The sequence below is a fragment of the Ornithodoros turicata genome, chromosome 1, assembly GCF_037126465.1.
Source record: "Ornithodoros turicata isolate Travis chromosome 1, ASM3712646v1, whole genome shotgun sequence".
Lineage (NCBI taxonomy): Eukaryota > Metazoa > Arthropoda > Arachnida > Ixodida > Argasidae > Ornithodoros > Ornithodoros turicata.
Window position 1 is genome coordinate 28,478,636 of NC_088201.1, and position 134,030 is coordinate 28,612,665.

General features: G+C 47.3%; 2 protein-coding genes across 3 annotated transcripts; one reads left to right on the forward strand and one right to left on the reverse strand.

The window, feature by feature from the left end:
- Positions 1-21,315: 21,315 nt before the first annotated feature.
- On the forward strand, positions 21,316-22,689 carry LOC135381337 (uncharacterized protein K02A2.6-like). The gene has a single exon (XM_064612546.1). The coding sequence runs from the start codon at positions 21,316-21,318 to the stop codon at positions 22,687-22,689; it is 1,374 nt and encodes a 457-aa protein (XP_064468616.1).
- Positions 22,690-31,096: 8,407 nt separating this feature from the next.
- LOC135377790 (b(0,+)-type amino acid transporter 1-like) lies at positions 31,097-99,483 on the reverse strand. Of its 2 annotated transcripts, none has more exons than XM_064610463.1 (13): positions 99,253-99,480; positions 63,099-63,248; positions 62,881-62,982; positions 57,285-57,554; positions 56,486-56,611; positions 53,798-53,897; positions 51,335-51,379; positions 49,529-49,652; positions 38,632-38,735; positions 36,897-36,993; positions 34,896-35,045; positions 31,613-31,781; positions 31,097-31,538 (listed from the first exon to the last, which is right to left on the reverse strand). In XM_064610463.1, the coding sequence occupies exons 1-13, from the start codon at positions 99,284-99,286 to the stop codon at positions 31,465-31,467; spliced, it is 1,545 nt and encodes a 514-aa protein (XP_064466533.1). In that variant the 5' UTR covers positions 99,287-99,480; the 3' UTR covers positions 31,097-31,464. The 2 variants fall into 2 exon arrangements, 1 of the variants encoding a protein (XP_064466533.1); XR_010418195.1 differs by lacking the exon at positions 31,097-31,538 and adding an exon at positions 35,227-35,276 and having other exon boundaries at positions 31,669-31,781; positions 99,253-99,483.
- Between the last annotated feature and the right edge of the window lie 34,547 nt (positions 99,484-134,030).

Here is a 134,030-nt window from a genome sequence, read left to right on the forward strand (position 1 = left end):
ACAAACTTTCGTAAAACGGGGAGTTGCCTTATGACACTACTTTCGTCATTGGATTACACGACGGGGCTGCTACTAGGAAGCCATATTTATTCTCAATTAGGGGAATAATTAACAGAGATATTTTAAACAACTTCGACTTTAGGGAGCGCATTGCAATTGTAATAAAACCTGATCTCCACATGATGCGCTCGAACCATTGACGAAGCACGAAAGTAGTCGCAGCGCGCGCCTCAGACCTAATTATTCCAGCTCTGCCGTCTGCTGCGCACGTCAGTGATCGGCAAAAGAGCGACGGTGACGTCGATATCTCCGCCCTCACTTAGCGTCACAGAAAAAGTAATGTTTCACGATCTTTGTTTTGTTTTGTTTTTATATGCTTTGCTTGCAAAGAGCTTTGCGCATCACCACTACATATCAGCGCTTATCGTACCAAGCTGTGCCCAGCAGGATGAAATGACTGATGCGACAAGCGACTGCGAACACATGAAGGAACGAAAGGAAGGAAAAAGAAAAACAAAACAAAGATCGCGAAACATATCGCAATAAGTGTTTGCCTGAATCGCGTATGACGGTTTTCTATGACGTTAAGTGAAGACGAAGATATCAACGTCGGTGACGCTCTTTTGCCCACCACTTGCGGTTTACAGTAGACGACAGCGGTCAAATACTTAGGTCCGTAGCGCGCGCTATGATTACTTTTGTGATTCATATCAGTGTCTCGATCACATCATGGGGACATCAGGGTCTAATATTGGAATTGCAATGTGCTCCCAAAAGTCAATAATTAAAAAGTTGATTAAAACACCCATGTTAATTAGTCCCCTAACTGAGAAAAAATACGGTTTTCTAGTACAAAGCAGCCCCGTCGAGTCTTTTTAGGAAAATTTGTTGCAGATAAGAAGAAACACTCTGTATATATACAAATGGAAAATAGCTGAAGCTCTGTGGCTGCACGTGGAGCATATGTTTATAAGTTGATCATGCACTCCCAGCCGAGTACCCAGCTGTTTTTAAGAAAAAAATCTTCCCGGAAACGGCACCGCAAAGGATACTGCCGTACGCGGATTTGAAGAGAGATTAGAGCATCAGCGAGACATCACCCAAGCAGCACAATGTACTGAAAGTTGAGTGCAATAGGGGTGGACGGCATGTGTCTTATCAATGTTCTTTAGTTTCACGAGTGTGTTCAAGGCCTTCCACCTACCCGTCAACCCCTATTGCACTCGACTTTCAGTACATTGTGCTGCCTGGGCAGTGTTCCACGGTGACGACGCCACCTGTGCAGGCCGCAGAGCAAGGTAGCAAATGCATATACAAAGGGAAAATAGCCGAAGCTCTGTGGCTGCACGTGGAAAATATGTTTATAAGTAGGGCGCGGAATTTTAGACATTTGCCTATAAATGCCTAAATGCAACATTTTTTGGGTTACCTGCCTTTATATATCGACTCTATTGAGTTGTAGCCTCTTTGAACATTTCTAGATGCAACAGCCTTTTTTAGAGGTGCAAGTCCGAGTGCGCCTTTCAGTATCACGACGAGTGCTGAATTTTTCTTTTCGTTTCTGCGTGTTTGCGCCTTTTGTTCTTCTTTTTTACGTTTGTTTTCCTGTACCTTGGTTTGCTAGAAGGGGTTCACGTATATTTGATCAAAAGTTTTGGCCTTTCGAGATTATTGAGGGCTGAGAACGAAAAGTCGTGGTTCCAAGCCACCTCACTATTCGTGTACAAGAAGTCAAAGCTTTTACGGTACCATAGCCTTTTTGTCCTGGATGGAACATTCTAAAACACCAACAAAGCCAAAGAGCGTACCAGATTAACGTGCCTATTTTTGTACTTTATCGCCTATTTTGTTGTTTTGGGGGACCTAATTGCCTGCCTATTTCGATCGTTTTTAGTGGCTAAATTTCCGGGACCTATTTATAAGTTGATCGAGCACTCCCAGCCGAGTACAGCTGTTTCGCCCTACTTGGGACTCGTTAACCCGGCGCGGGGAAGTGACACGATCTTGGTGGGGTGGGGTGATGTAGGAGGGGAGGTCGGTCAACCTGCTCAGGTGTGGCGGTTCGGTGCATCCTGGGGAGCGAGAAGAGGAGGGGGGTTAAAGCGGGAGCGGAAAGAGATGATGGTGGCACAGGAGAGGGAATGCTATTCCTCTTGCCCTAGGATGTGGGTAGTCCAAAAGAACTACCCACCACAGATAACATGCGAGCATCCCTCACTAGTCTTCATTGGGACGCTCCCTGTACCACGGTAACCGCCAGGATTATTGGCGGAGTAACCCCATGTCCGACACAATCTTGGGTCAAACAGTGTGTCTCAGGGAGGCATCGTGTTCCGCGGTGACGGCGCTACCTGTGGAGGCCGCAATGCAAGCAAGTACACATACAAAAGGAAATTAGCCGGGACTCTGTGGCTGCACGTGGAAAATATGCTTATAAGACGATCGTGCACTCCCAGCAGAGTACAGCTGTTATACGTTCTACTTCGGACTCGTCAGCCCGGTGCGGGGAAGTGACACGATCTTGGGTCGGCACAAACTGTGCCTCAGGGAGACATCAGTGTTCCACGATGACGGCGCCACCTGTGCAGGACGCAGAGCAAGCCAGCAAGTGCACAGCGGCGTAGCCAGATCTCCAAGGTAGGGGGGGGGGGCTCGATACGAAAACTCGCCCCCCCCCCCCGCTGATCCTGTGTCGACAACACACACATACTTGTGCACACTGCAAACTGAGGATTAAAAAAAAGGAACGAAAATAGTTTATTTAGACGTTCACAGTACGATTACATGTATAGGCTGTCATGACCAATGAGGTGGTGTCACGAGATTGGAAGTATTTTGAAAAGCTCATACTTTGAAGACCATTCAAGAGTGCTTCTTAGATAGACGCCATGAACTGCAAGAACTTTCGCGGTCGTCACACTGGTCCCCCCATATATATTATGTTCTCGGATTTGCACGATTTGTATGGGTCGGTCCGTGGCAGGTAGGGGAGGCTCGAGCCCCCCCTAGCCCCCCCCCCCGTGGCTACGCCACTGCTGCATATACAAAGGGAAAATAATCGAAGCTCTGTGGCTGCACGTGGAAAATATGTTTATAAGTTGACCGTGCACTCCCAGCCGAGCACAGCTGTTTCGTCCTACTTGGGACTCCTCAGCCCGGAGCGGGGAAGTGCCACGATCCTGGGTCGGCATAAACAGTGTGTCTCAGGGAGACATCACTGTTCCACGGTGACGGCGCCACCTGTGGAGGCCGCAGTGCAAGCCAGCAAGTACATATATAAGTGGAAAATGGCCGAAGTTCTGTGCGATGGCTGCACGTGGGTAATATGTTTATAAGTGGATCTTGTACTCCTAGCCGCGGACGACCGTTTGGCTCTAGTTGGAGCTCATCGGCGTTGCGCAGGGAAGCGGCAAGATCTTGGGTCGGCACGAACAGTGTGTCTCTGCGAGACATAAGGGTTCCACGGTGACTGCGCCACCTGTACGGCCGTAGTGAAAGGCAGAAAGTACATATACAAGTGAAAAATAGCCGAAGCTCTGTGGCTGCACGTGGGTAATATATTTATAAGTTGATCGTGCATTCCCAGCTGCAGACGACCGTTTCGCTCTAGTTGGAGCTCATCGGCGCGGCGCAAGAAAGCGGCAAAGTCTCGGGTCGGCAGATGCAGTGTGTCTCGGCGAGACATCAGTGTTCCACGGTGACGGCGCCACCAGTACGACCGCAGTGCAATCCAGAAAGTACACATACAAGTGAAAAATAGCCGAAGCTCTGTGGCTGCACGTGTATAATATTTATAACTTGATTGTGCGCTCAAGCCGCGGACGACCGTTTCGCTCTGGTTGGAGCTCATTGGCGCGGCGCAGGGAAGCGGCAAGATCTTGGGTCGACACGTACAGGGTGTTTCGTCGAGACATCAGTGTTCCACGGTAACGGTGCCACCTGTAGATCTTGGGTCGGCAGATACAGCGTGCCTCGGCGAAACATCAGTGTTCCACGGTGACGGTGCCACCTGTGGAGGCCGCAGTGCAAGTTAGAAAGTACATATGCAAGTGAGAAATAGCCGAAGCTCTGTGACTGCACGTGGGTAATATGTTTATAAGTTGATCGTGTACTCCCAGCCGCGGACGACCGTTTGGTTCTAGTTGGAGCTCATCGGCGCGGCGCAGGGAAGCGGCAATATCTTGGGTCGACAGATACAGTGTGTCTCTGCGAGACATCAGTGTTCCCAGAGCCGTATATAGAGAGAGTTTGGCCATCTTTTGATCTTTTGCCGCTTCATGGGCGGAGTCTGTTTTAACGTCATAGTCGTCATAGCACCGCCCAAAAAGCCTGAATCCAAGCGAAATCCGCTTATCAGCCAGCAGGTAGGCGCCATCTTGATGCACTTCACCATCTGGTCGACATGTACTATTGTCGCGCTCAATGTAATCTACCAGGGTCACCGGCTTATGACCCACAGGCGCCTGTGAAGTGGGGGCTTTGTTACCAAACTGAAAGGATTCAAGGACGAAGGGGTCTCGAAGGACGCGGTACGCACGCGTCTTCCGTTGCATCGTGACCAACGGTTTTGCATCAACATGGCGTCGGCGACAGGTTGACGACTTCACAACAATAGAGCGCGGAAAGGGAGGTCGTTCAGCAGTGACGTCGCATGACGTGGTTCAAGTTAGGCTCCTCCTAGCGGCCAAATGCTCTCTATAAACGGCTCTGAGTATTCCATGGTGACGGCGCCACCTGTACGGCCGCAGTGCAAGTTAGAAAGTACTATGCAAGTGAAAAATAGCCGAAGCTCTGTGGCTGCATGTGGGTAATATATTTATAAGTTGATCGTGCATTCCCAGCTGCAGACGACCGTTTCGCTCTAGTTGGAGCTCATCGGCGCGGCGCAAGAAAGCGGCAAAGTCTCGGGTCGGCAGATACAGTGTGTCTCGGCGAGACATCAGTGTTCCACGGTGAGGGCGCCAGCTGTACGACCGCAGTGCAAGCCAGAAAGTACATATACACGTGAGAAATAACTGAAGTTTTGTGGCTCCATGTGGGCAATATGTTTATAAGTTGATCGTGTACACCCAGCCGCGGACGACCGTTTCGCTGTAGTTGGAGCTCATCGGCGCGGCGCAAGGAAGCGGCAAAATCTCGGGTCGGCAGATACAGTGTGTCTCGGCAAGACATCAGTGTTCCACGGTGACGGCGCCAGCTGTACGACCGCAGTGCAAGCCAGAAAGTACATATACAAGTGAGAAATAACCGAAGCTCTGTGGCTCCATGTGGGCAATATGTTTATAAGTTGATCGTGTACTCCCAGCTGCGGACGACCGTTTCGCTGTAGTTGGAACTCATCGGAGCGGCGCAGGGAAGCGGCAAGATCTTGGGTCGTCACGTACAGTGTGTTTCGTCGAGACATCAGTGTTCCACGGTGACCGCGCCACCTGTAGATCTTGGGTCGGCAGATACAGCGTGTCTCGGCGAAACATCAGTGTTCCACGGTGGCGGTGCCACCTGTACGGCCGCAGTGGAAGCAAGAAAGTACATATAGAAGTGAAAAATAGCCGAAGCTCTGTGGCTGCACGTGGGTAATATATTTATAAGTTGGTCGTGTACTCCCAGCCGCGGACGACCGTTTCGCTCTAGTTGGAGCTCATCGGCGCGGCACAAGAAAGCGGCAAAGTCTCGGGTCGGCAGATGCAGTGTGTCTCGGCGAGACATCAGTGTTCCACGGTGACGGCGCCACCAGTACGACCGCAGTGCAATCCAGAAAGTACACATACAAGTGAAAAATAGCCGAAGCTCTGTGGCTGCACGTGGACAATATTTATAAGTTGATTGTGCGCTCAAGCCGCGGACGACCGTTTCGCTCTGGTTGGAGCTCATTGGCGCGGCGCAGGGAAGCGGCAAGATCCTGGGTCGACAGATATAATGTGTCTCTACGAGACATCAGTGTTCCATGGTGACGGCGTCACCTGTACGGCCGCAGTGCAAGTTAGAAAGTACATATGGAAGTGAGAAATAGCCGAAGCTCAGTGACTGCACGTGGGTAATATGTTTATCGTGTACTCCTAGCCGCGGACGACCGTTTGGCTCTAGTTGGAGCTCATCGGCGTTGCGCAGGGAAGGGGCAAGATCTTGGGTCGACACGTACAGGGTGTTTCGTCGAGACATCAGTGTTCCACGGTGACGGCGCCACCTGTAGATCGTGGGTCGGCAGATACAGCGTGTCTCGGCGAAACATCAGTGTTCCACGGTGACGGTGCCACCCGTGGAGGCCGCAGTGCAAGTTAAAAAGTACATATGCAAGTGAGAAATAGCCGAAGCTCTGACTGCACGTGGGTAATATGTTTATAAGTGGATTGTGTACTGCTAGCCGCGGACGACCGTTTGGCTTTAGTTGGAGCTCATCGGCGTTGCGCAGGGAAGCGGCAAGATCTTGGGTCGGCACGAACAGTGTGTCTCTGCGAGACATAAGGGTTCCACGGTGACTGCACCACCTGTACGGCCGTAATGAAAGGCAGAAAGTACATATACAAGTGAAAAATAGCCGAAGCTCTGTGGCTGCACGTGGGTAATATATTTATAAGTTGATCGTGCATTCCCAGCTGCAGACGACCGTTTCGCTCTAGTTGGAGCTCATCGGCGCGGCGCAAGAAAGCGGCAAAGTCTCGGGTCGGCAGATGCAGTGTGTCTCGGCGAGACATCAGTGTTCCACGGTGACGGCGCCACCAGTACGACCGCAGTGCAATCCAGAAAGTACACATACAAGTGAAAAATAGCCGAAGCTCTGTGGCTGCACGTGTATAATATTTATAACTTGATTGTGCGCTCAAGCCGCGGACGACAGTTTCGCTCTGGTTGGAGCTCATTGGCGCGGCGCAGGGAAGCGGCAAGATCTTGGGTCGACACGTACAGGGTGTTTCGTCGAGACATCAGTGTTCCACGGTAACGGTGCCACCTGTAGATCTTGGGTCGGCAGATACAGCGTGCCTCGGCGAAACATCAGTGTTCCACGGTGACGGTGCCACCTGTGGAGGCCGCAGTGCAAGTTAGAAAGTACATATGCAAGTGAGAAATAGCCGAAGCTCTGTGACTGCACGTGGGTAATATGTTTATAAGTTGATCGTGTACTCCCAGCCGCGGACGACCGTTTGGTTCTAGTTGGAGCTCATCGGCGCGGCGCAGGGAAGCGGCAATATCTTGGGTCGACAGATACAGTGTGTCTCTGCGAGACATCAGTGTTCCCAGAGCCGTATATAGAGAGAGTTTGGCCATCTTTTGATCTTTTGCCGCTTCATGGGCGGAGTCTGTTTTAACGTCATAGTCGTCATAGCACCGCCCAAAAAGCCTGAATCCAAGCGAAATCCGCTTATCAGCCAGCAGGTAGGCGCCATCTTGATGCACTTCACCATCTGGTCGACATGTACTATTGTCGCGCTCAATGTAATCTACCAGGGTCACCGGCTTATGACCCACAGGCGCCTGTGAAGTGGGGGCTTTGTTACCAAACTGAAAGGATTCAAGGACGAAGGGGTCTCGAAGGACGCGGTACGCACGCGTCTTCCGTCTTGCATCGTGACCAACGGTTTTGCATCAACATGGCGTCGGCGACAGGTTGACGACTTCACAACAATAGAGCGCGGAAAGGGAGGTCGTTCAGCAGTGACGTCGCATGACGTGGTTCAAGTTAGGCTCCTCCTAGCGGCCAAATGCTCTCTATAAACGGCTCTGAGTATTCCATGGTGACGGCGCCACCTGTACGGCCGCAGTGCAAGTTAGAAAGTACTATGCAAGTGAAAAATAGCCGAAGCTCTGTGGCTGCATGTGGGTAATATATTTATAAGTTGATCGTGCATTCCCAGCTGCAGACGACCGTTTCGCTCTAGTTGGAGCTCATCGGCGCGGCGCAAGAAAGCGGCAAAGTCTCGGGTCGGCAGATACAGTGTGTCTCGGCGAGACATCAGTGTTCCACGGTGAGGGCGCCAGCTGTACGACCGCAGTGCAAGCCAGAAAGTACATATACAAGTGAGAAATAACTGAAGTTTTGTGGCTCCATGTGGGCAATATGTTTATAAGTTGATCGTGTACACCCAGCCGCGGACGACCGTTTCGCTGTAGTTGGAGCTCATCGGCGCGGCGCAAGGAAGCGGCAAAATCTCGGGTCGGCAGATACAGTGTGTCTCGGCAAGACATCAGTGTTCCACGGTGACGGCGCCAGCTGTACGACCGCAGTGCAAGCCAGAAAGTACATATACAAGTGAGAAATAACCGAAGCTCTGTGGCTCCATGTGGGCAATATGTTTATAAGTTGATCGTGTACTCCCAGCTGCGGACGACCGTTTCGCTGTAGTTGGAACTCATCGGAGCGGCGCAGGGAAGCGGCAAGATCTTGGGTCGTCACGTACAGTGTGTTTCGTCGAGACATCAGTGTTCCACGGTGACCGCGCCACCTGTAGATCTTGGGTCGGCAGATACAGCGTGTCTCGGCGAAACATCAGTGTTCCACGGTGGCGGTGCCACCTGTACGGCCGCAGTGGAAGCAAGAAAGTACATATAGAAGTGAAAAATAGCCGAAGCTCTGTGGCTGCACGTGGGTAATATATTTATAAGTTGGTCGTGTACTCCCAGCCGCGGACGACCGTTTCGCTCTAGTTGGAGCTCATCGGCGCGGCACAAGAAAGCGGCAAAGTCTCGGGTCGGCAGATGCAGTGTGTCTCGGCGAGACATCAGTGTTCCACGGTGACGGCGCCACCAGTACGACCGCAGTGCAATCCAGAAAGTACACATACAAGTGAAAAATAGCCGAAGCTCTGTGGCTGCACGTGGACAATATTTATAAGTTGATTGTGCGCTCAAGCCGCGGACGACCGTTTCGCTCTGGTTGGAGCTCATTGGCGCGGCGCAAGGAAGCGGCAAGATCTTGGGTCGACACGTACAGGGTGTTTCGTCGAGACATCAGTGTTCCACGGTAACGGTGCCACCTGTAGATCTTGGGTCGGCAGATACAGCGTGCCTCGGCGAAACATCAGTGTTCCACGGTGACGGTGCCACCTGTGGAGGCCGCAGTGCAAGTTAGAAAGTACATATGCAAGTGAGAAATAGCCGAAGCTCTGTGACTGCACGTGGGTAATATGTTTATAAGTTGATCGTGTACTCCCAGCCGCGGACGACCGTTTGGTTCTAGTTGAAGCTCATCGGCGCGGCGCAGGGAAGCGGCAATATCTTGGGTCGACAGATACAGTGTGTCTCTGCGAGACATCAGTGTTCCCAGAGCCGTATATAGAGAGAGTTTGGCCATCTTTTGATCTTTTGCCGCTTCATGGGCGGAGTCTGTTTTAACGTCATAGTCGTCATAGCACCGCCCAAAAAGCCTGAATCCAAGCGAAATCCGCTTATCAGCCAGCAGGTAGGCGCCATCTTGATGCACTTCACCGTCTGGTCGACATGTACTATTGTCGCGCTCAATGTAATCTACCAGGGTCACCGGCTTATGACCCACAGGCGCCTGTGAAGTGGGGGCTTTGTTACCAAACTGAAAGGATTCAAGGACGAAGGGGTCTCGAAGGACGCGGTACGCACGCGTCTTCCCTCTTGCATCGTGACCAACGGTTTTGCATCAACATGGCGTCGGCGACAGGTTGACGACTTCACAACAATAGAGCGCGGACAGGGAGGTCGTTCAGCAGTGACGTCGTATGACGCGGTTCAAGTTAGGCTCCTTCTAGCGGCCAAATGCTCTCTATAAACGGCTCTGAGTGTTCCATGGTGACGGCGCCACCTGTACGGCCGTAGTGAAAGGCAGAAAGTATATATACAAGCGAAAAATAGCCGAAGCTCTGTGGCTGCACGTGGGTAATATATTTATAAGTTGATCGTGCACTCCCAGCCGCAGACGACCGTTTCGCTCTAGTTGGAGCTCATCGGCGCGGCGCAAGTAAGCGGCAAAGTCTCGGGTCGGCAGATACAGTGTGTCTCGGCGAGGCATCAGTGTTCCACGGTGAGGGCGCCAGCTGTACGACCGCAGTGCAAGCCAGAAAGTACATATACAAGTGAGAAATAACTGAAGCTTCGTGGCTCCATGTGGGCAATATGTTTATAATTTGATCGTGTACTCCCAGCTGCGGACGACCGTTTCGCTGTAGTTGGAACTCATCGGAGCGGCGCAGGGAAGCGGCAAGATCTTGGGTCGGCACGTACAGTGTATTTCGTCGAGACATCAGTGTTCCACGGTGACCGCGCCACCTGTAGATCTTGTGTCGGCAGATGCAGTTTGTCTCGGCGAGACATCGGTGTTGCACGGTGACGGTGCCACCTGTGGAGGCCGCAGTGCAAGCCAGAAAGTACATATAGAAGTGTGAAATAACCGAAGCTCTGTGGCTGCACGTGAGTAATATGTTTATAAGTTGATCGTGCACTCCCAGCCTCGGACGACCGTTTGGCTCTAGTTGGAGCTCATCGGCGTTGCGCAGGGAAGGGGCAAGATCTTGGGTCGGCACGTACAGTGTGTCTCGGCGAGACATCAGTGTTCCACGGTGACGGCGCCACCTGTACGGCCGTAGTGCAAGGCAGAAAGTATATATACAAGTGAAAAATAGCCGAAGCTCTGTGGCTGCACGTGGATAATATATTTATAAGTTGATCGTGCACTCCCAGCTGCAGACGACCGTTTCGCTCTAGTTGGAGCTCATCGGCGCGGCGCAAGAAAGCGGCAAAGTCTCGGGTCGGCAGATACAGTGTGTCTCGGCGAGACATCAGTGTTCCACGGTGAGGGCGCCAGCTGTACGACCGCAGTGCAAGCCAGAAAGTACATATACAAGTGAGAAAAAACTGAAGCTTTGTGGCTCCATGTGGGCAATATGTTTATAATTTGATCGTGTACTCCCAGCTGCGGACGACCGTTTCGCTGTAGTTGGAACTCATCGGAGCGGCGCGGGGAAGCAGCAAGATCTTGGGTCGGCACGTACAGTGTATTTCGTCGAGACATCAGTGTTCCACGGTGACCGCGCCACCTGTAGATCTTGTGTCGGCAGATGCAGTTTGTCTCGGCGAGACATCGGTGTTGCACGGTGACGGTGCCACCTGTGGAGGCCGCAGTGCAAGCCAGAAAGTACATATAGAAGTGTGAAATAACCGAAGCTCTGTGGCTGCACGTGAGTAATATGTTTATAAGTTGATCGTGCACTCCCAGCCTCGGACGACCGTTTGGCTCTAGTTGGAGCTCATCGGCGTTGCGCAGGGAAGGGGCAAGATCTTGGGTCGGCACGTACAGTGTGTCTCGGCGAGACATCAGTGTTCCACGGTGACGGCGCCACCTGTACGGCCGTAGTGCAAGGCAGAAAGTATATATACAAGTGAAAAATAGCCGAAGCTCTGTGGCTGCACGTGGATAATATATTTATAAGTTGATCGTGCACTCCCAGCTGCAGACGACCGTTTCGCTCTAGTTGGAGCTCATCGGCGCGGCGCAAGAAAGCGGCAAAGTCTCGGGTCGGCAGATACAGTGTGTCTCGGCGAGACATCAGTGTTCCACGGTGAGGGCGCCAGCTGTACGACCGCAGTGCAAGCCAGAAAGTACATATACAAGTGAGAAAAAACTGAAGCTTTGTGGCTCCATGTGGGCAATATGTTTATAATTTGATCGTGTACTCCCAGCTGCGGACGACCGTTTCGCTGTAGTTGGAACTCATCGGAGCGGCGCGGGGAAGCAGCAAGATCTTGGGTCGGCACGTACAGTGTATTTCGTCGAGACATCAGTGTTCCACGGTGACCGCGCCACCTGTAGATCTTGGGTCGGCAGATGCAGTTTGTCTCGGCGAGACATCGGTGTTGCACGGTGACGGTGCCACCTGTGGAGGCCGCAGTGCAAGCCAGAAAGTACATATAGAAGTGTGAAATAACCGAAGCTCTGTGGCTGCACGTCAGTAATATGTTTATAAGTTGATCGTGCACTCCCAGCCTCGGACGACTGTTTTGTTCTAGTTGGAGCTCATTGGCGCGGCGCAGGGAAGCGGCAAGATCTCGAGTCGGCAGATACAGTGTGTCTCGGCGAGTTATCAGTATTCCACGGTGACGGCGCCACGAGTACGGCCGCAGTGCAACCCAGAAAGTACACATACAAGTGAAAAATAGCCGAAGCTCCGTGGCTACACGTGGATAATATATGTTTATAAGTTGATCGTGTACTCCCAGCCGCGGACGGCCGTTTCGCTGTAGTTGGAGTTCATCGGCGCGGCAAGATCTTGGGTCGGCACGTACAGTGTGTCTCGGCGAGACATCAGTGTTCCGCGGTGACGGTGCCACCTGTGGAGGCCGCAGTGCAAGCCAGAAAGTACATATAGAAGTGAGCAATAACCGAAGGTCTGTGGCTGCACGTGGGTAATATGTTTATAAGTTGATCGTGCACTCCCAGCCGCGGACGACCGTTTCGCTCTAGTTGGAGCTCATCGGCGCGGCGCAGGGAAGCGGCAAGATCCTGAGTCGGCAGATACAGTGTGTCTCGGCGAGACATCATTGTTCCACGGTGACGGCGCCACCTGTACGACCGCAATGCAAGCCAGAAAGTACATATACAAGTGAGAAATAACCGAAGCTCTGTGGCTCCATGTGGGCAATATGTGTATAAGTTGATCGTGTACTCCCAGCTGCGGACCACCGCTTTGCTCTAGTTGGAGCTCATCGCCGCGGCGCAGGGAGGCGACAAGATCTTGGGTGGGCAGATACAGTGTGACTCGGCGAGACATCAGTGTTCCACGGTGAGGGCGCCATCTGTACGGCCGCAGTGCAAGCCAGAAAGTACATATACAAGTGAAAAATAGCCGAAGCTCTGTGGCTGCACGTGGGTAATATATTTATAAGTTGATTGTGCACTCCCAGCTGCAGACGAGCGTTTCGCTCCAGTTGGAGCTCACCGGCGCGGCTAAGGGAAGCGACAAAATATTGGGTCGGCATATGGAGTGTGTCTCGGCGAGATATCAGTGTTCCCGGTGACGGCGGCACCTGTACGGCCGCAGAGCAAGTCAGAAAGTACATATATAAGTGAAAAATAGCTGAAGCTCTGTGGCTGCACGTGGGTAATATGTTTATTGGTTAATCGTGTGCTCATGATGCGGATGGTGGTTTCGCTCTAGTTGGACCTCACTCAGGCCGCGCAGGGAAGCGGGAACGCTTGAGTCGGCAGATACTGTGTGTCTCTGCGAGATATCACTGTTTCACGGTGACGGCGCCACCTGTACGGCCGCAGTGCTAGCCAGAAACTATATATACAAGTGAGAAATAACCAAAGCTCTGTGGCTACACGTGGGTAATATTTTTATAAGTTGATCGTGTATTCCCAGCCGGTGACGACCGTTTCGCTCTAGTTGGAGCTCATCGGCGCAGCGCAGGGAAGCGGCAAGATCTTTAGTCGGCACGTACAGTGTGTTTTGTCAAGACATTAGTGTTCGACGGTGACGGCGCCACCTGTAGATCTTGGGTCGGCAGATACTGTGTGTCTCTGAGAGACATCAGTGTTCCACGGTGACGGCGCCACCTATACGGCCGCAGTACAAGCCAGAATCTACATATACAAGTGAAAAATAGCCGAAGATCTGTGGCTGCACGTGAGTAATATGTTTATAAGTTGATCGTGCACTCCCAGCCGCGGACGACCGTTTCGCTCTATAGTTGGAGCTCATCGGCGCGGCGCAGGGAAGCGGCAAGATCTTGGGTCGGCATGTACAGTGTGTTTCGGCGAGACATCAGTGTTCCACAGTGACGGTGCCACCTGTGGAGGCCGCAGTGCAAGCCAAAAAGTACATATAAAAAGTGATAAAAAATTCTAACTGGCGACGAACCCACCGGAGGACTGTGGGACTTTCGGCAATTACCTTCTGGAATCTTTTGCTGCCATTTAGGAAGGCTTTGAACAATTTTTAATTGACATATTGATTTTTTAATTGAACTTTGAAAATTGCCACTTCCCGGCGCCGCGCCGATGAGCTCCAACTAGAGGAAAACGGCCGTCCGCGGCTGGGATTGCAAGATCAATTTATAAACATATATGCAGGGTGTTTCACCTAAAGTGATAAAAAAACTCTAACCGGCGACATACACGCTGGAGGATTGTGGGACTTTCGGCAATTACCTTCAGGAATCTTTTGCCGCCATTTAGGAAAGCTTTGAAAAATTTTTAATTGAGAGAAATTTATGTTTAATCGTACTTTGAACATTGACAAGCCAACCTCACTTTTTTAGCAGAAATATGAAGTCCTCCACGGATAACCGCAGACCGTACAAGAACGATGCACATTATAGGAACAGAAATAGTCGAAAAAATTTGCAGAAGTGCTGCTTTAGCTCCGCCCACTTTATTGTCGCAAAAAGCGGCGCACGAAATGTGCGGCTAGAGGAGGAAGTGTCCCCGTCTTCATTTGTTTTGCTTTCTTTATGATAAGACGGTCGTCACCAGCATCAAGGTCAAAGCGGGGGAAAGAACGGTAAAACAAGAGGCGGGAACACTTCCTCTTCTCGCCACGTCTTCCGCGCGCGCTCTTTTGCGGCAATCAAGCAGGCGGGGCTAAAGCAACACCTTTACTAATTTTTTTCGACTATATGTGTTGCTATACTGAGCATAGTTTTTGTTGGATCTGCGGTCATCCATGGAGGACTTCATATTTCTGCACAACACGCGAGGTTCACTCGGCAATTTTCGATTGAAAAAATTAATTTATAAATATATTAAATATAAATAATAAATAAATATAAATAATAAATTAAAAATTAATTGTCCAAAGCCTTCCTAAATGACGGCAAAAGTTTCCAGAATGTAATTGCCGAAAGTCCGACAATCCTCCGGCAAGTAGTGCGCCAGTTAGAATTTTTTACCACTTTAGGTGAAACACCCTGTATATATAAATCAGGATAACTGGTCATCTGGGCAGGCAGGAAATAGCAAGCGTGGACGTTGAATGTCCCATAATATAGGGTGTTTATTTTTAGGCTTTACAGAATTTTTAGTAAAAAAAGCAATGAGAGCAGGACAGTTGTCGTTTTTGCAGTTGAGTTATACGGCCGCGCGGACATCCTCTCGAAGAAACTATGTAAGTACAAGATGATTAATTAACTAAAATTCATTAATTAACGTTTTAATTATGGGATTTCGTGCTAAAGCGAGATAGCAGAATCAGAGACTATCCTCGTTGAAAGCCATTCCACGCCTAACAAATCCTGAAACACGCACGTGCGTTAAAATACCCATCCCCGAATTTTGATATGGAAATGAGGCGAAACCGAAACCGCGGCGACCGGGAACGCATGGAGCACAGCGCTCATTCCACGTCACAGGGCCACGTGATTTGGAGCGGTGGAGATGATTGGAGTAGGTGCTGATCTGCTGGCCAGATAAACCGCTTTCCGGTCCAGATAAGCCTCCATGGGCGGTGATGATGCGCTCCTGAGGTGCACTTTTTCGGTTTCGGCTCATTTGCATACCGAAACTCAACGAGGGGTATTTCACGGCACGCTCTCGTTTCTGGAGTTGTACACGATAGAATGGCTTTCAACGAGGATTGTCTCCGGTTCCGCTATTTCGCTTTTGACCAAAATTTCCGAATTTAAAAGTTAATTAACGAATTGTAGGTAATTAGTCATTTTGTAATTAGACACTCTCTTCCAGAGGGTATCCGCCTGGCCGCACATTTGTGCCGCTCTCACAGCTTTTTAGCAAAAATTCTGTAAAGGATAAAAAACACCCTGTATATCTGGAAAGCTGTGTTTTCCAGTTCCTTTTTTAAAACCCATTCCGCCATACTGCCATATTTGCTATGGACAGATGTGCGCCGACATCACTTTTTCCCATCTTTTTTCGGCACCGGCGACGTGCTCACCACAGCCCACGATTGCCATAGCCGCGCTCTTCGAATAGCTTTTTTTAGCGAAATGCCTATGGCCTCACGATGACTTTGGTTCCTTTCCTTGGCTGGAATACACATCAAGCAAAAAATCAAAGTCTGGGAATAAGAAAGACGCACTCGAGCACCACCTCTTGACTCTCGTCTTTTTTGTTCCCGATTTTTCCTTTCTACTTGTGGATCCTTGGCCATTGGAGGTCACCAGTTCTCGACACCAGCACGTCTGTTCAAAGGCGGCAAGCTTGCATCACTATCGCCTGTTCGTAGACCTGGCTATATTGGAGGAAAATGACAAATGACAAACCAAAAACCAAATGACAGTTGGTTTGAATACGGGTTGTATTTGAAAGCATTGAGAAGGTACTAAATCTCTTCGGTAGAATAACTGTTGTCTGCTTTGATTAAAAGTTGATTTCACATGAGCAAGTAGTACTGTGTCCCCCTGTAGGTCTTAAAGGGGTTGCGACACTTCCTTTCAAGTTATTCCGGATCAATGTAAAATGCAATTATTTGCATCAATGTGAACCTGCATTCCAAGTTTTACAGCAAAGAGGGTCATAGACGCGTAGAAAATCGGCACCGCGAATATCGAAACTCTGCAGCTCTGACGTCACGGCAGGCGTCTCCGCCAATGAGGAAGCACGACAGAGGTCACGTGCTTATGACTACCAATGGGAATGGTCGCAGCTCTGATGTCATAACTTGAGGAGTACGTCTGTTCAAGGGTTTATATCTCCCCAGGTACGACAAGTAGAAAAATAATTTTTTCCCTCAACACCCCAAATACCTACGTAACATAGTCCGACGACGCGAAGTCAGGCGAATATGGCTAATGTGGAAGGCAATCAAATCGAAGATCACGGATGGTTGAAGTAGTCATACGTGACGTTTGTGACCGGACGTCATCATGTTGGAACAGTACACTATTGCGAGCTGTCCACGACGTTTGTTGTGATGGCGGACTTCAAATATGCTGCCAGGAGATCATAATATGTTTCGTTGTTTACTGGCATTCAATGTTCAACAGTTGTATTCTGATTATCCCCCTGTCCCCCACTCCTTCCTGCTATCCTCTCTCCGTCTGTCCACATCTGTACGCCGCTCATAGCCACAGTTGCTTCGCGGCGCTAACACGCAATAAAAAAAAGTACCTTGATTATCCCCAAAACAAAGGATTTGACAGCTTCGGCCGCTACAGCAGTGCGCGAGCCACCAGGTCGTGGCGAGTCCAACGCATTTGTGTTGCCATCTCCGAAATTAAGCGTGCATCCAGCCGTCCGCACACTTGCTGCGGTGATATGCAGGCACTACCATACTGTGCCTTCATGCGACGGTGGATGTCAATGGGATTCACACCTTCGCTCATAAGGAAGCGGATGACTGACCATTACTCCTCGCTGGTGCAAACCTGAATCGGGGCACCCGTTTGTAATCAGTTGCCGCGTGCTTGCACGTGCCATGTGGAAATCGCAGAACGCAACATACAGAGTGTAGAAGACCAATACTACCAGCACTACCACCCACAGCAAGAACATTAAGTATGAGATAGAGTTCGAAATTTTAGTTAGAGTTTTAAGGTTATTTATTGAACCACACTCGTATGATAGCTTGGTACAGCTTCAAGAAAGCCGTAATGCTGGTTTGAATGTCATTTGTGCCCGAGCATGTCCAGAAAGTTTTCCTCGTAATAGTGAATTGAACCTTCTGTGTGGCGATTTGATACGAGTGTTACACCTAGGTTAGGTGTAGTGATAGGTTTGGAATCAGCGTCGGCTTTATTGATGGAAATGACTAGGGCTCGTAAAACTATCAGCTTTAATTAAACGAACGAAACGACATTACTAGTCGGGCTATCCCACGAGGCTCATCTGCGACAACGACATCTGACACCACGTATTTGCAAGAAACGGCGGAAATATCGCAACTGGAACTCGTACAGTCTAAGCGGTAGAAATAAATAGATAAAATCACGCGGGGATCCAACGACGCTTTGCGAGTTGACTGCATAACCTGTCCACGCATCGCCAGATATGAACTACATATTGAACACGTGGTGTTGAAACGGCGACCACACCAGCACAACTCATACCAAGCCAGGCTCATATATAGGGAAAGATCATTGATGATCCAGAAAAAGTTTCAGTTATAGTCGAGAGCGACGGAATCCTACTTCCTGACCAATATCTATTCGTGGTATACAGAAGGAAGGAGTACTTCAGTACAGGATTCTGGTAGCAATTTGGAAGAAGCAAAGACAATTAATTTTACGGCATAGTGGTAGTAGCGGTATGTAAAGATTAGATATCAGTGATGTGACTCTCGCGGAGCGGCTATAATTTCGGAGGATAAAACGTACAGCCCTATTCTGTACACATTCTATGACATGAATGATTGCTAATAAGGGTCCATTGCAGTTTTGATCTGACGACGGTTTGAATAATGTTATTTATGTAAAGGGGCAAGGGAAGGAATTGCGTGTCATGTAGCCTAAGGTTCGGCTGGCGTTCGCAATGTAGGTAAGGTGGGACAAGATGAAACACGGGGCAAGACGCGACATTTTTTACTCGACGCCGCCTGTCTCAGAGACGCGTTGCTCCACGTGTTTGAAACTTTACTCATAGGTGGCTCTGCATGTCCGCTTTATTGCACGTGAGAATTGTGGGATTGGTGTTTGCGTTGAAGAGAGAGAGAGAAAAAAAAAACAGTTACTTCTGTCTGGAATGTAAAGACCCGCAAAAAAGGCGCGATTTTCTGTAGTCCTTTTTCTTGTCATCTATGCAGCAGCATTTCGCAGGCTTATTCTGTCAACGTAAGTCCACATCCTACTCCTTTATTTATTCATCTAGATATATGCAAAATATGGGTACTCTTGGTGTTGGATAGAAAAAATAATGCATCCGGTGATATGCACGGGGCAAGACGAGACAATTTAATGTCATTTAGAAACTGATAAGTCAACTATTAGGTGGCTTTATACTTGTTCCTCACACATTTCGTTTTTGCATATTGGTATTGCCTAGGATTTTCCAGAAAAATTTCTTGTTTCCTAGGATATTTACAGCAAAGCAAACGCGCACGCAAAAGCGAGCGATCAGCGACACATCAGACTGGCGGTGCCTTGTTCGCAAAGAACGGTGGAGCAAGTACCGGGTCCTGTGTGCTTTTATTGTACATCATGTGAGCGGTGGGCTCAAGGGGTTGCGTAGGGGCCTACGAGCTTTACTTTGTCTGCTTGGATTGCAAAAACTAATTTCAGACTTCAGCTTTATTTGACAGTATGGTACAAGAGGTTTCCAATTTACATATAGCGGTCCCGTAGTTAAAATTTATATAGTTCATTATCACGGCGTGTCTCATCTTGCCCCACGCGATGTCGCGTCTTGCCCCGAGGGTTGGGGCACGATGAGGCCATCTGCGTTTTTGAATTTCTTGTTCCGTGCTTGTTTTAGACCGGCTGCGTCCGTTCTGTATTTACAGGCCCTTTCAACACCGTCTCGGCTCCACCTCGTCTTCCCTCTGCCCCACTTGTGGAGTGCACGGCGACCTCTGCCACGTCATCCTGGCTTGTGGGCAATATCACCACGAGCGTGCACTAATGGGAGTATCTATGCAACGTATTGACAAGCGTCCGTTCAACCTCGCGAAGATCCCCGGACCGTGGACGAACGCTGCCCACCAGATGCAAGGCCGTCTTCTTGCGGAGTACTTGTGCTCCACCGGTCTGGTGACGGCTGTCTGAAAGCCCCCCCCCCCCCCCCTCATCATCATCCCCTCATCCTTTCCCAACGCGCAATAGGGCAGTGTACCGCCTCAGCGGCGGTGAATCGCCCACCTCATCATCATCCAGTGTATGTGTGTGTGTGTATTTACAGGTCAGAAGCTCTAGACCCCTGAGAATGTGCCTATGGCTTGTTTTTTTTTTACACATGAAAAACAAAAATTTTATATTCAATTGCAAATTTCTGTCTCATCTTCTGTCTCATCGTCCCTCTACTTGTTACTCTACTGAATGTATGTTCGCCACGACAAGTTAGATAATGATTAGACGAGTGAACCCTCGATTAATGTATTCCTACCCATGTGTAGTCTGCACCTGTATCGTGATTCGTGAAGCATTATTGTCTCACGTGTGTTTATTGCGTATTTTATGGTAGTTCAGCTGTGTTTCTGTCATAATAAAGTAATTATTCATGAATAATTCATAATAATTTCATCATAATTCATTCATAATTCATAATAATAAATCTGCTCCTCGAGGCACGCTTTTTGAGTTCGTGTTCGTGGCTAGCTGCCGACAGAGAATAAATCAGTTCGACCCTGACCTGGGTAGTCGAACCTGGGTAGTCGTGGCGTGCTCCTCATTTTTGGTGACCCGGAATCTAACACCTACTCTTCTTCATGGATCCTTCCGGCGGCCCAAATCTTGTTCCGCCCGTCGAACATGCAGTCGCCGCTCAAGAAATGGGCCAGCCCCATTTTGGCCACGTCGCTGTTCGTCTGCCGCCATTTTGGCTTCGCCACCCCAGCATCTCGTTTCAGCAAGTCGAAGCTCAGTTCTTCCTCGCCGGAATAACATCTCAACTCACCCGGTACCGGCCCATCGTCGCTTCCTTGCCCCCAGAAATTGCGATGGACCGTCGCCGCTATCATTTCCACTTCCCCGGCGACCAACCCTTACGACGCCTTGAGAACTGCTGTTCTCCAGCGCACCATGTTGTCAGAACGGAAGCGGCTTCAACAGCTATTAAGCTCAGAGGGGCTCGGCGACTGCCGCTCTTCCCAGTAACTTCGCTCCATGCAAGCCCTCCTCGCTGACCGAGCTGCCACCTTTGTTCCAAGAGCTTTTTCGGCAAGGGCTTCCACCCACTGTGCAAATGGTTTGTGGCGAAGACGAGGACAGCTGATGCTGTCCGCGCGAGCAATAAATTATGAGCTCAGTTCTTCGCTGATGCTTCACCAAACCGGACAGGCTCTGTGTCTCTAAAGTGGTGACCCGAACGATTCGAACTGCAACATGGAAGGTTCACCTACCGCGGCCCGCGTTGGGCATTTCGCTATCCGCTTGCCACCATTTATTCGGTCCCGACCCGACTTATGGTTTCAACAGGCGGAATCGCAATTCGCCTTAGGCGGCATCGCTACCCAATCGACTAGGTACCATCACATCTTGTCTGTCCTTTCCTCTTCTCAAATGAGCCTTTGGGGGACCGCAAACCTTCACAGCTCGTCAGATACATGAAACAAATCCTTGGAACCGCTCCTTTTGACGACAAGCTCTTTCGTGAGCTGTTCCTCTCAAAACTTCCTCATGCAGTCCAGCTGGCACTGTCTGTTACGGAAGAGACCGATATTGTGTCATTAGCTACCAGAGCGGATAAGGCAATGAAGCTGTTCTCCGACTCGTGCAACCCGTATGCGCTGTCAGCGCTTGAAGGCACACATGACTTTTCACCTTCACCAAGCGCTCCTTCCCAGCACCAGTCACAGCAAGCATCCTCTGTGTCGGCAGCGGAAAGCTCTGACCTGGCCTCGCTACGGGAAGAAGTGCGCCGCATCGCAGACATACTCGAGCGATCCGGACCCCGCGACCGCACTTCCTCAGGCCCGGACCGTTCTACTCAACGTCGCCGTGCCGCACGTTCCCCGACTCCTCCCACTTCGCCGCCAACGCGCCGACGCCACCTTTGTTGGTCCCCCCGCCGTTTCGGTCACACAGAGCTCGGCGATGCGAATCTCCGTGTGCATGGCAGGGAAACTACGCCGGGGGTTACTAGCGGCGACCGGAAGCCCCCACCACATACGGCAAGGTCGCCTTTTCTTCATCAAGAATCGGTGCGGCAAGCACAATTTCCTTGTCGACACCGGAGCGGAGGTCAGCGTCCTTCCGGCCTCACCATCCGACAGAAGCAGAACGCCCATAATATATCTCACAGCAGTAAACGGCTCCAGAATTCCAGTTTACTACCGTCGTGCATTGTCTCTCGACTTCGGATTACGCAGGACATTTCACTGGGTGTTTCTCGTTGCTGACACTCGGCACTGTATCCTAGGCAGCGATTTCCTAGGGCGCTACCAAATTTGGTTGATGTCGCTGGGCAAAGGCTGGTGGACCACCTTAACTCGCGTCACGGTCAACGGCGTAAGCACGCGGGCTACATCTGTCGGCCTCGCGATCACTCTTCCGCAGAACAATGTTTTTGCCGATCTTTTACGACAGTTTCCATCCTTGACGGCCCCGTGTCACTGGACGAAGCCCGTCAAGCACCCTGTCGCCCACCACATCGTAACAAGTGGCCAACCAGTATTCGCAAAAGCTCGTCGCCTAAGCCCCGAAAAACTTGTTATTGCGCGACAAGAGTTCGACCACATGCTCGCTGTCGGCATCATTCGTCCATCATCTAGTAGCTGGTCTTCGCCCCTTCACATGGTTCCCAAAAAGACCGGTGACTGGCGGCCCTGTGGAGACTATCGCGCGTTAAATTTGGCTACGGTTCCGGACCGCTGCCCCTTGCCCAACATCTCTGATTTCACCACGGGTCTTTCAGGTGCAACGATGTTTTCGAAGATAGATTTAATGAAAGCTTACCATCAGATACCAATGGCCGAGGAAGACATTCTCAAACCCGCAATAGTCACCCCCTTCGGCCTCTTTGAGTTTCTCCGAATGCCGTTCGGCCTCCAGAATGCTGCCCAATCTTTTCAGCGGTTCATTGACAATATCACTCGCGGGCTACTTTTCGTATTCGCCTACCTCGACGACTTGCTAGTGGCCAGTGCTTCACCCGAAGAACACCTTCAACATTTACGAACTTAATTTGGACGCCTGGCCGACCATGGGCTGCTGATCAATGCCAACAAATGCGAGTTCGGAGTTCCGGCCTTGGAGTTCTTAGGACACAGAGTAAACGCTCGAGGAATTTCTCCTCTTACCAACCAAGTCGAGAAAATCCAGAACTTTCTTCTGCCGTCGTCCATCACCCAGCTCCGCCGTTTCTTGGGAATGATCAATTTTTATAGGCGTTTTATTCCACGCTGCGCGGTAATACTACGACCTCTTGAGGCGTTCCTGAGGCAGACCAGGTCGGGAGCCACGACGCTTTCCTGGTCCTCCGATACCTTACAAGCCTTTCAGGAAGCCAGACAAGCACTGGCGTCGGCAACGACCTTGATCTACCCCGTCATGGACGCACCTACGTCTCTAATGGTGGATGCCTCTAACCACGCCATCGGCGCAGTCTTGCAGCAACGCGTTGAGGGCCAGTGGCAACCTGTCGCGTTCTTCTCGAAAAAGTTCTCCCCCACAGAAGAGCGCTACAGCACGTTGGGACGTGAGCTCCTCGCTGCCTTCACGGCCGTCAATCATTTTCGATACTACCTCGAGGACAGGTCATTCACCATCTTCACAGATCAGAAGCCCTTGGTTTTCGCCTATCGTTCAGGTAGCTCTCGGCGTTCCTCCAGGGAAGTACGGCATCTCGCGTACCTAGCGGAATTCAATGCCGAGATCAAACACGTAAAAGGCAGCGACAATGTTCCAGCTGACACGTTAAGTCGCATATCGAATTTGGAACACACCCCCATAAACCTCGCCGAAGTTGTTCATCATCAACAATCTGATTCCGAGTTGCAACACCTACTATCCAGCCATTCCTTCCGGGCCATTCGTGAGATCTGTTTTCCGGGAATAGACACACCTGTTTACTGTGACACATCCACAGGCTCGGAGCGACCCTTCTTTCCGAAGGCTTTCCGGCGACCCATCTTCGCCGCGCTTCATCAACTCGCTCATCCAGGAGTCAGGGCAACTCAGCGTTTGATTACGGCTCGTTACTTCTGGCCTTCCATGAATACTGACATTCGTAACTGGACCCGATCTTGCCTCTCCTGTCAACGTGCAAAAGTCCACCGCCACACCATTTCTCCGCTCTCCCAGTTTCCCTTGCCGAGCGCTCGGTTCACGCAGACGAGGACAGCGACGAGGACAGAAGACGAGGACAGCTAATGCTGTCCGCGCGAGCAATAAATCATGAGCTCAGTTCTTCGCTGATGCTTCACCAAACCGGACAGGCTCTCTGTCTCTAAAGGTTCCTTCCACAGGCTCAGCCCTGCTTCTGGCTCAGCTTGCGCAGCATGCAGATAAGGTTATAGAAGTGGCTACCCCTACTATCGCTGCTGTTTGTGAAAGATCCCGAACTCTCTGAAGCGCTACCCTCCAGTCATGTCCACCTCCTTCCACGGTGTGCTCTCCCCTCAGCGACGAACTCGTGGCCATGCGAGCTGAGATTCAACGCCTCTCGGATACTGTTGCAGCTCTGAGCATTGCTGATCCACATCGGCGCTCCCCAAGGCGATTCACTAGTCCATCTCACCGATCTTGTCGCTGCCCCCGAAGATTTCTCCGTCGGCGCTCACCTTCTGTTGACGCTGACAACCCGCCACCTTGCTGGTACCACGAGCGCTTCGGCGAAGCCGCCTTGAGATGCACCCATGGAGGAAGGAAAGAAAGGAGGACCCCTATTGTTCTGAGAAGTGAAGCCGCGATTGGGGGCCACTCCAGTGACATCACCGCTCGCCTTCCGGTTTCGGTCACATACTCGTACATCTCTATGGGAGCCCCCAACGATTAGTTTCGGAATACGTGAAGAGGTGTGGTGGTAACGCGCCGAAATGGCCCCCAAGCGGCTTCATTGGGCTATTGTGGTAACGTGACCCTCGCGTGGCTCCAAAGAAGCTACAGCTCACTTCCTATTCTCACGTCACTTGCCCCACGCTTCTCTCTTCTGTCGACGAGCCGTTGGGTCGCCTCCTTTTTTCCTTTCCTTCATGGATGCACCAGACTTTGCGGCTGGTCGGGAAACTCTCCCGGGAACCGTTGCCGGCGACAACCGGCGGCCGCTTGTTTTTCGTCACTGACCGCGCCACCAAGACCCGTTTTCTTGTTGACACTCGCGCTGCTCTCAGCGTGCTACCAGCATTTTCTCGCGACCGTCTTAATCCGACGTTGTTCCACGTCATGGCACTCAACAATACCGCCATCCCTGTCTACCGGGAGAAGCTTCTCAATTTAAACCTTTGCCTGCGCAGGATTTTCACTTGATTTTCGTAATTGCCGCAGTCAGCCAACCCATCCTTGGAGCAGACTTTCTGCATCACTTTGCCCTTTGTGTTGTCGTGCAAACTCGTCTCACCATCCACCGTTTCTACATCAATTGTTGGCTTCAGCGGAACGTCTTCACCCGCCTTACCGCCATCCTACGCCCAACGCCGAACTCCCCCGACAGCACCCGTCATTGACCCAACCCCCGATTGGACAAAACCCGTCAAGCATGATGTCGTCCACTACATCCAGAAGACTGGCCCTGCAGTTTTAGCCAGGCCGCGACCTTCTATCGCCGGAGAAGCTGAAAATTGCGAAAGCGGAATTCGAGCATATGTTGGACATCGGGATCGCTCGACCCTCCTTCGCTAGTTGGTCATCGGCGCTACATAAGGTCCCTAAGTAGACCGGGGATTGGAGACCTTGCGGCGACTATCGCGCTCTCAACCTTATTACGATCCCGGGCCGTTACCCTCTACCTAGTCTTCAAGACTTCACCGCCAACCTCTACGGCATGAAAGTGTTCTCGAAGACCGATTTGATTAAGGCATACCTCCAGATTCCTGTTGATGCAAGTCAAAAACCGCCATTACCACCCCATTTGGCCTTTTTGAGTTTTTGCGCATGCCATTCGGTCTTCGAAAAGCCGCCCAGGTGTTCCAGAATTTCATCGACACTGTCACCCGCGGGCTTGCTTTCGTCTTTGCGTACATTGACGACATTCTGGTTGCGAGCGCTTCAGGGGCTTTTTGCTCGCCTCTCTGAACACGTGGTCGTCAATGTTGCCAAATGCAAGTTCGGGGTTCCCTCTTTGGAATTCCTCGGCCATATTGTATCCGCTTAAGGCATTGCCCCGGTCCAGCAGAAAGTCGATGCCATCGTGAACTTTCCGCAGCCGCAAACTCTGCGCCAACTACGCCATTTCCTGGGCCTGGTGAACGTTTACTGGCGTTTCCTATCCACTGTGCCTATACCTTACGTCTCCTCGAAGCTCTCTTGCGTCAGAACAAAGCATCGTCTGCCACACTAAGTTGGACGAGCGGTGCATTCGAAGCTTTCACTTCCATCAAGCCGCTACTCGCTTCGACCACACTTCTCGCCCACCCAAGTCCTGGCGCGCCAACTGCCCTCATGGTAGATACATCTGGCACTGCTGTTGGCAGAGTTTTCCACAAAGAGCTTCGTGAAGGCTGGCGCCCGGTCGTTTTCTTTTCTAAGGCAAGTCCGCTGAGACGCGCGGTACAGCACGTTCGGCAAGGAACGTCTGGCGGCATACCTCGCTGTGAAGCATTTCCGACACTTCCTTCAAGGCCGTGAGTTCACCATCCTCAGGATTCACAAGCCGCTCAACTACGCCTTCACGTCCGAAAGGTCTCGTTATTCTCCACGTGAGATTAGGCAATCGGCCTTCTTGGCCCAAATTCACCACCCGCATTGAACATGCCTCCGGTGCCAAGAACTGCCCCGCTGATGCCTTCAGCCGCATATCAGCCCTCGCGCCTCTATCGCCAGATGCCATCGCCCATGCCCAGCATGATAACCAGGAACTTAAAGCTTTGCGGCGCTCTAACTCCTCATCTCTCCAGCTTGAGGACGTTTTTCTACCAGGCTTCGACATGTCGCTCTGCTGCGACACTGCCACCACCCCACCGAGGCCGTACGTTCTCCTACAGTTCAACCACCCCGTTTTCGACTCTCTTCACAATGTCTGATCCTCGAGTCCGGGCCACCCAAAGACTCGTCAGTGCACGTTTCATCTGGTCGAAAATGAACACGGACATTCGTGCCTGGATTTCTGCCTATGCTCAGCATGGCAGCGGTCCAAGGTCACCCGGCACACCTTCACACCCCTTGGCCGTTTTGCCCTGCCTGATATCAGATTCGATCACGTGCACATCGATATTATTGCTCCCTTGCCGCCCTCTTCTGGCCATCGGTACCTTTTAACCGCCATCGACCGATTCACGCGTTGACCTGAAGCTGCCCCTATGTGCCACCGCTGCCACCGTTGCATCCACTTTCTTCTCCATGTGGACTGCCCGATTTGGCGTACCGTCCACAGTCACCACCGACCGTGGTCCCCAGTTCGAAGCGCGCCTGCTCGCTGCATATCTCGCACTTCTTGGAACCATTCGCATCCGGACCACATCCTATCCGCTAATGGGTTGGTGGAGCGTTTTCACCGCCAGCTCAAGGCTGCCATCATGACCTACGAGAACCCAACCCAACCCAACCCAGCCTGGGCTACCGTTCTGCCCGTTGTCCTGCTCGGTATACGTGCCGCGCTAAGCCTGACATCGCTTGCAGTCCTGCTGAGTTGGTGTACGGCACAACTCTGATTCTCCCAGCAGATTTCTTTGAACCGTCCACCCCTCCCGCCACCGACCACAGAATTTCCTGCACGACCTCCATCACACATTCGCTGAGCTACCGCCTACTCCAACATGGGCTAGCTCCTCCCGAATGCCCTACATCCCGCAGCAACTGGCCACCGCCATGCACGTTTTCCTCCGCCGCGACGCAGTCCGAAAGTCGCTGCCGTAGCCTTATTCTGGCCAACTGAACTGGCCCTCATCCTGTGTTGCGCCGCGGTGACAAGTTTTACGTCATCTCTATCAACGGCAAGGCGACAACGTCAACATTGACAGGCTGAAGCCCGCCTTTACCGAACCCTCGTATCTTGAAGCTGCGTTGCTCTTCACCCCACTTCCAGCGCCACCCCTTCAGCATTCCCAAGACGCACCCGCCGGCGCTGCCAAGTCTGTCATGGGCCGATCGCTCCTCCCGGAGTCTGGCAGAGGGGCTCTGTGGCGCCCAAGCCGTAGGGACGACGAGGATGTCGGGTGCCTCCTCGGGGCACGCTTTTTGAATTCATTTTCGTGACTAGCTGCTGACAGATAATAAATCAGTTCGACCCTGACTCATAAGGTAGTCGTTTCGTGCTCCTCAACGTTTTGTTTCTGTATACCCCAGTCATATAAGTGATTGAAATAAATCTATTAACCGCACAACCCTACTTCTAGCCATGCTTGTAATGCACTGATTCAATCACTGAGTTTGCACTGAGTTTATCAGTGCAAAACGAAAATGAACTTCTCAAGGGTTTATGCTGACAACGGTGCAATCCATCTGCGTCAGACTACTGAGAACATTATGTCGGGGTGTCGTCTAATTCCCCCCCCCCCCCCCCCTCAAGGCTGAAACAGACTCACTCGCGGAAGCACTTGAATTTGGCAGTGACGTCTGCATGGACATCACCAAGAGAGGACTGGAGTACTTATGGCAAAGAAGTAGCAGAGATGCCTCGTACAGTGCTGGACAAAAGTTCACGGAACACGCTCCGGCGCATTCCTCCTCCAGAGTGACAAGCTAGCAGCGAATGGTACCGTATGGACTTGCAAACAAGTCAGTTGGTTACCTAGGCAGATATATGTAAGTCCGTACGGTCGCATTCGCTGCTAGCGTGTCACTGTCGGAAACGAATGCGCGGGAGCTCTTTCAGCATAACCACCACCACCACCGCTGCGTTGTCCGCCCGATACGAAGGGAACGGCCCCGTCGTCATCATCATCATCGTCGTCGTCATCGTCATCAGACCGCACTTTACTCTGCACTGCAAATTGGGGGCCTTGCGGTCACGGTGTGATTTATGCCGGTCCGGTGGGAGTTGTACTACAGGAAGAGATTCAAGATACAAAGAAGACTGAACCAACAGATCACTTACCTCAGATGAACGTACACACTCCCACGCAGAACGAAAAACACTTCGATGTGCACCCAGGGAGTAAAACATTTCAGCGCATACAGCCGCCGTCAGACGTAACTGTAACGCGCGAGCTCGTGACCTGCGCAGACACCAGCGCCGCGGGGCATTGGCGCTGGATTTGAAACAACGGCACGTTGCAGTGCGCATACAGCACAGCCGGTGGTAAGCGTTCGTGCAAAGCACAGACATTGTAAGCGCTCTAACTGCCCAACTGAGCATGCCAAGAAGCTGTCGTGTGGTCGTGTACGTTTTAACCCCGCGGCAGGGGCGTAGCCAGAACTTTTTTTTTTAGGTGGAACATTATGAGGAGGGGGGGGGGGAAGTGCGGAGCTTGCAAAAAAAAAAAAAAAAGTTTGCTCCCACATTTACGAGGCCAAATGGTGATCGCCAGCCGGTGGTGACCACATTTCTTGAGCGCTTCAGTGAGTCAACCTGAGCCACCGTGAAGAAATGTCGCCATACACACAATGCGGCCTACATTTTGGGAGGGGGCTCTAGCCCCCAAGGCCCTCTGCAAGCCCCCCCCCTCCCCCTCGCTACGCACCTGCCTCGCGGCGCAGTCCACGCGCTCGCACGCTACAGATAAGTCTGACGGTGGCTATTTATAGCGGAGAGGACAAACTCAAACAATGTGGTTCCTTGTGATATCAGTACAAGATCAAATCCATTTCAAGCATTGACAATATCGATGGGTTGTCGAGGCAGCCGTTGCATGACGGCTACAGGATCACCATTTCTGACCTTCGCGAAGTTCAGCCACATGCAGAACACAGTACACCACATGCAAAGTGCCGTCGATTTGACGACTACGCAATGCACAGCTGGCACGGCCTCCTCCCGCCGTCAAACTGTATGCATGTGCACCAGAATATGCGCGTCCAAAGGTTGTTTTCTTCTGCACAGTTGTGTAAAATGATAAGACACCTGCCTGAACTTTCGGTACATTGTGCTACTTGGGACGACTACGTGCCTTCTGCGTTACAAAGGAATATTTTCCAAATATGACGGTCACCGGAGATGTAACTTTTCTAAGGGTCAGTTCTCACTTGCGAAGCCCGACGCGGCGTCGTGAGCGGGCGGCGGAAGTAGAGGCGCATTTCCGCCGCCTCGTCAGCGCACGCGATTTTCATGTTCCCACCACAGTGGCATATTCCGTCGTCCAAAGCAGGGAAACATCAGGAGGCGTGGCCTTTCTGTGTCACCTAATTGGTACGCCAGCTGTCGTTCTCAGCAGCTCTCGCGGACGTCGTGAAAGAAGGTCGACATGGCAGTTTTTTTGGCTCGACGTCTCTCCTCTCCCGACTCCGCAAATGCGCGTCTATGTCCGCCGCCCGCTCACGACACCAGCTCCGGTGGCGCAGCGGTAACGCGTGCGCTTGGAGACTGGGAGGTCCGCGGTTCGAATCCGCGGGCCGGCTGTGCCGTCTGGGGTTTTTCCTGGGTTTCCCTCAGATGTGTAATAGGCGTATGCCGGCACAGTTCCCCTGAAGTCGGCCCGTGGACGCAGCTATCCTCCCCCCGAGCGGATTCCGCTCGGTCTTCCACTTCACCCTTTCCTCCTCTCCACCATCTTTCCCTTCCCGAGAAACATGCCGCCTAATCAGGCAGGCAGACCTCTCGGGTTCCTCCCAACGACACTCCTCCCCCCCCCCCCCCCCCCCCCCGCTCACGACGCCGCGCCGGGCGTCGCCAAGTGAGAACTGGCCCTAAAGGTGCTTTTTAAAAGAAACTGTCGCTTTTGGAAGAATTGGTTCCAATGGAATCCTGTTACGGCGAACAATATGTAGTGATTGCTGAATACTGTTCTTCTATTGGGTCCTAGTGGTTGCTCAGGTGAGTAAACGTACCAGGGGCCCTCGATCGTGCAGAAGCCTCGATGTGGTGGTCGCCCCATCGGAGAGGTCACGCCTCGAGTAACTTCGTGTGAGTATGACTTTGTATAAACGTATCTCTATGTAATCAAGAAATAAACACCTCGTGAAAGAATATCCATAGGAGCACGCAGGACTGATCCGAAGGAGCAGCTGTCAATGAAAAATGTAATCGAATGTTTCAACACATTAAATTATAGAGGAAAATTGTAAGCCAATGTGAATTCGAACGTTACGACGTTGGCTGGAAACATCATTAGATCAAGTCGACGTGTGGTAGAGGTTTACCCAGGGATTATCCAGCTTAAGGAATTACCCAGAATCGAGAGTGGCTCGCGCGTTGCGGCGTGGTCACGTTCCGTGCAAATTTATTACGCAAAATATCTTTGTGTATATATAATGTCCATATCTATATATTTATGTACACAATAAGCAGACACCGCTTTCATCATCTGCTAAAAACGAAAAAAAGAAGAGGAAGACAGAGTAAAATAACATTTCACGTTTAATCGAGCATCTTTTACGAATCGAGCACCAATCCACGCAACAAGTCTTTCCTTTAAAAAAACCTATCGCAGGCCATTTTAATTGATCGCCTTCATCAAGGCTGATTCGGGGGTCAAATTCCACTTTTGTGTGCTTTTCCTGCTCGTCGCATTTCAAAATCACGCGACTAGCAAGTAGGTACAAAAATGTAAAATGGCATAAACGAGCACCATTTGCCTTGCGTATGAGAAGGAAAAAAATGCGTTCGCTGGAAATGTTCCACACTATCTATGTTGTGATGAGGATGGAGGAGACATCTCTCCAAAATGCTGGTGAAAATATGTAGTCGCACGCATGAGGAGCCATTTGTCAATCTTGTACACTGTCCGTGTACGCCGTCGGAACCACGTTCAGTATTAGTTGGAGAAACATTGTGACCTTTTCTGAAACGAAATGCAAGTTGTTAGCGGATTACGAGACTAAGAAGAAGAAGAAAAAGGGTGTCACATAAGCTTACTCATGAGGAGGAGCTGTACTTTGTAGTGAACGAAGGGGACATAGAAGAATATTCCAGAGGCGATGAACAGGCACGCGTACACGTACTCCACTTGTGGTTTCTGAATGATAGGAGCAGCTACGAGGTAGATGGAGAGCAAAAGGACGATCCATGGGATTACGATAGGTACCTGTAACGGAGAAGGATTCTGTCTACTATGTGCTCGATGGTCTCATTGTACACGGTGGTGTGCAGGTAAAGTATACCTACGTTTGCGCACGCAAAGCGTAACGTGCTTACCGGACGAACTCCCAGTTGCGCACAATGACGCATTTCTGCGATGAAAAAAAAAAAAAAAAAAGGATACGAAACCGCGGCACACAAATTCTGCCTAGCGAGAAATATAGCCACACAAACTTTGCTAGTGTACATGCATTTCTAATGGTCTACTCTACAGTATACTCATCCGATGTCAACATGAACACTGCGGCCTTAGGAGAGTTGTTTGCAGGCAGGTACCGCTAGGCGCGCTAACGGTGCTGAAACCGAAATGACAAATGAGATCCACGTTTTTCGATGGATCGATTTCACTTGAATATCTGCACCGGTGGCACCCGTAGCTGTAGCTGGATGCAACTGTGAGGACACCGCCATGCCCGATTCGAAATGGCACGGAGAGCCAATTTTGCGTGGCTATATTGTTTGTTACGCAGAGTTTGGTTACCACGTTATTTGTGATGGCTTTTATCGCACAAGTGTAGGAAGCCTCCATGGGTTGCTGCGGCTTCTCCGCTTTGCACATGGAGGCTCCCTACATAAATGCGGTGTCGCGCACCACCGGCGGTTCGTCCGGTAAGTAGGCAACGCGTTCCCAAGCACGCGATTTGCAAGAGCGACAGCGGCAGCGACAATTTTTCCATTCCTCGGCCTCTCGTTGAACGATTTATATGCGAGCTGAACCTGAAGCGACGTTGACAACCAAACCATACGGTTGCGAGAAACCTGTTGTTACTACCGCCTGCGCGGAACAGACTTCCTCCGCGGAACGGAAAAAAATGTCGCTGTCGTCGTCGCTCCGCAAATCGCGTGCTAAGGAACGCGCCTTTACGTGCACAAATGTGGGTATATAGTACTTCTGCCAGGGGTGCCGAACTCATTCGTATCCGCGGACCGCATTGAGCCATGGAGGAACTACGCGGGCGGCATGCCATGGGTTTGGAGTAGCCTGTTTCTGATATAGATGACACAATACAGAACATCAAAAGTATATATTTGCGTTACTTATAGCGCTGCTGAATCACAGGGTCAGCAGTCCTTTTTATTTGCTGTGTACTGAGGAAATTTAACGCCCCTTATTTTTAACTATTGCGCCAACATAGGATGAAACTGATTGTGCAGTTGCTATCTTAGGGACTGCGTTGAGATATTCGTTTGTTAGCTGTAAGTGCAACTTTGACTTATTCAGGTTCATCACAGAACACCTGCTCGCAGACGTGTGTTGACACAGTAGTCTCGCAACGTAAAGCCACGAATTATTATTATTAGACCTACGTTGTCCCGAACATGGACAGGTTTCTCTGCGACAACAAACGTATCTTTGGATACTTTCATCCAACGTAAGAATAAAACGAAGCCGCACCAACTTCAGCGAACTTGTTCTTGTCGGTGCGTCGCACTGCAGGTCGATCTTCTATTTGTAAGTCAGCGGGTGGACATCAGGAACCTTGTCCACAGCTGTGGAAAACGGCGAGCCAAAAAGCTCCGTTTCAGTTGCCTCCTGAACTCGAAGAATCTTTGCTCAAATTCACTCGGGCGATCACCAAACCTGCGACTGTACCGGTCCGCTTCTGGTGGCATTGAAGGCACCAATATTACAAATCGGTCATGTAGGGTTTGCTCGGATTTTTTGTTAGTAATGTACTAGTAATATCAATCAAGTAAAAATCAGACGCAGGGGCCGGTTTAGAGAGTCATCAGCGAAGACGTCAAAAGTAACACAAAGACAGACAGGGAATGTCGTACTTTCAACCTTTAATCGTAGAATTAAAGGTTGATTATGATTAAAAGTTGAAAGTTCCACGTTCCCTGCCTGTCTCCGTGTTACTTTCGTCGTTTTCTCTCTTGTCGTGTACCAACCGGTCCTCGTCTCTTATTTCCAGAGTCATCACCTGTTACAGGTCAATGGTAACAATTTTCTATCACTAACCAACGCAAGATAAACTGCACGAGTACAGAGCCCAATCATAACGCCACGACCGTTCATGAAGCTCTGGCCGAATATTTTTTATTTTGTTGCTCGGGGGCCGCATGACAACCCCAGGCAGCTTCCCTCACGGGAAAGATTCCATACGTACAATGCGAAACCGGCTATAGGAGTAATGAGAACATTGATGGGGCTTGGTCTTAATAACAAGCTCCGATGAAACGGTCGGAAAGGTTCTTCGTGTGGATTCGTGCATCATTTCACCGTTGAAATTATGGTGAACAGAAGGTCACGGTAGTTGAATCAATGGAATGTCTCCATTGGCATCTCTCGGTAAGATGCAATAGTGTTTCATTTCTAAATTTAATTCTACAAAGAAGAGGTTACAAAAGGAAGCGAGCATGGTCACTCGGTGCTCCTTCAAGCGAAGAGATAAGTGAAACTGGAGCGCCCGCATACAGTGAGCTCCCAGGACAAGCGGTCCCAGCAGACGGCTGGGCATCCAACACGATATGGTACTCTCCAGGATTTTCTCTGCGGTACGAGCGAAAACTCACACGTAGAGCTGAGGCGATAGATGGCGCTCGGGGCACCGTATATTGGAGCTGTCTATGCGCGGCGCAGCATCAGCATGCGGAACATCGGCGCGAACCCACTGGCGGGCTCATCACTGGCGCGGCGCAGTATCAGACCAGAACCAGAGGGTTCAGGAGTGGCTGGTAGAGTATAACATGCGCGCTGCTTCGTCGTCGTCGTCGTCGTCGTCGTCGTCATGCGGCCACCTCAGTAGAAAACCGCATATCAAACTGACTAAATAAATAAGACAATGAATGACATTGCTGGATTGGAAAGGACTGACAGGTTAATAGCGCAACTTCTATCGGATGTTTCGTTTGGAATACTCCGGTACAAAAGTTATCGATTCACAGTTCCGATGGCACCCGATGGTTTCGCTCACTAATGGCTACCTCTGTTGCATTGACACAAAGAGCGTACCTTCGTATATAACCGTAATCTGTGCTTGTCGTGACGCTACGAGTAAAAAAAGAAAATAATAGAGTGGGGCATAGCGGCTTTCTTACTCTACCCTTCCTTACTTACCCGATACGGACGATACAGTTCCTTTTTGGTCCATCGCATAACAATAAGAGCTAGCATCGTGGCACCGTAAAACATCCAGGCTGCAAAGCTGAAGAAGTCGATGAGGCTTCCGATGTCGGCCAGCGACACCATGCATATGGCCAGCATGCTCTGATATAAAATACACGCAAGAATTTGTTACTGCTAAGGATGAACGCAGGCGGCTCACGCGTAAAGCTGCTTGTAATTTTGGGAAGCGCTCGTGGATAAAACTAATGAAATTACTCGCTGAAATGAACATTTATTGTGCGGCTTTTGCAGGAGTGCGCTGTATGGAAGGCTCCCAACATACCTGCATGCCTTGTGGCTGCTGTCCGCTTTTCTACGGCATACTTTGGCCCCCTTCATGAAAAAAAGCGCTGACTGACTCGCCTTATGTGTAATTATACTCCCAATTATTAGCACTATTAAAAAGTAAGCAAATGAAGCCCACGGGGCAACATTTCGAGGTCCCGCTAGAATAGGGAAGAATCCGTATATTCTATAGAGGGTGACAGCCATAGGATGTGCTGCGTACTGAGAGAAGAGCGGTGCTGTTGTTAAAGTTACAGTCACTGTATATTAACTATACAGGGTGCTTTTTACCAGTATTTTTATAAAAAGCCATGACAGCAGCATAGATATCGTTTTTGCAGTTGATGCTTGATTGGTCGCATGACGAACAATAACAAGACGCCGTCGATAAGACATACAAGGGAGAGTATGATGAACGGAACTTCTTTTCCTGCAAACTCGTACAGTAACCCGCCGAAGGGTGGCGCCACTAGACACCCGAAAGAAATGAACGCTGGCACTGGTGCAATGTTTTCTTTCCAATCCAATCCAATCCACTATCCAACGTTGTCAGAATATGGATACGACATAGTTGTACTATGGCGGGCTAGAATGAATTCTAGCCCGCCATAGTTGTACCGACGTGGCTTCATAGCATTGGACCAATGTCGGACAAACGTTGAGGGGTCTACATCAAATTCAGACATATGTCGGCACAGTTCCCTTAGAAGTCGGCCCAGGACGCACATTCCCCCAGGGCGTGAGTCGTGACGTTGCCCACATACGTGAGGCCGACAACGGCAAGCCCTATCACCACCACCACCACCACCGTCTACATCAAATTTGTAACATTGTTCATTCTACGGCCAGGCTGACATCCTGTCGAAGAAAGTACTCAACAACGCGATGACTAATTACCTAAAATTCATTATTTAACTCTTTAATTAGGGGATATCGGGCAAAGGCTGGATAGCACAATTAGAAACTATGTTAGTTGAAAGCCATTCCACGTTTAAAAAATCCTGAAACACGCACCTGCGTTAAGATATCCATCCCCGAATTTTGATATGCAAATGAGCCCAAATTGAAAACGCGCCTGAGAAGCGTTCGCCTTCGCCAACGGAGGCTTATCTGGGCGGGAAAGCGGTTTATCTGGCCCGCAGGTCGGCACCTACTCCAATCCAATCATCTCCACCCCTCCAAATCACGTGGCCCTCTGACGTGAAACAAGTGCTGTACCCCCTGCGTTCCCGTCCCGGTCTCCACGGTTTCGGTTTCGGCTCATATATTTGCATATCAAAATTCGGGGGTGGATATCTTCACGCACGTGCGTGCTTCCGGATTTTTTGAACGTGGAATGGCTTTCAACTAGGATGGTCTCTCATTCTGATCTCCCGCTTTTGCCCGAAATCCCCTAATTAAAGAATTCATTAATGAATTTTAGGTAATTAGTCATCTTGTAGTTGCATACTTTCTTCGAGAGGATGTCAACCTGGCCGTAGAACTCAACCGTAAAAACGACATCTATGCTGCTCTCATGGCTTTTTTTAATACAAATTCTGTAACGGATAAAAAAGAAAAAAAAAACACCCTGTATACTTAGAACGATGTGAGGTGTACTGATAATTCCTTGATCTTAAAACGCAGACCTAGCAGGATGCTTCACTCAAATGTAAGTCAGGTGCTTACGTTGAGCATTAGAGCTGGCATCGGAGTGAGCTTCCGCACGTGTGCGTACGATAAAACTTCCGCCAAGTGGCCCTCACGGGCAGCGACAAAGCTTATCCTGGAAGTGATTCAAACATGAGCTAATTAACTGAAAAAAGAACACACATTGTCAGAGCATATGCAGACAAAATAGAAACGCATTCATCGATTAAATAGGTCACTCCATGTTATGGTGCCGGATAAATCTAGTAGACGGCTATTTGCATCAGTGTGAACCTGCGTTCCAAGTCTTCCAGCGCCACCCCTTGTTTAAAGGAGCATGGAAGGCACCTCGAACATACATATTCATTTTTTGCCGCCTCATACGAACATACTACATTCAGAAACTGTCGCGCAAAATATTTCCTTTGGGAAGCGCGAATTTTTTGAGGAAATTAGCTTACAAGAATACGAGCGCCGGGTGAATGGCGTGCGGTGGCGTCAGGTCAGCGGATCACTTTTTATTTGTTGCTGAGAATCGTCTGCTAGCGAGAACGACCGGTCGAGTCGCGTGGAGCGGGCGGCGCAAAATCGTAATGCAAAGAGAGAGAGAGAGAGAGAGAGGAAGAAAAAAGAAGGTGCGCGCCTGACTATTGGGCAGACGACATGACGTCATAGATTGGCGCAGCGAGGGAAGCAGATTTTCTGCCCCTACCGATTTAAAGCACCACGATTGCGCGCTCCAGTTTTTGTGCAGATATGTATCTCAGGGCTTGTAATCTTAATTTCTACTCCTCTTGACATTTTTTCCACCTTCGAGTCCTTCCATGCTCCTTTAAAGTACCACTGCGGACTAGATCTGGTGTCGTCAGAATCCTGCGGAATTTATACCATTGCACTCTGCATGTCCAAAATATTGTTCCTCTATGTGACGCCGAAGTATCATAAAATCAATTTCTAGTTTCGATAAGCACGACGTCACGGGGAGCCTAATCTACCCAGGCGTCGGCAACATTGCTCCTCGAAGGTAGATTTCCATCTCCTCGCCCACCAGAGCTACTGGCAGTCTTCCAACGTGACGCGCGCTGTGTTCTGACAGACGTCAGAGCTCCTGGTGACGTCACCCACTCTTGGAGAATCCGAAACTATGATGGCTTTGCGGATTCTTTGGAAAATTTGTGGAAGCGCGTAATGTTCACTGACGGCATTCATATTTTGCGTACCGAGTCTTTGAGTGATGTTGATAAACACATGCCGAAGCAATTCATAAAATGCTATCAAATTTCTGGCGTTCTCGGCGATCGTGGGATCGCGGCGGTGATAGATAAAAAAGTGCTACTTAGAAAAACGACCTCGTTTTGAGCCAGGTTAATTTCCGAGACGTTTTCTTACGCTCTAGTGCTCAATAATTGGGTGTCAAAGGGGTCCTTCCTCAACAGCGTAGCCAGAAAAAAATATTCCGTGAGGGCTTCAACGGGAACTTTACATGGGGGAGAGGATTTCACACTCGTTTTCCCTCTCCCAAATGCACCATCAAAGGTACGATTTTAGGGGGTTTGAAACCCCGAAACCTCCCTCGATCGGGCTACGCCACTGGCCCTAGCCTTTTCAGACTAACATATATGTATGCGCTTTACTCTTCCGGACAGGTGGACTTCCGCAAGTCAACTCCGCCCACACATCTTAACATTATAATGCGCATTGTGGACGTCCAGTCAGAAATATGAGGACTGTTATCGGGGTGAGTGGACGTTGCCCAACACCTTTACGCATTTACCTGGCAGCGGTGAATGTTGTTCCGTTTCCAGAGCCGAAGGTTGAGGCAGCCACGAACAGGCAAATAAGCACAGCGGCTGGGCCAAGCACGTGGTCACCGAATCTCTGCGTGGTAAAAAGCATACGTGAATCGTGGGCAGTGCCATCTACAGCTCACGTGTCGCCGTTATGATCGCCGTGGTTAGGGCAACCGAAGCTGGGCTCGAATCAGTGCTCGAATCAGAGGGATTTCCGCAGGGCACAAAATTTGCCAACAGTTGCTCGTGAAACTCCAGGAAACGTAACAACAACACCCTTTGTCCGTGCGAGCTGTCAATGAAGTTTAGCAATAATTTCATTTCCAACATCGAACAGTTTTTCCTTATCACTCTTTGGCGTAAGTCGACGAAAAGAGGAGCCCCCGCTCCTTCATCGTGGTTGCATGTTGGAGGCAGCTATCCGCTCCCTTTCTATTCTCTCTGCCGCGCAAATTAAGCTAGGCGCGCGAAATTTGGACACTGGATGGAGTCTTGTCTACTATCAACCGCACGGAACCAACAAATTTATTTCTTTTTTACTCCATTTGTCTAATGTCTCCCGAGCCGCTTCCCTCAGGTCCGCGAAATTTTTGGCGCCCACTCGGGACGGCGTATCCAATGAGTATTTGAGAGGCAGGATACTATGGAATACTTTTTTCCCGGGGGTGGGGGTTATTCTGTAATATTTGTCCTCCGTAACAACCCACTGTCCCAAGAGTGCGATGCACGCTCTGAGAATGATGTCCCGTAAAAAAGAAAATGAAATACATGACGCCTAGCATGAAAGGAGAGACAAAAGTTAAGTTAGTTGATGACCTTCTAAGGCGATGTCTTACCCCTTGCTAAGTCTTACAAATTGGCGACTTAGAAGAGGTCAAGAGGGGCTTGAGAGAAACTGATGTTCTGAGGCTGAAGGGATGAGCATAGAAGGGACAGATACAAACAAAGCCTCAAATTGCCTAAGAAATCAACGATGAAAGATGAAAGTCACTGAAAAGGTTAGCCAGCTGTAGGGATCGAACCCACATCTTCTTGCCTGGGAAGGCGATCACCAGAGTGGTGCCTGTAGATACGGTGTGTGCCCGATGTCCACAATATATATTTTCCTGTTCTGGCATCTTTAAGATATTCGATCCGTAGTTTCTTTTTTTTTTCCCAGCATCGATCACGCCTAGATATGTGTACACGAGTTTCTTGAATTTTCGGATAAGGTGTTAGCTTTGGTATACATATACAGGGTGTCTTTTTTTAGGCGATACAGATTTTTCATAAAAAAACTATAAGGGCTATAGACATGCTGTTTTCACTTCTATAATCTATGGGCCGGCGGATGTTCTTGGTTGCTCAACCGTCAAATGACTAATTACCTAAAATCGTTAATTAACTTTTTAATTATAAAAGCTACGAAGTTGTCCTAATGAGAACATCTGTTCCTTTCGGTGACCTGATATTGTAGCCGTTTTCAGAACAAAACTCCGTTCGGTAGGTCGTCCGCAAAAAATTCGTGAAGGAACACCTTTTTTTTCTTTATTTTGTTCATTGCGCATCTTCGGAGACCCGTCTTTCCTTCACCCCCAATATGAGAGGGGGAAAGAGCACACTGTCGCTCTCCGTCCCAATGTATTTCCTATGGAACAGTTTTTATGTTTTTTCTCGGTAACCGCCGCGCAGATTTTGACGCGGGTGGTTTCATCATAAAGAGGAAGACGAGATGAAGAGCAGATGAAGAGAAGAGCAGAAGCAGATACCAGATTTCTCATACATGTCGTATGTATTTTACGGCGACGTCACGAATGCGAAAAAAATACACAATTTTTCTCCTCCCTCTTTGAACAGGTTTTATGAAACTTCTATAGACATTTCTTTCCATTTACTTTCTCTGGAAATATTTCAGGAATCGATAGACATCAAATTTATATGTCTACCACTTTCAGTTTTTATAAAAAAAAGCATGAAACGTGAGTACGGATAAATACCATCTCAAAGCCCCGTAAACCGCGTCATTCTGTGTCGCCCTCTAGCCGTAGCACAGGAAAAACCGCGCGGAACATTTTGACCGTGTCCATCTGCCGACCATGCGGCGCGCACGCGCACTGTGGTGCTCCCTCTCTTCTCTTTAGTTTCATCACAGCGGACTTAGGGCATGGCCTTGGAGACCAGAACAAAAGCTTACTTAGCTGCTGGTAAAGGGATTATCGTCAGCCAGCATTGTCGGGGGAACGTTGGGTAGACGAGCCAGCATTGTCGCGGCCCGTGTAAGAGACCACCGTTTTTTTCGGTGCGCTTATACAGAAGCGAGATGAGTTTATTAGCTTGACATGAAACGTCAATTTGCTCGATTTTGCCGTTTCGGGTTTGTGCTTACTCAGTCAACTGTCTCATAAGGCTAACGAGAATCTCTCGTATTTACGGTCAGTGGAAGACCGACTTCACAAACATTCCAGTAACGTTCAACAGGACTGCCCTGTAATGTTCGTAATGTTGAAACAGCCAGCAATCGGATTACACACAGATAAATGTTTCTTAGGATAACAGTACTTAGAACTGCAGCTTTATTTGTTGATTCTCTTTCTTTCTTTTATTGATCGATTTATTTTTATTTTTATTATTTTCTTTTTTTTCTCATGAGCTCTCCACGTGAACCAATAAGAAAAATCGATCAAGCGGCCGCTGCACAATTATTTCCGCCCACGCAGTGAGCAACAGTCTTTTCCGGAACCCAAATTCACGTTCGCGAAGCAAGGAAAACCAACGACAACCAACGACAGCGACGGGGGAGGGGGGATATATTTATTAGACGAAAAGAAAAAAACAAAACGTCAGTCAAACGGGACGTCGGCTTGCTATTCCGAAAATACATAAATAAATAAATACAATTAAGAAATAGGAGATAAATGAAACGGACGCGACGGAACAGCACGTTCGTTAGTTGATTATAAGGTTAGTAAAAGTTCGGTGTTTGCATTTTCATGTTCAGGTTAGTCTAAGTGGGCTTTGGCATTTTCCACGCAGAAACAGCCAGATAACATTTATTTATAGTAGTTTATTTTTCAACGGGGACTTCGATCACGTTATTTTGAGATACGGCCAATTTTTCGAGACCGGTTCCCTGAATTTTCCATCTTTCGACAATCCTTGCTAGTTGCACGTTAGATGACCCAAAACTAGGGTTGCCACCTTTCGTAGTGAAAAATACCGGCTGAGAGAGAGGAGGTGGAATAGAGGGGAAGGAGGAAATGTTCCCGGGAAAAGGAAAGTAAGTGAGGGGTGGAGAGTATACAGAGAGAGAGAGAGAGAGAGAAAGAACAAGTGTATACTGGCTCAAGACAACAATGATAATAATAACGAATAACTAAGAAAACGACTGGTGACTATGAAGTTGGGTCTGTGCTCCAGATTTATTCGAGGTGTAGTGGAATGTTGAAAGGAAAACCCCGTAAAAGCCCCTATGAAAGGTGTTGAGCCACAAATACTGGCAAAAGGCTGCCGGTATCACCTTGCTACCGGTAACCGGCAGAGCGAGCAAATAACCGGCCGTGCCGGTATAATACCGGCCTAGTGGCAACCCTACCCAAAACCTGTACCCGTCTGTCTTTGCACGGCGAACAAAGGGAGGCCTTCTGAGGAAGATAAGGAAAAGCTCCGGGTCACTGGGGACTCTCCGCTGAACTAGTGTCTACGCTGAACGAAAGGTCTGGTGTAATCTGAAGTACCCTGTGAAAACCAAGGAGTGTCTAAAAATATAGTACTGAAGTTTCCGGGTAATAATCAGAGCGTTATGAGACGGAAATCGTGCTTCGAGACCTCGTCGCGCGTCAAGTTCCTTTCATTTATCTTGTCCATTTATACATAAAGATTGAGTTCAAGGAGTTATTCCGAAATCCTAAGCTGTTTGGAGAAGGCGTTTGATCGAAGACCGCTTGGTCGCAAGCCGTTCGATCGAAAGCCGGTTGATCGATGCAGTTTTTTCGAAAGACGTTTTTTCGAAGGGAGTTCGAAGCTCGCAGCGTGTCCTTAGCACCCCTTTTTCTGGGGATCCGGAAAAAATGGTCCCGGAAAGAAGGGTCCCGCTGGCACAAGGCGGAAAAAATGGTCCCGCAGGCAGGCGATATAGCTTTCCCATCGCTTAAACACACATCTTTGGTGTGACAGTGATATATGTATTATATTTTGTGAACACGGTGTTTTATTTTCCTCTTTCGTTTTTTGCTTTGAATTTTTAGATAGATAAGTGCTTTATTTAGACGTTCAATACATTACAAATTATAAATTGCGTAGTGAATTGCGTAGTAGTAGCACATGACTACCCCGCTTGATTAAAATTGCTACCCCAAAGTTGGCAGTAACTCGATCGGTGCGGGACAGATGACATTAGTGCACAAATACGCTTGGATTGATTCAGGAACAAAATCAGCGGGCAATTACATGTCACACTGCTATAGTAAGACAGGAAAAAATGGTACCGGACCCAGCCGTTATTTTTTTTTCTCCCGCACATTCTTCTGAATACTCTTAGTACATTCGTGCATACCGTGCATGAACAGTCTATGAACTAGTGGTGAAACAAGTTTTTTATTGTCACTCCCGTGTTCTTTTCTGTGTTTCAGGAGTACCAAAACGGCTTCGCACCTGGCTGACCTTTCCTTGTAGTTATCATTATTAGTATTTTTTTAAAGTAAACGTATACCCCCCACCCCACTGGTATAACCCGCATACTTCTATTCGAGGCCTCCTCCTGACTACGCCTAGGATAGAGTAGATTACACAGACAAAAAGAACTCCGGCCAATGCCGGAAAAGAGAATGACGTCAAGTGTAAGCGCTAACCGAAGGACAGAAAGCTTTTCACCGGTACCATGCTTAGGCTAGAGTAGGTTACACAGAGAAAAAGTTCACTGACCTAGGTCTAAGAACTCCGGCCAAAGCCGGAAAAGAGAATGACGTCAAGTGTAAGCGCCAACCGAAGCTACTACCCGAAGCCAGCTACCGATCGAGTTATGGCCGACTTTGGGGTAGGAATTTTAGTCAAGCGGGGTAGTCAGGTCCTATAACTAGGCAATTCAAAGCAAGAAAAAAAAAGAGCAAATAAAGCACCGTATTCACAAAACATTATAACTGTCTCTGTCTGAGGAGCATCATCTGTCGCACCAAAGATGCGCTTTTGTGCACAAGCGATGGCATTCCATGCCTGCGGACCTTTTTTTCCGGCTTTTCCAGTGGGACCCTTCTTTTCGGGACCCTTTCTTCCGGGACCCTTTCTTCCGGGACCGTTTTTTCCGGGACCGTTTTTTCCTACACCCCTTTTTCTGTAATTTTTGATTCGAACATATGGAGCATGAGGCAATCAGTGTCCTCTCCTTTTTTGTTTGTTTCTTGCTTTTTTTTTTCAGCTAAAGAGGGGAGACCACTGGTCATTTGCAGAAAGATTTTATTGGTCATTCACCAACAGCACAGCCTTCTGGCTTTTGCTCTCTCCCATCCGAAAGGAAATAAAATTGAATAAAACTGAATTGAACTGAAGCATCCCCCGTAGCTACACATACCGAAGAAAATGTCTTCAAGTTGGGAGCAGCCAATAGTCTGCGCTTCTTCTGGGCACCCTTTTCATTGCTGGGATCCGAAATGGGATAGTGATATGTGCACGAAAGGCACTCGAAGTATGAATGCTAAGAAGGAAATTTCGCCATAGTATAAAATACAGATATTGTATTAACAGCCATATAAAACTTTAGTTCAATCTTGTTTAGAGTATGCATCTGCTCCAAACGAAGCAATAAAAAAATCAATCAAACGACCGCTGCCGTTTCGATCAAACGGTGTTCGATGAAATGACTTTCGACCAAATGTCCCGCGTTCGATCAAACGGCTTTCGTTCTTGCGGAGACGATTTCTCCGGGGGACATTTTTCCCTGGGGACGGTTCTGCCAGGGGACATTTTTTTCCGGGGAAGAAAATCTGGCATCTCGAACGAGCTTTGATTATATGAAACGACTTCTCCGTGATCATTCCTTCATTTGGCAACTAGCGCTCATAATCATCTCTGGAAACATCAATTTTGTAATTGCATGTGTGTTGCACTTCAAGAATAGTGATTTTCCTAAAATACGCATAAATTTGGCTTACATGGTGTCCAGTTCTTCAGCTTTTCCACGACCGAATTTCACGTTTTCAAGTTTAGATTGAATTAACTGAGACCTCAGCATTCAACACAACGAAATCTGGAGTAAAAATTTACGCTTCAGAAATTATTCTAAAAAAGAAAGGAATGCATATATTATCCTGTCCCACATAATAAGGAGGCCGAACTGTACTTTTTTGCCACACTCACACAAGAACCTGTTATGTTGTCAGGTGACCATAGTTATTATTTTTCCGCAATGTGTCCTTTTATTTTTTGTCGAATCGTTCCTCTTGGCGTTCAGGCCTTGCCGCTCGACCTTCCCATATCTTTTTTGGTTGGTTTCCGTGTGTCGACCCGAAGCCTTTATCGCCCTTCACCTCCTTTGTACGGTTTTGCAACCTGGTACACCAGAAGAAAAGGGGTCCCCTGTCACTGGGGTTGTCGACTGACATCATTTTTCTGAGCGGGTGTAAGGTAAAAGAAAAAGAAGGGAGAACATGGAGGAAAGGAGCCTTTCAAATATGTTACTGAAGTTTTCGTGTAATAATAAGAAGTCTGTTCTACGACGGAAATTTTGAAAAGTCTTTTGCACCAACGCCTTGTAAATGAATTCAGATATTTGATAATGCTTACTTACCAGAAATATACATATCAAAATGTCAGTTTTGCATGAATAATAGAGTTATTATCAAGGTAAATTGCATGTTGTAAAAACATTTTTGGGACCCCTCATATAGGACCCCGGTTAGCGAATGCTGCTCTTCTAGACGCAGGCGGGTTAACTTTGCTGTGCATTTCTCATACACAAAATATGGGGGCGCGGACAATTGCTCACCGGACAGTTGCTCACCGGACAACTGCTCACCGGACAACTGCTCACCGGACAATTGCTCACCAAAAACTGCTGAGGCCGGACAATTGCTCACCGCCTCTTTCACCACACTTATATTGTGATTTTATTTCGCGTTTATGGCGCTTGACTTTTTTATGTTAGCTGAACTTCTTTTTTAGCTGTGTAGGTTGCTTTAAATAGATCTTGGAATCCACCAGTGAGGCGAGAGGTCGTCCACTTGAAGGCACACCTGAAGCGTCTTTGTCAGGATCTCCGTCCATGGTGCGTTCCTAGAGGATTGTTTGCCAATGGTGGGGGGGGGGGGGGGCAGCAAAGTGTTTCCAGGGGGGCAAAGCGTGCAACCACGTCACCTCCTCCCCTGGAGACGGACGCTGCGGACTATGCGGGTGTTTACAGGTTCATATTAGGATGACACTGAGAAAAAAAAATCGTGACCTATGAATAAAGAGTGCGCAATTTTACAAAGTGACATTGTCCCCGTATCGGTACGCTCATGCCTGCGTCACCAGGATCTTCCAAGACACCAGACGGGGAAGATTTAAAATCACATCATTATTTAACCACTAAAATTAACGAATTTTCTATATCTGTCCAAGTCGGTTTAGCGAACGAAAGCCACATTTTAGCGCCCGTTAGGCTTAGTAGGGCGGGGACGACTGAACAGTACGGTGGTTAGTTTATTATTAGGTTGGTCCAAGTTCAGTGTTTGCACCGCTATGTCCAGGTTAGTCTAAGTTCGCTGTTTGCAGTTTCCCGCGCGCAACTGTGCATTGTATAGCCAGATAACATTTATTTAGAGTAGTTTGTTTTGAAATGGCGATTTCGATCACTTTATTTCGAGGTACACCCAAGTTCAACTAACAAATAAAAAGTCAAGTATAAGAGCACCATAAACGATAAACGATAAATAAAATCACATCACATAAAACCCCGAAATAAAATTACATATAAGTGCTGTGAAAGAGGCGGTGAGCAATTGTCCGGCTTCAGCGTTTCTGTGGTGAGCAACTGTCCGGTGAGCAATTGTCCGGTGAGCAATTCTCCTAGATCCCAAAATATGGACTTTGTCGCAGGCAATGCTATGTACCTCGTAACTTTAATGAGCTCTTCTTCGACAGTTTTTCTTTGGAATCGAAGTACAAACTAAAAAAAACGCTACGGCAACTTTATCATAGGATGTAGTACCTTTATATGTTCATATACTGTCAAACTGTATGCCGCTGGCTGCTTCAGGGCGAGTGTCACAAGTCTTTCGGCTTAGACGGGCCTGTTTTATTATACTTGTAGTTTGCTTTCTTGAGTAAAATTATTATTATTATTATTATTATTATTATTATTATTATTATTATAATTCATTATAATTATAATTATATTATAATTATAACTCATTATAATTCGCGGGCTTGCACTGTGGCATTGAGGAGTGCTCAGTCACCCTCCCAGGTGTATATCGCTCGTTGAGCGACCCCTGGTGTGCCAATTCCGAACGATGCGCAGCTACCCACAGCTGACGAGCCGCAAACACGGCGGAACACGTGTCCTCTGGTGCTGTCTCATCGTTCCATGAGTATCTGTTTCTCTGCGTGCAGCCATAGAGGCATCTTAATCTGGAATTTCAAACACGTCTAGTGTCATTTATGGTTCCGGGACATTTGATCGAACGCCGTTTCTTCGAAAGCCGTTTGATCGAACGCAGGACATTTGGTCGAAAACCATTTGATCGAACGCCGTTTGATCGAAACGGCAGCGGTCGTTTGATCGATTTTTTTAATTGGTTCACTTGGAGTGTCGAAAATGACACAAAAAAAAAGACAAGGAAAAAAAAAAGCTGCAGTTCTAAATGCAGTTATCCTAAGGAACATTTAACTTTGTGTAATCTGCTTCCCCGTAAACACATTCCTCATGCTAACCCACTTTTTAGTGTCCAAAAAGCAGTACAAGGGCCAGGGTTGTTCACCGTTAACCCGTTGGACAACCGAATAGGTTTTTCCGCTCTGACACATAGTGACTAAACATGCTGTACTTGTTAATCCCCCAACCCTTTGTGAAATAATAATAGATGTCAAGTATTAAACATCTTGTCAAATGAATTAAAAAATAAGTAAATGACATTTTTGATTATTTATTCCCGTCGAATGCGAACAAATTTTAACAGTGGATTATCAACTGACCACTGTATAGGAGAAATAGCAGTTTCAGTTTATTTACTTTTCGCCTATGTGCAAGTGCACCTAAATTTAGTTCTTGCAACAGACATGTAACCGAAGAAGTCCTTCGAAACTTAGACAGGATTATAGGGCAGCAGATCTTTGTACTTTCTCTATTTCTTCGGATATCGTGCATGTGTAGTGATTCGGGGCTGCAGATGCATACTCTAAGGTCGAACTAAGGTTTTACATGCTGTTAATTTAATATCTCTCATTGTACCATGGCGAAATTTCGTTCTTAGCACCCACAGACTTCGAGTGGCTTTGCACATATGACTATGAAGAAGGGTGCCCAGAACAAGGATAGACTATCGGCTGCTCTCAACATGGGGCAGCTTTCTTCAATATGTGTCCTACTGATTCGTAGATGACAAACGCCTGCAACTAACCAGTGGTCTCCCCTCTTCGACTGCAAAAAGCAAAAAAAGAAAAAGAAGAAATAAAAAGAGCAGAGGACACTGACCACTGACGCGTTCGACCAAACGGCGTTCGACCAAATGGGCGGACACCGTCATTTATTTGTTTCTTTAATGGCTTTTTTCCCCTCATTATAATTCACTGGCTTGCACTGTGGCATTGAGGAGTGCTCAGTCACCCTCCCAGGTGTATATCGCTCGCTGAGCGACACCTGGTTTGCCAATTCCGAACGATGCGCAGCTACCCAGAGCTGACGAGCCAAATTTTTCGCGATACAGGCACTTCGACTGGTTTTGATACATGGACAAATGATTGTATTTATGCATTGGTACACTCTTGGTGTTTCCAGATCTTCCAGAGGGCGCTCTTTGCCGCCGCGCCGGTGAACCAAGTATCTGGTCCCTGGCCACAGCACAGGATCACTTGTGTGTCTCGGCGATTGCGGTACTTTCTGAGTTCCAGAGACCTTTATTATGATTACAGCCGAATTTCCTTACTCTAACTAAAGTCTCTGGAACTGTGAAAGCGCTGCAATCGTTGGAGACGCACAAGCAATCCTGTGCTGCGGCGGCGATACTTGATCCGCCGATGCGTCGGCAAAGAGAAAGCGATTGCGGTGCTTTCCGAGTTTCAATGGCTTTAGGCTAAGCAGTAGCGGTGAGCGTAGACAAAATTGACAATATCCGCATCCGCACTATTTGAAATTATGTATTCCCATCCGCGCGGATACTGAATATATGCGCACAACCGCTGTAATTTGTAGGAAAAAAATCTACACGACGAAAATTTTACGTGAGAAACAATTTTTCAGCACACAAACTTTCTCGGGAACGTTACGTCCTTCACATTATGTAACAGTTGAAAGCACAGCAATGCAAGGCAGTGGCGTAGCCAGAAAAATATTTCGGAAGGGGTTTTATGGGGACTTTACATGGGGGAGGAGGATTTCGCCCTCGTTTCCATCTCCCAAATGCACTACCAAAGGTACGATTTCGGGAGGGGTTCAACACCCGAACCTCCCGTGACTACGTCACTGATGCAAGGGATGGCACACTTGGGCACCATTTTGGATTCACTGCGTCCTCTCAATTATGGCGCCCCCTAGGGGACGTCGTCTGAGCCACTAATGCTTATTTGCGGATAAAATGCAGATATCCGAGCGGATTTCAAACTCTCGTATTTCCATCCGTAAACCAGGATGTCCCGCGGATATAACCATACCCTACTAATGAGCGTCAGCTGTGGATGTTTAGAGCAGAACGAAGAAAGGAAAGGAATGCTTACCACGGCGACAGCTTCAGAGGCGAGCAGTTCCGTGGAGGACATGACACTCATGTAGGATAGATTGACGAAGACGTAGCAGAGTGTTACCAAAGGGATACCGATTATAATGGCTCGCGGAAGGTTGCTGCGGTACCAAAGAGGTTCATATTACTGAACGAGCCCTTAGTGGGAATGTTACGACATGAGAAAGCCATATATCGATAGTACAGAGAGCAGCTCTATAGGTATGAAACCGCACAGAGACGTCGGTATGGATGATTCTGTATTCTCTTATGGAGGGCTTCGCGAATAGTAATTTTAAAACTGAAACGAATACGAAGCAAATAGTTATATAACCGAATCGAACGTATGTAGTACTACGGAAATATAGCATGTGTTCGTGACAGGTGCATGCGGATCTTCGCATCAGGCTTTTTCGGGTTTACGAATGCAGCGTCGGAACCGTTCCAATATATTCGGTTTGGAAGAGACATCAGTTCGATTCGGAATTTGAATCTAATACACAATTATTCAATTCAGCATCCAAAAAATTCGAATATTCGCACAGCCCTACTCTTACGCAATTTTTATTATTGTAGCACTGTTGATAGTTCGGGTAGTTGGTAACGTGACATTATAGATATTATGCAGCAAAAAGAGAGGGACACACATAGAGGAAGACACAACACGAAGACTGCAAACTCACAACTGAAGATTTATTCACAGAGGAGAACAACGTGAAAGGTTAGGGGAGGGGGGAGGAGAGTACGCCTTTCCTGCCCCTAACCTTTCACGTTGTTCTCCTCTGCAAACTGCAAAACTGCAAACTGCAGACCCTCTTTCACGTTGTTCTCCTCTGTGAATAAATCTTCAGTTGTGAGTTTGCAGTCTTCGTGTTGTGTCTTCCTCTATGTGTGTCCCTCTCTTTTTGCTGCATAAAATATCTACAATGTCTTATTATTGTGCCAGATTATTTCCCAGTTGATTGCGGGAAAGGAGTAAAAAGGTGGTACCCGCTGTACCAACATTGGTGTGATTCATGCTTTTATACATTTTTTTTTTAAGTGCACCAGATATTTTGAAAAGGGGCTATGAGAACAGCACAGATACCATTTTTGCAGGTGGGTTATACGGCCTTGCGGACATTCTCTCGGAGAAAGTATGTCTACTAGACGATCGACTAATTACCTAAAACTCGTTATTTCACTAGTTAATTAGGGGATTCCGGGCAGAGCAGAATGGGACACAGTCCTCGTTGAAAGCCATTCTATTTTTAAAAAATACTGAAACGAGCACGAACGGTGAAATATCCATCGGCGAATTTTGCTATGCAAATGAACCGAAACCAAACTCTCTTCGAGAGGATGTTTGCCTGGCCGTATAACTCAACTGCGAAGACGGCACCCATGCTGCTCCCATACTTTTTTTTAAAATCTGGTACAGCTAAAAAACAAAAAGCAAACAAACACGTACCCTGTTGTGAGCGACAGCGTAATCACCATCACCTCCGCAGACTCACGCATGCCGTGGAGTTCATTGGGCATCGTCGACTAATCAACACCATTCATGAATTCTTAATTCGTCCCACGACCACCCTAAAGTCCTAATAAATCTTTGTCTTGCCTTCTGATTCGATCCTTTAACATCTCTGGCGAAATGGGGATGCCAGCATGGCCACCGCGTTTACTATCACTGGTCATCAACGACCAGCGGGGCCACGTCGTCTTATGCCTGACACTGTATATCCCGCATTTCAAAGATTTGCACTAAAGGGCGCACCTCAGTGAGTTCCATTCTCTTAAGACATTGTGAAACGAGTGTACTTACACATAAGGGTTGACGAGCTCTTCCGTAATATAGTTCAAGTTGTTCCTGTCAGAAACAAACATTGTGTGAGAAGCAAGAAATGGGCTGCGGTGCATTTTTACCCTAGTCAAAGCTCACAAAAGGTGAGAGTGGCGCAAGTGACTCGATGTATGTTCTGGACGAGCTGCTCAATATCTGTCCCAAATATTTTCGGTCTCTCCGATAAGAGAACGTGTGGTTTGACTGCGTCTACCCCCTCCGAACAGAAACAGCGTACTGTAAGACATTATTGTTCGCGAGCCCATAATTTTCGTGAATCCAAAAACTCTCGAATCTGAAGTGCACACGAAAATTTCGATCACGAATTGGCACTTCAACAACAAACAACAACAACAACTTTATTGCGAGATGATGGATGGGGAGTTTCATCGTCAGGGGCGATACTCTACCCCATTGCTGGTGGTGATGTGTGGAATGAAATAATGAGCCCCTTCACAATATGGATCGAAGTCCTATTATATCCAGAAAGGTGAAGAGAGCTTTCAGGGCAGAGCGTTGGTGGGCTGGATGTGGCCGGGCACTTCAAAAACTACGCTGCAATCGCAAACTATATTTTCATAGCTGATTATGCAGTTTGCTAGTAAGCATTTGGAATACTTTCAAGCATGCGTAATGCTGCTGTTATTAAAGGCTGTATGGGCATTCACAGGTTTATCACGAAGCAAAATGATGTAGGGGGAAGGTGTGGTCAGCCTGCTCTAGAGTGGCAGCTCTGTGCACCCAGGGGAGGGAGAAGAGGGGAGGGTGAAAGAGGGAGGGGAGAAATGGTGGCACAGAAGAGGGAGGATGTGCTAACCCTCTTGATCTGGAATTTGGGTAGTACAAAAGAACTACCCACCACAGAAAACATGTGAGCATCCCTTAGTAACCGCCAGGATTATTGGTGACGTTACCCCGTCCCAAAGTGCACGCCGAACCCTTATTTATACTGAGATGAGCCGCGTTACAAACCCGATGGTGCCGCAAGTTTAAATTGATAATTATCACACCTTACACTTTATACCAATTTTGAATATGCTATCTATTGCACCTAATCAAATGCATTATTTGTGTTTTTTTACATATTCGCTAACAACAACAACAACAATAAATAAGTGATGACGATGCAGTGGGATATCTCGCCGCTGAGGCGGCACCCTGTCCTATTGCTTGAGGGGGAGAAGATGGTGAGTGATGATAAATGTTCAGAGTTCACGCAGGAGCTCTGCTGCTGCTAAAAAGGTGATGAGGGCTTGAAGATCTCGTAGCTGCTGCGCCGGGTTGGCCGGAGGTCCAAGCAGTTGAGGAAGGGCAAGTGAGGGTGTCCCAGTGGCTTCAAGTTGGCGCTGGAGCACGCGTCGCTCAGTGGAATACTGCTGACAGTCGATGAGAATGTGCTGGACGGTACTTGGAGTATTACAGCAAGAGTATAACATTATGTTACTGCAACCCAGCTTGTAACGGAAGTATTGTGTGAATGCGACGTTTTATCGAAGTGCGACTAACGATAGACGTAAGGCTCCGACGAAGAGTATACGGCATGATGAAGGACAGTGTGGGAAGGACAGTGTGGAGGAGGGATCCTTCCGAGATGTCTTGACGCCATTGATGGGCGGCCTTTGCTGATACAAGCGCTGACAGGTAAGACCATCTATCCCCTTTTGGCATTATGATGGAGATCGTAAGTCGACGGCGGTGGACTTGTGCAGCTATTAAGTCTGCATCACATATTCGCTAGGTTCTGTAGTGAGGAAGGAGATTTTAATGCTTTAATGAATATGAGCGCGCCGTAAAGCAAACTTCCCCACGAAGCAGTTCCATAACGTGGAGAAGTTAACTTGCGGTGCCCTGAACTCTCGACACTCAGCTTCGTATAATACATTAGAGGTTCGTACACGAAGGAAATTGCAACTGGGTATTTGAGATGGACAGCATTGAACGAATAATCGGCTCTTGGCTGTATAGCTTGACCTCGCGGAAAGGATTGCGCGGTAGCATAAACGGTGGTGGTGGCACAGAAAATGTTGGATTTGCACTGGTCTACAGCTAAATTCGTTCAGATATGAAAACAGCAGAACTGAACTAATTTTGGGGGGCTGACTCAAGAAAAAAATGCTCACTCCGCCTCATTCAGGCAAAATTAGCTTCATAAACTGTACTAGCGCGAGGAAAAGCTGAAAACGAAAATGAACCTATAACGATATAGCGTCCACCAGCTGCCAGGAGGAGTGAGCGAGTTCACAAGAATATTATGACTTCTGACCATAGAGCTAATTCACTGTTTGCACTGTCATATTTGAATTCAGCACATCAAAATCTGTCCAAAAGTCAAAGACGAACGGCTGACCTTGCACGGCTCTTTCTAGCTCCTTGAGCTCGGTAAATTCACCAGTTCGAGTAATAGATTAGTAAAAGAAAATCTTGAGTGGGCAATCGTGCTCTTACCAGCCATCGTAGGCCCAAAGTCCTGAGTAGAAGGCAGTGGCGATATCTGACACAGAGGTAGTTGACCCTTGGAACCCTGTCGCTAAGTACTGCGTATGTCCTGAATGGAACGAAAATAGTTGAACACTTTCTCGAAAACTGTCCTGCTAATTGTCTAATACAATGTGGTTTGCTTTCGATCAAAATATACCAAAAATTGGTAGCGAAGACAGCTGTCGTATATATATATAGAGAAAAAAAATTGCACTACAAACTTTCTTGCTCGAAAATTGGTAATCTTTTCTGAACAGAAAACACATGCTGGACTTGCTTCGTTAGACCCAAAAATACATCAGCCCGGCAAAAGCAGCGCTTTAGACGAGCAAATACTCGTCGTGCACTACGCCAGGTATAGATGGCAGAATTTGGCGAAAGGAACGAATTCAAGCTGGGCCGCCATGATCCGCAGTTTTCCCGTTACGATGTACCAGCGGAAATTGCAATTTCCGCTGGTACATCGTAACGGGAAAACTGGGTATTCAGCACGGCAACCACGTCTCGGCGCAGATGTCTGGTAGCGGTATTGCGTCAGGCCACGGCCCCTCGATCGCTCTCTCTCCGCTTCGCGTGGAGCAAAGAGGAGAGAGATCCAGGGGCCGTGGTCAGGCTGCCTGATGAATATATCTAACGGTAAGGATGTATTGGTGAGTGATAAGGAGGTAGCGGAATTCTGAAGATGACGGACGAGGCCATTGGGTCCGGAGGTCGAAACTGTGATTGCGTGTGACTTTGGTACTTTGGCAGGTAGTACATTACGTGGTTCTTAGTTGTATGTCTTTGGAAAAGCTTGGTCATACATAACGAACGGTGATTAACTTCTTGATGGCACAAATTCCAAGATGGGTGACGTCGTGGAGAGCACGGGAGACTTTATGGCCCAGAAACATCGAGGTTTCGGCTCCGAACACTTTTGCACATAATTCATTATGCCATGTTCATCAAGGCACGAAAAGAGCTGAACGTATAGGTGGAGTGGATCTTGTTCGGAGCACCTCGCTGGCAGGGATCACCCATGTATGCGAACAAAAATATGGGTAAGCCGCGCACGGCAGATTGGCACCCCGGTTTATGTTTATTTACGTTGACTCCATCCCTTCTGCATTTAACAATAACGGACATTGACCAAGTTCGCGTAACATCCACAGGCTTGTGCGTGAGCCTTGACCACTAATGGAACTTGCCCCTGGCCTCGACTTGCACCCAACGATTACCAAAGTCTCTGAAAGGTTTGAGCTACATTCTGTGCTCCAAAAGGGATACGAAGTCCTGCATTTAGCGATAGGGTTTGATTATGGTAGAGCGGCTTGCAGGCTAACTGAAATCATGAATGATAGCTATATAGATGGTCTATAGCTGGTACCAGTATGGTCTTGAGTTGCCGATAGTTAAAGCAAGGTCGCCATTTTCTTTATCTACCACCTGCAATGGGCAGTTTCTCGACGATGGCGATTTAGGATATCGACAATCGCCAGTGCGACTTTAGATGGCGACAGCGACGTATAGATATCGCCAGTTTCTCCGGTGCAAGTCACCGGAATCTGATTGAGGCCGCGTTTCACCGGCTCTGATCAGTCACGAGGTTGGTCGAGACAGAGGAAGAAAATCCTTCGAAATTTCAACGCTCTGGGACGGCGTACGAAGAATGTTCTCTCATTCGCTGTGTCAAATTCATCTGCGACAGATCGGATATCTGCATGCGCATTCGCGTACCGTGGCCGCACCTACCAGCTCCCGTGGCTCAGTGGTTAGCGTGCGGGCCATGTCACGTCGAGACTGGGAGGTACCCGGGTTCGAATCCCGGTGCCGGCTGTGCTGTCTGATGTTTCTCCTGGGTTTTCCTCAGACGCTTTCAGATATATGTCGGCACAGTTCCCTTAGAAGTCGGCCCAGGACGCCCAGGGTGTAAGTCGTGACGTTGCCCACCTCTGTGAGGCTGACAACGGCGAGCCCTTTTACCACCACCCTGGCCGCACCGAACAGTGCTGAGTCGGTGTCCAGTCGTGGTCCAGTGGTGGCTGAGCTTCAGGCTGACGCTGACAAGGTTCGTCACATGGGCGCTTGAACCTCGTGACGTGTTGCGTGAGGTAGATAAGCGCACGTGGAGTTCAAACGTCTGCTGTGAACGTGCTATACTCGTCTTTCTTGTGGGAATACATTACGATAACCCTTGCACCACTCTTTAAGTTAGCAACTGAGTGGAGATCTGGTGTTGAGAAGTTGTTGCTGGGATGATGCTTACCGTGGTACCCGTACCGACGAACATTTTGACCTTGGAATTACGTTCGACAATATAAAAAAGGTGTGCACGTGTGAACTTTGGGGTTTAGGGTATCGACGCCTCCTGCCGTTTCCCGGCCACTGGCCCAACTGCAACATTGTCCTTGTTTGGTGGCGTCAATAACCGATTCCCACCAACGTAGAGCTGATTTAGTGGGAGAAAGTTGGTCGGTGTAACTCACCAAAGCGAGTCCACACGCAAGATATGCACTTGCAGGGCAACTGTATGAAAGTCTGTATACTATAGAAATGGTTATTGCGTTCTTTCTACAATCGATTTCTTTTTCTGAACACATCGAAAGAGATGCTGCACAAAATACATGGCATCCATGTGTAAATGCAAATAACCTGAATAGTAGTTTGGCGGCTCACCTTGGAATACTTTTACAATACCAGCAATAATGATGATTCCTATGGCAACCAATTTCGTAACAGTGAACACGTTCTGTATCCTAGTAGCCAGTTTGACACTGTAGCAATTAACCAGAGCCACCATGCCTGAAATGGGACAAAGATGCACACATTCAAAGCTAATACGAAACCCACGGTACGTAAAAAGCCCTCCAAAAAAGGAAGGGCCCCTGCAAAAGATTGTCAGTTCAAGATCATCCAAACTTGGAAACGAATGTTAGACGAAACTGCGCGTCTGTAGTACTCAGTTAACTTTGAAATCGATTCAAATGTAGAGATCGTGCATTTGAAGCAGCCAGACCAATTATATCTCAAAATACCATACGCAAAGCATCGCAATAATAATAATAAATAAAAACGGTGAAAGCATCTTTGCTTTCACCGTTTTTATTTATTGAATTTTATTTATTGATGAAGTTAGAACAACAAGAAACGTCTAACTTTCGGCAGACTCGCAACCAAACGTTAATTGATGTATAATTTTCCTCGGATTCATTCTAATGAAGAATCGCCCAGCAGATCAGTGTGAAATCACAGAATCTTTCACATAATGCAATTACAAAGTGCGTACTCATTTCTTGCAAACAGACATGTTCCACACCGTGACTTTACTTTAAAATGAGACGACAGTACCAATGGTAAGCAAGGACAGTTACTGTTCTTATAACAGAGAAATGTAACAAGTGGTAATACGACATCAGCGACCATGCCTTCGTTGCGAGTAGCCAAACTTTCACAGTCACAACAATGATTTCCTTACATATGCATAAAGATGCAATCATTTTCGTTGGCACGGGCGGTGTGTCTTGGCAACCTGGTAAGGCCGGTAAGATGACATACTTGGCGAAGCTTAGCGTCATGATTCCCAGACTCGCGGGCTTCAACAAGAGCACAGTGGTCCAGGCCTGCAGGAAAGCAGGTACGGCGCCAATGCCTCCACGCTTCTCTCCAGAAAAGGCGGTCAGGATGTAGATGAACTCTCCTCCTGACTTATGTATCATAGTGCCCAATTCAGCCAGCGACAGGGCTCCTACAGAAATGTGTTTGCAAAGTCTGTCAGACAGCATGGCCTATACTGCGTGCGGACGAGAAATCGCCTCCGTGTTTAGTTCTCCCGACAGGCCGAGGCTAATTATAAATCACAAATATTCGACACCTACTTGGTCACACCTGACAAAATCCTAATCTAGAATACGACTTTGGATCGGACAGTGTGCGATGATGTCAAATTAAGTCTTCAATTGGTTCGATGTGGTAATCGTAATCTTTATTTAGTCAATATTGCAAAAATGTACACAAAGCGGGACTGTGAGGGCAAGCATTAATGGTGTAATACTTATGATCGGTTAAATGGCAAGTTATGGTGCTTATTCCGAATTTTGAAGTCGCCAATACACTTTGCGATCCCTGGTATTGTGGTTCGCCTCGGCAGACCTGTTATGGGGTGTTCGACCGCGGGCAGAGGACGTCATTGCCAAACAGTGTAAAAAAAAATGAGCATAAGCCTAGCAGCAGCCGTGATATTGAACATCATCACCGTGGCTGTGCCGTATACGACGTCCTAGGGTGCCTCGATCGTCAGCGCCGCTCACCATCGAGGCAACCTACGATGTCCCACAAAGGCGAACAACACGTGCTGCCTGCGTCGACATTTTTTGTTGTACCTTCTGCATAAACAACAACAACAACAACAACAACTAGAGAATGGTGATGACATGGGGTGTTTCACCGCGGCGGTGCGGTACCATTGCACGTGGCACAGTATATTGTGGCAGATAGAACTATGGAATATTAATATGTACTAGATTAGCAGAGTATCTATCATTCGAGACTCGGGGCGCCAAAAATTTTGTGGGAGTTCTACTGTATAACGCGACGTGGGGTTATCAATAACCGGATAATATCAATAGTAGCCAAATATTCAGAAGGCGAGGGCCATTTTGATTCAAAGTACAAAGTTTCGTCTTGCTACACAAAGCGGATAGGTCAGAAATGGCAGTTTATTGCAGTGCCATTTTTTTGGACAGTTTGAGTGACGTTTTTCACAAGATCACCTTCCCCCAAAACGTATTCTACGTTGACAAATGATGATAAAAACATAGGCGAAAAGAAGTCGAGAAAGCGAACCTTAGGTGTCCTCGCTCATTTGTAGAGATCAGGCCGATTCACCGACAGTAAAGACAGGGTGTAACCTGGGAAGCTATGCTATACGGTGGGCAATGCCAAGTACCCCGCCACGTGCAAGGGCTGGATGATGAATCTGTTCAGGATACCAGGAGGTGAGTAACCTCCTGTTCTAACCTGAGGAAGAAGGTGAGGAACCTCGTAAAGGGAAGTGGGGAAAGGTGCAGAGGAGATAAGGGTGGTGAACATGTGGGGATGGGGGGGAGATGAGTAGGAAAAGCTTTATAATGGGGGCTCAGGGCAAGAACTTAAGCAAACGAACGCTGTCTTGATATACTATCACTTTTTTATAGAACACATAAAATGAAATTGTCTTGATATCTGTGACCAGCCATTAACCCAAGCAGCACACCAATATTTTGCCCAATATGGCAATTGCACCCTACTGGAAAAAGGCATATAGGTTGATATGGGTCTCTATAGAATCCTATACATCCCATTTATATATGTATAGGACTGGTGTGGGATCCCATATGTCCTATAGCACACCATAAAGATCTGTAGCAACGACAATGACGTGCCGCCATGCGCACAGTGCTCTAGCGCGCTCTGCGCGCTTCGGAATAAAATCAGTTTCGTCCACACATTCACGGTTGTCGGATCATTCTTTCACTAGTCCGCTGGTTCGCTACATTGGTGACCCGAACACCGACCATGAATACCGACTGTGGGCACCAGCTCCGCTTCTTCGAGCATTGCCCATTTCGCCATCTGTCTACCGCCATTCTTCGCTAACAGCCTCAGCTGTGGTTCGTGCAAGTCGAGGCACAATTCAGCATAGCGGGAATATAACATCGGAACTTCGCAAATTTCATCATGTCATTTCCGTTCTGCCGCCGGAGGTCACCCTCGAAGTTTCCGACTTTCTCCATCAGCCATCTGCGACACAGCCTTATTCTGCTCTCAAAGACGCTGTCATCAGTCGGACTATGACATCAGAGCGCAAAAGACTCCCACTGGCCTCCGAAGAACTCCGCGCGATCGCAGGCCGTCTCAGATGCTTCGCCACATAGAGAACCTTCTCGGCTCTCGAGCCGCCACCTTCGATCGTGGTCTATACTCAAAGAATTGTTTCTCCAACGCTTGCCCAGTCAAGTACAAACGGTGCTGGCAACTGCCTCGGACCTTGATCTTCAGGCACACGCCGCCCTTGCAGACAATGTTATGGAGGTAGCTGGGACTACCGATTCCGTGGCGTCTCTTCCACACATACCTCAGCCGTATCAACAAGAGCCTGTGGTGAACGAGTAGCATCACCAACCACCCTCCACCATTGCCGCAGTTCCTCAGCCGGGTAACGTCTCTGCACTCGCGGCAGAAATACGCAATCTGTCTTAAGTCGTCGTAGCTACAGATTGGTATAGGATCCCATGTACCCCATATGACATGGTATATGGGGCTGATGTGTGATCCCATATGCCTTATCTCCCCATAAGAACATAGTATAGGATCTCATATACCTGACATGGTATACGGGACTGCTGCGGGGTCCTACACCATGAATGAGCATACTAGAGGATATTACACGGGGTGTTAATTTTGATCAGTTAAGAGTTTTTTGTAAAGAAGCTATGAGAACGGCATAGATGTCGTTTTTGTAGTTGAGTTATACGACCAGGCGGACATCCCCTCGGAGAAAGCATACAACTACAAGATGACTAATTACCTATTATTAACTCTTTAATTAAGCATTTTTTGGCAAAAGCGAGATAGCAGAATGAGATACTATCCATGTTGAAAGCCATTACATGTTTCAAAAATCTACACAGGAGGCTGGAACACAGAGCCAACATTGTATCGCAGCAATTTTAGACACAGAGGATTTTTAACACGCCGCTACAGCAGGCATTGATTGCCGCCAATAGTGGGTTATAAGGTTCACGTGTCGACTACATGTGCTGTATGCACCCACTGACACGTCGATTCAGAGTCTCGTCAGATCCAGTTTAGAGTGTCTGCAAAACTGAATCGCAGCAGAATTAAGCCTCATGGTGGGATGCAACAGTGTTGCTTATATACAGGGAATGGCTGGACGTGCAAGGTTATACTTGGAATCCCACCATGTCATCTAGTACTGCTCCAGTCGTGGCTTAATCTGGTGTGAATAGTACTTTTTCCCCTTTTCCAGTTATTCAGCAATGGCCATTATTCTCAATGAATATTGGGTAAACAAACGAAGTGCCATATTGCCCAATATATAGCGCATATTGGCAGAGCTGTTGGAATATTAGGGCAATATATGTCCAGTAGTTGGCCAATATTGGAAAAATGTTGGGCGTACTGGGTAATTATACCCTATAAACAGTCAATATTGGGTAAATCTTGGGAATACAGGCCCAATATTGGACCAGTTTTGTCGACGTCTATATAGTTAATATTAGGCCAAGATTCTGTGTTGCTTGGGAAGTAAGAAATTTCATATTTACCCAGAAATTTTCATCAGACTATGCTTGGCTCGCACATACTTGCAGGCATTCCATTAAAATGGAGGTAATTCAACACAGAATGCAAGACAGAGGAAAGGGAAAATTAAGACTCAGCTCAAGTACACGGCTTTCATATTCGTTGCACGACATGCAGTGTTAAACATTTTGCTAAATTACGCCCTTTTCACACCAGTAGTCAGATACATCCTCAAAATCGGCCTCTGTAACTATATTACACTCATCAAGCACCCTCCATGCTATTTATTTATTTATTTTTGTTTAGAGAATAGCAAGCGGGCGTGCTGAATGGCTGACCTCTCCCCTTTTATCTTTCCTTTTCCTTTTTTTTTCTGGCAATAAATACCCCCTCCATGCTAACTCCCCCAGAAGGGTGTAACGGGGGGGTGTAAAAGCACACCCAAATTACACCGCATTTGCACCGAAGATGGTGTTCATAAGAGTAAATGCGACCGATGACTCCCGTTCCTTTTGTGTTGGTGTCAAAGTAACCGCATCTTTCATTGCACGAGGAGAATTTTTTGCACTTTAGTGCTCCTTTAGCATGCGGAGGCGTTCACTTCACAACACTCATTGCGTCATCTATCGAGAGTGCATGCAACAACGCTCGAAGCACTTTCGTTCTCACACTGCCTCTCGAAATTTTGCGACACCAAAACGCCTCTTGTCGAACATGCACTGTTGGGTGTGTCCAGGAACACTACAATGTAGACCACATGAGGCTTCCTTGCGAAACAGTTGGAATTAAAGTTTTGCTCGAGGCAGCGACATGATCTCAGTTTTCGGTCCCACCAACCACGCCGGATACAAAGAATGCGAGCTATATAGAGAGAGGTAAGCAGAGGGCGCAGATGTTCTAACTACTCCAGAGAACTACTCCAAACCAGTGGTTTATTCAGAATCCCAAGCACCGGGGGGTGTTGCAAAAAATTGGAGAGGGGAGGGGTCATTATTACGGTTACTCCATAACAGCTCAACGTATCATTACCGACATGCCACTACAGCTGAAATGAATAGCAAGGACCCCCCTTTGTAGAGGTGCACAGTTAAAGTTATTGGGGTGTCGCCAAACATTTGGGGGCGTTTAGGGGGTTCTTGATAAATCACTGTTCCAAACAAACTGCTCATGATGAGGTCATTCTTCAATTAAAGTAGTAATAGTATAGTTAGGGTGTGACTTTTTCGAGTTAAATATCCTTCCCGAATACGGGGGTAAAAATCGGGTGCTGTCAATACATTCGAGTGTTATCCGATATTATCTTTCTCGCATTGCAGCAACCGACCTGCAGTAAAAGGTGCATATAGTGGTCAAACATGCATTCCTCGACAATTATAGTCACAGACACCAAATAGTGTAATGTCAAACAAGCTTCGCCTAGTCTATTGTTGCACAAAACATGCACAACGAAATAATGCACATTTAGTCGAGTAAGCGATAACCGATTAAAACTCAGGGAGAAATCGGATATAACCCGAATTGGGACGAAACTGATTCGGGGGAGGGGTATAATCAGGAGGAGTCGGGTGTAACCCGAAAATGTCAGACCCCAAGTATAGTTAGTAATCTGTTGCAACGTGACGCATACCTAGTGCATTGGTTGCTAGATAGCAACCAATGCTATGTGGGAGCTTCATCTGTGCTTTGCTCGTATTACAATGATCTCATAACAGCGTCTCTCAACTATTCATGGAAACAATGCAAGCCAGTAAACACCTATCCATACTTACCGAAGAGCGAAAGCACCCCACACCCGGCCCAGACTACCAAGCTCAGTCCGACGGAGCCGGAGCGTTCCAGGACGCCCTTTGGGGAAACGAAAATGCCAGAACCTGAAAACCCCCCCGAAAGAAACAACGGATAAACAAAAGCATCTCGTTGCAATGACGTGCTGCAACTAGATAGCGATTGTTGCAAAACATCAGAAAGCTGACAGATGTCGACGCACCGATCATTGTGCCTACAATGAGTGCGACGCCACTCAGAAGGCTGACACGCCGCTTGAGTTGCACCGCTTGTTCCGGAGGTACCGACGCAGCCTTCTCGTCGTCCAGGACAGGAGCATGACCATTACTGGGCTCAGTCGTAGGCTTGTACACTGAAATGTACAACGACACGATGAAATGCCACACTCATTGAGCCGATAAATAACTCCTTTACACATGGTTTTACTGTGATGAACGTCACGTCCTGCCAATACTCTGTGTCTGTCTCTGTCCGTCCGTCCGTCTGTCTGTCTGTCTCTGTACGCGCGTCTATGTCTATCTGTCCGTCTCTCTCTCTCTCTCTGTGTGTGTGTGTGTGTGTGTGCAGTGTAAATTCATCCTGCAACCCGTGAAGCGAAACAAACACTTTCAAATGGGCCACATTCCTCTAGGCCACTTCCAACGAAGCACACTTTCTTCCTTTGGTACATATTACATACATCTTGCAATTGAACCTCTGTATGCAACAAGGGGATAAGTTGACTTATCCTCTTTTTACTATTTTGGTTGCAATGACATCTACATACCAGTATGCACCTGCCAATGAAAACTTAGGACCTTATTGCGATTTGTTGGCCCGCTACAGCGTGGTAAAAAACGGGAAATGCATGTGTGTCAATGGGACGGACAATCATATCAGGCCCCTTTTCTCATTTTGGGATTTTTCGACTTATCCCCTTATTGCATAAGAGGTTCAATTGTACGGCATAAAATCACGGCCCGCAATATGTAACAATGTGTCTGACTCATTTTGACCTTTAAGAGTGTTCGTTGGTTAAAGGCGTGCTCAAACTTAAGTAAAACGACAGTGTGATGCAGTTGATTGTTTTTATTCTGTCCTTTTTCTTTTCTTTTTTTTTTTTTTTTGTGCAGCTTGTTCTCAGCGTCTGAAGTATCAGAATATTTCGTTCTGTCGCCGCGTCGTTTCGTCGGTCCCAGATGTGGGGGGAGGATCGCTCCTAATACGTCTGTTCTAACCGACGTTTTAGCCCACACAACGTAATTTATCCGCGTACACCAACCGCAAATATCAAAGTATGCAAGACACTTTTCGCAATTTTATTCATTGTTACAACAAAGTAAAGTTGTAATGCGAAATAAACAGTGATCTCTCAAGATATAGACCTCGGTGTGGGGTGGGGGCGTGCCGATCTTCCAAGAGGGAGGGGGTATGTTTATGAGTATACAGGGTGTTTCACCTAACGTAAAAAAAAAAATCGTATTAAAAAATTTACTTGTCTGAACGGTACGGCGTCAGCGCTATTTCTCTCGAGGGATGTTTTGCCGTGACTTCTTGCACTTTTATCGAATTTAATTCCTGAGAAATTGAATTTTCCCAATTGATGTCCGAAATTTGGAAAGTCAACTTCACTTCTTTAGAGAAACAGAAAGCGAACGTCGGATTTACCCCATATTGTATTGTAAAATACATTTACTGCTTTGGTAATAACTGAAAAAAGATTGCGAAAAACGTCGTTTCGAGGCGCGCAAATTGTCGCCGAGCTTAGTTCTCCGTCAAATTAATGCAAGATACGGCGGAAGAAAAACGTTTCCTTGTAGCTCTTGCTTCAGATAACTTTGCGTTGCAACCATGCTACAGTTATCAACAGAAGCTTGGAAAAGGGAAAGTGAAAGGGCAGGTACATGGCCTCCTCGCATCGCTTCTTTCAGAGATCTGAGCGCGGCCGGAAATTCGCGCGCCTCGAAACGACGGTTTTCGCAACTTTTTTTCTGGTTGTTGCCATTGCAGTAGTGAATATATCTTGCAACAAAATGGCGTTGATCCGGCATGCGCCTTTTGTTTCCGGAAAAGAAAGAGATAAAAAACGTGAGGTTGACTTGGCAAATTTCGGGGTTCAATTAGGAAAATTCAATTTCTCGCGAATTGAATTTGGTAAAAGTGTTCAGAAGGCATGGCAAACTCACCCCCGAGATAAACAGCGTTGACCCCATAGCGTTCAGACAAACAGATTTTTAATATGATTTTTTTTCACGTTAGGTGACACACCCTGTACGCAGACTTGTGCCCGTTACTCGAAAAAAGTAATTGATTACCGTTACCGTTACTTGTACGGAAAAAGTAATTGATTACCGTTACCAATTACAGGACTTCAAATGTAATTGAGTAACGAGTAGAAAAGTAACGCGTTACTCCGGTCGTTACTCTGCATTAACGCAAATTATACCCGTCTTTGTGTGCCTCAGCAAAAAAAAGAAGAAGAAAAAAGAAAAGTTCAACAGTGGAACAGCTGAAATAACCCAAAAATATGTAGGTCTACTGTAGTTATCGCCCGGGAAGACGTTGACCCGATTGTGGAAGACCATGCGTGGAACTTCCACATGACTCACTAAACCTCCAAAGCTACCACAAAGGTACCACCACACTGGTGTAGGAACAGATTAGGGGGAGAAACCCTGAAATTCCAGAACAAAGGCTGACGGCACGAAGGTCTTGACTTGGGGCAGAACATCTAAAGGATGAGTTAGTCTCTGCCGGGAAAGTAATCAATTACTGAGTAATCGATTACTCAGAAAAGTAATTGATTACTCGAAAAATTACTTTGACTTTAAAGTAACTGATTACTCGAAAAATTACTCAAAAAAGTAATTGATTACAAGTAACGCAATTACTAGTAACGCGTTACGCACAAGTCTGCGCTGTATGTATTGGTAGCCAAGCTGTATTGAGCAATCCCAGAAGTTTCAGGGGGTGTTGCAAAAAACAGGGAGGGTGTACACCCCCCCCCCCCCCGGGGGGGGGGAGAAGGTGTAGGTAAGGCCCTGGAAATAAAGTATTCAGTTCAGTTCGGTAATCCTAAGACCGGTTTGTAAAAATAGAATACTACGGAAGCTGGCTCAGTTTCACGGCCGATTAGCCCAACCCCCCAAAAGGGGATGATTGGGACCGCCATACTACATCGAGCGTATGGCTGACGCAATGTGTAGGCGGAAGCGGCTTATCACTATCAGTTTCCGTTCCCTCTTTACGGTCTTGAAACGAATGAAAGAATTTCCGCTTCGCGCTCAGTCACATTTTCGTCTTTGTAGGAACGAATGCGCAAATACACAAATATAGCGTTTCTACAATGAAAAGGTAACGCAGGAATAACGGAGTCAAGTAAAGTTTTGCCAATTGAGTATGCGGATCATAATGTTTCAAATAGTGCGTTCGATATATATGGAAGGCACTTCAAACATCTTTTCTTTTACCGCGTGATACGAACATACTACCTTCGGTAACTGCGCAAAATATTTCGTTTGGGAAGCGCGCATTTCTTGAGAAAATTAGAAGAATGCGTGTAGCGGTAGTGCTCTCTCCCTCCTCCTTCTGGCGTGTTGTGACGTCAGATCAGCGGAGCAGATTCATAGACTACCTGCACCCCTACGTCATCGATTACGTTTCGCCGCTGCGCAAAGCATGCTGGTGGGCACGTATCAACCTTCAGCCTTTTCGGCCTATCAGCCGACGCGTTTTTCCCGCTTCTTGCCCATCACAGCAAAATATAACCTCGAACCAGTCTTATCGTGACGTCACATGTTTGTAAACAGAGGGTCGTCTATTGGTGTGAAAGGAAGCAAGGCGACTGCTCAGCTTGAGGCGCGAGAAGGGCATCGGAAAAAAGAAAGACAACGGTTCACTATTGGGCGACTGACATGACGTCACAGACTGGCAGCCGAGGGAAGGAGCCCGCGAGATTGAAAACTCTCTTGCGCGCTGCACTCATACTTTTTATGCGAATACGTATCCCAGGGCTTGTTAATCCCAATTACTCTCAAAAGGGTGTCTCCTCACTCCCTCAAGGGAGTAGCATAACACCTTCTCCCTGCCGGAGAGTAATATTATTCTCCAATAGGGAGGAAGGTGTTACGCTACTCCCTTGAGGGAGTGAGGAGACTCCCTTTTTGAGAGTAACTGTACTCTCCAAAAAGGGTGTTATATATGTGGCAAGAAAGGAGTTAAAGTACATCCCTTTTTTAAGAGTGTACTTTGAACTATGCTCTTGGATATTTGGGCTTCTCCTCTCACCCTAAATGGTGGATTGTACACTTCAATTCCTTGGAAGACACGGAACATTGAAGCCCTTATCTAACATTATGGCATCACCAGCTTCGAGGCGATCTAACAATCCACTACTCTGCACTATGTCTACATCAGATACGGACCCACCCTAAAGCCGGGAAACAAAGCTGATGTAACCGCCTGGGGTGCAGCCAACAACTGTATATGTGTTGTAATGTTTATAATGCGAAAAAGGTTATCTCTGTGCATTTAGTGAGGATGGCCTCTGGATTCTGACTTCAGTAGCATCGAGTACTAATCTTGTGTTGGGAAGCTTGCGAAAAGCTTTGGGCAAATTCGTTTGTGTTTCCTGGAGGGTTGGAAATGCTGTCATATCTCGTAATTCTTCCCGTCTTTTCACAGCCCGAACCCACGCATCGCGTTTTTGAGGATATAACATATCACACGGAAACCTAAAAAAACGTAACTTTTTGCCCTGCACATAATAATTCGTACAGCCACAAGAGACGCAATTCACAGGCAGCATAGCTTGCAGCAGCGGCGAAATGGCGTCTGTTTTCCAGCCAGTTCGAAACCCGGCGGGAAGCACGAGGGAGAGGGGGATGTGCGCATGCGCCGTTTTCTTTTTTTTTTTTTTTTTTTTTCGCTAGTGGCGGATTATGCAGCAGCGTCACTCAAGGACCCCACAAAGCGACATGTAAGGGATATCAATGAACGTTACAGATTATTTCTATAGTAATTTCTGATAGAACTGGCGAGCTCTCAGAGGTTTCGGTTCGGCGAAGACGTAGATGACGTCATCACGCGCGCTGGGCGTTCGTCTCCAAAGAATGACGCAGGCGTATTCCCGGTCCGTGTTGCAGGATGAACAACAGTTCTGGCTTGAAGTAAGGTGGCAACCTTGGAGTCCCCACGGACATGGAGGAAGGAAGGAAAGGAGGCGCCCTACGGGTATTCGAGAGAAGAGAAAAGCGTGCAGGGGGAAGCGACGCATGAACAAAGGGCGGGTTTTCCGTAAGGGTCACATTTCATTACCTGAGAAAGTCAATGAGGAGGCTCTGGTACACGCCAGTTCGCCTCGCCCTCGGCACGCTACGATCACACGCTTCCATGAACTCCAAAACTATGCAATGCAAGGAACTCTAAAACCGAAAAGCCGGAGCAATTGTTGCTAGGCGGGAGGCAGATCGCGCACCCCTTCACACCATACCCCGTTCCCTTAGTCTTTAGTGGCTAAGATGATCGCCTTCCACGCCGAGCTTCGACTCCTGGCATCGTCTGGGTGTTTTTCTTCCCTTGGTTTTCCTCAGCAGACGCTGTAAAGCGAATGTAGGCACAGTCCCCTGTGGAGTCGAACCGGGGCGCACAATTCCCTCGAGCAACGTGCCGCTACACTGTCAGGCAGATCGCTCGGCAATAAAACGCAACCAACCAATCAATCAACCAATTTCACGCCATAAGACTCAAAGTACGGGCTAACTGGTAAAACATGACGAAAAGTAACCCCGAGACACAGGAACAGACAGAATTTGTTGTGGGTGTCTGTGTGTACGTTCCTCTGTCTCGGGATTACTTTTCGTCATGTTTCACGTTATATCTCTCCAAGTTATAAAGTATATTTTTACCCTTGTGCGAAAAGAATAAATTTGGCAGGATTCTGAGGAAGGAGATTTATACCACTGACACACGGGCACTCTATAAAGGCCTTTCCAGAGAAGGACGCGTATACCGGAACGGCGTTTGTGTCCACTGACACACGATAACGACGATTCTCCTTTTAGATAACGGGCCTTTTCGAAAAAGGAGATCGACTATCTCATTTCTGACCGAAAAGGCGAAAACCAGCATCCACCGATGATTAACAGTTCCTGATTATTTAGGACAAAAGTGCCTATCTAAGATTTTTGTCGGTCGTTAAAATAGTTTTCCAAACGTACACGAACCTTACCGTGTCTAATATGCGTGATTCAACAATCTCGCGCCCAAAATGACGCGTGTACAGTGGCAAGAAAGGGATAGGAATGAACGACGAACGATGTACTTTTGGTGCATCCGTATGTTTATTCAATATATAGTATTCTGATCAGAAAGGGATACATGGACTGTAATAAAGTTGCGGGAAGACAATTTAGATGACCTGCGTGGACAGAAACATAATGGTGAAGTCTACACTGTAAGAAAAAAAGGTAAAATTTTCTACCCATCTCGGTAGAGCTGTATTGCGACCACATTTCTACTCAAATCAATTTTACCTTTTGGGTATAACTGCAGAGTAGAAACAAACTACAGAGTAGAAACTGTCGTTTTACCAGCTTGGGTAGGAAATTCTACCTTCATCTTATTTTTTTTAGACCAAACGTGAGAAAGAGGAGGAAGGGAAAGGGACGCTGCAGCTTGTACCCGCGGAGGAGAGGACGCGCACGAATTGGCCCGAAATGGTAGAAGTACTGTCGTTCTACCAGCTTGGGTAGCAAATTCTACCTTTTTTTCTTAGAGTGTATACGCGCCCGCTCGCCGAGGCATTGAGCAATTCCGGAGTGCGCTAAGAAATACACTAAAGCGAGATCGTCATTAGTGAGTTTTAGTGCATCGTACGCTATCGCCTTTGCGTACGTAAGGGATATCGTTGGTAGTTCTATGCACGTGCAGACCCAAGGGAGCTTCGAGCTGGTTCAAAGATGGGCGAACAGAATACGTCGCATTCAACGGCGCGAGATATTGTCGGTAATTGGGCTCTGATTATTTCTGGAGTTACTAAACAACTTATTAAATGAAGCTTCGCAAGTTTTTTCTGTGTGTGTGTTAGCGCCGCGAAGCAACTGTGGCCATGAGCGGCGTACAGACGTGGACAGATGAAGACAGCAGGAAGGAGTGGGGGACAGGGGGTTAGTATGCACCCTAGGCCGACAGTTCCGCAAGTTTCTAGGCAGTAAGTGCACAATATACAGCATCATAAACATGAGTTCAGGTTGTGATGTGTGCGTGATGTGTGAAAATGGCATACCACATTGAATTCGGAAGACGCGTGCGCATATTACACGTGAACTAGGTAGTTTCAAAAGTACCAAAAAACTTTTGATTAGCCTCTTGATGTCGGACAAAAGTTCCACATATCATCTCTGCATATGTGTGCGTGTTTTCAACAGAACATTTCACATGCAATATCTCAAGCGTGTCTCCCGTCACATGAGATGCTGCCAATAGTGAGTGTTAACAGACCGTTGATAACGTGGTTTCCGAAGTACTATGTCTACCGCACCCGGTCAACTGATAAGATTCTAAGATTCTGATTCTGCCTACCTGCTAACCCCAGCAGCACAATGTACTGAAAGTCGAGTGCAATAGGGGTGGACGGTATGTGTCTTATCGATGTTCCTTAGTTTCACGAGTCTGTTCAAGGCCTTCCACCTACCCGTCCACCCCTATTGCACCCGACTTTCAGTACATTTTGCTGCTTGGGAACACTCACTTCAAGTATGATGAAGTTCTGACAATATAATCATGTATGCCAACATCAGAACAGACCCCACTCTCTCTAATGACAAAGTAGGAAGAGTACATAAGTAGAAGTAAGCTCCATATTTGCTAAGGGCTGTGATCTATGACAGAGGCGTCTCGAGGCCAGCTTCCGCCTGGGACAGGATTGACCGCGAAGCGCCGATTATTGAAACTTCACTCGTAGACTTGAGCTGGTTCATCTCTTCTATAGTGTGAAGTAGTTTTGCCGTAGTATTAGTTTTGAACTAGAACTGCCGAAAGTTGCATTGCAACGGCAAGCATGAGTAGCGTGACGTGAAGTGTCCCACTTCAACATTGAGCTCTACGCTCATGTATGGATTAAAAAAAAAAGAAGAAGAAGAAGCAGGATTTCCAAATGCGCTGGCATACAACCCGAAGACACGCATGGCCGTTCGGAATTCGCACGCACCCGGGTTTTTGCCCCCCTCTTTGGGCTCTGGTTCCAAAAATAGGCGCACACTAAAAGCGGAGCAGTTTGTTTATGGCTGATGCGCAGGGGCAAAAACCCCGTGCAAAACAAAATTGTCGAAGCCACGTGGCTGTGACACAATCGCTCTAATCAATTTATCCTGTAACCCTGGCTACCTTTTGCTGTGTGTCAAGTCATGCGGCAAATTATCCGCAGTCCTACCCTGCGGCACGTGCAACATGTCTCCATACTATAGGTAGACAAACCTAGCGTGTAACATCACGGCACCATTATTATTATTAGACATGCGGCTTATTATGGTGCGTCCTTACTATGCCGATCGCCGCTTTAGACGACAGTCTCGGCATCCGCGTCAATTATGGTGCACTCCCCACGGAGCGGCCCGTAAACGGGCACCCATAATATCGGATCAGAGTACACCTCCGCGGTCGGGGATGGACTCTCACTTTTCGATCATTGTCTGTCTGCCTGGTAATCTACTCGGATACACCTCAACTGGCGATGAGGATGGGTACTGGTGACGCAGCGGCAGTACGCAACCACACGTCAGTCACCGTGCGCCTGAGAACGTCTGATCCAACGAGACTGCACTTCCCTTTGTTCTCCGGGGCAAGGAAGCAAGACTTTCGGAATCGCCCCCAGATTTCGACGCGGAGGTGGAACCATGAAGTCACTTCGTTGAAAAGTTGGAACAGTATTTCGTCAGAAACAAGATTACAGACGAGAGGCGCACAGGTATTTTCTTCTCGATTGTGGGATTGAAAACCTATCGGACATCAGCTCAGAATCTTCTCATTGGCAATTGTGTTAGAAAAGCTGCTCTGTTGGAATTGGATCTGCTGAAAACTGCACCGGCGAGCTAGCCGCAAGCCCAGGGATTAATAATCCGTCGTCCATGCTATCCAGACAGACTTAGTAGAACCGAGTGCTGCACTATAAAGCACCGTCTCCACCAATTGGTTCTATACTCCCGAACAGCTGTTCGATGTGGCCACACTTAATATCATCCAGGGATAAGTCACTTATTCGTACAAGCAGCCTGGCGTTCCACGATTTTTGTAGTACCTTTCTGTGGCCCTCTAATGTGCTCCAAACGTTATTTGTGAGCTTTGTGCGTTTTCTTTTCTTTTTTAAGGCGTTTTTTCATGTCACATCGACGGGGACGAGTTCAGCGGTATGAGCTATGAGCGCGGCATGAAGTTTGGCCTGAAATAGAACAGCTAAATGAAATCAGAAATTAAAAAGGCATCACGAAAACAATGCCTGGAGTAGTGTGCCAATATACACCTCACGAACAGTATTGCGATAAGCCGGAATACGGGTTGATTAGTGTCTTTGTATTCCACGCGACGACGAAAATGTGGGACGAATTCGATTTGGTTTCTTCATTCAAAATTTTCAGTTTCCCACAACCATTGTCGTGCGCTTTGACAACGTTAGAATGTAATTAAGATAGAGTATAAATACATGAAAATTAAAGTAATTAAAATTGGGTACAAAATACTTCAAAACGTATTTGAAATACAATTAAGATACTATTTATCCTTGAACGCAAAAAGTCACCGGTCACTGGTCAGTGCGGCAAGTCGCCGCTATGTGACATGAATCACCAAAACTCCGCGCACTACGCAAGCCGCCGCTGTGTGATAGTCTTCTAAACACAAGTGCCAAAAAGATGACAAAGCGACACCACATAACTCCACTAAGTATATGTGACCCACAACAAAGCAAACTTCTAGCAGGTCCATGTTCGGCGAGGTCAGAAATCGGCGTCACCGCGTCAGGGCACACATAAATAGAACCCTCACTGGCCAAGGATTAGGACAAGCGGGGTATGATCTCTAAATGGAGACCTCCAAGAAGGGCAGTCAAGTCCAGGTCAAGTCCGAGGGACTCGCGAAATTTCCACTGAACAAGCAAGATAATGAAAAGACGAGACACAGAAAGTTTCAGAGGGAGATCCAAAATATGTAATTAGAGTTTTGAGTAGAAAATACCATAAAATGTATTTTAAATAGAGTACAAATACACAAAACAAAGTATTGAGTAGAGTACCAAAATACCGCAAATTGTATTTCAAATACAGTATTTTAAATACAATATTCCAAATACGTACAAGTCTGCCTATAGGCCACTTCGGAGTGTCCTTGCCCCGGTAACACACAACAGTCACTTCGCCCTGAAGACGTCCGAAATACTGCAATGTTCCCGTTCTCTCGTGTCCGGCAGGAAAACGAAAATGTGTCTACGTTTATCGCTGAACTGAGAAAACTACGCGAGTTGTGCGAATTCGGAACCACACTGGATACGATGATACGGGACAGTCTGGTATGTGGTGTCAGGGACATTGGCATACACAAGCGATTGCTTGCTGAGCGGGAATTGACCCTGGAGGAAGCTACGACGCTTATGCCATGGAACCGAGTCAGCCTATGGGAACACCATTAATACAAGCGGGTCAGAAAGTAAGTGCATACGTTGCGGAGGAAGTGATCACGGAGCACCAGCATGCCCATTTGGGACTACTGAGTGCCACCGCTGCAAAAAGAAGGGATATCTTGCAAAGCTGTGCTAGTCAGACTCACGGCAACAAAGACCAAAGTTTTGTTTGTAATCCACGGACGCGACGTCGTCTGGGTATCGACATTGTGTATTCCATGCGACTTGCCTCTGATGTCGCTCCTCCTGTTGAAATTGCATTCGTCCGACCGCATGCCCGTGGATTACAAACAAAACTTTGTTCTGTGATTATGATTGGGGAGTTTCATCGCCAGGGGCGATACTCTACCCCATTGCAAGCGGTAATGGTCCGTGGATTATCACAACTTCGTTGGATGGATATTTCTGTCGACATGGAGGTTGACACAGGTTCCTCCGTTACACTGATTCCTGCTGCTACATACAGGTAGCGTCAAGCCTCCTGGCCAGAGGCGGAGAGTTTATTTTCCCGGGGGGGGGGGGGGGGGGGGGGCAAGGGCGCACCGCGAAGTAAGTACTCTGGCTGGGGGGGGGGATATGTTTATTGAGAAAAAAAAAGGAAACATAAGCCAGATGGATGTCGGCTTGTTATTTCAAAAAAAAAGAAAATTGAAAGGGCGAAGACAAAAAACGCAAAGAAAAGAAGAAAACAAAAATAAGGAAAGAAAAGGAAAAGAAAAATGAAAAACACAAAACTAAAGCTGAAGAATCACACACTCTGGCTTGATCCATGATGTATGCAGAACTGGCATAGAAGTAAGAGGAAGGAAGAACAGAAAAAAACAAAACAAAAGAAGAAACAGAGAGAACGTAAACAGTGAACAGTTGCACAACGAAAGGCATTACGCCTTTGAAAACTGAGTGCAAAAGGAATTGAATCCTCTGTGTTTGACCCGAAATGCGCGCAATATAATGAATATGGTCAATGAAATAGAGCAGCGGGAGTTGAACCCGCTCCCAACGGGTATGCGTTCCGAAGATGCTACCGTTACACCTCACTGGCAGCTGCTGGTACCTTTTCGACTGCTTCGTTTCATTGATCTGATTGCTTTGGGCGAAATTCAGGCTGTGTGTTGTGTCATCCGCTGTGTTTCTTCGCCTCACCTTCTACTGTGATAATGAGAATGGTGGGCGGATACATATTTTACAAATTGGAAGATGCATTTTTGGGGTTGGTGCCGCTTCGCTCTTTTGACCCGGGCGCGCCGAGCCCCAAAGGTTGGTGTCAGTCTCTTAGCGGGACTTCCCGGGGGAGGCGGCGCCCCCCCTAGTTCATGTTCCGGGAGGGGGGGCAAGAGCCCCCCCCCTCGGCGCCTATGCTCCTGGCCAAAGTTGTTGCCGTGTCAACGCAAGTTCAATGGGTCACCTTCCACCCTGCGCCCTGAAAATGGAAGTGACCTATGGGCACCAAACAGCTTCACCCTACGTCGTTGGTCGTGAGGGTACAAGCGTATGTGGCCGTGACGTCATTACAGCGCTGGGACTTCTTGCCGTCAACGTGAATGCCGTTAACAGTGAAAGCAAGGTTTCCAGTCTAAAGGAGGAATTAAATCACTGTTTGAGCCAGACATCGATCTCATGGTGGGTCCACCTGCTCATCTACATTTGAGACAAGGCAAGGCATAACGCCCAAGTTCTGTAAAGCAAGATCTCTTCCGTATGCAATGCGCGAGAAAGTGTCCGCGGAACTTGATCGGCTATATGAAGCGGGAGTACTCACACCGGTGACCCATTCCGAATGGGCAACACCTATGCCCATCATGAAGAGAGATGGCACAGTAAGGATATGCAGCGACTTCAAGGTTACCCTGAACCAAGTTTGTGATGTTGTACAATATTCTCTTCCGAAGATGGAAGACAGGTTTGCGTCACTCGGAGGGCTTCTCGAAGCTGGACTTACGCGACACATTCCAGCAGATTCCACTTGATGAAGACTCACAAAAAATCGCGGTAATCAACACACACCGGGGCTTGTACAGGGCGTCTACCTCATGGCGTCTCTTCAGCGCCCGCAATCTTCCAGCGTCGGATGAAATCCCTGCTTAGAGAAATTCAAGGAACTCAGCTAGGTCTTTCTCGATGACGTACTCTTTGGAGAACGGGAGCTGAACTTCGGAGAAACCCTACGCAAGGTACTCCAGCGTGTACAGGACAACGGTGTTCGACTAAGGGAAGATCAATGAGTTTCACAAGTCGGAAATTTCTTACTCGGGACATCGCATTGGCAAAAGGGGACTTCACCCCGAAGACAAGAAGCTGAGAGCAATAATAGAAGCGCCGCCGAAAGTCGTGCAAGAATTTGGGTATTTCTTGGGACTGCTTACTTACTATACCACAGCTTCATTCGTAGCATGTCCTCATTGCTAACACCCTTGAACGACCTGCTGAAAAAAGATTCCGGTTGGAAATGGGGTCCTGCTCAAGAAGAAGCATTCGCAAAGGCGAAGGATATGTTGGCAAATTCTGGATTTCTAATACATTTTGTTCCGTCACGAGAAATTCAGCTTGAGTGCGACGCACCACCTTACGGAATAGCTGCGGTTCTATCACACCGCACCGATGGGCAAGCCAGACTAATAGCGTTCATGTCAAGAACTCTCTCGACGGCAGAGCAGAACTACTCCCGTCTGAAGAAGGAAGCCTTGGCACTTATGTTCGGAGTCACGCGATTCAGAGTCTACCTGCGGGGACGACAGTTCACCCTCTGACCGGACCACAAACCGTTGGTAGGCCTCTTCAAAGAAAGCAAGGCTACATCATCGACGGCAGCCAGCAGAATTCAGGATGGGCTTTGACACTGAGCGCCTACAATTACAAAACTTTACAAAAACCTGGGAGTTAAAAAGGTAATGCGGATGCACTAAGCCACCGTCCCATAAAAGGAACTGCAACTGACGAAGAACTCGCAAACTTCTATCCAAATCCTAGAGGAGGGTCCACTGTCAGCAAAGGAACTAGCCGACTTGACAAACCAAGATGCTACGTGGTCAGTACACAGGGGTGCCATACAGCGGGGATGGCCACATACGCTACAAGACAATCCATTGCAACCATCATTGGTCTCGAAGAGATGAGCTCTCGGTGGACCAAGGACTCATCCTGTGGAGGAGGAGGACAATTATTCCAGAGAAAGCACGCCATGCAATGCTACTGCAACTCCACTCCACACATTCTGGAATGGCAACAATGAACTCAGCAGTGGCGAGATCATTATTCCGGTGGCCCGGAATAGATCCAGACATCGAAAACACGGCACGGCACTGCTTGGAATGTCAACAGGCGCAACCAATGCCACCAGCAAAAGAAACTCTGTTCTGGCCCTCGACAACTATAATATGCCCACGCGTACATGTTGATTGATGACCATCTAGGGAATGATGCTACTCATCGTAGTGGACAACTTCTCACGCTGAATCGAACCAATTCCGGTCAAGAATGCTTCGGCTGAACACACTGTGAAGGAACTTCGCAGCGTATTCATTCGTTTTGGAATTCCGCACTGCGTTTTGTCTGACAATGGCAGTCCATTCATAGGAAAACCATACCAGGATTTTGTGAAAGCAAATGGGATACGACGTATTCGTAGAGCCTCGTATCACCTGCAGTCAAATGGACTAGCAGAAAGGGCGGTATACGCACAGAGAAGGATGCGTTGAACAAACTGAAAACCGGGGATTTGAGCACAAATGTGGGACCGGTGGCTGCGTTCATACCGTCAACCTCCTAACACTGTGTCCGAAAAATTTCCTTCAGAAGTGTTGCTTGGGTACAACATCAGGTCATGATTGGACCTCATCAGCGTCCGAGAACTCCACAGCGAAGCAATCTCAAAACCTGTCTATGCACAACGAAGCACAGAAAACAGTTCAAGTGCGGAAACAAGTGTGCACAAGCCTCAAACCAAGGGCACACGGGTTCGCTCGAAATTACAGGCGATGACAAAAATGGATTCCTGAAGTGGAACATAAGTAATTACATAACCAAAAGGAGCCCGAAGAACTGTTGTAAACATGGAGATCGGAGACATGAGGCGGCACGCCGACAAAATGCGTCACTGAGGATGACACCTGGATGGCCGATAGGAAGTCCACAACCCGGGTCATTTCCGGTTCCCACATCTAGAAGATCCAGACGAGGCCGAAGGTCACCAGTACGCTACGGGCAACCGGTGACAGGGGAGGAGTGCTCCGTGCCAGACATGCAGCTTATCAGACGATAGTCTCAGCATCAGCGCCAATGGTACATCGCCAATGGAAAGGATCACTTAAGGAGCTCCTATAATTCCTATAATTCCCATAACTCGGGTCAGTGTACACCTCCGCGGTCGGGGATGAACTCTCACATCTCACTGTCAGTCTTGCCTAGTTCCAACATCGGAGCCAATCGATCGTACTCGACACGTTGTTATGACCGAAGCCAGATATCGGAGACGACAAAAGGCAGGAAAAAACGTGAAAGGCTTGTAGAGGAGGTGGTGTTCCTCTACATGAGTCCTGACCGGCGATAATGGAATGTCCCAGCGGGCAGATGGACGTGGCCTCACGCTAGGACGGTGCCGGCAGAACTGCCGTGCCAGCGCCGTAGTGCGTGGCAGCAGAGGCACGTCGTTATCGTCGTCCACGGGCCGCCACATCACTCCCTCCCTCAGACGCGGAGTGGTGCATGAGGTTGAGGTTCGCGTCGATACCACGAAGAGGAGAATGATGACGGCTCGTAGATGGTGGACGGCTGGGCACACGGCTTGTGCTTGTGGCTGTTGATGCAGCAGCAGCGGGATGGCGGGAACAAGAGTGCTGCGATCAGGGCGGGTTCCAGTGATGAGATGTGAATGTTGAGTGCTTGGATGCTTGAGTTGTTGCTGATTGTGTTGAGTCCCTGCTGAGTGCGTTGAGCCCTTGTTGAGTGATTGCTGCCGAGCGTTGATTGTTGCTGAGTGAGTGAGTTGCTGAGTGCTGATTGTTGCTGGGTGAGTGCGTTGCGGAGTGGGGCGACAGTACCGCGACCGGTACGACAGCGTGAATGCCGGTTGCCGCAAGAGAAATGCCGGGGAGGTCCATCATGAAGCAGGTGGAGGCCGGAAAGTCAGCTTACTGTGGTCTCCCTGCGGGTCCCCGGTGGAACAGTGGTCCCGGTGCGCCTTGCCTGCTAGAGGGTGGTTCGCTGCTGGTTTGCCGAAAAATTTAGGATGTTGCATGGCCGAATTACGCCGAACATGGTGTTCGTTGTTCGGGTCACCAAATGTAGAGGAGGTGGTGTTCCTCTACATGTGTCCTGACCGGCGATGATGGAATGTCCCAGCGGGCAGATGGACGTGGGCACGGAACACCTCAGAGAACCGCAGTGCAAAGATAGAAAGTACAGCTGCAGAAAAGGCAAGCCAAAGCTCTCTGGCTGCACGTAGACAACGTGTTTATCAAGCATGCCACTGTCTTAGGCGTGAGAGGCCGTTTCACCCTCATTGGGGCTCTTCAGAACAGCAGACGGAAGTCCATGCTTTAAGGTCGGCGCAAGCAATGTGCCTGATCCGCTGCAGTAAAGTAAGTCAAAGCTCAATGATTGCACCTATACATGTTTATCAGGCATGCCACTATCCCAGCTGTGGGAGGCCGTTTCGCCCTCATTGGGGCTCTTCAGCACAGCGGATGGAAGTGGCATGCTTAAGTGTCGGCGCGAGCAATGTGCCTGGTCGATGCATCCTATCACACGGTGTTAAAGGCTCCTCAGCAGGTCGCAGTGCAAAGAAAGAAAGCACAGCTACAGAAAAAATAAGCCAAAGCTCAATGACTGCATGTGTACGTGTTTATGAAGCATGCCACTATCCCAGCTGTGGGAGGCCGTTTCGCCCTCATCCGGGCTCTTCAGCACAGTGGGTGGAAGTGCCATGCTTTAGGGTGGGCGCGAGCAATGTGCCTGGTCGAGGCATCCTATCGCTGGGCGTTAAAAGCCCCTCAGGAAGCCGCAGTGCAAAGCTAAAGTGCAGCTACAGAAAAAATAAGCCAAAGCTCAATGACTGCGCGTCTACGTGTTTATCAAGCATATCACTATCCCAGCTCTGGCAGAGCGTTTCGCCCTCATTGCGGCTCTTCAGCACAGCGGGTGGAAGTGCCATGCTTTGTGGTGGGCGAGAGCAATGTGCCTGGTCGAGGCATCCTATTACACAGTGTTAAAGGCTCCTCAGGAGGCCGTAGTGCAAAGCTAGAAAGTACAGCTACAGAAAAATAAGACAAAGCTCAATGACTGCACGTGTACATGTTTATCAAGCGTGCCACTATCCCAGCTGTGGGAGAGCGTTTCGCCCTCATTGGGGCTCTTCAGCACAGCGGGTGGAAGTGGCATGCTTTAGAGTGGGCGCGAGCAATGTGCCTGGTCGAGGTATCCTATTACACAGTGTTAAAGGCTCCTCAGGAGGTCGCAGTACAAAGACAAAGTACAGCTACAGAAAAATAAGTCAAAGCTCAATGACTGCACCTGTATGTGTTTATCAAGCATGCCACTATCCCAGCTCTGGGAGAGCGTTTCGCCCTCATTGCGACTCTTCAGCACAGCGGGTGGAAGTGCCATGCTTTAGGGTAGGCGAGAGCAATGTGCCTGGTCGAGGCATCCTATTACACAGTGTTAAAGGCTTCTCAGGAGGCCGCAGTAAAAAGCTAGAAAGTACAGCTACAGAAAAATCAGCCAAAGCTCAATGACTGCACGTGTACGTGTTTATCTAGCATGCCACTATCCCAGCTGTGAGAGGCCGTTTCCCCCTCATTGGGGCTCTTCAGCACAGCGGATGGAAGTGGCATGCTTTAGTGTCGGCGCCAGCAATGTACCTGGTCGATGCATCCTATCACACGGTGTTAAAGGCTCCTCAGGAGGTCGCAGTGCAAAGACAGAAAGTACAAATACAGAAAAATAAGCCAAAGCTCAATGACTGCACGTGTACGTGATTATCAAGCATACCACTATCCCAGCTGTGGGAGGCCGTTTCGCCCTCATTGGGGCTCTTCAGCACAGCGGATGGAAGTGGCATGCTTTAGTGTCGGCGCCAGCAATGTGCCTGGTCGATGCATCCTATCACATGGTGTTAAAGGCTCCTCAGGAAGTCGCAGTGCAAAGACAGAAAGTACAGCTACAGAAAAATAAGCCAAAGCTCAATGACTGCACGTGTACGTGTTTATCAAGCATGCCACTATCCCAGCTGTGGGAGGCCGTTTCGACCTCATTGGTGCTCTTCAGCACAGGGGATGGAAGTGGCATGCTTTAGTGTCGGCGCCAGCAATGTGCCTGGTCGATGCATCCTATCACACAGTGTTAAGGACTCCTCAGGAGGTCGCAGTACAAAGACAAAGTACAGCTACAGAAAAATAAGTCAAAGCTCAATGACTGCACCTGTATGTGTTTATCAAGCATGCCACTATCCCAGCTCTGGGAGAGCGTTTCGCCCTCATTGCGACTCTTCAGCACAGCGGGTGGAAGTGCCATGCTTTAGGGTGGGCGAGAGCAATGTGCCTGGTCGAGGCATCCTATTACACAGTGTTAAAGGCTTCTCAGGAGGCCGCAGTAAAAAGCTAGAAAGTACAGCTACAGAAAAATCAGCCAAAGCTCAATGACTGCACGTGTACGTGTTTATCTAGCATGCCACTATCCCAGCTGTGAGAGGCCGTTTCCCCCTCATTGGGGCTCTTCAGCACAGCGGATGGAAGTGGCATGCTTTAGTGTCGGCGCCAGCAATGTACCTGGTCGATGCATCCTATCACACGGTGTTAAAGGCTCCTCAGGAGGTCGCAGTGCAAAGACAGAAAGTACAAATACAGAAAAATAAGCCAAAGCTCAATGACTGCACGTGTACGTGATTATCAAGCATACCACTATCCCAGCTGTGGGAGGCCGTTTCGCCCTCATTGGGGCTCTTCAGCACAGCGGATGGAAGTGGCATGCTTTAGTGTCGGCGCCAGCAATGTGCCTGGTCGATGCATCCTATCACATGGTGTTAAAGGCTCCTCAGGAAGTCGCAGTGCAAAGACAGAAAGTACAGCTACAGAAAAATAAGCCAAAGCTCAATGACTGCACGTGTACGTGTTTATCAAGCATGCCACTATCCCAGCTGTGGGAGGCCGTTTCGACCTCATTGGTGCTCTTCAGCACAGGGGATGGAAGTGGCATGCTTTAGTGTCGGCGCCAGCAATGTGCCTGGTCGATGCATCCTATCACACAGTGTTAAGGACTCCTCAGGAGGTCGCAGTGCAAAGACAAAGTACAGCTACAGAAAAATAAGCCAAAGCTCAATGACTGCACGTGTACGTGTTTATGAAGCATGCCACTATTCCAGCTGTGGGAGGCCGTATCGCCCTCATTGGGGCTCTTCAGCACAGCGGATGGAAGTGGCATGCTTTAGTGCCGGCGCCAGCAATGTGCCCGGTCGATGCATCCTATCACACGGTGTTAAAGGCTCCTCAGGAGGTCGCAGTGCAAAGACAGAAAGTACAGCTACAGAAAAATAAGCCAAAGCTCAATGACTGCACGTGTACGTGTTTATCAAGCATGCCACTATCCCAGCTGTGGGAGGCCGTTTCGCCCTCATTGGGACTCTTCAGCACAGCGGATGGAAGTGGCATGCTTTAGTGCCGGCGCCAGCAATGTGCCTGGTCGATGCATCCTATCACACGGTGTTAAAGGCTCCTCAGGAGGTCGCAGTGCAAAGACAGAAAGTACAGCTACAGAAAAATAAGCCAAAGCTCAATGACTGCACGTGTACGTGTTTATCAAGCATGCCACTATCCCAGCTGTGGGAGGCCGTATCGCCCTCATTGGGGCTCTTCAGCACAGCGGATGGAAGTGGCATGCTTTAGTGCCGGCGCCAGCAATGTGCCCGGTCGATGCATCCTATCACACGGTGTTAAAGGCTCCTCAGGAGGTCGCAGTGCAAAGACAGAAAGTACAGCTACAGAAAAATAAGCCAAAGCTCAATGACTGCACGTGTACGTGTTTATCAAGCATGCCACTATCCCAGCTGTGGGAGGCCGTTTCGCCCTCATTGGGACTCTTCAGCACAGCGGATGGAAGTGGCATGCTTTAGTGCCGGCGCCAGCAATGTGCCTGGTCGATGCATCCTATCACACGGTGTTAAAGGCTCCTCAGAAGGCCACAGTGCAAAGGCAGAAAGTACAACTACAGAAAAATAAGCCAAAGCTCAATGACTGCACGTGTACGTGTTTATCAAGCATACCACTATCCCAGCTGTGGGAGGCCGTTTCGCCCTCATTGGGGCTCTTCAGCACAGCGGATGGAAGTGGCATGCTTTAGTGCCGGCGCCAGCAATGTGCCTGGTCGATGCATCCTATCACACGGTGTTAAAGGCTCCTCAGGAAGTCGCAGTGCAAATACAGAAAGTACAGCTACAGAAAAATAAGCCAAAGCTCAATGACTGCACGTGTACGTGTTTATCAAGCATGCCACTATCCCAGCTGTGGGAGGCCGTTTCGACCTCATTGGTGCTCTTCAGCACAGGGGATGGAAGTGGCATGCTTTAGTGTCGGCGCCAGCAATGTGCCTGGTCGATGCATCCTATCACACAGTGTTAAGGACTCCTCAGGAGGTCGCAGTGCAAAGACAAAGTACAGCTACAGAAAAATAAGCCAAAGCTCAATGACTGCACGTGTACGTGTTTATGAAGCATGCCACTATTCCAGCTGTGGGAGGCCGTATCGCCCTCATTGGGGCTCTTCAGCACAGCGGATGGAAGTGGCATGCTTTAGTGCCGGCGCCGGCAATGTGCCCGGTCGATGCATCCTATCACACGGTGTTAAAGGCTCCTCAGGAGGTCGCAGTGCAAAGACAGAAAGTACAGCTACAGAAAAATAAGCCAAAGCTCAATGACTGCACGTGTACGTGTTTATCAAGCATGCCACTATCCCAGCTGTGGGAGGCCGTTTCGCCCTCATTGGGACTCTTCAGCACAGCGGATGGAAGTGGCATGCTTTAGTGCCGGCGCCAGCAATGTGCCTGGTCGATGCATCCTATCACACGGTGTTAAAGGCTCCTCAGAAGGCCACAGTGCAAAGGCAGAAAGTACAACTACAGAAAAATAAGCCAAAGCTCAATGACTGCACGTGTACGTGTTTATCAAGCATACCACTATCCCAGCTGTGGGAGGCCGTTTCGCCCTCATTGGGGCTCTTCAGCACAGCGGATGGAAGTGGCATGCTTTAGTGCCGGCGCCAGCAATGTGCCTGGTCGATGCATCCTATCACACGGTGTTAAAGGCTCCTCAGAAGGCCACAGTGCAAAGGCAGAAAGTACAACTACAGAAAAATAAGCCAAAGCTCAATGACTGCACGTGTACGTGATTATCAAGCATACCACTATCCCAGCTGTGGGAGGCCGTTTCGCCCTCATTGGGGCTCTTCAGCACAGCGGGTGGAAGTGGCATGCTTTAGTGTCGGCGCCAGCAATGTGCCTGGTCGATGCATCCTATCACACAGTGTTAAAGACTCCTCAGGAGGTCGCAGTGCAAAGACAGAAAGTACAGCTACAGAAAAATAAGCCAAAGCTCAATGACTGCACGTGTACGTGTTTATGAAGCATGCCACTATTCCAGCTGTGGGAGGCCGTATCGCCCTCATTGGGGCTCTTCAGCACAGCGGATGGAAGTGGCATGCTTTAGTGCCGGCGCCAGCAATGTGCCTGGTCGATGCATCCTATCACACGGTGTTAAAGGCTCCTCAGGAGGCCGTAGTGCAAAGGCAGAAAGTACAACTACAGAAAAATAAGCCAAAGCTCAATGAGTGCACGTGTACGTGTTTATCAAGCATGCCAGTATCCCAGCTGTGAGAGGCCGTTTCACCTGCATCGGGGATCTTCAGCACAGCGGACAGAAGTTGCATACTTTTGGGTCGGAGCAAGCAATGTGCCTTTCGAGGCATGACTGTTACACGTACCGCGTTAACAACGCCCCTGGAGGCTTCAATGCAATGCTAGACAGCACAGCCGCAGAAAAATAAGCCAAATGTCTATCTATGGTTAAACGTACATATCGTGTTTACCAAGCATACCGCTACCCCAGCTGCGGGAGACTGTTTCGCCCTCATTGGAGCTGTCCAGCACAGGGGACGGAAGTAGCATGCTTCAGGGTTGGCGCAAGCAATGTGCCATGTTGGGGCATCTTTGTTACACGTGCCGTGTTAATAACGCCTCTGGAGGCATCAATGCAAAGCTAGAAAGCACAGCTACAGAAAAGTCAAATGTCTATCTATGGTTACGCGTAGACAACGTGTTTACCAATCATACTACTACCCTAGCTGCGGGAGGCTGTTTCGCCCTCATTGGGGCTCTTCAGCACAGGGGACGGAAATGACATGCTTTAGGGATGGCGCAACGAATGTGCCTTGTCGACGCTTCACTGTTACACAATGTTAACAACACCTCTGGAGGCCTTAGTGCAAAGCTAGAAATACAGCTACAGAAAAAATAATAATCCAAAGCTATATGGCAGCACGTAAGCAACGTGTTTATCAAGCACGTTTAGCTTTGCAGGGGAGGGGAAGGTCAGCCTGGTCGAAATAGGCGGTACATCAAGGGGAACATAAATTGGGAGAATTAAAAGAGGGGAGGGAAAGATCATGGTGGCGGTACAGGAGATAGAGATGTGTCGCGCTCTGGGATGTGCGTACCTTGCCGAATACAAAACATGAGGGCTCCCCTAAGCAGCCTTGATTGGGAAGCTCCCTGTACTACGGTAACCACCGAGACATTCTGTGAAGTTACTCCATGACACGCTTCAGAGACGGGTCAAGCAGTGTGTGTCGGCGATGCACCTCGCCGGAACCATTCCGTACGACGCTTGGCAGACGTCTTAACTTTTCTACTACTCAATAACTTTGGTGATAGGACAAAATCCGACCTTGGGGTAGTTCCTGGCTTACTCCTCAAACGATTGTTGCAGTTATAAAACACGCAGGTCATCATTTCTTGCGCAGGAGCGCGCGCATGCTGGCATAAACACAAAAACAGCTAAGACAACCGGATAATAAAGATATGATTAGGACGCCGTAATAGCCCGGCGATGCAAACAATATTCACTCGTCGCAAACAAGAGCAGCTGTCGATTACAGTACATAACTGTTCCGTCTCTACTTTTTTAGTGTGTTACTATTTAACTTAGTGTGAGAATTAAGATGAGCCCATCTTAATCTTCACAATAGTTACAGTGGCAGTTTACTATCACGCGAAGACCAGGTTGCTGTGTCCGTAACTTGTTGAGGTTCATGAGCCACAAGAAGTGCTCGCATGCGTATGTTTAGCCTAACATGAACAGGGGCAGCATTACACCGGGCAAAGGTGAAAACAATGCCTGAGAATCTAGTTTTACTCCTAATTCTTCATTAATTTTTTTGATAGGGTAGCTTCGTTCTGATTGTGGCCAAGGGCCCTCGAGCCCCAGAATAGGTGATCGCGGGTCACATGCTGCCCGCGTGTTTGAGATCCCTGCTCTATAGAGGAACGGCTCCTGAACTAAAGAATGCCTGCTGGCGGGGATCTTCCAAACAGCCCCCAGTTCCATGTTTTGTACTATGAATATGATCGCTTGACAACCCTATAGTTAAAATTCCTCATGAATATGAAACGTGTCTTGTCTGTAAGTAACATCGTACTTGGGCAAGAAGTGTACGTCTTTCAGCAGTAACGTTAGGAGCACACATAGTAGTTTCAGCCTTCAGATCTCAACGTCTACCATTTACCCTCTAAGTGAATCACACTCACAGCAACTGTCAAACTTCCAAACAAAAACACTTTGCAGAGCTTCGTACTGCGCGACTGATTAACGCAGCATAACCTTGAGAGTAACAAAGATTCTTCAGAAGAGCTCAAACCACGTACTTTAAAAGTACCTGCAATAAACAGGACACTTTTCAAGTCAATTGTTGCGCAACCAAATTGGAAAGCTAAGCTGGCGACGTATCATTTTAACGTAGAATACGCTCTGGGGTTCGCCTCGCCGGATTTCAGCGTGCGCACGCACACACGCACAATGGAAAATTTGGAGTGCCATTTGTGGCCTGTGAAACAGGAAGCAAGTCCACGAAATTTCATTCTCCACATCACCATCAGCAATAGGGTATAAGTATCGCTCTTGGCGATGAAACTCCCCATCCATCACCTCAAAATAAAGTTGTTATTGTTGTTAAGCCCACGAAACAAAGACAGTAATGGTAATGGTAGCGTGTATCACACGTATAAGGTTTGTCTGTCTGTATGTGTGGCAACATGGTTGCGCGAGCCGCAGGGTAGGATTGCGGATAATTTCGACCACCTGGGGTTCTTTTGACACACGGTGCTGGAAGCAATGTTTACCTCTCCCACATTGCTGCCGTGATTTAAACAGTGATTTAAAAGACAGTGATGTGCTTCCACGGTATTTGGCCGCAATTTATATCCCACGGCTATTGTAGCCCCGCGTCGCTTTATGCAGTAGTTTTCCCAGAAATGTACCGTTGGGGGGGGGGGGGGGGGGGGGTACTGAGTTTCGAAGGGAGTATAGGTTTATGGATGGATTCACGTTTATGGGTAAGTCAAACTCCTTTACAACGAAACTCAGGGGACAGCAAAAAAAAATTGCAGTAAAGGTATTTTCGTTAAAAAGGTGTTAGCTATAAAGGAGTTTGACTGTATATGCATTGGTAGGGGGCGGGGGTGGTAGCGTTGGGTAGACGAGCGGTCTGCCTGCCTAGGCTGGCGGCACGTTGCTCGGGGGAGAGGGAAAAGGGAGGGAGGGTAGCCGAGCTGTATTGGGCAATCTCAAATTTCATGGGGGTGTTGCAAAAAACTAAGGGGTGTGTGTAAGGAAATCCCTGGTTTTATGTAAAAATCAACAGAATCTCTGGCGTCCCGAGGGTTACAACTACGGGAAATGTGTCACACAACGGATAGATTATTCCTGTATTAAATTTCCGCGTTGCGACCTGGCGCCCTTGATGACTTCTCATCGCGAATTGCTACAGGTGCAGTTTGGTCGTGCTGTTCAAATCCGGAACATATAGGCTTCCTAATGTACATATAGACCTACTTTTTTTTTTCGACGTTACCGAAATTTATATTGTAGGCTCGAATAACGTATTGTGGCGGCTAACACACATTTCAGTTAATTTATGTGAGTCGACAAAGGTTGTTCGTTCTCAGTTGCTCTGACGATAGATAAAATGTTTTTTTGATGCTACACTGCATTCGCAGTAGTAGTATGGCGTCATTGCATGTAGGAGCCCCAGTGGAAGCGCTGCAATTGCCGCAACACGTGCAGATCAATCCGCTTCCTGGCGTAGAGGAGCCGACAATTAATTTCGAGGCCTCTGTGTTTGGAGCATCGTAATTGTGTGAGAGGACTCGATAGGCGTTCGTTTTCCCTTTGGACGGGGCGTTGACACTGAAGAGGGCTCGTCAAAATTATCGTTGCGTGCAGACAAGAAATGCAGCAGCTATATGATAGCGGTGTCGGTCTCTTCCATTGAAGTGGCCACTCCAGCCTACTATCTTTGGTCCTTCTTATGGAGATTGCCAAGCATTCAAATAAGCGGCAATGCATAACATCGACTTGTGAGCTCGACTTCATGCACTGTAAACATGCAAAATACTGAAGGACGTTGGGGTAGTTGGTACATATTAGATACAAAAGAACACAGCCAAAGACGAGGGACGAAGAGTTGACCCTACAACTACATAAGCAGCTGTAGCGTCAAGTCTTCGTCCCTCGTCTTTGGCTGTGTTCTTTTGTATCTAATATGTACCAACTACCCCACATGAACACGTTAGTGTTATACAAGGGGGCGGATATGAAGCGTAATGCAGGGTAGAGTAATGTACATCTGGGTAATGAGAAATACCAATGCATTACATGTTGTAGATGAGTAACGTAATGCCATTACATTACTTGGGTTGAAAGTTCACGCATTGTCTAAAGCCAGCAGTTAACGAATTGTGCTTGGTGCAGTCAAGGAAAATTGAATTGAAAGTATTTGAACATCAACTCTTTGTCCCTGCAATAAATCTTATCCATGATTTAAACGTAAACGACGGAACGGAACAACAGACTCCATTTACGGACAACACGTAAGCCTCCAAACGCCCAAGAATCAATGAAATCAAACAACTCAGGAAGTCAGCACCTTTTTCTTGGGTTGTTTCATTTCATTATCCATGATTGCTTATTTAGATTACGCACACTGCTCTGATTTCTCTACTAAATCCTGAGCTTCGAACACCATGGAGAACTTGTGGGAACTTCATTACTTTGTCACTGTCTGAACTGTCATTACTTTCCAGAACTGTAATGAGTAATGACAATGCATTACAAAATAAATGTTATTTCCTCACCTCTGGAAGGAGGCAAGCAAGTTATGTGGACATGAAGATGGCGAGTCTGACGAAAGATGAACGGAAAGACGAAATGATCTTGCCCGTCTCCTCGTTTATCTTTGGTCGGACTCAAGGATATGTTGCTACCTTCAAATGTAAAATATGCGTGCCTGCAAAAGTACAAATAAACATTAACTGTGGCTCGTGACTGTTTCATAGAATCGATTATCATTTGCCTTATTTGTGTAGCACATGCACTGCTCCCTGATTGGACATCTTAATGCACCGACAGCTCATGCAATGTACTGCCATCGAAACCCATCCTCATCGTGACTTGAAACCACCGTTCCATTGTCTTCATTGCGGAGGGAAAGTTGTTTCTCTCACCTATTTTTCATTTTGCCCGTATCAGTGCCGCAGGTCCGTGTGTACCACACCTCTATGTAGTAGATTGGGTCCTTAAGGAGCTAGGCAATGAGCTTTTATTCCATCGTTAAGCATCCGCTAACTTTTGGCGAGCACAACTGCTCATTATTTGTTTGAAGATACCTGCCGGATTGCTGTTTCTTCACGAGGAAGAACAAACGAGTATATGGGGGATAATGGGGAAGAACCACTTCTGCATGGTCGCCTTGCTAATGCAGCTATTTCGTTTATATTACTCGTCGTTGCAAAGCGGTTGATGCAAGATTTGGGAACCTGTGAAGGAGCTTATCTTATCAGGTCACTGACTTCGAAGAGAAAGTAAGGCGTGTTATCTCCTCGCCAGTCCTATACATCACTAGGTGAGAGTGAAAAGCGTACTTGAATCGTGCAGAAGAAAGTTAGGATATCTGCAACTTAACATATGTAAGTGACCAACTCTCTGCCGCACAGTTACAGGTCGCCTTCATACGTCATACCTAGTACCATACTTTCTTCTTAATACGCACATTTTCATTTACGGGCATCGCATACGGGCATTGTGCCGTTAGCTTTATGGGTCACGTGCTCCTATAAAGCTACGGACGGACCTACAGGGCGGGGCTATCGTTTTAAATCGCTTTTAGTAAGGATGCCGTTTTAAAACTATGACTTGGCAGTATCACCGGAGTCTCGAATTTTCTACCATTTCTAGACATGTTGGGACTTGACACAGAAGGTCCACCTTGTTCATTACTGACACGGAACCTGATGGGTTTGCTTTCCCAATTTTTCCTATTTCAGGAGATAGGTTACCAACACTGCCATGCCGTCAGCATTAGAGCACGTCTCGTCCTCTACTTTCCCGTTTACTTTTCACTACCTTTGGGAGATAAGTGCGCCGGAAACGGCAAGACTTCCTTTGAGTTCATTACCAACTGGCGCTCATGAGCGCGATTCAAACTGACATGGGAACAGGTTATAATTAAAGACCCAGGTTGCGGGTTCAAATCCTCTATGGTTTCCAGACCACAGCTTTCGATGAAGGTGGACACAGACAACTTGCTCATTTTCTCGTTATTTTGATTTCACCGCTGATTACATCATCTCCCACAATGCAGTGAATGAAATCTTATCATATCATTACGACGCAAAACAATGTTATGTACTAGGGGGGCGCAATGGAGACTGTACACAACTGGGCGTTGTGAGGCTTGTATGTTTAATTGCCTCATCTACTACTACGTTACACGAGAGGTGACGTTCAGAAATCAACTTCTGATTGGGTGATAAAAATAAATAAGTTGGCACGCGTGCAGCAGCCACGAGTAACCCTTCCGCCAGCTGTGAGGTGCAAGCAATTCATCGTCCATTGTGCCGTGTGTACGGGGATAACGTTGTGAGTGACAGTGCTCTGAGTGGCTGGTGCAGGAGGTACATGGATGTACATGACGTCCAGGACAATATTCAATAGCGGCTCATGATGCTACTTTTGCGATACCAGGAAGAGAGTTCACCTATTTGACTGCATCGTGACTGGGAGGCTCGACAGAGGCAAAGGAAGCGCTTCTATGTCAACGAGGGCCCCCGTCATTCTTTGGTGAATAACTGCTACAAGTGTCTCAAACTCGGTAGTGATTATGTAAAAAAAGTGACAAGAATTAAAGTTTTACGGGCATGTCTTCTCCACCTGTGCTCGGGTTGTTGCCACGTAATGCTATACTGCGTTACCTCCCCATATATTCATGTCCTAAACGCCGCAACCGTCGAGGAATATTGGTTCAAAATCTCTTTCCTGGATATGGGATACTGAAGCTACAGGACGAAGGAAAGATGAGCCATTTCCGACAATCGATAGTCCTCAATAGTGTCATTTACAGCCGCGATATTACGCGAGAACGAGACTTTCCTTCAACTGTACGAACAGTAAACCAACTTTCCCTTAAAAGTAGCTGAAACATAAGCAAGTTTCATCTAAAACGTTGAGGCCACCAACCACAATGCACAGACGATTGGCTTGTCATATTTTCTGAAACGTTATCGTGAGTAGTCGTGAACAACTCTAGAAAACGACACGATAAAGGAAATTATCAAATCGAAGCTCGCCCAAGCAGCACAATGTACTGAAAGTCGAGTGCAATAGGGGTGGACGGGTAGGTGGAAGGCCTTGAACAGACTGATGAAACTAAACAACATTGATAAGACACATACCGTCCACCCCTATTGCACTCGACTTTCAGTACATTGTGCTGCTTGGGCGGTTATGTGATGTCCCCCGCTTCACTGAAATAGAGCTATTGGCTTATCATGTTTTCGGAACTTTTATCGTGGACACCTTCCGATGTACTAAAACTCGCTATCAGCAACGCGATATCAGCCACTCCAAAGGAATCACGCGATTGGCTTATCATGTTTTCGGAAACGTTATCGTTAAACTTGTACGTTCTCCTAAAACCCCCTATACTGTTTCGTGTGTAACGGATCTGTTATGGAGCTGTATGGCGAGTAGACAGCCCTTATGAAACGACAGACCCGACTCGAGAAAATTTTGCTTATTACGTGTTATCGTAATCGTAACACAGTCTTCAATAACCATTATCTCGGTTGCACACCCTTGTGAGGTCAGCAAAGATGCGGTAGCGTATGCCTACGTCACCATGAATCCAAAACTGAACGTTCGTTTTGTTCGTTTATCTAAGCAACTATCGACGTTCGGCTCAATCAAATTTTGCGTTTGGCATCTGCACTTTTGGCCGAATGCAACAGTAATCTCACAATCAGTCATCAGCTCCAAACTTTTTGCTAAGTGATGAATCGAAAGTCTACCACAGAAGTCACCTCGTTTCGGCGTCACCGGCGTTCAAGATCGGCTCTAGGGGTGACGCCAGCTGTCGCCACTGTCAACAACCCGAAACAATCGAACACATCCTGCGAGACTGCCGAGCATACCATTCTGCGCGCGAAGCCCATCTCCCTCACTCCACCTCAGGCACCCTAGCCTCTACCCCGCTGGTTCTTCTGCCGAACGTTCCGCCAAAGCAAGAAACCTCAATCTCTTCCTGCTGAAGACAGGCCTTGCTCATCGACCCATCTAATACTCTACTCTCCCCGATGAACTCGTGCACCTCACCGCATCCCCATCTTTCAACCTCCTCTATCCTCCATCCGTCCGTCCTTCCTTTGTGTTTTGTTTTGCTTTGCTTTCTTTTGGCTATAGTCGTGACGACGCCCACTTCTGTGAGTCCAACAACGGCGAGCCTATCCTGTCACTACCCCCCCCCCCCCCTCCCACCTCGTTTCGGTGAGATCCGCACTTCTCCATGGATTACAAAAATAAATAAATATGTAGAAACATACGTGCCTTCATACAGGGCGTAGAGTCATCAAAAGAAAAAGAAAAAAAAATCACTCATGTCACCACATAACAGTAACAGCCGAAACCAGCCGATCATTTTCGTTTCTGTGTCTGGGGATGGAGGAACGTGATACGCGTTTTCGTTTGCGTTATCACCTTCAATTTCCGTAATATATCGTTTCTGTTTGCGTTACCATTCCCGTCCCCTGGTTGTAATGAACGTGTGGCATGGGGTCCCGCATTACGTCGATGGGACAAGCGAAAGCGTATAGCATACCTCCAGGAAAGTTTTACAGCGATGGCTGTTAAGGGCTCAATATCGTGAAGATCCTGTCCCGTACGTCGCATCGCCCAAAACCCTTCTCTCCCATGGCGTGAAATGAAGCGTAGAAAGGAGGAAAACACGCGCGATGCGGATTGGTCATTTCGGAGAATCACGTTGGCTGTCACGTTGGCGTCACGAGCCTCAGAGAAAAAGTGGCAGCGGCGTTTGCCGGTTCACGCGGCATGGCATGTGGAGAGTTGCGCGTATACCGGCTTCTCGAACGGTTTGCGTGTGTATGCGGAGGTGGACAGCGACACTATGGGCCCTACTTGGAAGTGTACATAGGGAAGATGGTCTTGCTGCGGACAATCGACAGTGCGAATGATGTACGCAGCGACAGGAGAGCTCAAATAAACAGCTCTGTCGCTGTCGTTGATTTGATGTAACTTGCATCATATCTGCCATTGTTTTTTGGTTATTATTCCGTGTTAGCGTCGCGAAGCAACTGTGTCTATGAGCGGCGTACACACGGACGATATAGCAGGAAGGTGTGGGGACGGGGGGGGGGGGGGGTTAGTATGCATTCTGGGCCGGCTCCAGGGGGAACTGTGCAGACATTCGTCTAAAGTCTCCCGGAAAACCCATAGAAAACCTCAGACAGCACAGCCGGTGACAGGATTCGAACTCGCGTCACCTCCCAGTCTCGGCGTGGAAGGCGATCATCCTAACCACTATGCCTCGCGACCTGGTCTTCAGGAAAGTGGAGTAGGAATGCACTAACTTTGCGATGTGGGGTAGTTGGTAGCGGTACTGTTCGCGACACGCTTGTCTGAAATCTCCTGTCAGTAGTTCTGCAGCCCATATCTCCTTGGTTGCCCTCGATAATGTTGCGCCAATATTGTATTTAAAGGTGGACCATGTGTTGCGCGTGTTTATTACTCGAAATAAATGATCTTACAACATCGGGAGACTTAAGATGGGATAAACCACGGGATGCTGATTTCAGACAAGCGTGTCGCAAGCAGTGCATCTAAAAGCAGCACACTAGACGGAGAGGAGAAGACTAGACAGGACTTACTTGTAACTAAAAGACGTTTTTCGTGACGCAAAGTGTATGACTTAACACATTTTTGTGAACTCATTTTTCCTTTTTAAACTTTGCGTCATGTTAAACGTTTTTTAGTAGCAAGTAAGCAGTTGTCCTGTCTAGTCTTCTCGTCTCCGTCTAGTGTGCTGCTTTCAGATATGACGTAGGAATGCAATAAGCGTGGATAGCTTCCATAGCTCCGTCCAGCAATAGCACCCAACGCCACAGATGGCCGCTCAGAGAAGTCGGAGTGATTCAATGTGAGCTCCCGTGTAAAACATCTGACCCGATGAGCAAAGTGCGAAAGAAATAGTAAATACAATTTTATTATTTTTATTCTGGCAGCATTTTTTCGTATCCCATCGATAAAATTCGTACGCATAGTACGTGCTTCGAATTTCACCAATTTCCTCCAATATCAGCAGTTCCTGCGCCCCCTCTCGAGATACCCTCTGGCCAACACTTGGCTGGTCCCTTAAGGAATTTCAGCGGTTTCGGACTTGGAGTATCAGGGGCGGTGTTCGTGCTCGCGGTCTTTACTCGTTCTCTTTAAAGGAGCCCGGAAGGACTCGAAAAAAAAAAAAAACGTCAAGAGGAGTAGAAACTAGGATTACAAACAGTGGGATACATATCTGCATGCACAAAAAGTACGAGTGCAGCGCGCAATCCTAGTGCGCAAGACAGCTTTCAGTCTCACGGGTCGGAAAAGCTGTTTCCCTCTGTTGCCAGCCTGCGACGTTATGTCTCGTGCCAAATAGTGAGGCTTTTCTTCCTTTTTTTATTTGTTGCGTTGTATTTTGCGCCGTCCGTCCCGCGTCTCGACGGACAAAAGGTGGTGGTGGCGGCGGCGCGATGGAACTGTTTGCCGTACAGAAGCGAGAGAGCGCAGACTAGCTGATATATGATACTGAGAAAGTGTTGGCGTGTCCCTGTTTGTCTCTGTGTCTCTGGTTTTCTGGCCATCTGCTTGCCATAGTCAGCCACGCTTAGGCGGGCAACGTCACGACTATCGCAGGTGGGGATCGTGCGTCTTGGGCCGACTTTACAGGGAACTGTGCCAACATAGCGTCTGAGGAAACCCAACGGAAAACACCCAGACAAGCACAGCCGGCGCACGGATTCGAACCTGGGTCACATCCCAGTCTCAGCGTGGAATGCCATCATCGTAGCCACTATAGTCCACGGGAGCTGGCCGGTAAAAGGCCGCTGTTGCTAGCAGACGACTCTCAGCAGCCAATAAAAAGTGCTCCGCTGAGCTGACGTCACACGCAACACGCGAGGAGGTGATCGCCGCCGCTGCGCATCTTCTTGTAAACTAATTTTCTCAGGAAATTCGCGCTTCCCAAAGAAATATTTTGCGCGACGGCTCCCGAAGGGAGTATGTTCACACCACGCGATAAAAAATATGTTCGAGGTGTCTTTCGTGCTCCTTTAAACAGCGCGTGAGGTATTGAGGGTTGTTAGGTTTAGCCAAGGTTCGAGAATGATGATTATATGCAATTAACTGATAACAGCCGCTGTACAAGCGCCAACATCTGGCTCTAGGACAAAATCAGCGTAACTCGCGTTTGATCGTTTCGATGGCATTGTACAGTGGTGCAAAAGGCCTTCAACGGATGTCGTCATTTTAATGTTTCTAATTTGGATCGTTCTTGAAGGAATTTTCCCTCACAAAGTCAGAAATGGGGCTTGTAGGAGTCTCTCACGTTAGAACGGCGAAATAATTGAAGAGCGCTTGCCAAACACGCACACAAAAAGAAGCACAGTGGCTGAAGAAAAAAGCTTCCATGGCATCATTATGGGGACCACGTCAAGGTGTACATTTGTTGTCAATAATGACAAGCTTTTATTTGACATTATTGCGTAATGTGAGAGAACCTGGGGCCAGATGGAGCAGTATACCTGTTGTAGTTCAATGATCTATTTCGAAGAGCCACAGGAGCTCAGCATGTTTCCGCATAGTAGTTGGAACGAAGAAAACGCTTCGAAATCTTCAGCAGTTCGCCAAACTAAGCTCGCCAACAAAAACTTGATGTTGTGTGAAGTTTTTTTTTTTTTCCTTTCTCTTCTATATCTATCTATCTACCTTGAAGGCGTGTGACAATCTCCATTTTATTTTTCATTCAAATCAATCAATCGATCAATTTCTCGACGTATAGGTATCGACAAAAAAATGTCATCTCTTGCACGAGGAGTTTAATTGGTGACGTACGATCACCCTTTTCTTTCACATCAGTGAGTCGCGGAATGCATTTTGTTGGTCTACTGCACGTTTTGCGTGAACTCAGGCACTGATTGCCGAACCTAACATATTTGTCAATGTGCCAAGTGTATGGAGGAGCACTGTGTGTCTTCTTGTTTCATCATCCGCTCTTGTTGCGCCATTCGGCAACTGCGCAAATCGGTAGAAGGCAACGCCATCTGTTGCGGACTGGGAGAGGCTTTAGGTCCAGGAACTAACTTGGGGTTTCTGTCGAACATGAACCAGAGAAAGTGTGTTTCCGACAATATTCACAAAACAGCTTTCGCTTCCTTTCCATTTTCGCTTCCTTACTTGACTCCCTTACTTGACGACTTCAACTCGATCTAAGTAATGCGAATATGAACCAAAGAAGAAGGGAAAACGTTTTGGGAGTCACACGTGTGCATTGGCAGCACCCCAAAATTGGTCCCACGTTGTACAACATCCGAAAGATTGGATGCCAGAACATTGGTTCCATATTGGACCAATATTGGAGATTTTAATGACAGTTGACGCAGAATTCGGTCGCAAAGTGAATCGCGACAGTAACGAACGAACCTCTGCGTAATTCAGTAGTATTATTAATTACTACTGAACGCATCGTAAGAGGACACCTTTAACACTGCTGAAGTTGCTTTCCATACCCGCTGGAACCTACACGAATAGAAATGTAGTGGAGAGAACAATAAGACGCAACATTTGCACAACGAAATGAAGAGACCAGAGAGATCTCCCTACTGACACGGAATCCGAATATACTAAGTCACCACCTCATTTTGGCCGACCGTCTGCTAGCACGTCTCTCAATACTTATATGCTTCCCGAGCGATCTGCCTGGCACGCTGCCCCGGGCCGCGCGTCCTGGGACGACTTCATAGGGAAGTGTGTCGACAAACCCCAGGGAATAAACCAAGAGAGCAGAGGCGGTACGAAGCCTGGTCTCCTCCGAAGCGTGGTGCAGGAAGGTGGCTATCTTAAGCACTCAGCCACGGCTGCTGGTCAAGTCTTCGTTCCAGCCATGCTTCCTGCAGACGATACACAGTGGGCGTTCCCATGATTTTTTTCTAAGGGGGGGGGGGCGTGGCAAAGTGCTTCGCGGGGAGGGGACAAAGCGTGCACCCCCCCCCCCCCCCTCAACCTCTTTTCCTGGAGACGTACGCTGCGGACTGTGCGGGTGTTCAGAGGTTCATATTATGACATCTCAGAATAATCATTACGACCTATGTCTAAAGAGCGCACTATTTTGACAAGTGACCTTGGAACTCCGGCGGGGAGGGGGGCACGACCCCTTTGCCCCCCTCTCGGTACGTCTATGCTATGCACCGCAGCAGGTCAGTAACCACGTCTCGTGTCCACTACCTTTCGTGCATACTTTGGCGTGATATAAACAATCCTCTGACAGCTGGACGCTCAACTTGTAGACGACTATCCCAAGGACCACTTGAAGGTCAGTTGGAGCACCTGTCAAGTCCTAGCGCTCATAAGGTGGGCAGAAAACGTGGGTTAAACGTCGGGTTTATACTAAAAACCTCGTTTACTGTTTGAGCAAAGGAACTGCCATGCTAAACGGTGCGGTTTTCAACGGTCATCAACAGCATTTGTGTGTGTATGCAGAAAACCAGTTTTCAAAATATAACGTGTCGGAAGCGCCGGAATCGAACGCCGGAACCTTTTCAGGCATCTTGTTCTGGCAGAAATCGTGGAACTACATTTCCAATAACTGAAGTGAACTGGAAAAGCTATTCTTTTCCAGCCACGTGGGAGAACCAGCATACAGCAATTTTTAACACATTCTTTAACGCCTTTCAGAGTGTTTGAGGGATATTTTCGTAAATAAACGACCTTTTTTTATTCCACAGCCTCGACTGAAACGTGTAATAACAGCGTTCTGCAGAATACACCATCAGGAAAGGTGCCTTACGAACAACCTTTCACTGTGGCGTGAAATTTACACCACAAAGGTATGCCATAGGACGAGAGATTTACACCCGAAAGCTGCAAAGGAAAAACTGTGCAGCGTTTTCCGTCTTGTCTCTCTCTCGTTTAGGGGTTGCGGGATGTGAAGTAGAGGGTTGTGGGTCAGTTTTCGTCCCGAGACAGAAAACCTGATTGTAACCTATACCTCCGGACGTCACTCGGACGACTTCCATGTCAACGTGTCATGCATCAATAATTACGTTCGTAGAAACGTTGAACACAAAACAGCCTTGTGACATTCGCTGCCACATATTACGTACGTAGCTGTCGGCAGTGCACAGGTGTGGAGATACAGCTGTGAACGGAAATTTCTTTCATCATTCTGGAAGGGCTGCGCCGTGGATGGATAACTTGCGCGTAGGCCAGAGCGGGTTCACTAACTGCACACCGTATTTCATGCAGTTTGCCCGCAAGAATGAGCTCAAAGTTTCGTCTTCCCTGTCTGCTAACGTTGCGCTGTGCAGGCCGCATTAGAAGCCTTATTATATAAACATTTTTGGAAGTCAGTGACGTGTACACGACCTTATGATGAAATGCCAGCGATCTCCTTTTTCCATTTCAATCGGCGTAACTCTAACTACGGGTTTAGAATATATTGCAGCCAGCATGTGCACACGTGAGAAAAACAGACCCACCACCTTTTTGTTGCGTGTAGAAAAAAGAACGAAGAGCACAGAGCGTTTCCGTTGTTCAAGATGTGGTACAAATATAGTGCAGAAAAGATGCAGAAACCTCACACTATCTGTTACCTTGATCTCATATTCCAGAGACAGAAACATTTCGAACCAGTTTCGTTCGGTCGTACACTCAAAAGCACTCTTTTCAAAAGCATCACTAAAAAGCGCGACATCGGGAACCAGTTTAGCCTCCTGAGAAAGTTCCAAGTCGAGACATGACAAGTTCGCATCCACCGCAACGTGGAGATGGGGAAACCAGATGTTACATTGGAGCAATGTGTACCGCGTACACTGTGCACCAACGAGAATCATAAACAAACTAAAAAGAACCTACCTGGTGCATATTGATAATCATATCCAGCTGACATGTTTGCTGACTGGCTGTTAGGGGAAAATATATTTTCGAAAGGGTTTCGCGCCGCACACGTTGAAGCCTCGCTCTTCGGAACGTCCTGCCGCCGCTTATCAACTGGAGCAACTGCCTCGCAAAGCACGCCGACCTCCCACGAGCCAAGCGCACCACCAGCGCTGCGGTCGCCAGAAAAGGAATCTGCTGGTGTGGAGAGCGTGTCGTGTCTTTGGAGAGGAGATGAGAGCGTCAGCGACGCTGAAGACGGACGCTAGAGGCGTTGGCGGAAGTAGTGCTAGCGTTCGCCCGTCTGGTGGGAGTGCTTCGCCGCCAGTCACACTCGCCGCCTGCACCTGCTGCAATGTGTGTTCGAGAGAATCGCAGTCATTTATTATTATTTTTTTTTTTTTTTTGCAACTGTATACTGTCAAAATGCAAACAAGCATTTCTTTTCCGCACGGGGGAGTATCGGTCTGTCTGGTTTCGTGTCTAGGGAATAGAGTTCCACATGTTTTGTGTCCTCCGGTTGGGTCCACGCAATCAGACTGCAGTGGTGACAAAAAGGTTGCACTCAGAAATGGAATAACTCTTCTGAAATAAGCTAGCGCAGCAAAATGAAAACAAAAAAAAAAACTGTGGTACAAAGAGTTATGGGACGTTCAGCACCCAGCAAATTTTGCTACCACAAAGATCCTGAACAACACTCTGGTTCCGCTTCTAACGAATTATTTTGATAACGGGAACCTGATAATCCGCTTTGCGAATTTTAACCGTATAGCTTGGTATGTATTTCCATACTCGAACTTCAAGCCTTTTGTGTTCTTTGCATCGCTGTCTTTGGTCGCTCATCCGGCTACTCGAGCGCAATAACACGTTCGCAAGGAGACATTCTGTGTCTTTGTTATGTTTTGTCGTTCAACCTTGAAAGCTTCGCAAGATGTACGTCAACAGCCTCATGGCCATTTTCAGCACTATTCTCGGAGTTACTGTCTCGTTTCTTGTGCTAAGTTGTTTGCCGTCTCTGTTTGTCATTTTGGCCTGAGCAACTCTCGTTGTTACTGGTTTTCTTCTTTGGCTAGTTGCCGAGAAGAAAAGGCACATACTTATCGGAGTTCTTTTTAGAAATTCCATGCGCAGGTTAAGCTAACAGTTGCTTCGCGGCGCTAACACAGATTATTAGAAATTAAGCCAACAAAGGACGTTTTCTATTCCCACGAGTGTTGTACCCGTTACCGAAATATGGTATCGCGATACCGATACTCGTTACTTGAGTAAAAAGTATCGAAATACCGATATCGATACTTCTTTTTTAAAGTAACAAAGTACTGCTACCGTTACTGTAAAAATGTAACGCGATACTTTGCGCGATACTTTTGTTTGAAATACGAAAATGGTGGGACATAAAATATCGCTTACGTGAACAGTTTTGCAGTAAAAAAACAGCATATTTTATAAGTAGCTTGGGCACGTTATGCTTGACTTTTATCGATAGCTGGTTCTCGAGGACATCTTCTGCCATCCTTGCAGGCCGTGGTCTCTCCGGTTGCTGATAGAGGCCAGTGTGACAATTACATTAGTGTCAGGCCTGCACATATCGTGGAGACCAATGACCAAGGAATCCTATCCGAAGTTAACAATGCCACAGTATATGTGAGCGTGACTCACGGCGACATGGCAGCTTAGCAGTGGAATCCAGAGCGCACTATCAAATACTTGGCCTCTGTTCGTTGTCCTCAACTCTTTTGTTGAACACAGCCTGGTTATTTCCCCCAGTTTCAAAGAAAAACGGTGAACATGTGTTTGGTATAATTCTATAATTCTGGTTACGGAGCACGTAGGCGTGTCCACAGGCAAGGATCGGAACTGGAACTGAACCCGAACCGAAAACCGAAAAAAAAACGTTATTTTCTGTTGAACCCGAACCGAACCCGAACAATTTTTTTGCTTGTCCTGAACCGAACCGGACCTGAACCGAAAAAAATTGATACGGTTGCCGGTTCGGGAGTCGGTTCAGATGTGACATAATTGTACTACCGACCGACCTTTTTTTTTTGTTTATTTATTTTTTGTACGATGGTAAAAGTTTGTGACTGTAGTGCCAGTTTTTTTCCGGAGCAAAAGAGGGCCCTGACTGGGTTCTGGCAAAAGGCTTCCAGCACTTCGCTTTTCGTTTTCGTTACAGTAAAATATCAGGTAAATAATAAATGTGTTTATTACTTGTCTTATGTTTTCACCTGCCTTCATGAAAGGTTTTTCACATGAAACGGTTATCTCACACCTTTTTCTTACAACCGTGTACGGTGAGGGTAAGCTCGCTTTCATGTAGCAAAATTACTGCCGATGAAACGGTTAAACCAGAACCGAAGAAAGTAACGGTTCCAATCCCTCTAAATGTCCCGACCGCTGACCGCTCTTTTTTTTTGGGGGGGGGGGGGAGTTCTCCCTGAGCCAAACCCGAACTGAATCCATATACCTGAACCGTTTCAAGCTGATAGTTTCGGTTCAGCGGAGCTAAACCCGAACCGAACCAATATGCCTGACCCCGAACCCGAATCGGACCGCAAAAAATACCGGTTCCGATCCCTGTCCACAGGCTTCTTGTCGAAGGCTATGCGGGCCATTGACAATGATTAAGAGTGAGAAATATGGTCGGTGAAGAAAAGGTGGGGCACTAAAAAAGTATCGGTATCGGTAACGATACAGAGATCGCGTTACCATAAATTTGTAACGGAAATACTTTTCGGATACTGATTTTAAAAAGTACCGCGATATGCACTCCGATACCGAAAAAGTATTGATTATTATAACGGCGATACGTACAACACTGATTCCCACACGTATAGCCCTTCAGCTGCGAACGAAAATTATGCCAAGACGTTCGCAACAATGGCAAAAACCAGAGTGGGACTAATAAATACAACTTTATAGTAGAAAGGCACATAAAAATTAGACGGCAATCAGGGATCTGTCGAACTTTGGGTGGCGCACGACGGCGTGAGAAAAATACTGAAAAATCGTGAAAGCCATACTCAGCGGGAAAAAAAAAAAAAAGAAACAGAGCAACGAAAACATCGGCTTCCGTGGATTAGAATAGGGCAACATGGCGGTCTGAGGAGAGTTGTGTGCAGGTACCGCTAGAGGCACTACCGATTAGCATCCATATGACCCATAGATTCGGTTTCTGGACCGATAGCTCCACTAATGGAACCTTGATACAACTCTCTTGAGACCTTCATGTTGTCCTATTCCAATGCGCGGAAGTAGATGTTTCCGTCACTCTGTTTATTTTTTTTACGCCGATTATTGCTTCTACGATTTTTCTGTAGCCATCGTGCGCTACCGCTTCGTCAGGTATGTAGACAACGGATTACGTGTGCAAATGTCACTTAGGATTATCTGCACACATCCTGTTCTCACGTCGGAATGATATTACTGTTGGCACGGCATTTTGCTTTAGTTTTTGTGCACCTGAAACATCACAACGCACATAAACTCAGTTGAGTTCTAAAACAGGTTAAAAAGACATAAAAAGACACGTTAACCGGATACATATGTTGCCTACTAATCACAACGCTCAGAAGCAAAGTGACACAAGTTTTTCAACACATAAATGTGTTTTTTTTTTAATTTAAACTTACATTACGGAATAAACCTCGTGTATTCAGAACCCTAACTAATTTATTTAATTGCAATCTGCGCGCCTCAAATTTTTTCACTATGAGACGCCAAACTTTCATGAAATTAATTTCTACCTTCGAGAGGTACGACGTCACAATGCGAGCGATCTGCCTTCCATCTGGCTTCTCTGAGGTCAACTTCTCCTCACTAAAGTCGCTGGCAACCTTCCAACATGGGGCGGAGAGTGGAGACCGGGAAGGTGTGCTCTAGACATTCACACGGGCCACTATTTTTCGGCCCGGCTCGGATATTTGGAAATGGGGACCTGCCCGTCCCGAGTACGTCAGAGAACGACCAGGCCCGCTCGCTCGCTAGGAGCTGCCGAAAATATCACTCCGGATTATCCAGGGGCACCGTCCAAGCACACACACAGACCAACACACAACGACCTTTATTGGCTGTTTAAAGATTATTGTGCAAGAAAATGATCTCGTCCACGCTTTTCAATATTCACACTGCTGAAAATGGTCCAGACGCTGGGGGTGGACATTCATTATTCCGAAAACAAGAGACACATCGGCACCACAACAAATAAAAACAGTTTAATACAGTTAAAACAATGTTACACTCCGGACTGCTACACCATTCTCTTTAATAAGTAACGAACGGCTGATTGTCAGGTTAAAATCGATAAAACCCCAGTCCAGGGAAACTCAAAGAGAGACGGACGACAAAGCACTGTTCCCCTGTTTAGTTCCCCTGCACTGCGGTTTTATCGATTTTAATATGTCAGACCAAACAGCCCGATTTCGTAACCGTTTCGATTGTCAGGCTTTTTCATTCCTAATGATGGGTGCCTTATGAGTCCCGAAACGTCATGCGTTTTTTAACGGTTTCTAAACTGTTTTATTTGTTGTGCTGCCGGTGTGGCTCTTGTTTTTGAAATAATGAATATTCACAATGCATAGAACAATCCAGACCCGGCCCAGCCCAGGCCCGGAGCCGAACAAGTATGGGTGCCCCGAACCCGGTGGGCCTCGGGCTGGCCCGGCCCGTGTCAATCTCCAGTGTGCTCTGTTGCGAAGAAATAGAGCTCGTAGTGACGTCACATATTCGTGGAGAATCCGAAACTAGTTGGGTAATTAGTCTTTGCTACTTACATTATCTCACGCAAAGATTGCCCGCCTGGGCATGCAACGCACCTGCAAAAACGATATCTGTGCTTCTCTCATACATTTTGATAAAAATTGGGACGAGGGCTCTTTCTCCCTTGGAGAGGACTGCGATGTTTTTGGGCGTACAATTTACTGTAGTGACTTTCGTGGTTAATGAGTTTATGAATCTGACGGGTAAATTGCCGCACTAGTTGACAATTGTGAAACAGCTGAAGAACCTCTCGCAGACAACGTTGACGGCCGTTTCTTGGTGATGGAGCGTGTTTGAGAGCGTTGGGATGAAATTGGGCGGCGGAGCCGTATAGACGTCGAAGGTTGCTGTGCAGATTGCTCTGTGTTCTCGGACACGCTATGCTCCAGAACGCAAAGACGTTACACAATGAAACTTTTTGAGAGTTTTAGTGCATCGTACGCTATCACCTTTGCGTTCGTAAGGGACAGCGTGATGATTCTGCGCAACGCGCAAAGCTCTCTTTATTTAAAACAGCAGATTGGGACCCTCTTTATGTTTTGCGCGTGCGCAGGATCACAAACGCTACCGCTTACGTACTCAAAGGCGATAGCGTACGATACACTAAAACGTTCTGGTAGGTACGGTAACTTGACGGTGACGTTACCAACGGTATACTAAAACTCGCTACCCTCTATTAGGGATGTTTAGTAGATCGTAAGCACTCTACGAAAACGATACGATAAATGAAGCTGTCAAATCAAAGATCAGCAACGTGATGTCATCAACTTTGAAGGAGTAAGCCGATTGGCTTATTATGTTCTCGTTACCGTTATCGTGTGCACCTTCCGATCTACTAAAACTGCATAATCACTCACGTAAACGGTCCAAAAGACGTAATTACACGTCAGAAATCTGTATCAAATAAAAACAAACACCCCAGTATATCAGTATTAAAGTTATAATTTGATAGATGTTCCTCTAAAAGGCGATTTAAAAAAAACACAATGAACACAATTAACAGATTCCACTTTGTTGCTTGTAAACCCAGTTCAACATGATACAAATGTGACAGAGAACGCTTAGTTTTTTGTTTTTGTTTTTTCAATTTGCTAGTAAAACTGAGGTAAAATAGGATGCCTCAATACTAGCTCTATCTACACAGAGGGAGCTAGTATTGAGGCGCCCTATGGTGAAACGGCCCGGGGCGACGTCTGGTGGCAAATAATCCCCAATAATAATCCCAACGAAAAACCAGAATTATATCCCGAATACACAGGAGATAGAGAAAGCGCACTCCTCTTCCAGGCACGACTGACTGACTAATACCCGGAGGAACGAACTCTTTGGCCAGGTAGACCCTACCTGCCAGCTAGGCGGCGAAACATTAGAGACCCTGAACCACATCCTGACTGAATGTGACACATTGCCAACACATGAGTCGAACAAAACAGCGGGAGACGACAAAGACATCATCGATAGGCTGTATTGGAAACCAGAAACCGAAACCGAAACAACGACGGCAGAATCCACAGAATGGCTGCGGCGGACGCAGCGCCCTCTGGTAATGTGGGAAAAATTGCGATATATGGGATATATGGGGATATACAGGGTGTCCCAGAAAACGTGTCATTGAATTATAATAAAAAAAAACTACGCCACCTAGAATCATCCGGTCAACGGCATTTGTTTTTACTAGGCTTTTGCCACCTCCTGATGTGAATGTCATGTATTGTAAGTTTAATTATGTAAATATTTGCGAACTAAACTCGGAAATTTGCCAAGTAAAGGTGACTTTTTTACGCCACCAATATGAAGAGCGTGCCGAATCCGCCACTTGCGAAAAAGACACGGCGCATGCGCACATCCCCCCTCCCCCGTGCTTCCCGCCGGGTTTCGAACTGGCTGGAAAACAAACGCCATTTCGCCACTGCTGCAAGCTTTTACGGCTGTACGAATTATTATGTGCAGGGCAAGAAGTTGCGATTTTTTAGGTTTCCGTGCGATATGTTATGTCCTCAATAACCCGAATCGTGGGTTCGGGCTATGAAAAGACAGGGAGAATTGCGAGATATGACAGGATTTCCAGCCGTTGAGGAAACACAAACGAATTTGCCCAAAGCTTTTCGCAAGCTTCCCAATAGTACTCGATGCGGCTGAAGTCAGAATCCAGAGGCACAGAGAGAAACTTTTTCGCGTTATCAACATTACAACACATACGAATCAGTTGTTGACTGTGACCCAGAAGGTTACATCAGCTTTGCTTCCAGGCTTTGGGGTGGGTCCATATCTGATGTGGACATAATGCAGAGTAGAGGATTGTTAGGTCGCCTCGAAGCTGGTGATGCCATATTGGTAGGTAAGAGCTTCAATGTTTCGTGTCTCCCCCAAGGAATTGAAGTGTACAATCCACCATTTAGGGTGAGAGGAGAAGCCCAAATATTCAAGAGGAGTCTTCAAAGTACAAGAGAAATTGCCAGTGCAAGAGCGCATGTTGAACGCGTGATCCGACGTGTGAAAGAATTACACATTCTTGATCGGGCCTTTCCCATCAGCATGGTGGACATTGCTGAGCATATATTTTGCATGCTGTTACCTTAGTAATTTCGAAATAACCTTAATAAATGAGGCCTAACACGACACAGGGAAGGAATTAAACAACTGTGCATGTATTATCGTATTATCATACTGTAACCTGTGAAGTTACCGTATTGAACAAAGTCATATAAATGAGTCAGTCTTCATTGAGAACAGCATCCGTGAAAATGTTTGTAGCACTATATGCATTTACTACATTCATTATAAGCACTGACTGTACACATTATATACATTCTGTACATACATTATATTCTCACACTATACATTACTACATATTAAGACTATACGAATATGACTAAGACATTAAGTCTATGTGTATTATACTCATTCACTATATGCACTACAAGTTACAATATATACATTCATTTCGTACTTCACGACTGGAGCGTTCTTAGACGGAGCTTCAACTGCCTGATACTGTCTACGACATATTACTCATTTATATACTTTTTGTGTGGGTCAAGGTTCCCAGGCGGCGAATGCGCTTGGTTAGAACTTGGATGAGAGCATGCTAAAAAAAAAAAATACTGTCCACCCGAACTCCAAGAACGGAAACGGGATGCCGTCCTCCTCGATCATGGACATAAATTCTCACTCTCCTCGATCAGAATGACAGACACCCAAAGAAACAGTCAACAAGACGGCAAGAAACAAACGAAACCGCTGCGATATTTCAAGAGCGTTCTAACCGAACACTCTCGGACGAAGGGAGCACTATAGTTCCTTCCGCGTCCAACAAACGGCGCCAGTTTCTCCGCAAGTGGTGGATTCACTCAAGTTCATGTAAATTGACAGTGATATTCACGAGCTATCCCATCGGAAAAACATCATGGTTTTCGGAGCACCGAACCATAACGCGCGACGACTTTTTGAGCGCAATCGCTCCCAGTCCGACGAAAGGATTCTCCAAACCACGTGCTCCAAACCCAGCCCACAGAGTGATAATAGAAAAAGTGACAGTTCCTGAAATTGGGAGAGGGAAAGCATGATCCCAGCGAAAGCCGGACGCGATTGCGTCCGGAGATAACAGAGGAGAGAGAGATAACACAGGCATGGCTTATCGATAAGCCATGCCTGTGTTATCTCTTTCTGCGATGCCGGTGTGGGCTGGATTTCCGACCTCCTTTCGTCGGACTGACAACGACTGCGCTGAAAAATTCCTCGCGCGCTATCCTGTGGGAGCTCCGTAGAGCACGATGTTCGGCTATTTTTTCCGATGGGATAGCTCCTGAATATCCCTGTGAATTATCATTAATTTGAGTAAATTTGACACGCCCTGTAGGGTAAAAAGTGACCTTTACTTGGCAAATTTCCGACTTCAGTTCGCAAAAATTTACATAAATAAGCTTACGTTACACGGCATTCACATCAGGAGGTGGCAAAAACCTAGTAATAACAAATGGCGTTGACCGCATGATTCTTGGTGGTGTAGTTTTTTTTATTATTATTCAGTGACGCGTTTTCTGAGACACCCTGTATGCACGGAAGAAGCAGAAAAGGATGGCCTCAAATTCAATTCAACAAAAACATTACGGATGTAATTTGACTGGGAAGAATCGGATAATATATCTTTTCGGCTTCAAAACAAACAAATCGCTCGCACCAAAACGTACAAGTACCTAGGAGTTACCCTCTCTTGTGAAAACCACTACCTAAAGGAGCACGAATTAGGCATTATAAGACAATCAAATAAGCTAAAGGGACATATCTGGAATCTGGCAAGACATTCATACAACAAGTACACAGTAGGAAGGCTCCTCTGGAAGTCGACGGCGGTGCCAGCTCTTACCTATGCAAATGACGCTATCGTCTTTTCTACAGCTACAATAAAATCCCTAGATCGCCACCAACGGGAGCTAGGAAAGTGGATCCTTGGCGGAAATTTTGCGACAGCTAACGCGGCAATCAAAGGTGAAATCGGATGGTCCTCTTTCCTGACGCGAGATGCACGAGCTAAGACACATCACCTAGGACGTCTGATACAGCTACCGGGAACATCAATAGCAAGGAGAGTATTTCAGATTTCACCACATCAGGTTCTGCGGTTTGAAATCAGGATGGATACAAAAAAATAATTATTATGACACAAAATACAGCAGAGGCACGAAACGACACACGGCGCGTACAGCGAAAAACAGTGGACAAAAATAACCTCAGAGGAAATAAATAAAGTAGAAATCGACGACTGGCGAAAAAACGTCGCAAAAAAACAAAGTCTCAAGTATTACAGTGAACATAAACCGAAACCAGGAATCTACCCGGAGTATACAGGAGATAGAGGAAGCTCTCTTCTCTTCCAAGCACGGACAGGATGCTTACTAACAAATACCAGAAGGAACGAACTTTTTGGTGACGTCGATCCCACCTGGTACATTATGTGGCGAAGCACCTGAAAATCTCAAACATATTTTACTGGAGTGCGGCAAACTACAAACCGACGCACCATTGACCGACACTCCAATGAGCAAGACAGAGGATGTCATCACGATGCTGTTTCGCGATACCGAAACCGAGAATGAGAAGCTACCGGACGTGCTACAAAGCCGAATACAGCGCCGTCTACTACACTGGGAACACCTCAAAAGACTGACAAGCAGAGAAAAATCGTCCTAAAACATGAACATTATGCTACGTTTTTTTATAATGCGTTTTTTTTTTGTACCTGTGACTGCCTTTTGGGAGTCTGCCCTGTATCAAAAGGGATTTGGTGCAGTACTCTACTCTACTCTACTCAAGAAGAAGAAAATAGCTGAAAACTCCTGAGGATACTACCTGAACTGAGTGCCCAATACGAGTGTTGTGTTGTGTTTTATTTATTTTATTTTACTCTGCACCTGACTCCACTTGGGAGTCTGCCCTGCATCAAAAATGTTTAGGTGCTCACTACTCTTCTCTACTCTACTCTACTCTACCCAATTTGTCAAACAACAGTGATTCGTTTGAGAATTTCGAGCCAGTTTTGTCCTCGTGCAATGTAGTTTTCCCACCGTACTTGACGAGCAATTGGTGGGTGACCACTTCGACACAGTGTTGTCCGTAATTTTCAATTTTAATTTTCTAAAATCTACGAGTGCAAATTGGACTAAAATTGTGACGTTAGGAGCACTGAGTGTTCAGGCTATCGAATAAATAAATCTTCTGAGATTGCACCTCTACTACTTTACAATACCTTTAAAAAATTGTCATTGCAAAAATTGCAATCGTCACTGCAATGTTTTGGCGTTCCGAAGCTTACCGTGTCCGAAAGCACAGAGCGGGAAAATCCACAGAGCAACATACGACGTCTGCGGCTCCTCCGCCACTTTCGACACTCGAAAGCGTTCGATCACCAAAGTCTAGAGCCCTGCGCGGATGAGATTTTTGTGCATTCGCATCCGACCCGCATCCACGCACACGTTATCCACGTCCGATCCGCATCCGCAGCATACACAACAGTTTACATCCGCATCTGATCCGCTGAGGAAAACGCACCATTCGCATCCGAACCGCAAAATCCGCAAGTTTCGTAGGGCGCGTAAAGACCGCAGGAATCATATGTTGGTATAATTTCGGATGCCTCCATGCTGTCAGGGAAGGACTCACGACGACAAGCAAAGGTAGACCTTTCAACAAACGCGATATGGAGAGACTTCTGGAACGCGTGAAACGCTACCTCGCCGTTGCTCGCGTTGTTCGAGATGCCAGAATGCCTCCTCTCCCGTCTTGGCCGTGCATGGTCGAAGGTGAACCCGAGCATGCGCAAGCTGTCGGCGCGCAATAGAAATAAATTGCTGGTCGAAAAATTACAGCACGCGGTATATCCGCATCTGATCCGCTACCGATCCGCTGCTTTCACATCCGCGTCCGACCCGCATCCGACCTCGAGCCATCCGCATTCAATCCGCACACCGCAGGAAGTGCTAAATCATCCGAATCCGCAAGTACCTTGCGGATATCCGCGGATGGTGCAGGGCTCTACACCAAACAACGGCCATCAACGTCGTTTGCGTGAGGTCCTTTAACTGTTCCATAACGGTCAACTATAGATTCAAAATGATTTGATTTTCTGCCACTAATTTAAATCCAGACTTGATTTGGATTGGATTTATTGTCATTGCTTGAATGGGGATTTGATTTCAACCTGATTTAATCGTCAAATCCGCATGGTGAGGAGAAAATGAAGGCACAAAAGCCCTGCATGACGATGACAAATGTACGCAAGCTGTATTTATATTTGCACATGTGTAAATAAAAATCGTAAATAGTTTTTTAAATTCCTTTTTATTTATTTTCCCTAGTCTCGGGTTTTCGTTATGGATATCTGCCACCAGCTCGGTTTTTATCGTAAAATAAAGTTTACAATCGATTTATACAGGGTGTTTCAAAAAACGTGTCATTCGGACTTTATAAAAAAAACGGGGCGACGGAAAAATACGAGGTAAAGGGCATTTGTGTGGCAACTGAATTTGCCATCTTGCAAAAATTTTTCAGTTGATTTTAATTAAAATAAATTGAATTTCTTTAATTGAACTCCAAAATTTCCCAAGTCAACATCACATTTTTTTTACAGAATTTGAGAGCCCGTAGCGAACTTAGTCAGATCCACCAAGAAACTCACTCGATATTGCAAATGGAACTGCCCAAAAAAAGTCCCGAAGTTGAGGCTGCAGAGTTTCGGGTATTCAACAGCGCACCAAATCAGTCGGAAAAATGCGCGGAGGGCAGGACATGCTCCTGCCCCCATGAAGCTAGAACAGTTTATCGCCGGACCGGCATGCAGCACAAGACGCGCAGATAACAAGGCAGGTGACATTCCACCATACGTTGATAAGCGGCAAACAAAAAATTATTCCGCCTCTTTTTTCCCGCCCTGTGTTTTTTCGACCCTCAATCTTTCATGGGGGCAGGAGCATGTCCTCCTCTCCATGAATCTTTGCGTCTGATTTGGTGCGCCGTTGAATACCCGAAACTTTGAAGCCTCAATTTCGGGACTTTTTTTGGGCAGTTCCATTTGCAATATCGAGCGGATTTCTTAGTGGATCTGAGTAAGTTCGCTACGGGCTCTCTAATTCTGTAAAACAAACGTTAGGTTGACTTGGGAAATTTTTGAGTTCAATTAAAGAAATTCAATTTATTTTAATTAAAATCAAATGAAAATATTTTTTCAAGGTGGCAAATTCAGTTTCCACACAAATGCCGTTTACCCCGTATTTTTCCGTCGCCCCGTTTTTTTATAAAGTCCGAATGACACGTTTTTTTAAACACCCTGTATTTGCCCACGCGTAAAGAAAAATCGCAAAATAAAGTTTGCAATCGTCACTCGTTCCTCTTTCATGAATCACTTCCTCGAGATGAGATGGCCTCATCATTATCGAATCTTCACATCTCGGCATGAGAGGAAAAGATAGCCCTGTTCAGAAAATGCAATCTTTAATGCTCATTTGATTTGTCAGTGTATCGATATAATATCGAATGGACGGAACCTTGTGGGGGCACGCTGGCAACGTCTCAATAAATGGTGAACGTTACAGGTTTTCCCGCTCATTTTAATCCCTTGGTCACTCAATTTAATCCAGTGGTCAACAAAATTAATCCAAACGCCAACCGATTTAATCCAAGCGCTACCCAATTTAATTCAAGCAACAATATTCATAATGCAGTGTGTCAAATTACTGGCATTAAAATTTCTGGCATTCTTATCACGACTATAAATTCGACGACTACTGCTATCTGCAATATTCTACACAAGTATTCATGACTACTGCTTGTCATTATGATATTTCATGGCTATTTTTGAGATACGGGTCATAATTCGAGTTTGCGCGACTACAGCCGGTTCAAACAGTGTCATGCGATTATTCATGACTACTGCTTGTAATTATGACATTTCATGACTATTTCCAAGATAGGGGTCATAACTCAACTTTGCGCGACTACAGCTGTTTGAAACAGCGCCAAGCGATGATTTTTTACTACTGCTTGTCATTATGACATTGTATGGCTATTTTGGACATACGGGTCATAGCTCGACTTCGCGAGACTACAGTTGGTTCAAACACTGTCTTGTGACGATTCATGCGTCATAACTACAGCTACTTCATACAAGGTATTGTAATGATTCACGGATACTGCCTGTCATTATGACGTTTCAGAACCATTTTGGATATATGGGTCATAACTCGTCTTTGCGAGACTACAGCTGGTTCAAACACTGTCTTGTGATGATTCATGCGTCATGACTATTGCTTGTCATTACGGCATTTCATGACTATTTTGGACATACGGGTCATAACCCGACTACAGCTGGTTCAAACAGTACCAACCCATCATTTCTGACTGCTACTTATCATTATGACATTTCATGACTATTTTGGACATAGGGTCATAACTCGACTTTGCCCTACTACAGCTGTTTCATACAGTGTATTGCAATGATTCATGATTACTGCGTGTCATTATGACGCTTCAGGACCATCCATTTTGGACATAGGGGTCATAACTCGACTTTGCGTGACTACAGCTGGTTCAAACAGCACCAAGGGATGATTTATGACTACTGCTTCCATTATGACATTTCATGACTATTTTGGACATACAGGTCATAACTCGACTTTGCACGATTGCAACTGCTTCATAGAGTGTATCGCAATATTTCATGACTACTACGTGTCATTATGACGTTTCAGGACCATTTTGGACATACGGGTCATAACTCGACTTTGCACGACTGCTGCTTCAAACAGTACCAAGCAATGATTTATGACTACTGCTTGGCATTATGACATTTCCTGACTATTTTGGACATACGGGTCATAACTCGACTTTGCATGACTACAGCTGTTTCATAGTGTATTGCAATATTTAATGACTACTGCGTGTCATTATGACGTTGCATGACTATTTTCATGATATGTGACATGAATCGATTTTATGAACTGCCGCTGCTTCAAACAGTGTCATACGCTGTTTTATGACTATCGATGGTCATTATGACATTCCATACAATTTTCATGATAGTGTCATGAATCGATTTTGTGGGACTACCGCTGTTTCAAACAGTGTCCCAGGGTTATTATGGCATTCCATGACTATTTCCATGATGTGCAATGAATCGATTTTATGTGAACACCACTGCTTCAAACAGTGTCATACAGTGTTCCATGACTACCGATGGTCATTATGACATTCTATGACTATTTTCATGATACGGGTCATGACTCGACTTTATGGAACTACTGCTGCTTCACATACCTGGTCAAATTTTAATTAAACACTTAGTGATGTGTGGTAGTCTCAACTTTCCAAGACTTCTCCTGGAAGCGTTCCGATAAATTGGCGTGTCTGTGAGACGTCTGTAATATCGCGAATACAATATAATATTTCTTAGTGGTTATGCAAAAACATTTTTAATATAGATTACTTGAAACTCCACTCTATTATCCGTATTCCCTCAAACGCTTAGTTTCGATTATCATTTAATGCACAATCAAGTATGTTGTATAGGATGTCTGACTATGTACGCCTTTTAAAGCTGTATCGTTAAAAAATGTCAAACTTGTAGGAAAGTACGTAATTGAAACAAGAAAACGATCTTTTGTGTAGAGTTTGTATTTTTTCCTCATTACGAACTAAAAACCTCTAAAATTAATGTATGCCCATAGTAATTAGAATTGAGGACTCCGCCTGCACCTCGTGCTTGTAAAATCACCCATTTGCATCGCGTCATTCTGTCAATGGGTTCCTTTCAACGTATGTTGACAAAAGAAGTTATAGACTTTCTTTCAATTATGCATTTGATAAATATGATAAGTTTCGCAAAATATTAGTAATCCTTTTTGTAAACAAGAAATTGATGTATCATGTCTTCGAATTTCATTGATCGATTCTTCCTCCGTCAATTCTATCCTTCGGCGTTGAAATTGTACAGAGTGTAGTCGGTAACATCTCATTATGGCCGAAGTCTCATTACGGCCGCAAGTCTCATTACGGCCGAAAATCTTTTAATCCCCAAGTGTATCATTACGGCCAAGATCTCATTATGGCCGAAGGTAGTCTCATTTCGGCCGAAGATGTTTCATTACGGCCAAAAAGAAAAAAAGAAGCATCCACCATATTAGCCATCGCTGTGTTTTATGTTTCCCCAAGTGTGTCCGAGGAGGTGTGCCCCCACGGCTTGTGTCACACACAATGGTTCATGCACACAATACTGCGACACAGTTGCATGCAACCCTCGTGAAAAATGTTTTTATTCCCATATGTATCTGTTACGCCATTTTCTCTCGGTATTCGAGCAACATCCTACTCATTGGTTCTGCGAGCAAACTGTTTGTGTTCTGAAAAGGTTACTCTACAAGGGCATGTACCAGGACTCACATGACCTATGACCATGATCTTTTGCCCCACTAGCTGCCTTCTACAATGTACGTCCACCTGAAATTAAAAAAAGTACATAAGGCGCTGAACAAAACGACATATGCTCTTGTTTGATGATGACAACAAGACATATGTTGTCAACCAGACATTTTTTTTTTTTTTCATATATTCAAAACATATTCCAGAAACTACGGTAAACAATGACAATTACGTCGTCATGATGCAGTTGCATAGACAGAAAAATATTTCAGAAGGTGTTTTATGAGGCTTTACATGGTGTGGAAGAGTCCCCCTCGTTCATCTTTGAGGGGCACTACATTAGTGCTTATGCCACTGCACTGATGTCACAATGTTGTAAGCGTGTATCACCCTGGGCATTCGGAATTACTCTAAGCTAGAACATACAAATTCAGAATCAGTATATCAGAAGCGTAAGCAGCAAATGTTACCTGCAGGCTTCATGCTCAAAACGCGCAAAACACTTCCGCCGTGATGGGCGACGTCGCACATGCAGCAGTGGCAGCAACCTGAAAACGATACATTTTCTCGTTATATATGAGTAATCAAAAATATACCTTCCCACGTGTTTGGTTTTGTCGTTTGTAGGAAGCGCTAGTAGGGGAACAGCTCTTGGTTGGTCACATGCAAGCCACAACACGAGAGCTGCCGGTATTCCGATTACGCCATGAAATAAAAGGTCTAGAACCATGCACACTTCCCCATGCAAATACTTCCCCAGCATCGCGAGGCACCGTACCCATGTATCAACGTAAATGATGTGCAGGAATGAAAAAGATGCCAACATACCTGTAATCCAGTGTCTCATAGGTTTGCTTCGATTTTCTGGCAGCTACCATGAAGAGCAATGCACGATTCACAAGTTTCGTTTCACCATTCTCATTGCTGTACATTTCGCAAGCGTCACACAATCCCACGTGACCTCGTTTGGATCAGTGAAAATTACTCGCGTCATGGACATATATGTTCATCTCAGCGCTAATCACTTTTTGCACGCTATAAAAGGTGGGGGATTTATTGGCAGAAAAAAACAAAAAGAAAAAAGGAAAGGGGAAAGGTCAGCCATGCAGCACGCCGGCTTGCTATTCCCTAAACAAAAAAAAGAAAAAGAAGAAAAAATATAAACAAGAAAGAAAAAAGAAATAACAAAAAGACAAATAAATAAATAAAAACAAAAAAAAATGAAAAAGACACTCTGCTCACAGGGAGCCCAGGAGGCCCGTATCACGCAGAAAGCGGAGCACCGCTTTTGTGACACTCCACTGGCTAGCTCGCTGCACGGGGCCAAGGAGTGTTGCGAGAGAAACGTCTGTCCGTCCGTCTGTGCACCCAAGCTCTGAGAGGTGTTGCCAGAGCACGGCCCGATGATGGTGGTGATGCTGACAGCGGAGGAGCTGATGGAAGATAGCGTCTTCTACGGCACAGCAGGGGTAAGTGGGAGATGGGACGCGGCCCATTTTGAACAGGAGTGAACGGGTGAGGGCAACGTTCAGCCGAAGACGATGTAAAAGGGACACCTCCTCGCAGGTACAGCGGCAGCCGATGACAAACTCCAGTGAGGGGTCGATGGACTGCAGGAATGCATGAGGTCGGATAGCGTCTAAGGTGGGGGGATCAATACTGTCCTTCCGTGTTTTGATATCTTGTTGTTTTGCTACTCTCACTTCGGAGTTCGGATGGGGTCTAGCAACGTTGGGTAAATTAGTGATGGGCAAAATGACTCTTTTTAGTGAATCGATTCATTTGATTCAGTTCGTTTTAGTGATACGTTCAAAAGATTCGTTCAGTGATTGAGTGACGTCACGACACCACGTGACGCGATGACGTCATCAAGTCATGTGACCGGTGACCTCACATTTATTATAAAGAAAGAGACAAGAGAAGAGAGGCACGCTTCCGGCAGTCTCGCGTTGCTGTGTTTATCTCTGCTTGTTATAACATACTCACAATCAGCACGGCACTCAAAAGAAATGAAAAAACACGAAATAAAAAAGCGGACCTGCAGAGAACAGTTTAGTTTTGCGTTCCCACGTGCACATTGAGCTTTCATCGACTCAGCTACATTTGCTTTCAGGCCCTTGTCATATATGCCAGTATTGTATCACACAGTAACCAGGAATCTGGACGAGCCACGGCAATGATGCCTAGTAATTCCGGAAATCGACATATGCCTACTAGCGTTCACAGTTCACAGCCTGCACGACCACCCTGCCTTCCAAACATATATGCATGAAAATTCAGTCCGCCCACCTGCACAAACGCGTCGCTGAGAGCCCGGCAGCTCACAAAAGATAGCACACGTCGATGAACATACCCCAACCTCGAACTTCGTCCTGGGACTAGCCAACATCAAGACCTTCACAACGAGCATGGCAACTTTTGAACGGACGCGCCAGGGCTCCTACCTAATTAAGACCGCTCAATGAGATAGTTAATTCGTTAGGTGCCGAACGGATCCATCCCCAGTGAAGGATCAGCCAAGGAACACCAAACATCAGCAAACCAATTCAAGCCCCTTCCCAACTCACGCGATCAGGAGCGGCCAGACCATTCCGTGGATCACGCCAGGAAGCGCGAACGAACAGTGCCAGAAAAGCCCGAAGAGAACGAATCACGTCATGAATCAGAAGCGCAGCTAGCCATAACAATCCAGAGATAAGTGTATACGGACAACTGAATGATGAAGCAAGTACTACACACTTACCAACATCGAAAAGCAACTTGTGAATAAACGGCGCTTAGCACTCAATTAGTTGATAGTCACTCGATGCATACAGGAAGAAGAGTTACTTAGCATAAAAAATCATTACCCAACCAGACCAGTATAGCAATAATTACCGACAACTAAATCTGAATGAGGCAAGTACCACACACTTGAAAATATTGTGCTTAACGCGAGATTAATACACATGAAAGTTATTCAATGTATACAGGAAGCAGACTAACAAGTATACGGGCATCAAAGTCCACCAGCAAAGAAGAGTAGTCTAGTGATAAGTATACAGAACATTGAATGTGGATGAAGCAAGTACCGCACACATGCCAACATCGGAGAGCAATCTGTGGAACTATAGTGCTCCACGCTCCATTACTACACATGATAATCACCCAATGTATACCGGAAGCAGACTAACGAATATATGGGCATCAAAATTTACCAGCAAGGCAAAGTAGCCTAGCGATAAGTATACAGAACATTGAATGTGGATTAAGCAAGTACCGCACACGTGCCAACATCGGAGAGCAATCTGTGAAACTACAGTGCTCCACGCTCCATTACTACACATGATAATCACACAATGTATACCGGAAGCAGACTAACGAATATACGAGAATCAAAATTCACCAGCAGTGCAGAGTAGTCTAGCGATAAGTATACAGAACATTGAATGCGGATGAAGCAAGTACCGCACACGTGTCAACATCGGAGAGCAGTCTGTGAAACTATAGTGATCAAAGCTCGATTAGTACACATGATAGTTATTCAATGTATACAGGAAGCAGAATAACAAATGTACGGGCATCAAAGTCCACCAGCAAGAAAGAGTAGTCTAGCGATAAGTATACAGAACCATGAATGTCGCTGAAGCAAGTACCGCACACCTGACAACATCAGAAAGCAAGATACGAAACTATTGTGCTCAACGCTCGATTAGTACACATGATAGTTATTCAATGTATACAGGAAGTAGACTAACAAATGTACGGGCATCAAAGTCCACCAGCAAGAAAGAGTAGTCTAGCGATAAGTGTACAGAACATTGAATGGACGAAGCAAGTACCTCACACGTGCCAACATCAGAGAGAAATCTGTGAAACTATAGTGCTCCACGCTCCATTACTACACATGATAATCACCCAATGTATACCGGAAGCGGACTAACGAATATACGGGCATCAAAATTCACCAGCAAAGCAGAGTAGTCTAGCGATAAGTATACTGAACATTGAATGTGGATGAAGCAAGTACCGCACACGTGCCAACATCGGAGAGCAATCTGTGAAACTATAGTGCTCCACGCTCCATTACTACACATGATAATCACCCAATGTATACCGGAAGCAGACTAACGAATATACGGGCATCAAAATTCACCAGCAAGGAAGAGTAGTCTAGCGATAAGTATACAGAACATTGAATGTGGATGAAGCAAGTAGCGCACATGTGCCAACATCGGAGAGCAATCTGTGAAACTATAGTGCTGCACGCTCCATTACTACAATGGTAATCACCCAATGTATACCGGAAGCAGACCAACGAATATACGGGCATCAAAATTCACCAGCAAGGCAGAGTAGTCTAGCGATAAGTATACATAACATTGAATGTGGATGAAGCAAGCACCGCACACGTGCCAACATTGGAGAGCAATCTGTGAAACTATAGTGCTCCACGCTCCATTATAGTACGCATGATAGTTATTCAATGTATACAGGAAGCAGACTAACCAATGTACGGGCATCAAAGTCCACCAGCAAGGCAGAGTAGTCTAGCGATAAGTGTCCAGAACATTGAATGTGGATGAAGCAAGTAGCGCACACGTGCCAACATCGGAGAGATTTCTGTGAAACTATAGTGCTCCACGCTCCATTACTACACATGATAATCACCCAATGTATACCCGAAGCAGACTAACGAATATACGGGCATCAAAATTCACCAGCAAGGCAGAGTAGTCTAGCGATAAGTATACATAACATTGAATGTGGATGAAGCAAGTACCGCACACGTGCCAAGATCGGAGAGCAATCTGTGAAACTATAGTGCTCCACACTCCATTACTACACATGATAATCACCCAATGTATACCGGACGTAGACTAACGAATATACGGGCATCAAAATTCACCAGCAAGGCAGAGTAGTCTATCGATAAGTATACTGAACATTAAATGTGGATGAAGCAAGTACCGCACACGTGCCAAGATCGGAGAGCAATCTGTGAAACTATAGTGCTCCACGCTCCATTACTACACATGAGAATCACCCAATGTATACCGGAAGTAGGCTAACGAATATACGGGCATCAAAATTCACCAGCAAGGCAGATTAGTCTAGCGATAACTATACAGAACATTGAATATGGATGAAGCAAGTAGCGCACACGTGCCAAGTGCCAACATCAGAGAGATTTCTGTGAAACTATAGTGCTCCACGCTCCATTACTACACATGATAATCACCCAATGTATACTGGAAGCAGACTAACGAATATACGGGCATCAAAATTCACTAGCAAGGCAGAGTAGCCTAGCGATATACAGAACATTGAATGTGGATGAAGTAACTACCGCACACGTGCCAACATCGGGGAGCAATCTGTGAAACTATAGTGCTCCACGCTCCATTAGTACACATGATAATCACCCCATGTATACCGGAAACAGACTAACGAATATACGAGCATCAAATTTCACCAGCAAGGCAGAGTAGTCTAGCGATAAGCATACAGAACATTGAATGTGTATGAAGCAAGTACCGCACACGTGCCAATATCGGAGATCAATCTGTGAAACCATAGTGCTCCACGCTCCATTAGTAAACATGATAATCACCCAATGTATACCGGAAGCAGACTATCGACTATACGGGCATCAAAATTCACCAGCAAGGCAGAGTAGTCTAGCGATAAGTATACTGAACATTAAATGTGGATGAAGCAAGTACCGCACACGTGCCAAGATCGGAGAGCAATCTGTGAAACTATAGTGCTCCACGCTCCATTACTACACATGAGAATCACCCAATGTATACCGGAAGTAGGCTAACGAATATACGGGCATCAAAATTCACCAGCAAGGCAGATTAGTCTAGAGATAACTATACAGAACATTGAATATGGATGAAGCAAGTAGCGCACACGTGCCAAGTGCCAACATCAGAGAGATTTCTGTGAAACTATAGTGCTCCACGCTCCATTACTACACATGATAATCACCCAATGTATACTGGAAGCAGACTAACGAATATACGGGCATCAAAATTCACTAGCAAGGCAGAGTAGCCTAGCGATATACAGAACATTGAATGTGGATGAAGTAACTACCGCACACGTGCCAACATCGGGGAGCAATCTGTGAAACTATAGTGCTCCACGCTCCATTAGTACACATGATAATCACCCCATGTATACCGGAAACAGACTAACGAATATACGAGCATCAAATTTCACCAGCAAGGCAGAGTAGTCTAGCGATAAGCATACAGAACATTGAATGTGTATGAAGCAAGTACCGCACACGTGCCAATATCGGAGATCAATCTGTGAAACCATAGTGCTCCACGCTCCATTAGTAAACATGATAATCACCCAATGTATACCGGAAGCAGACTATCGACTATACGGGCATCAAAATTCACCAGCAAGGCAGAGTAGTCTAGCGATAAGTATACTGAACATTGAATGTGGATGAAGCAAGTACCGCACACGTGCCAACATCGGAGAGCAATCTGTGAAACTATAGCGCTGCACGCTCCATTACTACACATGGTAATCACCCAATGTATACCGGAAGCAGACTATCGACTATACGGGCATCAAAATTCACCAGCAAGGCAGAGTAGTCTAGCGATAAGTATACAGAACATTGAATGTGGATGAAGCAAGTAGCGCACACGTGCCAACATCGGAGAGCAATCTGTGAAACTATAGTGCTGCACGCTCCATTACTACAATGGTAATTATCCAATGTATACCGGAAGCAGACTAACGAATATATGGGAATCAAAATTCACCAGCGAGGCAGAGTAGCCTAGCGATAAGTATACAGAACATTGAATGTGAATGAAGCAAGTACCGCACACGTGCCAAGATCTGAGAGCAATCTGTGAAACTATAGTGCTCCACGCTCCATTACTACACATGATAATCACCCAATGTATACCGGAAGCAGACTAACGAATATACGAGAATCAAAATTCACCAGCAGTGCAGAGTAGTCTAGCGATAAGTATACAGAACATTGAATGCGGATGAAGCAAGTACCGCACACGTGTCAACATCGGAGAGCAATCTGTGAAACTATAGTGATCAAAGCTCGATTAGTACACATGATAGTTATTCAATGTATACAGGAAGCAGAATAACAAATGTACGGGCATCAAAGTCCACCAGCAAGAAAGAGTAGTCTAGCGATAAGTATACAGAACCATGAATGTCGCTGAAGCAAGTACCGCACACCTGACAACATCAGAAAGCAAGATACGAAACTATTGTGCTCAACGCTCGATTAGTACACATGATAGTTATTCAATGTATACAGGAAGTAGACTAACCAATGTACGGGCATCAAAGTCCACCAGCAAGGCAGAGTAGTCTAGCGATAAGTGTCCAGAACATTGAATGTGGATGAAGCAAGTAGCGCACACGTGCCAACATCGGAGAGCAATCTGTGAAACTATAGCGCTGCACGCTCCATTACTACACATGGTAATCACCCAATGTATACCGGAAGCAGACTATCGACTATACGGGCATCAAAATTCACCAGCAAGGCAGAGTAGTCTAGCGATAAGTGTACAGAACATTGAATGGACGAAGCAAGTACCTCACACGTGCCAACATCAGAGAGAAATCTGTGAAACTATAGTGCTCCACGCTCCATTACTACACATGATAATCACCCAATGTATACCGGAAGCGGACTAACGAATATACGGGCATCAAAATTCACCAGCAAAGCAGAGTAGTCTAGCGATAAGTATACTGAACATTGAATGTGGATGAAGCAAGTACCGCACACGTGCCAACATCGGAGAGCAATCTGTGAAACTATAGTGCTCCACGCTCCATTACTACACATGATAATCACCCAATGTATACCGGAAGCAGACTAACGAATATACGGGCATCAAAATTCACCAGCAAGGAAGAGTAGTCTAGCGATAAGTATACAGAACATTGAATGTGGATGAAGCAAGTAGCGCACATGTGCCAACATCGGAGAGCAATCTGTGAAACTATAGTGCTGCACGCTCCATTACTACAATGGTAATCACCCAATGTATACCGGAAGCAGACTAACGAATATACGGGCATCAAAATTCACCAGCAAGGCAGAATAGTCTAGCGATAAGTATACATAACATTGAATGTGGATGAAGCAAGCACCGCACACGTGCCAACATTGGAGAGCAATCTGTGAAACTATAGTGCTCCACGCTCCATTATAGTACACATGATAGTTATTCAATGTATACAGGAAGCAGACTAACCAATGTACGGGCATCAAAGTCCACCAGCAAGGCAGAGTAGTCTAGCGATAAGTGTCCAGAACATTGAATGTGGATGAAGCAAGTAGCGCACACGTGCCAACATCGGAGAGATTTCTGTGAAACTATAGTGCTCCACGCTCCATTACTACACATGATAATCACCCAATGTATACCGGAAGCAGACTAACGAATATACGGGCATCAAAATTCACCAGCAAGGCAGAGTAGTCTAGCGATAAGTATACATAACATTGAATGTGGATGAAGCAAGTACCGCACACGTGCCAAGATCGGAGAGCAATCTGTGAAACTATAGTGCTCCACGCTCCATTACTACACATGATAATCACCCAATGTATACCGGACGTAGACTAACGAATATACGGGCATCAAAATTCACCAGCAAGGCAGAGTAGTCTATCGATAAGTATACTGAACATTAAATGTGGATGAAGCAAGTACCGCACACGTGCCAAGATCGGAGAGCAATCTGTGAAACTATAGTGCTCCACGCTCCATTACTACACATGAGAATCACCCAATGTATACCGGAAGTAGGCTAACGAATATACGGGCATCAAAATTCACCAGCAAGGCAGATTAGTCTAGCGATAAGTATACAGAACATTGAATGTGAATGAAGCAAGTACCGCACACGTGCCAACATCGGCGAGCAATCGTCCCATGTCTTGTGCTCGACGTCGACGTACATCGAAATCATGTCGGCAAGGGTTTTGTTTAGGCGTTCGGTGAGCCCGTTCGTCTGCGGATGGTACGCCGTTGTCCTCCGGTGAGCGGTGTGGCTGAGTCGAAGGATTTCTTGTGTTAGTCTGCTTGTAAATGCCGTTCCCCTATCGGTGATTAAGGCGGTCGGAGCTTCGTGCCGTAGTACGATGTTCTCGATGAAGAACTTCGCCACTTCTGTAGCTGTGCCCTGGGGAAGTGCCTTAGTCTCAGCATAGCGTGTCAGGTAGTCGGTGGCGACGATTATCCAACGATTTCCAGAAGACGAACGTGGGAAGGGCCCGAGTAGATCCATCCCAACCTGCTTGAACGGTGCCGACGGCGGTGCGATTGGCTGAAGGTACCCAGAAGGTCGTACTGGCGGCGTTTTTCGTCGTTGGCATTCCCGGCACGCCCTTACGTAGTGGTGTACGGTCTTGGCCAGTTTTGGCCAGTAGTACTTTTCCCTTATACGGGCCAGTGTCCGGCTGTTTCCCAAATGATCTGATGACGGTTCGTCGTGGCAGGATTCAAGAATCTCGATGCGCATGTCCCCAGGCACAACGGGAAGCCACGTAGCGCCTTGTGGTGCGTGGTTTTCTTTGTAGAGGACACCATTACGTAGGGAAAAACTTGGGAGTGATCTTCTGAAGATGGGAGGAACATTGTCGGCGTGGCCCTGCAGTTAGTCGACGAGTGTCTTCAATTCGGGGTCATTATACTGCTTGGTAGACATGGTAGTCGCGCTCATTAGACCGAGGAAGGCGTCGTCGTCCTCGAGGCTGTTGTCCTGTCGCTGGAGTGGTGCTCGGGACAGGCAGTCGACGTCGTTGTGTTTTCTTCCTGACTTGGAAGTGACGGTTACGTCATACTCCTGTAATCGGAGGCTCCATCTCGCTAGGCGTCCTGAGGGGTCCCTTAAACCAGCCAGCCAGCACAGAGAATGGTGGTCTGTTACCACCTTGAACGGCCGTCCGTACAGGTAGGGGCGCAACTTTGTGATGGCCCATATGAGTGCAAGGCACTCTTTTTCGGTCGCCGAATAGTTCTTCTCTGCCTTGGTTAGCGTTCTGCTTGCGTAAGCGATGACTCGTTCGACGCCGTCGTGAAGTTGAACGAGCACGGCTCCTAGACCATCGTTACTTGCGTCGGTGTGTATTTCTGTTTCGGCGTTTGGATCGAAGTGGGCAAGCACGGGTGCGGTCTGTAGACGCGTCTTCAATTCATCAAACGCCTGTTGCTGGGCTTCACTCCAGATAAACGTGGATCCATCCTTCGTGAGGGCATTCAGGGGTGACGAAATTCTTGAAGAGTTCGGAATGAACCGTCGGTAGTAGGCGCAAAGGCCAAGAAAGCTTCGAACGTCTTTCACGTTAGAAGGAACACGGTAATTTGCGATGGCCGCCGTCTTCTCGGGGTCGAGGCGTACGCCGTCGCTGCTCACGAGATGGCCGAGAAATCTGAGTTCCTCGTAGCCGAATCGACACTTCTGAGGCTTCAACGTCAGCCCTGCAGTTCTGATAGCCTCGAGGACTTGCTTTAGCCGTTTAACATGTTCTTCGAATGTTCTTGCGAAGACGACAACATCGTCGAGGTACACCAGGCAGGTTTGCCACTTCAACCGGGCGAGAACTGTATCCATAACACGCTGGAACGTCGCTGGTGCTGTGCAAAGGCCGATAGGCATAACCTTGAATTCGTAAAGTCCATCCGGAGTGACGAAGGCAGTCTTCTCACGGTCCCGTTCGTCGACTTCAATTTGCCAGTACCCCGTCTTGAGGTCCATGGAAGAGAAAAATTTTGCGTTTTGAAGGCGATCGAGCGTGTCGTCGATGCGCGGTAACGGGTAGACGTCCTTCTTCGTTATCTCATTGAGTTTCCGGTAGTCGACGCAGAGCCTGAGTGTTCCGTCCTTCTTCTTCACCAGTACCACCGGCGATGCCCACGGACTGGTCGACGGCTGGATAATGTCATCTCTTAGCATCTCTTCTACTTGCGTTCGGATCGTTTCTCGCTCTTTGCAGGAGACCCGGTACGGCATGCGGTGAATTGGACGGGCCTTTTCGTCGACGATGATGCGGTGCTTCGCAATGGGCGTTTGTCTTACTTTCGACGATGCAGCGAAACAGTCACTGAAATCGTTGAGCATCTGGAGAAGGGTTTGCTTTTGAGTTGTATTGAGTTGAGGGCTTACGTCGAAATGTTCGGCCTCGTGTTCCGTGGTGACCGCGATGCGAGCAGTGTCCATCAGGCAAACATCCGTAATGGAGTATTGGTCTACGATGACGGCTATCTTCGTGCCGTTCGCCAGGTGTTGTGGCTCCGGGCGAAAATGTGTGACCAGGAGTTCGAATATTCCGTTTCTTACGGACACAATTCCTCTTGCTATCCCAATTCCTCGTTCGAGGAGAAGTTGCGTGTTGCCTTCAGCCAACAAACAGCCAGTCGGTGCTCTCTCGCACGTAGCGGTCACTAGGACTGACGACAAGGGAGGCAGGTTGACGTGCTGAGTCGTCACGGCGGTTACGTCCGTGTTTGCGCGTTTCTCCGGGGTTATTCGTGCCCACCACTTGTCTTCTGCTGTTTCCGGCGTTTTAAAAGAGATAACTCCATTTGTGAAGTCGATGATTGCTTCGTTTTCGACTAGAAAGTAAATTCCGAGTATTACATCCCGTGGGCAGTTCGGCAAGACGGCAAAGCTGACGACGTACTGGATGTCACGCACTTGTATGACTGCCGTGCATCGGCCAGTCGGTGTTACGACGTGTCCACCAGCAGTGCCGATGTTAGACTCATCCCATTTCGTTTGCACCTTGTGAAGCTTCTTAGCCAACCTACCACTTATAACAGAGTCGTCGGCTCCGGTATCGATTAACGCAATCATCTCATGGCCGTCGATGAGTGTTTTCAGGTTATTGGTAATTTTTCGAGCGTCGTGTTGGTGCTGCGTTGGTGTTCGTCGAGTTGGAGGAATTGTAACTTGTCGTCGGTCCGCAGCTTCACCTCCCGGAGCTGCAGTCTTCAGTTTTCCCGGTTAGGGCTGCGCCACACAGGTCGTCTTGCCGGTGACGGTGAACGTGCTCTTCCTGGCGACCTGCTGCGGTGGGGGACGCTCGGGGATCGCGTCGCTAGAAGCATTCTGCAGAAGCATTCTGCTGCCGTAGATAGTCTTCAATTGCGGCGGGGCGACTACCGCGCTGGGGGCGGGGGGCGTCGGGTGAAAAACCGGGAAGGCCAAGTCGTCGGTAGGGACGTCGGCGATAGACGTGGTTGGCCTCTCCGCAGTGGTAGCAGAGCGGTCTGAAGTCGGGAGTCCACCAAACGTCCGTTTTGCGAAACGGCTGCGAGTGTGGCGGGACGCTCGGAGTAGGTTGGACAGGCCGAGGAGGCGTCCAACGGTTTCCGTAGTACGACGGACGAGTAGGTGGCACCTGTCTCACAGCGGCGGCGTAGGTTGGTCTCGGTACTTCGGCGTCGGGGTTGGCGGTTGACGATGTCTGGATTGCCTGCTGAACCTCGTCCTTCATGATCGCACCGATCGAAGACAAAGGCTCTTGAGCCTTCTCAGGACAGAGGAGAGCTCTTACTTCTTCGCGTACCACCTCTCGAATCAGCTGTCTGAGCGATCCGACGTCGAGGCCAGCGGTCGTGGAGAAAGCCTTGTAGCCCTGGTGTCGTTCGTTGACGGTAGCGCGAGAGAGCAGGGTCCTCTCAATGCGGACGGCTTCGTCCAGAAAAGCGTCGGTCATGGCGGGTGGATCCCGGGACAGGGCGCGAAAAATTTCTTCTTTTACGCCCCTCATGAGTCGCTGAACCTTCTTCTCCTCGGATGCTTTGGGGTCAGCTCGCCGGAAGAGCCGCAACACATCTTCGACGAATCCTGTAACGCTTTCGTTTGGCAGCTGGATCCGTCTCTGGAGCAGATGTTCAGCGCGTTCAGCTCACTGTTGAAAAGCGAATGCCTCGCGGAGTTTGCTTTTGAAGACGTCCCAGGACGCGAGCGAAGTCTCCCGGTTCTCGAACCATGTCCTCGCGGTGCCTTCCAGGGAGAAATAGACGTTGACGAGCTTCTGGTCGTCACTCCAGTTGTTGAACTTGGCGATCCGCTCATAGTGGTCGACCCAATCGTCCACGTCGTCGTAATACCCCCCGCTGAATGTCTTCGGCGACCGTGCAGGGGCTATGGGCGTGGCAACAGGTTGCGTCACTTGGGTACTGGTCTCCGCAGTCATCTTCTTCTTGCGTTTAGGGGGTTCTAATGGACCGAATTCTGCAGACAGACCAAGCTGTCTTCTGCTTTGTCGCAGTTGGTCTTCCAGGCCCTTGGACAAGGAATACCCTGCATCTCCACCAGAAATGTCACGAAGCGAAATGGGTCGGCGAGTCGTCGAATAAACAGCGAACGGTTTATTAGACTACTTGGTAGCAAAACACAAGACTGATAGCTCTCTGAACACAACTGAGTCCGAAGAATGAATGCTCTAGCTTGGAGCGCACAAGCATTTAAGCGTCGCGCCGAAAAGTCTAGAAAGAGCACGTGCGTTTGCTAGAGAGCAGGTGATGTGTCTGGAAGCTTCTTGCTTCTTCTTCAGCATGCGCCGGGATGAGATGTACCGTTTCGTGCCTGCCCTGGAAGTTTCGCGATGACGATTCGTGGCACTATAATGCTCCACGCTCCATTACCACACATGATAGTTATTCAATGCATACAGGAAGCAGACTAACCAATGTACGGGCATCAAAATACACCAGCAAGGAAGAGTAGTCTAGCGATAAGTATACAGAACATTGAATGTGGATGAAGCAAGTACCGCACACGTGCCAACATCGGAGAGCAATCTGTGAAACTATAGTGCTCCACGCTAATGTATACCGGAAGCAGACTAACGAATATATGGGCATCAAAATTCACCAGCAAGGCAGAGTAGCCTAGCAATATACAGAACATTGAATGTGGATGAAGCAAGTACCGCACACGTGCCAACATCGGAGAGCAATCTGTGAAACTATAGTGCTCCACGCTCCATTAGTACACATGATAATCACCCAATGTATACCGGAAGCAGACTAACGAATATATGGGCATCAAAATTCACCAGCAAGGCAGAGTAGCCTAGCAATATACAGAACATTGAATGTGGATGAAGTAAGTACCGCACACGTGCCAACATCGGAGAGCAATGTGAAACCATAGTGCTCCACGCTCCATTAGTACACATGATAATCACCCAATGTATACCGGAAGCAGACTATGGACTATACGGGCATCAAAATTCACCAGCAAGGCAGAGTAGTCTAGCGATAAGTATATACTGAACATTGAATGTGGATGAAGCAAGTACCGCACACGTGCCAACATCGGAGAGCAATCTGCGAAACCACAGTGCTCCACGCTCCATTACTACACATGAGAATCACCCAATGTATACTGGAAGCAGACTAACGAATATACGGGCATCAAAATTCACTAGCAAGGCAGAGTAGCCTAGCGATATACAGAACATTGAATGTGGATGAAGTAACTACCGCACACGTGCCAACATCGGGGAGCAATCTGTGAAACTATAGTGCTCCACGCTCCATTACTACACATGATAGTTATTCAATACATACAGGAATCGCGCGCGGCTCGGGTGCGCCTCGACCGCACTGCCCTCAGGAGTGCGCTCAAGGAACCGTGCTCAGCTTATCTGTACAGCGTTGATCTTGGAATAAACAGCCAGATGCTGACGCATCGGGCAACCAGGAACGAACTTGGCCCCCTTCTTTCTTCACGATAACAAAAAAGAGAGAGGGGGATAGAGCACCTGGGTTAGATGTTTTCGCCATGCTGTACAACTTTCCAATTTACAGCTTTGCTCCAAGAGCAGTAATTAAAAATTAATTAATTATGCAAATTGAATTGACTAATTAGGAGCAACGAAAAAAGTACTCGTGAACGGGGAATACGAGTGTAAACAACTTCCAGTTGGTTTCGCCCGCGTAGAGTGCTTCGTCTTTCTTTCTTTCTTTTTTTTTTTTTTTAAAGCCTGGTCCCACTTAGCTGTACACCCTGAATATGGATGGGATTACCTTTCTGTGTATACAATTTTTGAGGCCCCCAAGACACGATAGACCAATCGCAATATTCTCCAAGGAGGACACTGTATTGAAAGTTGAAGTACAACATGAGGGTGGTGGTGACAGGTGTCCTATTAGTCCAGCGCTTCATTTCTCACAGCCCCGTGAAGAAAACAACCTTGATCTACCCTTCCATCGGCAGTGTATTAGGCAGTGTAGGGGAAGGTAGGGCAAGATGAGACAGAAATTTGCAATTGAATATGGAATTTTTATTTTTCGTGTTTTTCAGAAACGAGCCACAGGCACATTCTTAGAGGTCTAGAGCTTCTGATCTGTAAATCAGAACGGACGTAACCGGTTCTAAAATAAACACAGAACAAGAAATTCAAAAATGAAGATTGTCTGATCTTGCCCCAACCCTCGGGGCAAGACGAGACATCGATTGGGGCAAGATGAGACACGCCGTGGTAATGAACTATACAAATTAGATTTTTTAATCCAAGCACCTACACAGCCGCCTGAGCTCGCCACCCACATGATGTGCAATAAACCCATACAGAACCCGGTACTATTTCCCTCCACCGTCCTTTGCAAACAAGGCACCGCCGGTCTGATGTGTCGCTGGTCGCTCGCTTTTGAGTGCTCTTTTGATTTGCTGGACATATCCTAGGAAACAGGAAAATTTGCTGGAAAATCCTAGACAATATGCAAAAATAAAAGGAATCTCAGAGGAACAAGAATAAAGCCACCTGATCGATGACTCATCAGTTTCTAAATTACATTACATTTAAGTTGTATGTCGCGTGTTGCCCCATACATACCATCGGATGCATTAAGCGTGAACCGCATGGCCCGAAAAGCGTCCGAATTCTTTCCGAACCGAATTCGGGACCGAACTTTTTTCGGAGAACAGAATTCCGTGTCGAATTCGGCCCAACCATCTGGCTAAGCCAGATTTCTCCTCCGAAATGGGCAGTGACGCCAACCGAAAAAGTAGAAGCAACCAATGGCTATCCAGCCGGAAGGAGAACCATAGCAACGATGACGTAGAAATGGGGTTGACTGTTGCCGTGTGTGTGCGTCTTCTGCTCCTATGAATACAGGGATTATCTCATTGATGGTTGAAAGGCGATGCTCCCCAAGGCCAGAAGTCTTCGGCCGAAATTCGGAGTGCATTTCGGCAGCATACTGTGATGCACAGAAAAAAGTTCGGTCCCGATTCGGTTCGGACAGTTTTCGGACAGTTTTTCGTGCCATGCGGTTCACCCTTTATCTTATAATCATTGCTCAATTGGATTACATCATTTGCATTCACCGGAACTGGAGTTGTATACTATGTTATTTTCTTCTCTCAAACCAGGGCAGCCTATGTGTATGGCAGCTGAAGTCTTTCACCAGGGTAACATGCCAGAACAACTCCAGCAAGTGCTCTGCAGGTCACCTCTAAATTAAAGGAACCTACCTTTGATGCACTATGTCCTCATGAGATTTTGTTCCTGCTACAACTCTGCGCTTTGTTTCACATTACCAAAAAATAACCCTATCAACCATTATCATAAAAGTGGTGTACTGCAGTGTTCAACCACTTCAACTTGCTCTGGGCATCTTGCAAGGCTGTGCAGCTACTTCAGCCCTTATTTGCTGGTAACACGCGAGTTCCTTGTTGTGAACGGCCGCAGAGCAGAGGACGAATACATTCGATGAAAAAGTACAGCTCACATGTCTTGCTTGCCAGCTCAAGTGTAACGAACGATTCACACACAAAAAGCTGTTCATTATAGCGTGTTATCCGAACGCCTCCAACCAAGAAAACGTAATGCTTCAACTTCAACCCTCAGAGGCGACCAGAGACCTTGTGACCTTCTATGTGCGACTGGAAGGCGACAGCCACAGCGGGCTTGCAGCATTAGTTGCCATTGCGCAACACCGGTGACGTAACGGGGCACAAAGTGCGATCCGTACAGTTACACCATCGACGGGAGAATGTGCGCGGGAGAGGAGAGGAACGCGGAAGAGACACTTCAAGCGCGCGCTCCTCACAGAGTGGAGCGATTTCGTCCGGAAAAATTTGTGGCATATTAGTTTCTCGGCGGGAAGAACAGTTTCCAGCGAAAAAAAGTATGCGGGTTCGGGAACTTTCATAGTCCCTTTAAGGTGACGTGACAGAAGACGAAAGTTCAGGGAGTTCAGAGCAGTCCTCCTGCGATTTGTAGTTGTTGATCGCAAAATTTTCCGAAGTTCAGCAGCAGGCACTTGTGTTGCCGTTCGGCAAACACTGATCCCCATCTTGCATTTCCTCCCCCGTTTTTATTTGGTCTAATAAATATATCCCCCCCCCCCATCTTGCACGCGAAGACCAGTGAACGAGTTCACCAAGGTAGAAATTTGGTACGTAACGTAAGGCTAACGTGAGAGAGAGAGAGAGATTATTGGTTTAATGGCACAAAGGCAACAAAGGCCATCGAGCGCCAAAACTACGGTGAGTATGTGAGAGATGATGATGTGAGAGAGAGTGTGTGTGGTAGTTAAAAGCTATCTACAGGTATGAGCGATGAGATGGACCAGGATAAGAGAGAGAGGAGGATGACGATAACGATAACAAGTGAGTATGGCAGTTAAAAGCTATCTACAAGTGTGAGCGATCAGGTGATCCAGAATGAGATATTTACATGAGGAGTTCGGTGATATTTGATAAAAGCGGAGCAATACTTAATATCTACATCTGACTAACTAACCCACACATGGTCAAAAATTGGATGACATTATTAAACGTCACAAGAGGAGTGTCACCCAGTAGAAGGGCTGGGTGGAGTGTGACATGGTATCTGTAGAATGCGGCGAAATGCTGTTGGCGTTGGTGTTCGAAGTGAGGGCAGGATGCCAGTAGGCTAACCTAAAACGTAAGGCTTACGTTTGCATATTTACATATATCTACTATAATTTCTCAAAAAGAGCCACTGGGTCACGGGAACAAGCTTTTACGCGTTGTCGTCCTGTGAACGTTCGGCACTCGCTATAACTGTTACGTGTGATTTCCATTTAAGGGGTGGCTCATCGTCCTGACTGTCTAGTTATGTTGTTTTCTCCAGCGAAACCGGCCCTTAACGGGCCCTGTCGGAGTGCTTGGGTGACAACCTTCCTGAAGTGCGTTCTCCTAATATTCCTTTGCGTTACGTGACTTGAAAACCCGAGACGAGGTAGGGACGATAACAGCCAAACACAAACACTGTGATGTACGTACAGGGTTCGCCAAGATAAACTTCGCGATTTGTAACGGAGATAAAACAAATAAGAACAGTGTCGGAAAGCTAAAGTAGGTGTTAGAGGATCTATTATGCCCCAAAATTTTATGTCGATACTGCCATTTGGTCCGTTCCTCTGCGGATAAATCGTGAAAATTAGAAAAATTAGAAAACCGCCGCTGCCTAGTCGGCTATACCTGTGTTTCAGCTCCTTTCCGTCAGATGGCGAAACGGTCGAACGCGGTGTTGCAGACGACATCGAAATTTGAACAAGCGGAACTGAATCTGGCCGGTAATCCAGAACAGAGCCGTGTATGCCAAAGGGAGTCTGGCCATTAATGGAACATGCCTATACCTGGAGCTCCACCCACTTTTTGAGCTCTCTGGCCAATCACTAGCCAAAATACAGTTCGCTATTAACCCCAGGCTATCCAAGCTATATATTACCTGTATTAACTGGGTGCCGACATTTTCGGGAAACTGGATTGGATTAGATTGAATAGGATATTCCCTGACGACCTAGCAACATAATGGATTTTGCGTCCACTTTTAACGGCGCCATCTGGATGGCGAGGGGCACGCAGGGAAGACGCAGAATAGCAGAAGTAGCAGAAGCAGAAGTGCTTGCTAGCAGAACTGATTGGCCGGCAGAACCGCTAGTTGGAACTGACTGCCGGTATTATACGTATTTTAACTATGAAACATAACAAGACTGAACCAAGAACGGGCAAAGGTGTGTATATGAATAAAAGTATGTCATAAAATGAAAATTTTTGGCCATTTGTAGCGTTTTTCTTGCTATTTACCTGTGATC

Bases quoted from the DNA above. Each gene is read 5' to 3' on its own strand.
- LOC135381337 (XM_064612546.1), top strand. From the start codon at position 21,316: ATGACTTTTCACCTTCACCAAGCGCTCCTTCCCAGCACCAGTCACAGC.
- LOC135377790 (XM_064610463.1), bottom strand. From the start codon at position 99,286: ATGTCAGCTGGATATGATTATCAATATGCACCAG. The intron at 62,983-63,098 runs GTGCGTCGACAT...GGGGGTTTTCAG, and splicing joins CATTGTAGGCACAATGATCG to GTTCTGGCATTTTCGTTTCC. The intron at 53,898-56,485 runs GTGAGCCGCCAA...CGTTCCATTCAG, and splicing joins TATTGTAAAAGTATTCCAAG to GACATACGCAGTACTTAGCG.